The sequence below is a fragment of the Miniopterus schreibersii genome, assembly GCF_964146895.1.
Source record: "Miniopterus schreibersii genome assembly, chromosome: 22".
NCBI classification, from domain to species: domain Eukaryota; kingdom Metazoa; phylum Chordata; class Mammalia; order Chiroptera; family Miniopteridae; genus Miniopterus; species Miniopterus schreibersii.
In genome coordinates, this window is record NC_138124.1 from 11,654,471 (window position 1) to 11,797,819 (window position 143,349).

The 143,349-nt window shown below is 46.7% G+C and overlaps 1 protein-coding gene and 1 long non-coding RNA gene across 8 annotated transcripts; one reads left to right on the forward strand and one right to left on the reverse strand.

Annotated features, from left to right (window-relative positions):
* The first annotated feature begins 4,468 nt into the window (after positions 1 to 4,468).
* Positions 4,469 to 77,644, forward strand: SV2B (synaptic vesicle glycoprotein 2B). Of its 7 annotated transcripts, none has more exons than XR_013997902.1 (14): positions 4,469 to 4,640; positions 43,850 to 44,704; positions 49,559 to 49,739; positions 50,049 to 50,200; positions 55,657 to 55,790; positions 57,117 to 57,206; positions 58,718 to 58,828; positions 59,664 to 59,752; positions 62,101 to 62,265; positions 69,201 to 69,334; positions 72,068 to 72,268; positions 73,384 to 73,543; positions 74,042 to 75,254; positions 75,362 to 77,564. XR_013997902.1 is itself a non-coding variant. In XM_081124342.1 (14 exons), exons 3-14 carry the CDS (start codon positions 44,254 to 44,256, stop codon positions 74,223 to 74,225), a joined length of 2,052 nt encoding a protein of 683 aa, XP_080980468.1. In that variant the 5' UTR covers positions 5,179 to 5,329; positions 11,863 to 11,959; positions 43,850 to 44,253; the 3' UTR covers positions 74,226 to 77,644. The 7 variants fall into 7 exon arrangements, 5 of the variants coding, with proteins under 5 accessions (XP_080980467.1, XP_080980466.1, XP_080980468.1 ...); XR_013997903.1 differs by lacking the exon at positions 4,469 to 4,640 and adding an exon at positions 5,117 to 5,329; XM_081124342.1 differs by lacking the exon at positions 4,469 to 4,640 and adding exons at positions 5,179 to 5,329; positions 11,863 to 11,959 and having other exon boundaries at positions 74,042 to 77,644.
* A 45,355-nt stretch (positions 77,645 to 122,999) lies between these two features.
* On the reverse strand, positions 123,000 to 133,794 carry LOC308550668. Its single transcript, XR_013997949.1, has 3 exons — positions 133,589 to 133,794; positions 131,125 to 131,242; positions 123,000 to 125,266 (listed from the first exon to the last, which is right to left on the reverse strand). It is a non-coding gene; the product is annotated as an uncharacterized lncRNA (long non-coding RNA).
* Between the last annotated feature and the right edge of the window lie 9,555 nt (positions 133,795 to 143,349).

A 143,349-nucleotide genomic window follows, 5' to 3' on the forward strand; every position in this document is an offset into this window, starting at 1 on the left:
CTGGAGTTGGAGCTGGAGCTGGATAATCGAGCTGGAGCTGGAGCTGGATAATCGAGCTGGAGGTGGCGCTGGCGCTGGCGCTGGAGCTGGAGCTGGATAATCGAGCTGGAGCTGGAGCTGGATAATCGAGCTGGAGCTGGAGCTGGATAATCGAGCTGGAGCTGGATAATCGAGCTGGAGCTGGAGCTGGAGCTGGAGCTGGATAATCGAGCTGGAGCTGAATAATCGAGCTGGACCCAGAAAACCCAAGGCCCCGCATTCCCTCCCCGTCCCTGTCCCTGTCCCTGTCCCTGTTGGAGTGCATGCTCTGCTCACCATCCCCACCGTGGGAGTCATTTTCAAGGGTGCAGCCTGGAGCGACCAATGCGTCGTCGAGCCCCTCTGGCCAGCACGTGACTGCACCCCAGCGAGCGACACGTGGATGGGTTGCCTCCCGCACAGCTCCGCGCCGGGGCGGGGATCGAGCCTGCAACCGAGGGGTTTCTTTTCTGCACTTTTGAGTACGACACGCCTGTAAACAAACCCGACAGGCACAGGAGGGAAAAGGAGAGACTCGTATTCAACAAACAGTTTTCACAGCGGAGCCGATGAGAAACTGGAAACGTGCAAGGAAAGGGCTCCGGTCTCGCGGTCCTTGGAAGTTCCCGCCCAGGTTTCCTAGCTAGGTCGGGTTTATGTAAATGAGGTTCCAGACTTCGTTCTGATTGGCTGGAGGCGCGCCCCGTCCTTGATGGGCTTCCGTTAAGGAGCAGTTCTGATTGGACCGGGGCAGGCCCGAGTCTCTAGGGCGGAAGCGGAAGATTTCCGAGGGCGGTGCGGAGCGCCGGCAAAGCGCGGGAAGCTGAGGGCGCAGTGAGGGGTCCTCCGGGGCGAGGCGCGCAGAGAATGCGGGGCCCCCTGTCTGCAGACGGCTAAACTTTGGGTTCTGGGCCAACCTTGGGGGGCCCATCTCAGCAGGCGAGTTCCTTCCCGGGGGTGGGGCCTTAGCCGGCTCGTGGTTAGAGCGCCTGCGGGCGCGCTGAAGGGTCGGGGTTCCATTCAGGCCGGGGGCGCGTGCCTGGGTCGCAGGTTCGGTCCCTGGCCCTGGTCGGGGCGCGTGCCGGACGCAACCGATCAATGTGCGTCTCTCACCCCCCCCCTTTCTCTCTCTCCTCCTTCCCATTCTCTCTGAAAACAAAAAAAAACCAAGGAGGGGGGAATAGTCTCTGGTCACAGGATTAACAACAAAACGTCCCCTTCTGGGGTTCACCTCACATGAATTTCCCTTCTCAGGGTCCCCCATGCCTAAGTGTAGCCGCGCCCCCGCCCCCCTTTATCTTGCCTGCTCTTGGGCTTCCTGGGCCTGTGGTGCTCTGCGGGCTCCCGGCCTTTCCCTCTTCTTCTTGGATATTCCCCCCCTCCCCCCAGCCTTTTCCTCTTTGCTTTTTCAGTTTTGCAAGTTTCTATGGATCCTCAAGCTCAGGCCCCCCCCCCCCCCAGCCATGTCCAGAGCACTGATCAGCCCGTGGAAGGGGTTCTTCATTTTTATCAGGGCGTTTATGATTTCCAGTGTCTTTCTGGGTGCTTCCTTACAGCCCCCATCTCCCTGCCTGCGGCCCGTCTGCTCTTGCCCGTTGCCTCCTTTTCCCGCTGGAGCCCTCTGCGTACTGACCACAGCTGTCTCAAGTTCACCGTCTGATCGTTTCAGCACCCTGCCGGGTACGTGTGTGGTTCTGTCTCTTCAAACTGTGTTTTTTTTATTTCATTTTTTTGCATTTTAATATGCCATCTAGTTTTGTTGTTGTTGTTGTTGAAAGCTGGACATGATCTACTGGGTAAAAGAAACTGGCTCAAGGAGGCTTTTAGAGACGGGTGGTGAGGTGTGGCGGGAAGGGGAGCTTCCTGTTTTCTTTTTTTTTTTTTAAGAATATGTTTTTATTGATTTTCAGAGAGAGGAAGGGAGAGGGAGAGAGAGAGAGAAACATCAGTGATGAGAGAGAATCCTGATCGGCTGCCTCCTGCTCGTCCCCTGTTGGGGATCCAGCCCCCAAACCCCGGGCAGGGCACGTGCCCTGACTTGGAAATCGGGCTGATGCTCAACTGCTGAGCCACACCGGCCGGGCAGGCAAGGAGCCTGTGATCCTTGGCTATGAACTTCGCAAGTGCCTCTCCGTCCCTGCGCCCCGGCGGTGGGGCAGGGTGACGAGAGGGGGCTGGAGCTGAGTTTTTCCCCACAGACTTGTCCGCACTGAGCCTCCAGCAGTTCGTTAGTCATGGTTCTCAGGTTTTCCTCTCCCGGGCGTTGGTTCCTGCAGAGGTTTCCGCTTGTGGGATCCTGCCCTGGTAAGTGAGCCTGATTCTCTGTATTTGCCTGTCTGTCTCTCCTATTTTGGGAAGTCGTGGTTTGCCCTGTGGCCTCACTTTTTGTATGGATCAAAGAAGAGTTGTTGATTTTTTTGGTTTGTTTATTTATTTCCTTATTTATTTTTTTTCAGCTGGAATTCTCAAATACTGCAGGTGGGACTGTAAATTTTGGTGGTATCTACTAAACACATCACGCACTCACCCTGTGACCTGGCAACTCTACTTCTTGTTACATACTCAAAAGAAAAGACTGCATTATGTTCATCAAATAGTCACAGCAGCTCTATTCGTAACAATTAAAAACTGGAGGCAACTAGGATGTGTACTGCTAGGAAAGAGATACATACATCGTGTTATATTCAGGCAATGGGATACTATACAGCAATAAAAAAGAATTAACTCCTGATATGTGAAACGATATGGACCAATCTCATAGATACTATTTTGAGTAAAAGAAGCCACACACAGAAGAATATATACTGTATGATTCCATTCGTACATAGTTCAAGAACAAGCAATACCACCCGATGCTGAAAGACATGGGTATAATTGTTGCATCTGGGTTATTGCTTGGGAAGGAGCTTAAAGAAACCCCTGAATGACAGCACTGTTCTCCGAATTAATCTGGATGGTGGCTGTATACTAAGGTTTATCGAGCAGACACTGTATGCTTTGCGCCCTGTGCATGCGAGGCAAATAAGAGAGACTGGCTTGCATTCTAGTGAGGATGACGTTAGTCAGCTAACCCCAGCGACACATGCTGGGTAACGTGTTGGTAGAGGAAATTATGGTCGCTCTAGGCACATGGGACAGAGAGAACTCAGTTATTGTGAGGAAGAGGGGAGACTTCCTGGAGGAAGAGGTGGCGCAGCTGAGAAAATTAGGCATTAGGCAGGGACGAGAAGATTGGGAGGAGAGAGCATTCTAGGTATTGGAAACAGTATATGCAAAGGCCCGGAGGTGAGAGAGTGAGGCATGTTCAAGTAATTACAAGTTTGGGGTACAGGGGAAAAGATAGTGATGGAGAGGCGAGGCTGTGCTTTTCAGCTGGGGCCTGCTCTTGGGTGTCTGAATAAGATGTTAAAAGAGTTTTGGCTTTTCTGAGGGCTTTTCTGGGAAGCTGATGCATGGTTTTTAGGTAGGAAAGAGTCGAGATCACGTTGACATTTTAAGAAATGAGTGGAGGAGGCTGAGCAGTTGAAGCCCTTCAGGTGGTCCAGGTGAGAGCTGAAGGGGCCCCGAAGAAAGGAAGGAGCTGGCCGGAGTGTGCTGATTGTAGAGATAGCAAGGGGGTGGAAATGAAGACCTTGCGATGGCAGGTTGTGCTGGGTGGGGAAGATGCAAGAGTCTTTCAGGACCTGGCTCCATTTCATCGCCTAGTTCCATACCCTAGGGGAGGCCTGGAACCTGAGGTATGTCGTTAGATTTTTACCTCTGAATTTCCAGCGTCATGTCATTGCTTCTCACTGCCGCCTAGAAGGAGCGTTGTTCTTAAATAGAGCCTTTCAGTTGAATTTGCTGGCCTCTTTTGTAGGTGGCGGTGGGGGGTGGGATTGCAAGGAGGGAGACAGGTGGGGGCTGTGTTTAATTCAAGCACATTCTTCCTCCCTCTCTCCACCCCCCCCCCCCAGTAGGTTATTTGCAGTTTCCCTGTGCAGTAGAAAGGACAGATCGATCTAATTACATCCATTATTTAAGATACTTTGGGAATGGGGCCATCAGAGGACCCTTCTTTCCAGGAATTTGAGTCCGGTCCGCTGACACATCTTAGTTTGGAGATGGTGGGTGGGGATCCCCTAACCCCAGGTGGGGTAGAGAGCCAGGAGAGATGACTACCGTAATGAATTGCTTATGAAAATTCTTGAAACTCCAGGAATAAGAAGTTGAGCATCCATTGGTCTGCAAATCCAGAACGCCTGGGACCCTGGTGGGTGCCTTTCCCACCCAGCGATCCCAAGTACTCCGCCTGGAATCAGAAGGGGATTTGGAAGTGCAGAGCTGCCCGCAGCGAATACCTTTAAGGCCCAAGCAGGGAAGAAAGCGGGTTAGGATCTGATCCCGCAGAACAGGAGATTCAGGAGCCTCCCGCCCGCGGTGCTCTGTCGCTGGGACGCGCTGCGGCGCTGCGCCGGGGAGGGGCGCGCGGGCGGGCGGCGGCGGCCTGGGCGCCGTGTTGCAGGTGTGACACCCGCGGACTCCTGCCGGGGCCGGATCGCCAGGGCTGACGCCGCTCGGCTGGCACTGCAGCTCCAGAGGATTTCCGCGCTTGGATTTCCGCCCTCGGACTTCCCACCCAGGTAGGGGATGGCATGGCCAGATCCGGTGCGTGCAGACCCGCTGGGGACGCGGGCTGCGGGCTTCCAGGCTCGCCTGCTGGGGGCTGAAACATACACTCGGGTACCTCTGACCATTGGTCGTAAATGGCACAAAAGACAGGAGAGAAGCTTGGAAAAGCAAGGACCTGCCCTCCACCCAGGGTTGCGCGCTTCTGTGAAGGTGGCAGCCCCCAAGGGCTGTTTCAAGCACCCTGTTTGAACTGTGAGCTTACATAGTTTTGCAACTCAATTCTAACTCCGTCTCCCTAAGCCGCCGCTTTTAGTTTCAGTTCTGTTCCTCCGAGATGAATTTTGTTGCTGCGGTTGGTTTGTTCTTAAAAGAACAGATGAAAAACACACTAACACCTGGTGGCTCCTGGTGGGGGTTTGTGAGTGTGCGTTTTTGTATGTGGAGGGCGCCCTCCCCGGGTGTGGGAGTGGTTTCTTAGGGACACAGAGGATTTGTTTGTTCTATGGATTTCAGCCCAAGGAAAAGAACATGATTTGTTCTGCAGGGATGGGTGAGCAAATGCATTTAGCCAGGGAGGAGCGAGGCACTGCTGTTTCTTCCGCAGACCGGTATTAGATATCAGCTGTCCAGGGTGCAGCCGGGCGTCTGAAACCCCATCCTTTAACCAGAAATCACAGATGCAAGCTAGCTCAGTTTACAGGTAACTTAACGGTGTCTTAGACTCTAATGGGGTGGGATCGGGCACTGGAGAATGCCTGCTTGTCTTTAAAAAAAAAAAAGCCTGTTGGGGAGGTAAATGTGGGTGGCTTTGCGGTTGAGGGAGTGGCAGGGGAGGCAGGAGAGGTGTGTGTGTGTATGAGGGAGATTTGGGCATTGTCAGCGGTCCTTCTGGTCAGCGATGGTCTTTTCTATGTTTCTGCCTCCTGCCCTTTCCAGAAGAGGAGACTTGTCCTCTTTGCTCCGGCCCATGCAGCAGATACGGTACAGGCACATTCTGCATCTTTCTTGAGTCAGCAAATACTCACCAGGCACCTGGTATATGTCAGAGGCCAGATTAATTCTTGGGGGTGCAGAGGGGACGAAAACACAGTCCAAACTCCCCAGCAGCTCACACCTGGTGGGGGAAAAACACCTGTATTAATGAAGTGTGATAAGTTCAGTAATGCAGGTGTGAAAAGAGGGTGGTAGAAGCAGAGAGGAAGCGGTAATTAATTGTGGCAGTGATTATTTTTTTAAAACGAAGCCCTCATCAATGGGACATGGCATAGATTTCAGTAGGGGCTGGATCCGGCTCTTGGTCCCTTGTCTGTGAGTGACCCAGATCATTCTCCCACCCCATCAACATCACTGCCACTGGACGGGAGAGCTTGACAGGTCACAACAGGACTGGCATTTGACCAGACCCCAGAAGACACAGACACAGGCTGACACCAAAGGAGGAATGCATCCACTGCAGGTCAGGCTATGCTTTTTTTTCTTTTTTCCTTTTTTTAGTGGATTGTTTTCCTAAGTTCTAGGACCAGGAAGGTTTTGAAGCAGTACTTCACAAAAGCAGGAATTCTGGAAAATGCTGGGGAAGTCTCAGAGCAGGTGAACTTCTTCTTTCCCCCTGGGGTCCCTGACCTATCTGTTTGTCCCAGCCCAGTTCTAAAGGAAAGCTAAATGGGTTGGAATAAAGGAAACCTAAAGCTGTTATGAGTGATCGTTTCTGAGAGATGCAAATCCAGTCTCATGGCTGTTTCGTTCTCAACAAAAGCTGTGGTGGGCAATGAAAAGTGATGAAACGATGCGCTGTGTTTGCCAGAGATGTGTATCATATGCATTTTGTCACCTAAACCACCATTAAGGTATTTGAAAAGCAGGCTGGCTCAGTGCAAGGAGTGTGGGCTTTGATGATCAGACAGACCTAGGTGAGTCTTGGGAAAGTTACTTAGCCTCTCTGAGCTTTGGTTTCCTGATCTGTAAAATGGAGACAGCAATAAAGCTGTTATAATAATGAGACAGTAGGTACTTAAAATATTTGTTCTTTGTGAAATGATTGTCATCTATAAATTGCTGGCACAAGTAGGTGCTCAAAAAATGGCAGTTCATTCACTGAGTACCTATTATGTGTTAGATACTGCCCTATGTGAGGGGAGTCAACAACCGAACAAAATAAAGCCCCTCAAAGAGCTTAACGTGTGTGTGTGTGTGTGTGTGTGTGTAAGATAATGGAGAAATAAATCAGTAACTAGATAGTGTATCAGCCGATAATGCATTGTAATGGAGAGAAATAATGTAAGGTAAAAGGAATTGAGAGGGCTGCCAGAGGGCAGGGTAAAGATTGTTATTTTTCTATGCGGCTTGGTCAGGGAAGGCTTTGCTGATAAGTGACATTTGACCAGATCCCTGGGGAAATGAGGGAGTGAGCCAGGCAGAGCATTCTGGACTTTTTGAACCTTTGTGGTATATTTGTGTTTCCTCCCCATAATGAAAGAAGGGGTCAACTTTATCGAATAGTCCTGCAGGTATTGTCCTTGCTAGTTATTATTGCTTTTCCTTTGAGAACAGTAATAGTTTCTATTGGTTATGGAAAAGTGTTGGAATAACTGGAAATGCATAGGCCTTTGGTGTACTATGGAATGCATATATGTAATATCATATGATGGATTTATTTGAGGCTTCCATCTTGCAGGCTTAATATGAAGGTCAGCTTGCTGCTCTGTCCCTTTGAGACTCTGTTCCTCCAAAGAGCATGGTCTTGGGATTTGAAAGCTCCATCCTACAGGATAGATCCTGCATCCTTGGTACAGTAGGGCTACTGCAGAGTGTTTCATGGACGGAAATTGGGCTGGATGCTTGAGAACTTTGTCAAAGTTTCTGTGACATTGGATGTGGTTAGGCTGGGTCGTGGTTGGGGTGGCTGGCTGGGCGTCCCCTAAGTCCCTTTGTGAATTTTCCCCATCCAAGGTCTGGCTTTTAGTCTTGCTGCCTTAGAAACCTGATCTGTCTCTCTGGGTCACATGACAGTGACCTCGCTCACCTGCAATGCCATTCTATTGATTTGCAATGGCTGAGACATTGTGTGGCATGGCTGGTGTGTCTTCCTGCAGACTTCCCTTCATGAGAACTAAATCACAAGGAGGTTTCCTTGATGAACATGTACTCAGAGCAAAGAGCTTAGGTGCCTACTCTAAGGACTGAGCACACACATTATGGGTGTTCTTGCTAATGGGGCTACAGAACAAGCCACCCCAAAACTTAGTTGCTTAAGACAGCAACCATTTATTAATTTATTAATTTATTTTTTCACATGTCTACGGATTGGCTGGGCAGTTCTGCAGATCTGGGTTGTGCTTGGTTGGTCTCAGATGGGTTTCATGTGATTTTGGTCTGCTGATGGTGTGGCCGAGGGCTGGCTCCTTTAGGATGGTCTCAGCTTTGGTGGCTTGACTCTGCTCCATGTGGTCTCTCTTCCTCCAGCAGGCGAGCCCAGCATGTTCACATGGAAGGTTAGGAGACCAGGAGAGAGTGGACACTTGCATGGTCTTTTGAGACCTAAGCATATAACTAGCATCCTTTCCTGTTGACAAAAGTAAGTCACAAGGCCAGCCCAGAGTGAAGGGGTGGGGAGTAGACTCCACTGCTTGACAGGAGGAGCTACATAGTCACACTGCAAAGAACATGGATCCAGGGAGGGGAAGAATTGGGGATATTTTTGCAATCTCTTTACCATAGGGACCTAATATTTAAAGTCCCCTTGGCTAAGGCTCCTTTTTTGCTGGGCTCTGCTTGAATGAACAATGCCTGCAACTTGTTCTTTTTGTTTCCTGTGTTTCCATGGCTGACCTACTTTAGACATATATGTGTTTAGATAGTCATTCATTCACCAGATACTGAGTTTTCTCAGTGTGGCAGGTATGTTATAGACAGGGAATACAGCAGTAAAAATAACATGACCCATCCTCATGAAGCACTCGTTTTAGTTGGGAGAGACAAATAACATGTAAGTAAGCAAGTAAGTGTAATGTCAGATGATGAAAGAACATCAAGGAGGGAAAGGACCATGGGGAATGCCTGGCTGAGTGGGGACGGGGAACTAGGGTAGAGTTGCAGGTGGGCATTTCGTACAATGCATACCTGGGGAAAAGGCCCTTGCAGGCCAGGAGAGTAAGTACAAAGGCCCTGGGGCACCAGAGTACTGGCATTTCTGAGAACAGCAAGGGGACTCACGTAGAAGCAACTGAGAGAGGGGGAGCATGATAACAGAAGATGAGATCAGACAGTTATCAGGGAGCCAGGTAATACAGATCTGGTAGGGCTCTGTATGGATTTTGGCTTTTACTCTGAGTGAGATAGGAAGCCATTGGAGAATTTTGAGCACAGGTTGTCATTACCTGATCTATGTTTTATACTGATCACTTGAATTTAGACCTTAGAATGGACTCTAGGGGGTCAAGAGTGAATGCAAGGAGATCAGTGATGGGGCTTCTGCAGTGATCCAGGTGAGAGATAATGGCAGTTTGGACCAGGTTGGATAGTGGTTGAGATTGTGAGAAGTGGCCAAAATCTGGATATATTTGATGATGGAGGAGATAGGACTTGCTGATAGGTTAGATTTAGGGTATGAAAGGAGTCAAGGGTGACTCTACATATATTAATCTGAGCAACTGAAAGGAATTTCCCTTTACTGAGATGGAGAAGGAACAGTTATGGGGTTCAATAGGCCAGCCAATGGGAGATGCTAAGTAGGTAGTTGTATGTGTGAGTCCAGAGTTGAAGCCAGAGGCCCGAAAAGGAGTCTGATACACATTTGAGTATCACTGGCGTGTTATTTATTGTTGTTTCAATAAGCCAAGTCACTACTGTATCACTGGTGCCCAGCATAGTGCCTGGCACGTAGTATGTGCTCAGTGAATTTTTACTGAATGAGTGACTGCAGATCTTTTCTTCGGTGGATCTTGAAGTGTAACTCTCTAAAGTTATTCCCTTTCTTTCCAAGGTCTCCTGGAAACTTTATTGTGGATCTCATGGTTTAAAAACAGACTTTAAGTGTGAAGGCTTATATCTTAGAGAAAACAATGGGTGGTGACAAGTAAGAAAGAGAAATGAGTGGAAACCAAAAAATAGCTCACACTTTCAAAAGAGGAGACAAAATCCTCTGGAGAGAGGTGGCTGAAATTTAGGGGTGTGATGTTCTTGGTTTATTATTGTACTGCTCTTAATTTAAAATTGAGCAAGAGCAGGGAAGAATCTTGAAAAAGGGAGACATTTATTTAAATCAATTTTATGCCAAGTGAAAGAGTGTCACCAGCTTGCCTGAAAAAAAAAAAAAATCCCATATCTACAGCGTCTTGAATAATATATTTCTGTTTATAAAAGGAGAGAAGTAGGCAATGTAGCCTAACAGGAAGAAAAGGGGGGGACTGGAATGAGTTTAATCTCAGACCTGAGGTGCTGTCCGTTTCCTCCACCTAGTGTGGCTGAACATGGTGAGTGCGAGTTTTGTTTGCAATGATATTGGGGGGGGGGGCGGGCAGTTGCAAGTGGTTTCTTCCGTGCGTGTGTGTGCAATAGTGGAAAAACATAATTGAAACCCAGAAGGAAGTGTAAGAGAGATAGCAGCCCTGCTGGGCGTGGCTCAGCAGTTGAGTATCGACCTAGGATCCAGGAGATTGAGGTTCGATTCCCGATCAGGGCACAGGCCCCGGTTGCGGACTCGATCTCCAGTGGGGGGTGTGCAGGAGGCAGCCGATCCATGACTCTCATCATTGATGTTTCTATCTCTCCATCTCCCTTTCTCTCTCTGAAATCAATAAAGATATTAAAAAAAAAAAAAAGAGAGATAGCAGATTGCCCTCGATTTTTATGTGGATGGAGTAATGGGTTTGATATCAGACAACTGGGTTTCAACTCAAGCTTCATTACTTTATTTTTATTTTTTTAAATATATCTCTATTGATTTCAGAGAGAGGAAAGGAGAGCAAGAGAGAGAGATAGAAACATCAATGATGAGAGAGTCATTGATCGAGCCCACAACCTTGGCATGTGCCCTGACCGGGAATCGAACCCCGATCGCCTGGATCCCAGGTCGATGCTCAACCGCTGAGCCCCGCCCCACTGGGCGTAGCTTCATTACTTTATAGCTGTATAAACACGAGCAAGTTATTTAATATCTTTGAGCCTTGGTTTCCTCAGTTGTAAGCTGATGATGGTGACAATGTGATGGTGATTCTGGTGGTGGTAGTCATAACACTCAAGTACTCTTCAACTCCCTTCATGCTCCTGGATGTGGAAATATGTTAGTCTAAATGCTAATTAAGGGATCTACATACCTGCTGAGGGCCTTAAAGGTTCTGTGTGAAGAGAGAATTGAGCACCTGTCCTTTAATGTGCCAGTGCTGTTGAGGAGATGATTTGCATGAGGTCCATGATTTTCAAAATGAGATGAGTGGATGATCAGCCACATATTCTCTGCAATAAGCCAACCCCGCTAGGTCAGCTCCGCAGTGTCCCATAGCGGGACACTGACATGTGACATGAATTCCATGTCAAAATTTCTGAGTCCGTCTGCCCCATGGTGTCTTCTATGGCAAAAGTCAGCTGTTCTCCCTGTTCCAGGAACATCGTAGGCACACAATAGATATTTATTAGATGCATGCAGAAGTAAATGCTGTTATGGTTGCTCTAGTGCCCAAACCTCTCGTTATTCCTCACCGGCCTGGGTAAGAAATAGAGTTTAAGTGACAGTGATGAGCCAAGTCTTCAGTACCTCAGCAGCTAATGGTTTCTGTCCCCCCACCTTCATGCTTGGCTGTCATTCTGGCCTCCTCTAGATCAAGGGACATACGCCCAACTTTCCCTTGCAGCTTTCAAATACTTCAGCAGCAAAGGTTAAAGCTCCCTTGCTCTCCTGACCATTCAGTACAGCTCACCCAAGAGTGATGAAGACCCACACCATGGACTCCCTCCTTCAACTCACCACGCAGCAGCCTGGGGTCCTAGTAAGTCTTCCTTTTTTCTGTAGAAACTCCTGCTCCACCCATTTCTTTTTCCCTTCAGAAGTTAGGGCTTGCTTCTGTCTTGAGTGACGGTGGAGAGAGTGACAGGCATTAACTTTCTTTTTCCCAAAAGGCAGTTGAAAATTCTCCCCTACATGGTGATTGTGTGCAATCCCTCAGAAATGGAGTTGAACTGAACTTCTCTGAGGAGCTAGATCAATATAGGCCACGTCTTTTCATTTCCGTTTTATAGATGGGAAACCTGAGGCCCAGAGAAAAAGAAATCACATATTAAAAATGGAGAAGTGGATGCACAACCTCATTTATTTTGCTTCCAGCTCTGCATAGAGGTAAGGGAAGTTAATTTTGCCAGACCTCTGGGGCCTTCTTGAATCACAGATACCTGGTTCTGGAAGTTGGCTGTTAAGCTGGGAGCTGCTTTTTGTGTCAACCCCAGATGATACATATGTTGGCAGGAGCTCTGGGTTCCTAAAACTCACCTAAGCAGAGATAGTGTGTGTTTCAGTCTTTCCATGACAGAAACCTGCACATGAATATTGCTCAGGAGAAGGAACAGAACCTGTCCCTGGATAAATGCGCCATCCATCGTCATCCCTGGGTGCAGGTTTTGTTTTCATAAATATTTCATGGGCAGGTTCCTTTTCAGATCCAGAACAGGTTCAAGGCAATGGAAGGATTTATTTGAAATGCAGGGGGTCTTAGTGTTTCAGAGCTGAAGGGACCTTACAAAGCAGAAATCTAAACTCCTTACTATGCAAAGGAGGAGCTGAGTCTAGAGAAAGAAATGACTTAGTTAAAGTCCTGTAGTAAGTTAATGAGAGAGAGAAAGAGAGAGGATCAGAGCAGAGCCCCAAATCAGGGCTGCAGCAACTTAGGATATCTTAGGATAGAGGTCAAGAGAGAACAGGAAAACAGAGTCTGGTGCTCTTTCTTACTATGCTTAGATACCCACGATTCATTTTCACAGGCATGCGAGAACACGGTCAGGCCCCTCAACAGCTTCCTCTGAAAAATCCGGTAGGATTTCCCCTGCTGGTTCCCCAGGCCCAGGCCCAGGCCCAGCGAAGGCTGCTCTTATTTAGCCTGCGGCCCCTGCTCTCCTGCCATGCACAGAATCTGACCATGGCCTCTCTCCTGATATGGGGTGTAGCAGATGGCGCTGAGGAATGGAGCCCAGCTGGCATGCAGGAGACTCTGGGGAGAGGAAATGGCCTTGTGGGGTGGCCTGCTCTGGGCAGAGCGCTGGGCCCAGGGATAGGGCTGGAGAGGTCAAGGCAATGTCAGGAACTCCTGACCTTGGCCCTGAAGGGTGAAAGGGACTCCGTTCCACCCCTAACCCGATGATAGTAAGTGATGAATGCATCCCCTCATGGTCACTGAAAGGTTCACAGATTAAGTGCAAACACTTAAAGCAATGTAAAAAGTTGCTTAAAAGTTGAAGTAATAGAAGTAAACTCAAGAGGAACAGTGAAGGGGTCAATTAGAAAGGCTCAGAGGCAGTGTGGAAACGGTGGGATGCTGAGCCACGCTCTCCTCTCACTCCCCGTGATGGGTGATTTTTTTTTCTTTTCTTCTTTGGTTGGTCCTGGCCGGTCTCTGACAGAGAAGCTATGCTGGGTTCCAGTCCTCACGCAGGATCGGTGGCCTCCTGTTTTCACAGTGGCCTCAGTTTCCTCATGTAAAATGGTCATAATAAGATCTTCTTTCTGGGGTTATTGAAGGGCATTTATTGAAGAGATAATGGTTGTCTAGTTCTTAGAAGGGTACGTGGCACTTTATAGGTGCTTTCCCGCTGGGCTGAAGCTTCCTGAGAGCTGGGACCGTGTCACCTTGTCTACCACTGTAGCTCTGGTGTCTAGCACAGTCCCTGACATACAGTAGGTGCTCCATGGTTAGTTATTTACCAAACTTGGAGGACCTTAAAGAAGCCTGTGTATTTCCAAGCAGAAGTGCTGTAACCCTGGATTGGAGAATGGAGAAAGGTGGAGGAATGTAGAGAGGGTCTAGCACCTTGACCTTGGGGTGCTGGCAGGTTCATTGATCAGCTCACCAAACAGGGTTCTGGAGAAGAATTTGCAGAGAGGTGAGGTGTTTCAAGTTTCTAATGTGCTTGGAATTGCTCTATATTTGGATGATGCCTCTCATCTGAGGGTTAATCCTCTTTGTCCGAGTCATCCAGCCAGGGGATTAACTGCTTTAAACTCCAAGCCTCACTGGCCCTGACAATGCGAGCTTTGTGTTGCCAAGGCCCAGGGCTTCCAGGGGTCAATTTCTATTTGATCCGACACACAAGGCTCCTTTGTCATTACTTAATCCCAGCCCCTTAATACTGTGGAGGGAAGGTAATTTATTTCCTGTGGCAGATTTGTGATCAGAACCCCTATTTCCACCTTGGAGTTCTCCCCTCCGCTCTGTGCTTAGTCTCCAGTTAAAGGTTCAAGGAAAGGAGTTTGACTGAAAGAGCCAAACAGTGACTCAGTGGGAGTGCTCCAGGACTGACGTTAGTTCCCACGTGTTGTGGGGAAGTCTCCAGTCTGTCTGTGAAAAGTCCAGCCAGCTTCCTTGCTAACAGATGGGCTATTTAGAAACACCCCCAAAGGGGCTAAACCCCCCAACTGTTTTCTGGATTTGTGCGCTCAGCTTAAGATTCACATTCCGGAATGGGAGAAATCCGCCTGGCCCACCTGGGGTGGCATCCCCATACCTGAGGCCACCCCAACTGTGAGTCCCGTATGGAGTGAGGGAAGGGCAGCCCTCAAAGAAAAATGGAAGGCTTCTTAGCAAAAGAAAGGGACATGGTTGCTGGGTGGGCAAAGCCCACAGACAGAGCCCATCACACACTGAGCTCGCTTCCCTTGCTGAAATAAATATTACAAAGTGGTAGCTTTGTTGGTGAGTGTCAAAGACTTTTAAAGTCTGGCTGTATCTCCATCTTCCCTTCCTTTTCTTTCTAAGGGGTTCTTAACCCTGTCCTTGCTTGCCCTAACCTTGCATTTTAAGAATTAATATATGCAAAATTCAAAGACCGAGTCCCCACTCTTCCTTAAATCCCTTTTACATCTGTTTATTCAGCAGATATTTATTGACTGCCCACTGTGCGAGGCATTGGAGTCAGTGCTAAGTAAAGAAGACATGGTCCTTGCCCTCAGAATTGCTAGCTTGTGTATAACTTGAAGACCTGTAAGCCCCATTGCTGCCCATCAGGGGTACCACCAACTTCAGTTAAAAGAGAAAAGTGTGTCACTGAAATCACACCAATGAGTTATTTTGCCAAAGAACATGACTTTGCATTCTCCGTGTGCATAGAACATCTTGGAAGTTGAAGAATAAAAATCCGTCTTGGGACTAAACCGCCTGCTACTCTGTGCTCTCGAAACTGGGAGTGTGGGGGTGGCCTTCCTTTGCAGGCTGTGACTGAGAACTGGCAACCTCGGCTGCTTTGTTTTGTGTGGTGCTGTTTGAACACCGGACAGCATATTGCTTTGCTATTATCAGGTTATTTGTATAATCCCAGCAGCTGGCAAATGTGAAATAGTATGATATTCAAAAGAAAAATCCAGAGATGTTTGCTTAGAGAGAATAAAAATAGGCAGAGAATGACAAGACCGTGCAGAAGGTTGGGTGACGGCACTTCACAAAGGCAGGCTTTTTCCTGGGGTAGAATTCCCCGGGGGACTTCCCTTCCTCAAAGTTCAGAGAAGGGTCATGCATTCTGGAAGGGAAGCCTGTCTCATTTTTCTTGCAGATACTGACAGAGCTAGAAAAATGGCCTCAGCCCTTGGGATCTGGTCAGGCTTGTGCTGATAGGGAGCTCATAAGTGCCATTTCGGCTTTGAGCCCAAGGTCAGCACCAGAGCACACACTTATCTTCCCTTACTAAAGGTGCTTAAATGCTCTGTGCCTCATTTTGTTTATCTGTAAAACAAAGGTAATAATAATACTCTATATTATACAGTTGTTAAGAGAAATAAGTGAGATAATACAGTGTTCAGCAAAATGTTGGGCGTATAGCAAGCAAGTGTATTAGTTAGCTATTACTGCATGGTAATGCTGCGTAACAGGCAGCCCCAGATATCTCAGTGGCTCCCACTCATAATTTATCTCACGAGTTTCACTGTCAACTGGAGAGATTCTTCTTCATGGTGCAGGTCAGGTTCTTCTCATGATAAATGAAAGGAGGCCATTAAGGGTGCCAAACTATACTAGCATATTTAAAGCCTCTGTGCACATCATGTTTGCTAACATTCATTGCCCACAGTCAATCACATGGCCAAACCCAACATCAATGAGGTGGGAAGTCTATTCCTCACAGTGGAAAACATTACAATGTGACATGGCTGAGAATATGGATTATAATCATATCACATGGGGGAGAAAATTGGAAACGATAATTTGATCTACCAAAGCAAATTAAATATGTAACAGGATGGGACTTTTCTATTGTCTGAGAATGGGCATTCAGGGCATAAATCTGAAAATCAGATGACGTAGGGACTCTGCTTTTTAAAGTGAGCCACAGATAACAGGGGTCCCTTGTGAGTTTCCAAGAAGTAATAGCACTGGCCTTGGAACCCTCAACTACTAAGCTCCTGGGTCCACATATATATACAGATGGAAAGGGAAATGAGAATCTTTGGAATCTTGGCCCATACGAAGTACTTGCTTGAGGTGAAAGACTTTTTGTCAAGTGAAGGGAGTCCAAAGACTCCCTCCTGTCGATTGGGGGTGCTAGAAAGGAGGGGAGTGGTGGCATCTCGTACCTGGCTGAGTGTTTGCTGACCTGCGAGCCAGCAGGCATTCCCTTCCACTTGTGATGCTGATGGAGTGAAGTGAACTAAGGAAGGGAGCTGTTTGGAGGGCTTGACATGTACCCTGGAGTTTGGGGCCTATGAAAACGTAGAGCTTGGTGCCAACAGTGGTCTGGACATTTTGGCAGGCAGGACGCTTAATGGAGTATACCCCATACCATTAGGGAAAGACGGTGGTGGTACAGTGCCTAGGGAATAAAATAACATTTTCTGTTTCATTCGAGGGTTTAGGAAAGTGCAGAAGGCTCTGTAGGGGGGAAGCATAAAGCACAGGGAAGAAACAGGAGCCCCAGGGCTGTTCAAACAGTAGCCAGATCATGACAGGGGCACATCTACCCGAAGAAGTGGCTGGACGCAGGGACAGATGGTAGGCCTGAAGTGGGACACAGGGGTCCCTCTCTGAGAGGTTCCTTAGCACTGAAGGGGACCGAAGTGAGGCTGAACTTGGCCCCAAGAAAACTGCATACACAGAAGCCACCAGCTTCAGAGGGGCCAGTCTAAACCAAAGCAGCTTCAGGGAGGGGCATCGTCGTCACCATAATGATAATTGTTGTTACGCTTCACTCATGTTCTGAGTTGAATGAACAAAATTCATCTACTTCTTTCCTCCACTTCTGGCTTCTCTCATAGCTCCTTCGCTCCTCTCTTCAGCTCTATTTGGTGGCCTCCCAAACTTTATGCACTGGGTAATGAGCTCTCTCTGCAGAGGCCGGGCCTAGGGGTGTGGGCACACTGGCTGATCCGCTTGGGGCTCCGGCTTTATTCCCAGCTTCTGCCTGGCCAGCAGCAGAAGGAATCCTCTGCAGGATGCTCGGCCAAGTTGCTCCACTTTTTAGACTAAGGCGGGGTCCAAAATACATAAATAAAATGTTGACACAGAGCATAGTGTTGCAAGGAGCAAAGAGTTGGCACTTCTGGGGGAACAAGCTTTTCCCAGTGGTAAGAGCTATCTTTTAAAAAGACATCTTTTGCTAATTTGACAATCCCTTAGCTTTCAGGGAGGGATTAAATGGCTAACGTGGTTGAGGAAAGAAGGTAAGCTGTGCCTGAGGTACTCTGTCACTTGAGATGCGGGTACAAAGCTGTGGTGAGCAATTCATTTATTCTCATGCTTAAATCTGGGCCTCTTGGTGACCTGCCTGGATTTAGCAAGTGACAAATTTCCCTCCTGGCTCTGGTTGTTATTGTAATTCTGAGCCTCGTGTTTGTAAGGGAACTTGAAATTACCCAAATTTATTGGTGCAATTAGGGAATATTTGAAACCAAAACTCTAGAGATGGGGCTGGGAAACTAAGTTTTTTTAAAGAAACTGCCAGTGCTAGTATTGTGCAGCCAAGGGCTGAGACCCAGTGACAGAGTAAACCTTCAGTTATGATTTCTGTTTCTGTTGTTTTCATTTGTCTTCTAGAGTCACTCACAATTCTTGGGTAGAATCTCTTTCTACCCATGCCTTTTTTTCTTTTTAATTCTCACCTGAGGAGGGAGGTTTTTCCCCCATGGATTGATTGATTGATTGATTTATATTTATTTATTTATTTATTTATTTTTAAATTTTATTTTTGTTTAAAATATTACAGGTGTCCCTTTTTCTCCCATGGATTTTAGAGAGAGTGGAAGGGAGGGGGAAGGGGGGGAGGAGAGAAACATAGATGTGACAGAGACATGTCGATTGGTTGACTCCCACATGCACCCCGACGGGGGGTGGGGATCAGACCTGCAACCCAGTTACGTGCCCTTGACCGGGAATCGAACCTGCCATCCTCGGGTGTGCAGGCCAATGCTCTACCCCTGAGCCACACCAGCCAGGGCTTTCGGGGCTATTATATTCTCTCATAATTTTACTGTTTTATATTTTTTCTTTGCTTGCTGAAGATGGACACAGCAGCTGGGCAAACCCAACAGGGCCCTCACTAACTTGAATGGAAAAGAGAGGAGTTGGCTTAAAAATAGAAGCAAAGGAAAGCAGAACATCAGCTCTCCTGAATCCCGTGGGCCCTCATTTCAACTGGGGATCAGTTCTTCCCTACCCTTCTGCACCCACCTCAAGAATGCATCTGTTTATATTAATTTTAGTTTTAAAAGTAACGCTTGTCCATTGGCTCCAGGAGTCTGACTACAAAGACTGTATTCCTTGTATCTGCTATACGGTTCCCACTGGGCAAACTCCCACTATGTCAGGTCCTAGAAACATATTTCACTGGTATATTTACAATCAGGCCAGGGGTGTTGTGGATGCAGGTAAAACAAGCACAGAGCCTGAATCAGAGAAGATGTTTATCAAATATGTCCTTTCTCCCTCTGTCAAGATTTAAGTCATGAAGCTCACAGATGGGGTCCCCAGACACCCCCCTGGGGATTCAGTTGGGAAAGCAGGGTGCCTGGGATTAATTTCCACGTCAGAATCATCTTGAACGATTCAGCTTTCTCCTGGTGGGCTGGCTCTGCTCCATCCTGATGCCATGTGAGCCAGCTGGGCACCAGTCCCCTTCTTGCTCTCTGCCAGCACGATTGCTGAAGAGCTGGCACCCCCAGTTCTGGCTCCTTCTCCATCCTTTCTGCTGCTTCTACTTGCGTGAAATGACATCTTTGAGTCATTTCACAAAGCTCGATGTCCCAGTTAAGAAACTTGGCATCTGGGGCTCATCTTCTCCAGCCTTTTGTCTGTTCTTCATCCTGTACTTTCCAACAGATCTATTGAAACAAGGGCCTGAGGAAGAGGCAGTGTGGGAGGCCCATAAAGCCAGAGAACCTGCATTTGTTTCCCCGGAATAACCTAGAAAGTCAAGATCCATGCAGGATACACTCTTGGGGCCCCGTGCACACTGTGCTATTTGGGGGACACAATCGGGATCAATTTGCATTTGTCGAATTCCGGTTATTTGCCTACCATTTTCTAAGGAGTAGACCTCGTTTGCTCTTCCCAACAAATTCCTGCAAAGTAGCAAATATTATTCCCACAGTGCAAAGGAGCTGAGTCACTCGTAGTTGGTGCGTGGTTGTGATCCAGGCCTTTGGACTTGTCATCTTTTCTCTCTGCAGGGCATGTCTTCTCCAGAGGTTTCCAGAGATGAGCAAGGAGAGTAACTGGGGACAGGCTGGATTTTCTGGATAAGCAATCTCCAGGGGAGACAGTCCTGACCTCTGAGCATATTTACTCTCTTTCCTCTGAAAGTCTATAAGTTACCCCTTTACCTGGAAATCACCTGGGCCCATGTCAAGGACTGTTGCCCAGAGAGGTGCCCAGAAGATGTGCATAGGGAAAAGGGGGTGCGTTGTGTTGCTGTGGATGCCACCCCATCGCAAGGTGTTCAGCTTTGCCAGTTCAGAGAGGTTGCTGCAAATCCTCAGGAAATCATTTGTTCGTAGAACCTTGTGCCCCTCCTCGTGGGAAAGTCATCCTGGGTTAACACCAGGGTGGGCAAGCTGTTTCGGCTTGCTGGTACTGGTTTGCTATTTTCTTACCACACTCATTGAGTTATCAAAATGTTATTTATTAAGATTTAAGTGAAACCTCCCAGTTTCAGGACCCATCTGTTCCTGCTATTTATTCCCTCAGGGAAGTCACGAGTCTGTCATTTATGATTTTACATGTTTTCGTATCTGCCAGTGGTGTTTCCTCTGTGAGACTACGACACATGACTGTCCACGTGGGACTCTTGGGGAGACTGTGGGGCTAATGCACCCCCTCCCCCTTCCTCAGGAAGTGAGAAGCCCTCAACTGAGCGTTGGGCACAGCAGCCAAGTTCTGGTGGGAAAATGAGCATTCTTGCCTCAAAACCAGAAATTTTTCAGGCCCACAGAGGGATCAGGGACTTTCTTTTAATTCGTGTGACAGCTTTCTGATGTCCAGAGATGCAAAAGACATCTGTTCTTAAAAGGAGAGTATATTAGTTTTCTAGGGCTGACAAAACATAAGACCACAGACTTGGGTGGCTTAAATAAAAGAAGCTTTTCTCCCATTTCGGGAGGCTGGAAGTCCAAGATCAAGGTGCCAGCAGGTTGGTTTCCACTGAGGCCCTTCTCCTTGACTTGTAGATGGCGCCCTGTGGATGCTTCACATGGCCATTCCCCTGTGTGTGCACATCCCTGGTGTCTCTTTGTGTGTCCTAATCTCTTCTTGTTAGGACATTAGTTAGATTGGGTTGCCCCCCCCCCAAGGTCCTCATTTAACATAATCACCTGTTTAAAGGCCCCATCTCCAAATAAAGTCACATTCTGAGGCACTGAGGGGTTAGGAATTCAACATATGAATTCTGAGGAGACACAATTCAGCCCATAACAGGGAGCGAATGAGTGAGAATTTAAGCACTTGATGAGTTTCTGTTCTATATGCCAGGCACTGTACTCATGGCTTCACGTATATTTGCTGAGTTATTGAAACAGATCCTACGGATCATCCAACAGGGATTCCAGCTGGCCTTTTGTAATCACAACTGTACAGTCAGTACAAGGGGTGAGGCTTCCTCGAGAACTTGGAAATTTAACACCAGGGCACAAAGAACAGGGTGGGAAAATATGTCATCTTGAAGCGAGAGAAGGGCCCCCAGTCTACTGTACTTGAACATCACTGGATTGACTATATTAATGATAATGGTAATAATGATAATAACTGACATTTGGTGAGTGCCTACTTTTGGCTGGGCCTGTGTTCTAAGTGCTTTAAATGTATTACTTTTCTGACAGTCACAATTGTAAAGAAAGAACACATCTGACATCCTTAAGAGGTGCTGGTGATTCCGAGATGAGCATCTGTCTTACACGTAAATTTCTCCTTGCAAATCAGCAAAGTGGCTTTCTGGCTGCTAATCAGTCTGGGATGCTTGGGTAGTAGGGAGAGACTTGTTTTGTGGGGCTGAAGACACCTGATTTAGGGTGAGAGCCAGACCTTGGGATTTCTTTGTTTCCTATGGCCACTGTAAGTTACCACAAACTCAGTGGCTTAAAATAACACACATTTATTATTTTACAGTTGCAGCGATCAGAGCCAAAATAAGCCTCACTGGGCTAAAGTCGGGTATTGGCAGGGTTGCACTCCTTCTGGAGTCACTAGGGGAGAATCTGTCCCCTTGCCTTTTCCAGCCTCTAGAGGCCACCTGCATCCTAGGCCTGTGGCTCCATTCTCCATTTTCAAAGCCAGCAGCTTTGAAATTTCACCACTGACTGCACAGTGGTGAAATTTTCAAATTTCTCTCTGACTCTGGCCCTCCCGCCTTCTTTTACTTAGGATTATAGTGGGTCCACTCAGACAACCCAAGCTAGTCTCCCCATCTCAAGATTCTTAACTTAATCCCATCTGCAAGTTCCTTTTGCCACGTAGAAGAACACATTCACAGGCTCCAGGGATTAGGACGTGGACATCTTTGGGAGGCCACCATTCAGCCTCCCACAGTCACCCTCCCCGAGGTAGGCACAGGCCTTTGGGAAAACTTCTGCGTCATGATCAGCTGGCCAGCTTTAGATACACTCACGCTGAACGCTGGCTGCACCCTAATTTCTGAAGTCGATCTTTCCACCTGGTGAGGCCAGGGCGAGGGTGTTAGTACCGTGTGTGAAAGTCAAGGAAGCTCAGGGCCACCAAGGGGATGGATGGGCCCTGTTTTGGCCGGCAGCCCTGACGTTTTCATCACACCGTGCTTCCTTCCAGTTGCGCTGTCTGCTGCAGAAGCTAACCTTTCTCGGTCACTGGTGTCACTCTGCATTTGGCTTTCTCATAAAACGTAATCAGCATGTCAGGGTACAGACCACCCGAAGAAGGAAACATCTCATTTCACTAAATTGTTCACTTAGGCGTGCATTCACTCAGTCTCTTACCGCCTGTGGAGGACCCTTTCTGTGGTGTGTGCTGTGTGGGGACATGGAGGTGTTTAAAGCTTGGTTCTTGTTCTGAAGGAGTTTCCAGTTGAGCGGTTCATTCTGGCCTTTTGTCCCATAGGCCCCTTAGCATGGGCTTTGGAATTGGAAGACTTGGACTCTAACGCTAGGCCCATCCATCATTAGCTGTGTGATGTCGGGTAAGTGGCTTAACCTCTCTGAGCTTGCCTCAGTTCCTCCTGTGCAATGGGATAATAACTGTATGCACCCTGTGGTGTCCTTGCGAGCTTCCAGCTCTGAGCTAGACATGTGGCAGATGCTCGTGAGATGTTCTCTGTACCCTTCCTTCCCCTGGGTGCTTGGTTTTCTCTTTACAGAAAAAAGTGTGGAAGAGACGGCCTGGGGAGCATGGGAGGTGAATTTAAGCATTTCTGGGATGTTCTAACTAAGGGGCAGAGGCCAGGCAGGAAACAGATGCTCTGCACCCTTGGTGTGGCGGCTACAGAGCAAGCTCATTAGGCCGTGCCCTCTGAGGCTGCTGGGAAGATGTTCTGTTCTCCAGACCCCCATGCCCACAGCTCTGTCCAGCAGTTCTTGCATCCTCTGGCAGAAAGCCTCAGTAGGTGTTCAGAAGCAGATTGTCCACCCTGTCCTCATTTTGGAAAACAGCAAAAGAAAAAAGAGAAAAGCTCTTTTTGTGGAACAAATAGGCTCTTGGATGCGAAAGAAAAGGAATACTCCAGAGGTATAACAAACACAGGATGGGCCGAGAGACAGCCCAGAAGGGTGTTTGGATGGGCAGGGAGCTGAGATGCCGGTGGGGAGGTGGGGTGGGTGGAGGGGAAGAGAGAGCGAGGCACTTGGTCCAAGCGTTCTGCTGGGCCCTGGCATGATGCTTTAATAAGCAAAATTCAGATTTTAACTCCCGAATGTTGGGGTGCAGAAATAGTTCCAGGGGTTTACCAGGATTTCTATGTTAACTCTGCCTAGCTTAGCAGATTCAGGAGTAGTTCTTTGAGATTTTATTTTCTTTTCCTCATAATAAGCCTTGAAATGACATGTACTTTATGGACTGTAAGGAGACTTGGGAGGAGAAAGTGAACAGTGACATTTGGCGCTCTGCAGAGAAGAGCATCCCCCAGCTATTCGAGCATATTCCATGGGGAAAAAAGGAGCGCACTCCTGTGAACACTTATCTTTCTCAGGTTGATCCCAAGGGCTCAAATCAAACCTGAGATTGGGCAGACGCTGCATTTCCACCCCCTGGGGAACAAATCCCGTCACCAGCCCTGCTCTGTCTCTGGCAGATTGTCGCCCCCTCCCAGGAGCTGTTTTCACCCTCTCCCACCAATGAGTCATCCTCGGAGGCTGTTCTCGAGAAGGTGGGACGGGAGAGCAGGAGGAGGTGTCAGAATGCAAAAGCTGTTCTGTTCTTTCCTTGAAAATCAACTTTGCAGCTTGTAAGTGGTGATTTTTTTTTCCGGCAAGGAGTCAGGACAAGCCAGTGGACCAGGTAGTGTCCCAAGGCCTGGAACCCCCTGCCCACCCACCACCTGACTGAAAATGAGATCCTATGTTGCCATGTGCAAGTCTTTCATCCCGGTGCTTTTCAAGCAGGGGTTAAGTAATCATCATGACAGTGTATGTCATTTCATATATATTTAACACGCCTGAGGGTAGATATATCACATGAAATGAGTATGTTGAGAGTATTAGCCTTCAAGATAGAGTCATTGGCAAAATAAATATAATAGTTCCCTCTTGTCTGCAGGGGTTATGTTCCAAGACCCCCAGTGGATGTCTGAAACCTGGTATAGTACCAACCCGATATATACTATATATATATATATATATATATATATATATATATATATATATATATACACACACACACATAGCTACGATAAAGTTTAATTTATAAATTAGGCATAGTAAGAGATTAACAAAAACTAATAATAAAATAGAACAATCATAACAATATAATTCTGTATGAAATGTTGCGTGAATGGCTTTGGGTTACTTGAACACAGCACTGTGGTACCTGGAGAGTCGATCTGATACCTGAGATGGCACCCGAGTGAGTAACCTGTGGGAACAAGGACCTCAGTGCCACCAGCAAAGAAACAAGTATGTGGAGTGGCTGCGGGGCCTTGACCCCACACCTTCCTTAAGGTGTGTGCTGGTGAAAGGACGAACATGAAGGCCGAGTAGGAAAGACGGGAGAGATGCTTGCAGATCGTGCAATATGTGCATGTGGCACAGACTTGGTTTTTATGCTCATTGGCCATGAAAGGGCACATTTCCTGTTGGGTCAAATGCACCAGTGAGCAGGGGGCTTCCGCCACCCTCCTGTTCCACTAGGCCCAGGCAGTATGTCTGGGAAATTCCCCCCCCACCCACCTTTTTTCTTTCTGTTTTTTTGAGGTTGTCTGCTCAGATGCACAGGAATTGACAAATTCTAATGATAGTCTGTTTTGGAGGGAGTGTTAAATTATTCAGATGCAGGCACAAATAGAATGTCTCCAGCAGCCTGGACTTCCTGCGTGAACCTGCAGGTAGCAATGTGTGGAGCCCCTCGGGGGGTCTGCAAAGGACACCTGGGCAGGGGGCAGGGAGCAGGGAGCTGGGAGCAGGGGGAAGGGAGGAGGGGGCAGGGAGCAGGGAGCAGGGGGCAGGGAGCAGGGAGGAGGGGGCAGGGAGCAAGGAGCAGGGGGCAGGGAGCAGGGGGCAAGGGGCAAGGAGTAGGGGGGAGGGTTTTTATCCACTGCAGAGGGCGAGTGCTTGCTTGCTTGCTGCCAGGGAGCCTGCAACTCCAAGCCTTCCTGTTTCCAGTCCCAGGCTGCAGGGTCCCTGGGCAAGGCTTGGCGCCATGGCAACCAGACCCTGGCTGGGCCTCTTCCAGTTCCTCTCGTCACCTCCACTGGAGTTGGTGGCCTCCCAGGTTTGCATTCCACCAGGAGCTGGGACTGCTGCAGAGAGCTCCCCTGGCGATCACACCTGCGGTTGTGCATTTGCCTGAGCTCCAAAAGGTCCACGTGTGCACTGGGGCCTTTTGCAGGGTATTCCTCAAAGTGAGGCATTTCTCAACCTGAAACCCCCCTCATGCCCCTCTGCCACTTTCTTTTCATGGCTTCTCCTCCTCCAGGAACATCTTTGCCTCCTCTGATGAAGATGTTGCTGCAAGAGGCCATTCAGGCTCGTTCTGATTCTAGGCCCTTCCTGTGGAAATACCTGGAGAACTGGGTAGAGCACCGATGTAGCTGCCACGTGCAGGGTGATTATTGGTGTTCGGAACTATGCTCTAACCACTGAGCGACCTGCCCAGGGCTAGGTAAACATTTTAAAACTGGTGGTTATTAGCGATTAGCAAACATTTCAGGAGTGTCACAATGCCAGTGATATTTTTTCCTTGAGAATAATAGCAGATAGGAAGAAAGTTACATTTTCCAAATAATAAACATTTGAATGGTACCGGGTAATTCTATAAAGTAGAATAAAAGTCTCTCAGCTATGATCCGTTAAGAAGGACTTTAACATAATAAAAATGCCTTTTAGCATTTTACGTAAGTCTTTTCTCTTCCAAAGGCCTGGTGATTGTCCCAGAGAAGTGGAATAAAAATGTCACCTTCATGCACAGGTGTATGCCTCTCCCGTGTGCCAATTTGTGGAACTGTTCTCAGAGTTAAGTTCTCAAACACTTCTGGCTGGAACTCATCCTGAGTTAGCACTAGCTCATTTATGCCGTTCCTGTCTGTCCTCTTGATCTCCTCTAACAAAAATTGGAGAACATGGCTGATGTCCAGTTTCTCTTTCCCCACCGAGCTTTCTGAACTAACCAGATTGGGTTTGGGGCACGTACTGGATATTTCTGTGGCTTAAAACACCATCTGCCCCCGAAGTGTGCATGCGCTTGTCTGGCATGCCCGGTGGCTGTTTGTCACTTCTGTATTAATCGTAATAGAATGGATTTGTCATTAATTACAGCCTTGCTGGGTGTTGATAAACATATGGAGAGATATTTGTCTCTGATTTCTTATGGCCACAAGGCACCAAACAGAAACCCATACAGCCTTAGATGAACATATGTTGTTCTAAGATTCCCCACACTCTCCCCAGCTTTTCTTAAAAATAGAGCTATTATTGTGATGGAAGCTAGAAGTGCTATAAACATTCAGGTGGCACTTTCTGAACCTAAGAGCAGCAAGCCTCTCAGTGTTTCTTAAACCCCACTTCTGGAACTGGCTACATTATTTGGGGACCTTTTAAAAAATCTTTTTTTTTTTTTTTTTTTGCACCCTATTGCCAAAAGAATTTGCTTTAGCAGGTCTGCATTGGGACTCGAGAAACTCCACTTTTGGAAGCTTTCTTCGGGGATTCGGGTGCACAGCTTAAGTTTAGAACTGCCGATGAATAGCTCGATGTTCTAGCAAAGGCTGGAAGTTTCGTGAGATGTTTTGCTGGTGCCATCTAGGCTCTTTTGCAGACTAGGGACATGCTGTTTCTCAGGAAGACTTTATATTTTCAGAAGCTCTTTGCAGTTTGCTATCCCAAACCTAGTCACTGTCCATGTGAGGGGTGAGTCCATCCTGGTACCTGGTCAGGAGCACAGACAGGTCCCAGCGCAGACAGGCTAAGGCCAGATGCCTCCAGCACAGGGACCGTAAGGTTCATTCTAAAGCGGCGTTTGGTCTGACTCCTGTTGTAATAGAATCCACCGCGAAACCATTTCTGATAAAAATAAAGTTTAGGATATATCCTTATTTTTTCATAGTCTGCAGTTTGGATCTTGGTGTGAATCTTTCTTTATATGGTCTCTTAGGTGGAAGCAATAAAAATATGCAGCCTCATAATTGCAGATGAGGCTTCCTTTCTTCCTTACATGTCCGATAGGGCCAGTGGTTGGGGGTTCCCCACAGTTGGCACCGCCCAGGGCAGGCTGGGATGGCTCACTCTCGTGGGAGTCATTGAGGCAATGACTGTGGGACCTTTGGGTGGGATGTTGTTATGGGCATTCTGATTTGGATGAGAGGCTCCCAGATAAGGCTGTCAGTCGGAATCACTTGGAGAAGGCATGTTGAAATTCAGATGCGTAGGTCTTATTAGAGATGATTCAGTACGTCTGAGATGGCTTAGAGGCCTTTCAGATATACCGCCAGTTGATTCTAATGCACACCCAGGTTTGGTGACTATTGGAATAGTTGCCATTAAAGTGCCCTCCGTCACAAGGTTCTGTGAATCCTATCTTCTGTTCTGGAACAGAGAGCCACGGCCTTCCCTGTCTTGCATTCTGCAAAGCCCAATGTGTTCTATCCACGTGGGCAGTGACAGCTGGTCAGACATCGCTTATATTTCGTTCTTGGACAGGATAGAGTGCTGAGCTGCTTGTAAAATATCTGGTTGCACATTCTGTCTGTAATGAAAAATGGTGTTGTCCAGCCAGGCGTGGCTCAGCGGTTGAGCAACCGCCTAGGATCCAGGAGATCGCGGTTCGATTCCCGGTCAGGGCACAGGCCCGGGGTGCAGGCTCCTCGATCCCCAGCAGGGGGCGCGCGGGAGGCAGCCGATCAATGACTCTCATCATTGATGTTTCTCTCTCTCTCCCTCCCTCCCTCTCCCTTTCTCTGAAATCAATAAAGATATATTTTTTTAAAAAAGAAGTTATTTATTCCAGTGGTACTTCTTGACAATGTCAGCAGACCACACACATTCCACTTGGACAAGGCCGGATAATGCTTATACACCTGCAGGAATTAGCCAGAGGAATCAAGAGGAGATTCTTAGCTGATACGTTTATTTTAGAAAATGGAACGGTGACCACAGGGCTGAGGTGGTTTGGGGAATGTAGTATGCTTAAATACACTTTTCCTTGGCATGCTTTAAGCAGAAAAAGAAAACTCAGAGATTTTGATGGTAAATGCATGTTTTCTGGCCATGGTGACTACACTGCCTGAGATCTCTCGAGTTCTTGAGCTGAAGCTTTCTTGGATTTTTTTTTTTTTTTTTAAAAAGCATCTGCTCCTTCTTTTCCAAACAGATGGATGCTGGTGATAAATAATGAAAGAAAAAAAAAAAAGTTGAACGCTAGGAAAATGACATGCAAGTTTTCTTCCTCCTTGATATAGGCCCTTCTTAATAATTAATGCACACATCTTTTCTAATGGTGAAAGGCCTTTCCTTCAGGGAGGTGGAGCATGGGCAAGGCTCAGAGAGGCTTTCCCAGCCCGTGGCCAGCTCCAAGGCATTGCCCACGACACCTTTTGCATCTCAACAGAGGAGTATCTCTCAGGCAAAGACACATTGGAGAGAGGTTGTGCCTTTCTCCACTTTTCTCACTTTATTCCGTGATGCTGAGCTTTCTTTTTCTTTGGCAGCTGGCCTGTTTCTCATTTTTTAAACGAGGAAGCCGCTATAATTAACAACTCAAGCCTATTTCTGCTGTGTTAATTAATGTGCGCATGCAGGAGGTTACTGTTTTCCCTGACGCTGTGATGAGTAGGACTGGTTTTCATGGATGTCACCTAGAGCTTTAACAGATGCAGCACTTGGCTTTGGGAAACACTCACATTAAATAGCCACACACGACTGAGTCCCCATGATAAAGCCTACCAGGCTCTAGGGTCTCAAGAGTGGTCCCCAGATTGCTCTAGGCTCTCTGTGGGTATTTGAGGGTGGTGAGCAGAGTAGAAGGGACCTTTCCACTGAAGTCACTCAGACCTGGGCCCGAGTCTTAATGTCACTTAAAGCACAATCAAGAGTAGTTCACAAGAGTAACTTTGTCCCATTATTTCTGAGCATGGACACTTGGGGTGTTTGGACGTGTGAGCTGGTGGGAGTCCCAGGAGGCTGGTGGCATATGTGGCCTTGAGTGTCTGGGCCAGGCTGCCTTTCTGCCACTGCGGCAGCTCTGGCAACAGCCTGGATCTGTGCAGCCGACTGCAGCTGACACTTTGCACTCCCCCGGTCTGCTGGTTTGGGTCGTGTGTCAAGTTGGCAGCTAATTTTCTCAGAGCGTGTGCTTGGCTGGATTGGGACTCAGAGGCTGTGCCTACAGCCATAAAGCACAGAGATTGAGCCTTAATGGCCATCATCTCTCCACGGATTGCTGTGGCTTTCGTGAGAGCCGCCTCTTGCTTTCACCAAAAAATTCTGTGTTTAACCCATACAGGCTGGCTCTGCGGCTTTGTGTGCTCTTTTCCTTTGGCATTTTGACAAAAGCCTGTGAATGAACAGTGTCCCAGGGAGTGTTTTAAAGTGCTTGGCTGTTGCCCTGGCCGGTGTGGCTCAGGGGGTTGAGAGTCCCCGTGTGCACCGAGGGGTGGCAGGTTCAATTCCCCATCAGGACACATGCCCCCGTTTCAGGCTCACAGTCCCCAGTAGGGGGCTTGCAGGAGGCAGCCCATCGATGTTTCTCTCTCTCATAGATATTTCCCTCCCTTTCTCTCTCCCTCCCCCTTCTTCTCTCTCTCAAATCAATAAAATCATATTTTTTAAAAAAAACCTAAAAAAATTAAGTGCTTGGCTGTTTATGAATCTATCTTGCTCCATGGATCAAAAACAAAGACTACTAAAGATACCATTGCCTCCCTGGTCCACCCCGTCTTTGAACCAGCTTTCCAAAATACCAGTCTGATTGTGTCATTCGTTTGCTTAAAAATCTTCAGCGATGAGGAGACCGTTGGAGGCATGACAGAAATATTGATGATCATGATCGCGGTGCTGGTGAAATGTCAAAACTCATCCAATTGTACGTTAGCATTGCATCGTTAAAATCCGTGCAAGGTATTGTGTGTACATTATATAGCAATAAAATAAAGCAGGAGCAGGGGAAAGCCCAAACTCCGTCCTTGGTCATTCAGAGCTGGACACAAGTGCCACAAAGATATAGAAGAGACAGCTCAGCCCCTCCAGGTCACACTGAGCAAGCCTGTTCCCTCCCCTCCCTGAGCTTTTCTGTCCCCAGTGAATTTTTTTCTCTTTGCTTCTTGTGGCACATGGGGTCTTCAGGACAGAGGGAAGGGAGGGGAGGCGTGAGCGCGTGGGAAGGCCTGGAAATAAGATCCCCAAAACTTCTATTTTGTGCCTCCTTCCAAGGATTCTTCTTTCTGTTCTCCCTCCAACACGTAGAAGCAGGAGGGCAGAGCACTTAAGAGTTTGGCCTCTGGAGACAGTCTGCCCCAGCTCTAGTCCATATTAGCTCTGTAACTTTGGACAACTTACTAAACCTCTCTGAACCTTGGTTTCTGATCTGTATGACAAGGAAGATAATAATAGTTTCCACCCCAAAGGATTAAGTGGATTAATATATATAAAGTACTAAAGCTGGCACCTGGCTCAAAATAAAGGTTTTGTAAGTTTTATTATTTTTATTATTACTCACCAAATATACTGAGGTGATGAGGAGCCCTCCTTGAAGGGGCATTTTTTCCTAGTGGAGTTCAGACAATCAGCAAGTGAACAGATCGATACCAAGGTGATACCATGTTGCAGTAACTGCTATGAAAGGAACAAAGAGGGCACTGTGCGCTGTGCCATCCCACCTTCCTTTACCTTTTAATTGAATAATATTCTTCATTAGGTGGGACCCAGCCTAATCAAGCCCACAACCCGGGCATGTGCCCTGACCGGGAATCGAACCCCGATCACCTGGATCCCAGGTCGATGCTCAACTGCTGAGCCACGCCCGGCCGGGCTCTATGTCATTTATTTCTGTTCTGATCTTTATTATTTCCTTCCTTCTACTTACTCTGAGCTTTTCTTGTTGTTCTCTTTCTAAGTCTTTAAGTTGTAGGGTTAGATAGTTTATTAGAAGTTTTGCTTGTTTTTTGCTGGCTATCTCAGGCACTTTACACTGTTGGGAGGAGTCCATGGGGGAGATTTTAATTCAGGGACATATGGAATCTTACTGTACTGATAACGGAACAAAAGCTTTTTCTTAATTAGCCCTCCAAATTTGTGACACTTCTGTGTAGCTCATTAAAAGATAGTTCAGGCCGCTCCTGAATGGGCCAGTCTCTCAGCACAGAACCATCTGTGCCAACTGGTGTCTCCAGGGCAGGGTTCAGCTTCAGGTGAAGACCCTGAGCGGAGTGAAGGCGAAGGTGAGCTCAGACCCAGCATCTCCTCCTGGAGGTGGCAGGGACCTTTCCCCACCTTGTTGTCCAGCTTTTTGGCTTATAGTTGTTCATAATATTTTCTTACAACCCTTTGTATTTCTGTTGGGTCTGTTGTTACTTCACCTCTTTCGTTTCTGATTTTGTTTACTTGGGTCCTCTCTCTTTGTTTCTTGATGCGTCTGGATAAAGGTTCATCAATCTTGTTTATCTTTTCGAAGAACCAGCTCTTGGCTTCATTGATCTTTTGTATTATTTTTTTTTAGTCTCTATGTCATTTCTTTCTTTTTTTTTTTAAGATTTTTTTCTTTAAAAAAAATATCTTTATTGATTTCAGGGAGAGGAGAGGAGAGGAGAGGGAGAGAGAGAGATAGAAACATCAATGATGAGAGTCATTGATCAAGCCCACAGCATGGGCCTGTGCCCTGACCGGGAATCGAACCCCGATCACCTGGATCCTAGGTTGACGCTTAACCACTGGGCCACACCCAGCTGGGCTCTATGTCATTTATTTCTGTTCTGATCTTTATTATTTCCTTCCTTCTACTTACTCTGAGCTTTTCTTGTTGTTCTCTTTCTAAGTCTTTAAGTTGTAGGGTTAGATAGTTATTAGAAGTTTTGCTTGTTTTTTGAGGGAGGCCTTGCAGGGCTATGAACTTCCTTCTCAGGACTGCTTTCATTGTGTCCCATAGATTTGGACTTTTGTGTTCATTTTCATTTGTTTCCAGGGAGTTTTTGATTTCTTTCTTGGTAACCCATTCATTGTTTAAAAACATGCCATTTAGCCTCCATGTGTTTGAATGTTTTTCAGTGTTTTTATTGTAGTTGATTTCTAATTTGATGCCACTGTGATCCGAGAAGATGCTTGATATGATTTCAGTGTTCTTGAACTTGTAGAGACTTTTTTTGTGTCCTAACGCGTGGTCTGTCTTTGAGAATGTCCTATGTACATTTGAGAAGAATGTATATTATGTAGCTTTGGGGTAGAATGGTCTGTAAATGTGAATTAATTCCACCTGACCTAGTGTGTCCCTTAGGGTCACTGTGTCCTTTTTGATTTTTTTGTCTAGAAGATCTATCCAGTGAAGTCCGTGGGGTGTTCAAGTCTCCTACCATGATTGTATTGCTGTCAATCTCTCCCTTAAAGTCCTCCAGAAGATTTTTTATATATTTGGGTGCTCCTGTATCGGGTGCATATATGCTTACCTTGGTTATATGCTCTTGTTGGATCGACCCATTTAGTATTAGGTAGTGACCTTAATTGTCTCTTGTTATGGCTTTCATTTTGAAGTCTATTTTGTCCGATATGGGTATTGCTACCTCAGCTTTTTTTTTTTTTATCTCCATTTGCATGGAAAATTTTTTTCCAGCTTTCATCCTGTGTGAGTCCTTTGTTCGGAGGTGGGTTTCTTATAGGCAGCATACATACAGGTCATGTTTTTTTTATCCACTCAGCTACCCTATGTCTTTTGATTGGAGCATTTAAGCCATTAACATTTAAGGTTATGATTGATAGGTACTTATTTATTGCTGTTTTTTCTTTATGTCTGTGTTCCTCTGTTTCTCTGTATTTCTTCTTCTACCAGCCCCTTTCGCATTTCTTGTAGTGCTGGTTTGGTGGTAATTTACTCCTTTAGCCTTTTTTTTTTTTTTTTGGTCTGCAAACTCTTTATTTCACCTTCAGTTTTGAATGAAAGCCCTGCTGGATAGAGTAGTCTTGTGTTCAGTCCCTTGCTTTTCACTACTTTGAATACTTCATGCTGCTCCCTTCTGGCCTGAGGTGTTTCTATTGAGAAATCAACTGACAGTCTAATGGGAGCTCCCTTGTAGGTAACTTTCAGTCTCTCTCTTGCTACTTTTGAGATTCTTTATATATATATGTATTTTAAATGTATCTTTTTTTTTTTTAAATATTCTTATTGATTTCAGAGAGAGGAAGGGACGGGGGGAGAGAGAGAAACATCAATGATGAGAGTTACTGATCAGCTGCCTCCTGCTCGCCCCCTGCTGGTGATCAAGGAGCCCGCAACCCGGGCCTATGCCCTGACCGGGAATCGAACCCCGATCTCCTGGATCCTAGGTCAATGCTCAACTGCTGAGCAATGCTGGCCGGGTGATACAGTATCTTCTTAACAAGACCAGCAATTAAATAAGTCCCCTGATGGTATTACGCTTTTTAATTTATTTTTATTTTTTTAATTTTTTTGGTCCCAGGCAGTTATCTAGGGTGTTAAGCAAGATATGAAAATAAGACATGTTGAAATGATGAGCAGATGAAAATGCCAACATTTTCAAAGGCCAGAAGGAAAATTCAGTTTGTGTTCCATCCTGTCCTTGGCAAATAGTCAGTTTCCTCCCCCTCTTTTTTTTCCTGTTAATCACAAGTGCATATAGATGAGGCTCCTTTCCTTCTTTGATCCGTTTGCTCATTGCATCCACACAGCTTTGGGACCCGGGCTCTCATTTCCTGTGTTGTCTTGATGAACGTCTGGGCGATTACACGACCAAGTGATTGTGAAGTGCACTAAAAGTGACTCAGCGGTAGAAATGAGTCTGTTGGGAGGGCTAGATGACATCTTACAAGCAAGGAAACAGCCTATGATGGGATCTACTGTATTGTATGGAGAGTTTTGAGAACTGTTCCTCAAAGTTTTGACCTGTAACAAGTCAGATCTTAACTTGGATATTAAAACTGGATGTAAGGGGCACCAGCTGAGGTGGGGAACCCGATCAGCTGTATATACAGTTCCTGTCCGACTACTTTTCATGAAGTGTCTATATAATTAAGGCAAAAACACTTTTCTGGTCCATTGCTTTGATTCTCTGCTGGATAATTCAATAGTTCACAGCAGAAAATCAAATTGCAGTATCTCGGTAGTTCAAGTGAAGGCCAGCTTTCCCCATGTTTCTCTGTTTCTCTCCCAATAAAGGTTGCAGAGACATATCATCCAGGTTGAATTAAATTCTTTTTTTTTTTTTTTTTAATATATCTTTATTGATTTCAGAGAGAGGACAGGACAGGGAGAGAGAGAGAGAAACATCAATGATGAGAGAGTCATTGATCGAGCCCGCAACTCGGGCATGTGCCCTGACCGGGACTCGAACCCCGATCGCCTGGATCCTAGGTCGACGCTCAACCGCTGAGCCACGCCCGGCCGGGCTGAATTAAATTCTTTCTGGTTCTAAGAGACCAGATGCTATGAATTTTCTCCCATTAATTTACAAATAACCCAATAACGGTTCAACCATGCTCCCACATGGAAAAAGTGACAGATGACAACCCCTCTACTTAGAGAAGTGACAACCCCATGATGGTCGTCAAACTGATTATTCTACTTGTCTAATTGATTAATTGGGTGAGTCATTATTTAAACATAAGGAGTTAAAAATAAAACTTAAAAAAAGCCTTTGGCTCCTAGGAAGCAGTGTTTGAAGGAAGAAAACACTACCTAGTTTAAGACAATCCCTGACACTATGAAATTCTTATCCCCAAGGTTTGGGACTCTCCGTGACATCAGTTCTAACCAGGATAAGGCTTGGTGAGAGTTTGAATGGATCAGAATATGAGATTTTACTATTGAAGGAAGTTGGGCTGCACATGCAATTCTTCTTCATTTCATTAGGTTGAGCTGTATGAAAATTTTTGTTAAAATGTCAAGCAATTTCTTCCATTGTGGAGACCGGAGTGCAGTTTTGTAGTTAAAGAGCAATGGGTTCGGAGTCACCTTTCTGGGTTCATACCTGGGCACCCCCCACCACCCCGTTGATTTGCTACAAGTCCTTAGGTGTGTCATTTAATTTTTCAGAGCCTTTGTTTTGTCATGGGAAAAATGGGGATGGTAGTGGTTCCCACCTCCAAGGGCTAGAGAATGTTTGTAAAATGCTTAGCACAATGCTTGGCACATAGTGACTTTTCAATAAATGTTACGTGGGTGTCATGAGCAACGGGTGTCAGATATTATGAGGTTTGATGAATAGGTGCCAGGCATTTCTTGGGGAAAATTTTTGGCTTTGGTAATGTTCTCTAAAATGTCCCTTTCTCTTAGAGCTTTCCCCAAGGTCCTGCTCTTGGAGCCTACCCCAACTTCTGATTCATCACCCCAGGACTTTCTGTTCCCCGATTTCTTTCCTGTTTAGCTTGTTTTTTTCCATTGCCTGTCAGCTGCTCCTCCCTCCGTGAGCTTGAAAAGTGCCGACTCATGACTTTTGTTACTCCAGAGCCATATGTTTCATTTTATCATTGACATCCAACTTATCTATCTGACCTTCACCACTTTATTCAAAATTCAAGCAGTCAGAAGCAATTACCTTTCATCTCCTCAGATGTTTGCTTAAAAACTCAAAGTCGAAATGTCACCACGGTGTCTTAAGATTTCTCAGACTGTTTTGCATAAATGTACCTAGGAGAACAGACATATATATATGCTAGGTCTATTAATGTTAGCATAATAAAATTATTATGAGTCCACTTCAATTACAATAAATATTTATAAAAGCTTATTTCATTTTATAAGAGATATGATATTGGAAATTATTCTAGCCTGTCCCTGGGGCTTTCTTCTGGAACAGATGCTCTGTCCATCCAGTTGAATGTTAACTCAAAGACATTTAAGAAAAAAAATAACCTCTTTGGAAGGTTACTTTTTATAACCATTGGTTCCACGCTTGCCCTGAGCTCAGTAACTTATGCACTCTCCCCAAACCCTGAAAGACAGAGCTTATTATTGCCTTTTTCCAGGTAGAAGGAACTTGCCCAAGGTCATGTTGCTGTGGCCTGACTGCAGATCCCACCTCATCCCCACTAGGCCACTCGATGAGGGTGACCAGTGTTTTATCATCAATTTGTCACCCTAATGGGGGTGATCAGACCTTTCCTAAGATGGGCTACTCCCTGTCTGAGGCTGTCCCTGGACCCCAGCTCCTTCTCTTTTCTATCTTCATCGTTATAAACAGGAGGAGCGTTTATTAGGGATTATTACACTACTTTTCTTGTCTGGATAAGAATGTAGGTTTGGCATGAAATCGCCTACTTCCCTCCTTCTTACAAAATGTGCCTTGGTCAATCTGGATATTTATTAGTGAGATGAGGAATGGAAGACATCTGAGACAAATTTCATTTACACCCAAAGCTAGTACGTACAAATTCTGAGGAGGCTTATTTGGCAACTCACTGTCATAAACATGTTTTTAAAAATTTTTTTTATGTAAATAGAACTAATGACACAGCTTAAATTTATTTCTTTGTGTTTCATGATGAGATAAATCACCGGGCACAAATTATTTGTAAAACATATTACAGGGGAGCAGAATCATGTAACAGTAAAAGCATTACACATGGAGATGGTCCAGGCTAGTTTCAAAGTCCAGCTCCACAATCTACTTGCTGTGGCCTTTAGCAAATCACTTGACCTTTCTGGGACTTGGTTTTACAATTTTAAGAGGAATTAACCACACCTGCCAGGAGAGTTATTGAACAAGTTGTAGAAACGTGAAAAGATCCTAGATGCTGGTTGAACTTCAAAAAAGGAGAAAAGACAAGCCTCAGGCAGTTAACGTGGAAGCAGGATATGCCAACCAAATACACAAAAGAGATTTATTTGGGGAGCTTGTTTATCCTTTAAAAGTACACTCATTTTTATTTTTTTTTATGCACTAGAAAAAGCTGATTGTTTAAACATGCTCCATTCTTAATAATTGATGAAGCAGAAGGCTTGAGTCATGCACAAGGCATATTTTAAAGAAAAACTGACAGGTATTAACATTTCCCAGCCATTTACCCCTGGATGCACGAACACTGCATTAAAAAAGCACCGCGCTGGCATTGCATTTGGTGGCATATGGTTGGAGGTGAATGATTTATCTGGTGTGACTGCTTTGAGGACATATTCCTCCATATTTGCAAGTGAATTCTTCTTTCTCATTTCTCAATAGATTTACGCATGGGTGAAATGAATTCTATAATGCTCTTAAGTGTTCCTCAGTAAAAGATGGATATCAGAGTCTCATGTTTAATCCATAATTTTGTATTTGACAGCAGACTGGGAGAGCATTCCAACCAGTTCGCTCGCCAGCCTGGTAAAAGGTCGCTGTCCACTGTGCTGAAAGTCACTGTCGCTAAAGAAACAAGTGACCCCGGGTTGATCTTCTGGAAGGCACCTCCTTCTAATATAGAACCCAACATTTAAAAAACACTTCACAGTGTTTAAAGTAAACTTCTTGTGGCTTGTAGGGTAAATCTGTCAATTATTGTTTCGATGCCTAGAAAAATTATGATAATCTTGAAATAACTTTTTTAAAAAAATAATTAAAAAAATTTTTTTAACTGATTTCAGAGAGAGGAAGGAAGAGAGAGAGGGAGAGAAACATCAATGATGAGAGTCATTGATCAGCTGCCTCCTGCGCGCCCCCTGCTGGGGATCGAGGAGCCTGCACCCCGGGCCTGTGCCCTGACCAGGAATCGAACCCCGATCTCCTGGATCCTAGGTCAATGCTCAACCGCTGAGCCACACTGGCCAGGCTAAGTTTTATTTTTTTTTAATTGTGGCAATATAGAAAAATTTCTCTTGGCTATGAAGATAAGTGGATTTGAATAATTTTCATTGAATGTAAATTATATATAATTTAATATATTTTCTATATTTGTTTACTAGGAAGCAGCACTTGGGACTTGTGGTTTTTCACTTTCACAGAACACTATTTCTTTTAAGCCTGGTATTTGCTTAGAGCTTCTGAAAAAAACTGAGTCATAGGATTGAAGGATCAGCTGGCTTTGATTCACTGTATTTGGCTATAATATAAACCTATAATGAGTAATAGTAATAACAAGAATAATAATAATAAAGCTATTTTGTTCTTTGCTGTAGGTTTTTGGTAATTCGTGTTTATAGTTATAAATACTTACTGGGATGCTTTCTTTTTTATTCAGTTTTAAGTATCTTCAACTTTCTATTTCATCTTTCAGAGACAGAATATTGCTTATTTTTCAGACACATCATGTTGATTTTTAATTTTATTGCTTTAGGATCAGAAACTAATATGTATAAGGTTTTGTTGTGATCTGGCACATTTCACAATAGATGTGATAAGAAATGAATGAAGTCGCGTATGAGAACCTGTGACATCCTTGATGTGTTTCTGGGTAAGAGAATAGTCACTGAGGTGCCCTCACTATGGCTCTAAAATTTTGGACAAAATTTTTCCTTTTGCAAAAGGAATGGAAGAAAAGGGAAGAGCAGGTGACTTTTTTTTTTTCTTTCTATTTCACAAGGTCAGGGAATTCACTGTTATTTTTCCCATTTTTAACAATCACGGAAAGTTTTCTTGCTGTGCACGGATTAGTGACCTTCAGCAGCTTCTTTTTATGAGATGGGCCGCAGGGACTAGCGTGTCATTTCCAGCTTGAAACCGTGCTGTGCTCCTGAGGACAGGGAGTGAGCTGGCCTGGGCGGCTCGGACCTGTCGCCTTCAGGCTTGTGGCTGCTCTCACACCAAACATTATTTCCACCCCCATTTTCCTTCTGGATACAGAAAATAAAGAAGAACCCAGCCACGATTGCAGCCTTCCAGCCTCCAGAACTGTGAGAAATACATTTCTGCTGTTGATAAGCCATGCACTCTACAGTTGGATGTCTGAATAGACTAAAACAGCACTGAAGCCACCTTGAGTCCACTCTTTTCCATAATTTGTTTCATTTTCACTCTTCCTTTTGGACTTGCCTGTGACCAGACACAAAATGACTGCAAGCAAAGTCCTGGTGCAGTAGGTCCTGCTCTCTTAGTTCTTACCTAAAAAGGCCCGAGTCAAGCTGCTCACCTCTGCATCTCCGTGTCCTTAATTCAGAAAGGAATGAATAGCCAGCTCCATGTTAGCCTTGGGTGTGAGCTGAATTCTCCAAATCTGCTTTACTGTTAACAAAGCTGTACTTTGATCGGAACCAGGCTTTTGGACTCTCTTTTTACAATTGATGGGATCTTACAAGGGAGTTCAGGTAATTGGTTAGCATCCCAGAAATTTCTTTTCTTTTTTAAATATATCTTTATTGATTTCAGAGAGAGGAAAGGAGAGGGAGAGAGAGAGAGAAACATCAATGATGAGAGAGTCATTGATCGAGCCCGCAACCCGGGCCTGTGCCCTGACCGGGAATCGAACCCCGATCGCCTGGATCCCAGGTCGATGCTCAACTGCTGAGCCACGCCCGGCGGGGCCCACAAATTTCTTAACAGTTTGGAATAGTGCATGTACTTCTATGTCAGTAATTATTCAATATTTATTCTAGTTTATCTAAAGATGTTCTGTAATTGATCACTGGTTCACTATGATTTGGAGTCTGTGTCTTGATCCCTGGCTTAAGCTCAAAAGATAGAAGAAATATTGACCTGGTTACTCTGCTCCCGTTCACACCGGTCTGAGCCTGCTTCTGGGGCCACCGGTGGTAAACACCACCAGGGTTCAGTCCCCTGGAAATTAGTGTGGGGGAAAAAAATAAAAAAAAATAAAATAAAGAAGAAACAAATCTCTTTGATTTGTTTTCTGGCTGTTAGTACATGGTGGCCACTTGTACTCACTGAGGCACCTGCTTCTTAGGCTTCTGTGTTTGCCCAAAATGTGCCCTGCCTGGCTCTTGGGAGTGAGTAAGTGGGGGAGTCAGGAGGGGAGACCCCGAGAAGGCAGCAGACAGAGAGGAGCCCCTGCAGGCCTGTGGCAAAGGCACCTCTATGGGGACTGCTTGTCCCCCCCCCCCCCCGGTGCCCCGCCTGGTGGGAATATCTCAACAACGGGTTGTTAAAAATATGTACCTTTTGAGATGCACAATTAGCTCCTCAAACCCAAGGAAGCAGGGCTAGCATTGCTCTGCCCTGACATTTTTCAAATTGGGCATTAAAAAAACAAATAAGGAAAAACACCCTCAGAGCCAGGGAACCCCCTTCGGAGGACCCAGACCGTCTGTGCTCCTTTCTGTCCCTTGGGACAGAGCAGATGGTGGCTTCCCTTGCCAGGGCTCAGCAAGGAGGGGTAGGTCTAGGAGTGGACCCACACCGTGGGCTTTTAAAATTTTCAAGGGCTCTGAAGACATCCAAATATGGGAGACAGGCCCAAGGCTGCCTTGCCAACAGGGAATAAAGCCGCTTTCATCTTCTCAAAGTTGTCTCACATCCTAGTTCTCGAAAGGGCTCAGCTTTCGTATCTGCCTGTTTATATGAACAAGAGAGCGACTTCCCAAGTGAGGTGCATGTAAAATGACCACAAAATGCCACTGGACTAGATGTAAATGAAATAAATGTGCTTATCGCCTCAGAGACAGCAGGACAGGGGGAGATGTTATTTGTTTTCCTCCACAGTTCAGCATGTTTAGGCACCTATCAAACCTAAATTATACCCATGAGGCCCCACACAGCTTTCCCTTCCTTTTTTGGTGTAAATGTGGGGATTGCCACTCATGTTTGTGTTAGCTAAACTAATTATCAGGGTCTAGATGAATCAGAGGGCTCCTTTCTTACAGGAACCCAGCCAGGGCACTGGGATGCTGGAGTGGATGGCCAGGGCAGGAGAGAATTGAATTTAGGCAAAGTCAGCTGGGATCAGTCACGAGCAGTTTTTTTAAAAAATATTTTTTTAATGGTTTTTAAAATTGATTTGAGAGAGAGAGGAAGGAAGAGGGAGAGATAGAAACATTGATAAGAGAGAAACATCACGGATAGGCCGCCTCTTGCACACCCCCTGCTCCGGATCAAGGCCAAAACCCGGGCATGTGCCCTGACTGGGAATTGAACCAGTGACCTCCTGGTTCATGGGTCAGAGCTCAACCACTGAGCCGCACCAGCTGGGCGAGTGGAGTCAGTTTTGAGGAAGATCAACTTCTTCCTGCAAAGCAAGTCCCAGGACCTTTGCCCTGAGTGGTATTTCCCGCATATGCCTTTGGAATTGCAGCTCTGTCATTTCAGGTTCATGACATTTTCGCAGAGCCCCCAGGATGGAAATAACATACCAGTTCTCTGGCAGTTGGCATTCTTTCCGCCGTTTTTTATAGCTCTCTGCAGAACTCTCATGCTGTTTACATGTGATTTATATTCCTCCTGTGTTCCCTAAATGGATGTAATAAAAACAGATTTAGAATATTAAAATGACATGGTTCAGGCCAGCATGGTCAAATACAAATTATTTCCTGGGGGGGGGGATAGAAAATCGTGAAGGATAAAGTGAGAATCAGTTCTTAGTAAATATTTCTTGCTCGCCCTTAGGGCACTGTTTCTCAGAGTGCAGCACACTGGATTCCTCACGGTGTTTTTTTTTGTTTTAATTTTGAAAATTCAGATTGATAGGTCCTACACCCACTTTGCAGATTCAGAGTCTTTGGGGGCAGGATTCGCATTTCTCATGAGTTCTCCCAATGCCCTGAGTTCTGGCCCACCCTGTGTCAGTCTAGGGCATCCTTCAAAAGAAATGTGTTGTGTTGCTTGAATTAAATGAATTCCAGAGCTGGAGTCTTCCCAGGGCTGAGGGCGAACAGAGCCAGACAGGCAGGTGTGGGGCCGGGGGCCCAGGGATGCGCTGTGGGCAGGGGAGGAGTCCAGAGGCCATGGTGAGGACAGGCCTGTCCAGTTTGTTGTGAGGTGACATCTGCCCAGCTTGATGAAAGGACGGTGCAGATTTGAGGTGTGACAGGGAAACCTGTGAGGGTTGATGGCATATATACGTTTCGACAGGTGGGTTCTGCTGGGTAGTGGGTTTCTGGCAGCCCCAGAGAAGAGATCTGAGCATCCATCTGTGTCTGAGGGTCCGGCAGCAGGGGAGAGTTGGGAGGGGGTAAGGGAGGTCGGAGGGACCTGGCTTCCACCTCTGAGTTGGGGAACTATGTGAAAACTCCGATTTCTGAGCTTGAACCAGCCCTTCTGCATGCTCTGGGACTCTCTTTCTAAAGCCGCCCAGGTAATCTAAAGTGACAGTCCCTTGGAGCAGCATTGGGGAAAAAACTGACTTGGGGATCACCAGACCTAGCTTTGTGACCTTGACCTAACTCCGTCTGAACCACAGTTTCTTTATCTGTAAGATGAGGGTGCAGGTGCCTTTTTCTTCCTCTTTTGAGTGTTGTGAGAATTCGGGACAAGAGATGTGACACACCCAGCACAGTTGGCATTATTAACTGGTGGCTGCAAACCTTGCGAGAGCTGTGCTTCTAGGGAAGGTAATTAGGGCCTGTCCATTGGGCATAGGAGTCCACAGGGGGACCCAGTGATCAGCTCTGGGATTTAGGGAAGGGGCTCGGCTTCGGCAATACTGGGCTCTGATGTCCAGAACTGGAACTAGAAAAATAAAGAGCAACAATAATGTTAAGGTTTAAACAGCATTGATTTATGCAGGCCTGGCACTGTTCTGAGCACTTTATGTGCAACTTTAGCAGTTAAGTACTATTGTTATCTCCATTTTAGAGGTGAGACAAGTGAGGATCAGAAGGACACAGCCATTATGTGGCAGAATCAAGTTTCAGACCCAAGCTCTTTGGCTCTGGGTCTTCAGTAAGGGTGTCTGCCTATTTAAGCCAAGCTTTAGGTCAGAGTGGCCCTCACACCTCAAGACTGAGTTTTAAAAGTAAGCTGGGCCCGGCCAGGGTGGCTCAGCGGTTGAGCATCGACCTAGGATCCAGGAGGTCGCTGGTTCGATTCCCGGTCAGGTCTGTGCCCCGGTTTCGGGCTTGATCCCCAGCAGGGGGCCAGCAGGAGGCAGCCGATAAATGACTCTCTGCCTCGCCCCTCTCCTCTCTGAAATCAGTAAAAATATATTAAAAATAAATAAATAAAAATAAGCGGGGCCCCGGGCAACATGGTCCTATATGTTTCCATGCCATACATCTCTAGATGTAAAATTGTCCAGCCCCTTCATAACAAAGTTAGAAGAGCTGGTGTTTTTATAACCGGAGCCGAGCTGTATTGTTGTCAAAGGCTTGATAAAGTTTAACAGAAAATCCGTAACTCAAAATTGTCTTATATTGAAAATCCCTTGCTCTCTTTTTGTTTCATTCTTGGGTTAAGATTTGACCCCTTTCGTGGGTGAATCCGCACTTATTTCTTTCTGTTCTTGCTCCGCTTATTTCTTTCTCTCACTGATTCAATCTTCATTCATTCACTACACATCCGAGTGTCTCATCAAGGTTTCCCACCCTTTGCACACGAAACCCTGGCGTTAGTAAATATATATCTTTATTTTTATTTATTTATTTATTTATTTATTTATTTATTTATTTTTATTGATTTCAGAGAGAGGAAAGGAGGAGAGAGAGAGATAGAAACATCAATGATGAGAGTCATTGATCGGCTGCAGCCCATAACCTGGGCATGTGTGTGACCGGGAATCGAACCCCGATCGCCTGGATCCTAGGCCGACGCCCAACCGCTGAGCCACACAGGCTGGGCCTATAGATCTTGAATTCTGAGAGCATTTGTCGGGATCTCAGCAGCATGTAATTCTCTTCTCTCTCCCTCTCTGTGCTCCCAGGGCATAACCTTCAGTAACGGGACACATCAGGCCAGCCGGCCACCTGCCACGCCCTGCCTGCGTCTTGTCGAGGACCCCAGCCGGCCCCCTTGCTAATCACCATCTCCCCTCACGACATCTCTGGGTCCCCGAAGGAGGCCAGACCAGAATCTGAAATTTTCCAAGGACCTCCAACAGACAGCGAGCGCACAAGGATGCTTGGGTGGCCTTGCTCAAATCCGCTCTGACTGAGAGACGCGGGGGCAGGAACCCGGGTGTCGCTTTCACCCCAGAAGTCGCAGACACACCCTGCATTTTAAACCCCTGCCCATAGCACGGGTGATGGTCACTGAAACAGCCCGTGCCTCCACCTCGGTGCGCACGATTTAGCCTGAGAGGCGACCTGGCAGTGGCGGAACCGAGGAATGGATGACTATAAATATCGGGACAGCTACGAGGCCTATGCCCACGCCGATGGCTATTGTCGCGGCGACGAGTCCAACCCCGAAGAAGATGCGCAGAGTGATGTCACGGAAGGTCACGACGAGGAAGATGAGATATACGAGGGCGAGTACCAGGGCATCCCCCCCCCGGAGGATGCCAGGGCCAAGAAGACCAGGACGGCGCCCCCCAGGGCGGGTGACCTTGGGGACCGCGCAGACCTGGTGGCCCAGAGGCTGGAAGACGAGGAGGAGCTGGCTCACCAGTACGAGACCATCATCGACGAGTGTGGCCACGGGCGCTTCCAGTGGACCCTCTTTTTCGTCTTGGGCTTGGCCCTGATGGCCGACGGGGTGGAGGTGTTTGTGGTGAGTTTTGCTCTGCCCAGTGCCGAGAAGGACATGTGCCTGTCCAGCTCCAAGAAAGGGATGCTTGGTAAGTGGAAATTTCCAAAGGTCACCCTCTTCGTGGCAGTAACGCATTTATATAGCGCCCCTCACTGTATCCTTTCAGCATTATCGTTTTTTTAATTTAATTTAATTTAATTTAATTTAAAATTTTATTATTTTATTTTATTTTATTATATTATTTTATTTTATTTATTTTATTTTTTATTTATTTTTATTTTTTCCTCCCCCTCTCAGCATTATCATTTTATTTATTTTATTTTATTTTATATTTTATTTTATTATTTTATTTTATTTTTTATTTATTTTTATTTTTTCCTCCCCCCCTCAGCATTATCGTTTTATACACAATTTGCCATCAAGGTGTTTTTAGCTTTTATTTATTTATTTAATTAAAAAAAAATATGATTTCAGCCCGGCCTGTGTGGCTCAGTGGTCGAGTGTCGACCTAGGATCCAGGCGATCGGGGTTCGATTCCCAGGTCAGGGCACAGGCCCGGGTTGCGGGCTCGATCCTCAGTGACTCTCTCATCATTGATGTTTCTATCTCTCTCTCTCCCTCTCCTGTCCTCTCTCTGAAATCAATAAAGATATATTTTAAAAAACATATATATGATTTCAGAGAGAGGAAGGGACAGGGAGAGAGAGAGAGAAACATCAATGATGAGAGTCATGGATCAGCTGCTTCCTGCGCGCCCCCTACGGGGGATGGAGCCCCAAATCCAGGCCTGTGCCCTGACCGGGAATCGAACCTTGGCCTCCTGGCTCAACCCCTGAGTCACGCCAGCTAGGCATGTTTTTTGTTTTTTTGCATGGCTGTTTGTTTCTCCTTTCAGGTCTTTGAATATTTGCTTTACATATTTAGGTGCTTTGATTTTAGGTGCATAAACTTTATAATTGTTAAACCTCTATAATTGTTATATAATTGATGACTTGACCCCTTTGTCATTCATTATATAATAACCTTTTGTTTTGTTTTGTTTTTGTCTCTCATGACCATTTTTGACTTAAAGTTTCTCTGTCTGATATAAGTATAGCCAATCCTGCTCTCTTTTGGTTTCCATTTGATTGGAATACCTTTTTTATGTTCCTTTCACTTTCAGCCTATATATGTCCTTTTTTAAAATCCTCACCCTGAGGATATTTTATTCCCCACTGATTTTTAGGGAGAGTGGAAGGGAGGGAGGGAGGAAGGAAGGAAGGGGGAGAAAGAGAGAGAGAGAGAGAGAGAGAGAGCGCTTTTTTTTTTAATTTTAGAGAAATTAATGAATTGGCTCACATTTACACAGCTAGTGGGTGTTGGAGCTTGGATTTCTACTCAGGTCTGTCTGACTCTCAAGTTCTTAGTTATTTTTCCAAATCTTGCGGCCTCCTTGAGAGTCTGAGTGCTCTCTTTTTCAGATTAAGCCGTCTTCCATATCCAAGTGACAGATATGTCTTGTGAGTGGCAGGCCAGAGATCTCTTCCACTCAGTGCTTTTCTCTGTGTTCTTCTGGAATCTGCTCTGCCCCCGGTTTCCCCGGTATATAAGTGTTAGTGGGCAGAATGCCCGTGTGTCTTGGGGATGGATGCTGGGCTGAGCACACCCACGGAGCCCCTGCAGGATGTTGGGATCCACGTGGTGAGGCACAGATGGATTCTGCAGGGTGGAGGACCAGCTTTGCAAATCAGCGATGAGACCAGCACCCTCAGAGCCAAGCGCCAGCTCTCAGGGCTTGAAGCAGAGAGGATTTTGTGAAGTTAGAGAAAGGGTGGACACTAACAGTGTGGCAAAGAAGAGATTCATCATAAATACAGACAAGGATTTGTCCTGGTCATTAAATATCCTGCAAAACACATTCATTCTCTAAATTTAGAGTCAATGCAATTAATTGTTTAACAAGCATACAGTTACTGAGAACTTATTATGAGTCAGGTTCAGACTCAAGGCTGAAACATATTTAATGGCCCTCAAGAACTCAAAAATCTATGTAGCAACTTAGTTTATTCATTCAACAAATATTTATTATTTGTATCCCATGTGCTAGCCCCTGGGGAGAAAATAACTAGTACTTGCCTCTCAGGGAACTTACATGTAGCAGGACCAACAGGTATTAACAAACACAGAGACTTATTTACTTACTTTAGGGATTTGAGCTATAAATACTTGTGCTCTTCTGATCTTCAGTACTTGCTTTCCAGCAGGGGTTGGCAAACATTTTTTGTAAAGGCCCAGTTAGTAAATATTTTAGGCTTTGTGGGCCCAGATGGTCTCTGTCACCACTAATCAGCTCTGCCCCTGTAGCACAAAAGCAGCTATAGACAATACGTAAACAAATGGGCATGGCTGTGTTCTAATAAAACTTTATTTACAGGAAAAGGCAATAGACAGGATTTAACCTATAGGCTTGTAGTTTGCTGGCGCCTGAAATAGAGTCACTATAAATAAAATTGAGATAGAAAATTTAAAAAATCTGCATGAAGAACTGTCCTTGGGGGCTTTTAAGAAATAGTTTTATCCATTCCTGCTTAACTATAAGGATTGTTTAAAATGATTAGAACTGCTTGGGTGGTGTGGCTCAGTGGTTGAGTGTCAACCCACGCACCAAGAGGTCCCCAGTTCAATTCCTGGTCAGGGCACATGCCTGGGTTGCAGGCTCGATCCCCACTGGGGTGTGTGTGCAGGAGGCAGCCAATCGATGTTGATGTTTTTCTCATCAATGTTTCTCTCTCTCTTTCCCTCTCCCTTCCTCTCTGTCTAAAATCAATAAAAATAAATAGTTAGAACTGTGTCAAATGTGACCATTAGGAAACCAAAAGAGACTGAGCATGCAGAAACAGAAGAAATGACTTGAGAAGCAAGGCTGCCACTCGGAGTTTTTAAACACCAACAGGATTTTAGTAGTTTTTTCGGTTATTATTATTTTACAAATTCTGCTAGGTGCCTTTAAGTTTGAATACATATTTTTAAAAAGGGCACAAAACAAACCCCCAAACCCAATCCAAAGCAAACCATCCCCAATTGGTCTAAACATTTCCAAGATGTTAATTTGTTTTGTGGTCTTCTGACTGAAAGCGTGGGCCCCTGTTCGTCCAAATTGGCCATGTCAGTAATGATTTCACGCCCTCTTGGTCTCTCTGCCCCCCTGGTGCCTGGCAGCCTCATTAACAGAGCAGGGGCATGGTCGACGCTTCTGCTGGCTCCCAGGGCAAATGCTGGGAGCCAAGGGAGCGTGCTCTCAATCTGGAGAGCCCACATCTGTGCAATTTTGCTTTTAGCGCTTGCCAAGAAGATGCCACGTCTCAGCCCATTTCATTTTGTGCTGGACATTTTACATGACATTTCTAATCCTTATAACAATCTGGAAGGGAAGCGCTATTTCACCATTTTATGGATGAGAAAACTTAGGCTCTAAGGGGTCCAAGCACCTTGTCAAAACTAGTTAGGACAAGACCCAGGATTTGAAACCAGTGACGTCTCACTTTGAAGTCTATTGGTTCTCGTTTTCCTTGCTGTCCGGCCCATGGGAGATGTTTCTGGGTGACCGTTACATGTATCACCTTAGACAACCTTTTTATGCAAAGTGCATCACCCCAATAAGATGTAAGTGGCAGAGCAGTGCTGGAGTCGGTTGCAGGCCCTCTCTGTAGGAGAGAGGGGGACATAGTCCATGTCTTAGCCCCCCCTGAAAGGCCAGGAGCCAGTTCCTGAGGGCTCTGTAGCCATCCCTGCGGCATAGACTGTCAGCCCAGGAGAGGCTGTCCAGAATGCTGAGGAGCCACCCTGCCATCTCTCCGTGTCAGGCCGTGAAAGGGGTCTATACAGGAATGACCCATTTCCCTGTATAGACCAGAGCTGCAGAGGCGCAAAGGACTCCCCGCACCCTCCCCGCCAGGAACCACGTCAGACAGAGAACACTCAGGTCCCATGGGGGGTTCACCACTGCACAGCTAAAATGGCCCTGTGGCCTGGCCCATGTTGCTCAGTGGTTGAGCATTGACCCATGAACCTGGAGGTCACAGTTGGATTCCCAGTCAGGGCACAGGCCCGGGTTGTGGGCTCGATCCCCAGTAGGGGGCGATGTTTCTTTCTCTCTCTCCCTCTCCCTTCCTCTTTCTGAAATCAATAAAAAGCACACCTTTAGAATGGCCCTTTGTAGGCCAGTGGATATAAAAATCCTCCTTTATTTATACACCTCCTGCAGCACAAGCCCAGATGAGCTGGTTCTCACTTTGCAAGGGATTGTTTTAGTTTCCTGAGGAGGAAGCTTCAGTCTCAGATGTGAGCAGGGCAGGGAGGAGGGGAGAGGGAGACAGAGAAATGCTCCTGGGGATGTCATGGGGTCATGCCCCATGGGGTCCCCTGAACAGAAAAAATGTGAGCCCCTCCTCTCCCCGGAGGCTGCCGGAGCTGCTCAGATGTGCGGAGAGTGTCTTCTGTTTCACGTCTGATGTTGTATCTGATCACCTGCTTGCCTCTGGTGCTCGGAGTGTATATCCCGTGTGAAAAACCTCCAGAGATGCTGAGAGGTTTGTCATCAGAACCAGCTTTCTGGAAGGAAGTCAGGCCTTGTGTCTCAAAAGCCACACACTCATTAAGCCCCCTTGACCTCAAGCATCTAAAACATCAGCATTTAAAGAAAGGCACGCCAGACCCGGTTATGGTTGATCTATGTTAGTACGTGTACAGATGTGAGAATGTTTATTTTTGGATAGCGTTCCCAAGAAGTTGAATGTGTACAGAACTTCGAATTTTCCACGAAGGTCTGTTTCATTCCACCCTTTTATGTCAGTGACACGGAACTTCTAGGATGCATAAAACAGGCACTGGGGTTTCTAAAACATTGCATGGTCTCTAATGTTTTGTCTTCTCTCTCCCCCCTCTCCCCTCTCTTTCCCAACAGGGATGATAGTCTACCTAGGAATGATGGCGGGGGCCTTCGTCTTGGGGGGCCTGGCTGATAAGCTGGGGAGGAAGAGAGTTCTCAGCATGTCTCTGGCCCTCAACGCCTCCGTTGCCTCTCTCTCTTCCTTCGTGCAGGGTTACGGAGCCTTTCTGTTCTGCAGACTCATCTCAGGCATAGGGTATGTGGCCTCAGAGCCCCAGCTGGACCCTTCTAGAACAATGGCCCCTCCATTCTGGAACTCCAGCTCTCAGCGGTACTTCCAGAAATCCTATGTTTTTTTGTCTGACTTCCAAGATTCCGTATTGAAGTTAACCTTAGAAAGGGGTTAGGTTGTCAGGTCAGTGTCACTTGACCTTGGCCAGTCTTTCAAATTCACTTGGGTGTTTCCCCGCAGAGCCTAAGGGTGGGGTCGAGGCAACTGGATTTCTGCCGTGACCGTTTTTTTAGTGTGTGACTTCATTCTTCCTGGCATTGCTTTCCTCTGCAGCATTGGTGGGGCTCTGCCCATTGTTTTTGCCTATTTCTCGGAATTCTTGTCTCGGGAGAAGCGAGGGGAGCACCTCAGTTGGTTGGGCATCTTCTGGATGACCGGGGGCATCTATGCATCTGCCATGGCCTGGAGCATCATTCCGCACTACGGTGAGCACATGGCTTAAAGTGGCCCAGGGTCCCTTGTTACCAAGGCAGCTACATCCAGACCACATTTCCTGTCCTCCACCTTATTCCCCGCACTCATGCATAGTTCCTGTGTCACCTTGATCTTTCTAAAGAACTTCCAACACTGGAGACACATTGCTAATTTCAATACATGTATTTCAGGAAATAATGTGGTCTGTCCTCCCTCCCTCCCTCCCTCCCTCCCTCCCTCCCTCCCTCCCTCCCTCCCTCCCTCCCTCCCTCCCCCCCTCCCTCCTCCCTCCCCCCCTCCCTCCTCCCTCCCCCTCTACCTCCCTCCTCCCTCCCCCTCTACCTCCCTCCCTCCCCCTCTACCTCCCTCCTCCCTCCCTCCCCCTCTACCTCCCTCCTCCCTCCCTCCTCCCTCCCTCCCTCCCTCCCTCCCTCCCTCCCTCCCTCCCTCCCTCTCTACCTCCCTCCTCCCTCCCTCCCTCCCTCCCTCCCTCCCTCCCTCCCTCCCTCCCTCCCTCCCTCCCTCCCTCCCTCCCTCCCTCCTTCTCTCCTTTCCTTTCTTCTTTCTTTTTATTTGAAAGAATTTTACCTGTTATCTCATCCAGCAGTTCTCCCCCCAAAAAGTTAGGCTTCGGTAACCCCATTTTATAGATGATATAACAGAAGCCAAGAGAAGTTGGTGATTTTGGCCAAGGTCATGCCCCGGACATGACCTTGAACCCTGATGCTTCCCCCGCCACCCCCGGCCCCCATGCCACACTCCTGTAGCCTGCAGAAGTGGAGCAGCCCTTGCAGACAAGGTCTCGGTTTCAGTCGGGGCAATTTTATTAATCCGGCCAATTGTAAAAAGTAGATTCTCTAGACAGAGGCCTGGCAACGTTAGCATCCGCTGTTGGTTCTGGTAAGAGTAAAGTAGGGAGAAGGGAGCAGTTTGAATTTGCTTATGCCTCTTGAGTATCCTGGGTGACAGATACCATCAGTGTTCTTCAAAATCATTCTGAGAAAGCCACCGATTAAGGGTGTAGGCTTTGCCATGATTTGGAGCCTGCAGAGGTGTGGGGTTAGCAGACAACCGCTCCTGGAGCTAACCAACACTTCTCGAATCACCCGCCTCCTTGGTGTCCTTGTTTTAAATGTGTCCTGTGTGTGTTCTGAGCTAATGGAGGCCTCGTGTATATATTTTTAAGAAGTCTTAGTGTAGCCAGTGACTCCTCTATTAGTGAATGTGAAGTTCGGGGCATTACACTAATAATCCTATAAATCCTGAAATCTCAGTGGTTTAACACAGGAGAAATGCTCCCTCCTGTTAGGTCTGGCTGATGTCTGATCTGCAGGTGGCTCTGCTCCAGCAATAATTTGGGGGCTCAGACTCCTAACATATGACCCCACCGTCTTCAACATGTGACTTGAAGGTCTCTGGTTGTATGTGAATGGTTTTGAGGGACAGGCTAGGAAGTAGGGCACATCCTTCTGCTCTCACCCCATTTGCCCCAAATCTTTAATTTGATCACACCCTCCTGCAAAGGACACTCGGCAAAGCCATCTAGCTGCGCGCCCAGAAAGGAGAGGAAATGGGCTTGGGAGCGCCATGTAATCTTTGCCGTATGTGGTACTTGAGAACCCTCTGGATTTTGTATCAGAAACCAAAAATAAACAGGAACAGGAATAATGAAATAAAAAGTGAAAGAGTTTTCCAGATAATTCTGTCGCCAAAAGCAGTTCTGCACAATTTTCGGTACAAGGTTGTATTTCTCCTAAAATCAGGGTCTGCGTTCTACACTCAAACCCACACTTTAATTGCCCACTTACTGTGCTGTTGGTCGTGTGTGTCCAAGGAATTGCCTTTTCCCCACATAATTACTGCTTTAGTATCATTTCCCCTGTTAACTGGTCCAAATGTGTGAACCCTAAGAAATGATTTCCACATTTAAAGTGAGTAAAAAAACTTTTTTGAGGGGCGAGGGGAGGAGAGAAGACAAATAAGATCTGCATAAAAGCTGAGTCAAAGTAGTGGCGCTGTGCATGACTTGGGACGCATTGCTCCATCTGGTCCAGCCTTGGTTTCTTCGCCTATAAAATGGGCAGGGCAAGGAAGCAGAGAGAACCAACAGTAGAGGCCTGGCCCAGGCCTAACATTCAGCAAGTCTTGGGCTACAAAGGGCAGTGTCCTGCTAGCTTCCCCCTAAAAAGCAGGCGCGATCCTAGGCTCCCCGTTTGCAGACTGTTTATTCCACCCCCGAGGCGCGCCCTGCACCTGACCAGCGAGCAAAGGCCTTTGTGTTCCTTCGATTGGATCAGCTCAGGCCATGTGCCCACCTCAGCCCATCAGTGTGCCCCAGAGGCTACCAGGTCCCCAATAATTCCCATTCACCTCCTTTCTCGGTCCTGGCACTGGGGGTGGGGGCAGTGCCCCAAACCAGGTAAAGGTAACAGGGTGGAGAAGGCCTTGGAGGGACATTGTAGGGGAGCAACCCACAGTGGTCACTGCACGCTGCGTCATTTTTTCACTTCACTTTGGGCACCAAGGTCTGGGTGTCTGGTTTCTAAGAGAGAAGTAAAAGCACTTAGTCGGGGAGCACGTTGACCAAGACTGAGGGGGCTCCTCATGGCTGAATGGGCTGCACGGCTGCTCATTGACCTCTGCTGGTGGTTAAATATTTCACCCCAAATGGACAAGGTGTTTTTTATTTGTATGCTTGTATGAAGTCCGCGACTTTAACATCCCGTTTTAAAAATTCAGGCCTCTCACAAAGAGTTGAGGGGAGAGAGATGAGAGAAAGAGGGGAATAAATGGTCAATAGGAGGTAGGGGAATGGGGTGTGATGGGGGAAGAGAGAAATGCGAAAATAGACTCTGTTGAGTGGGGTCAATCCTTGGTAATATCAAAGAACTAAAGTAAAAATTTATATTATTAACTGAATTATTAGCCACATGAGAATAGAGATAGCATCCACTGTGTTCTGAGCATATAAAAGACACTCAATACACTTTACAGAATAAGTTTTTAAAAAATTACAAGCCTCTTAGATGGTCTGGCTCCATTGAAATAGGTATTAACTTGGAGGAAACCCATCCTAGAAATACGATAGATTTGAATCACAGCAAAATAGGAGTGATTATTATTATTATTATTTTTTATTTTTATTTTTGGTGATTATTTATCTTAAGCCTCATTATACCAGGACCAGATGTTTTGTCTACAGCGAACCAGACATCTGATGATATTTCACAATCAGCCCGAGACATTAATCCTCTAAACTCCTCTCCTCACTACAGGAAGGAGACTGGTGTTTACGCACGATTTGGGCTTGTGCAACCCATTTCATGGCTTTGGCTGGAAGGAGGTGACGGGAGGTCTTGGCACCAGGAATTTGGGTGACGGAGTCATCGAGAAAGACCGTTAATAAAACTCAGAATGTTTTCCTGGGGACTCAGAAAAAATGTGCCTTATGGAAGAGTAACTCCCACTGTAGCCAGCGCCACCAGCTGTTTGTGAAATCCCGACGCCGAAAAGTAGGGCAAGCTGAAGCTCAGTGGACTGAGCAATCCCTGTCTCCAAATTAATAGCTGTTCCACCTATTGAGGAGTGGTTCACTCTTTAATGTTATTTAATGCCCTGAAGACGTGCCTCATAAATGCAGTGAGTGCAGATTACTGAAGTCACCATAAAAACCACAGAGGGATGAGGGGGATAATGGATTTTGGATCATTTAAACATATTATCATAAAAAAAAAAAATCTTTCTGAGGCAGAATACTTTATAAACATACCTGGTTCTGCCCTTCCTTTGTCACCTAGCTGAGATCGGCTTCCCTGGCTTTGGTCCGCTTTACTTCTAATTATGCCAGAATGGTTTTTGGCCATGAGTTGAGGTGTAACTATTACTATGGCTTTATCTTCCTCTTTCTAGTATTACTCTCAGGAGAAAGGAGAGGCTTCTTAATGAAAATGAAAGCAAATAAACCAACCCCAGTGAGGTGGGGAAGGGACAAAGCCGGGCTGTACAAGAGATTTGATTGGGACTGAGGACGTTGGGTGACATGTGTGCTGTGTGGCCAGATGTGCTGAAGTGGCTTCAGTTCTCCACTTTGCCACATGGGGTTCCCTCTGGCTGGCTCTTTAATTGTGCCAACAGAGTAAGAAATACCTGCAGACACAGTAGATCTTGGTTACGAGCCCACAGCAAGGACAACTCCAAGCACAATGCGATTAATAGAGAATCCAAGACATCAGCTGCCCGCCACTGGAGTTGGCAGCTGGAGTTCTTTAAGTCAGTGGAATAGAGATTTTACAGACACATGATGATTGCCCTCTGAACTTTAGAAGCCAATGTGTTCACTTATACAGCTTTGTCTTTTAAAAAAATGCTGTTGGGATTGTCTTCAGAGATACTTCGGGTGGCGTAAGAAAATCAATCTCTTTATTTTATAACCTTGGCTTATAAAACAACTATTCTTTTGCTGGTCTTTGCTGGTGTTCTCCCATTTTGCTCGACATCTTTGGCACTGAATGCCATGGAGCTATTTCTAAATAAGCCAGAGCTACCCTCAGAGCAGGTGACTTGGTTGCTGGAAGTGTTCCCACGTGGCAAATCTGTGCAGGTCTCATCACCTGCATTTTATAGCCGTGCAAACTCACCAACACAAGCACAACGTGAGAAAACCAGAATCTGAGCTCTGATCTGTGTGACTGCAACGGTCCAGGCTCTTGCCACCGTGTGACAATTCTCTTTCACCGAGGGAAATCCGCCACCCATGAGGATATTTGAGATAATGTTTTATAGATCCTGAAACCAATTTCTGAAAGTAAATTTTGGAAATACTTGGAATAACAGAAGCCGAGTAGGAGCTGGCCGCCTCTCCATTTCAACGGTGGTAGAATTCATTTGAAAATAGAAGCTCAGTTTCTTTAAAATTATAAAACGTTAATATTATGACTGACAGTGTTTTTCAAAATATGGTCCTGAACCTTGTGTCCTGGAATCGCTTGGAGCTGACACTGCCCTTTGACCTGGGTTAGAGGGATCCTCTGTCGAAACCTTGGGTCCTATAGGCTTTCCTGCACCCACACCCCTCCCCATGAAGAAAGGGGTCTCTGAGGCCAGGGTCTCTGCATCCTCAGACCCTGCTGTGGGGACTCAGGACCCAGGAATTTCCACTGAACTCAAGGGGCCATGGCAAGGATGCCGATCGTCAGCATGGTGGCGTGCGTGGTGTGTCCACATGTATGAACACGAGGCCCTCACTCTGCAGGAGGGGTGGGGAAGAGGGAAAAAAGGGGGGCCCACAAAGGAGGGTCCTGTGCTTTTTCTGGGCAGACTTGGGAATGAGAAACTTCGGTGGTGCAGCAGGGAGTCTGCATTTGCACCGGCTTCCCGGGCGATGCTCTTGTGCCCTGCAGCCCGAGAGCCAGGGCTTGAAGGTCGCTCGGAGATGGTGTCAGAAAACCCTCTGCTTTCTCCTCGGCAGGCTGGGGCTTCAGCATGGGCTCCCATTACCACTATCACAGCTGGAGGGTGTTTGTCGTCGTCTGCGCCCTGCCCTGCACCGTGTCCTTGGTGGCCCTGAGGTTCATGCCAGAGAGCCCGCGGTTTCTGCTGGAGGTGAGTCAGCGCCCCTGCCCCAGGTCAGAGCAGCGGGACAGCGACAGGAGCTTCCTCAGCCCCGTAGGCCCTCTTCTTCCTCTCTTGCAAACTCCCCATGTTGGCTGACCTGGCCCCTCAATGAATCTGGCTCCATTGCTGCCCACCCGTGATGGTTGCTTGCCCTGGATTCAAGAGGGGCTCAGGAGCTCACTGAGCACTGGGCCAAGGTGCAGGGGGCCCCCTGGCACCCACTCTCTTCGGAGGCCTGGATTGTGTGGCTCTGCAAAGCTGCGTGAAGTTTCTGCTTGTGACATCTGTGGTAAAGCTTATTGCTTCAGGGCCCTTGGCCGTGCAGGACCCCTTCCCCCCAGAAAGCCACTCCCGATGTCCTGAGAGGTGACTCCTTGGCGCCTGCCACCTTGCATTCTTGTGTGTGCAGTGGTCAGATGTGGCTGGGCTGGTAGAGGGACAGTGGGACTCACAGGCTCCTATAGCCCCAGTCCTGAGCCCACTTATGGGCCTCCTTCTCGACCTTTCTTCAGAGTGAGCCTCCTTGTTGAATTCCCCACTGACCAGGAGACAGATGCAGCAGGGAGCGTTGTGTTTTTTTTTTAATCAGGGACATCTCACACGTTACCTTTGTTGTGTGTCAGTGTCCTGGGGCTGCTGGAACAAAGGACCGCAGACTGAGTGGCTCAGAGTAAGGGACATTTGTTGTCTCACCGTTCTGGAGGCTGAAAATCCAAAATCAAGGTGTCGGAAGGGCCACCTTCCCTGTGGAGCCCTCAGGGGAATCCTTCTTTGCCTCTTTTCCTTGGTCCGCAGCTGTATCACGCCTGTCCCTGCCTTTGTCATCACACGGGTCCTCCCTGTGTGTCTCTGCATCTTCTCATAAGGACACAGTCACATGGGCTAGGGACCCACCCTGCTCCAGAGTGACCTCATCCTGATTACATCCGCAGCAGCCCTTTTTCCAAATGAGGTCACACTGGGAGGTCCTGGGGGTTAGGACTTCAGCATATCTTTTGGGGGAGACACAGTTCACCCCCTAACATGTTGTGTCTTTGCTCTGTCCTGCCCAGTGAGGAAATGACTTCCCCCCAGCAGTCCCTTCAACCTTACAACCCTGAGCAGTTACTCGTAGCTCATAAGGATGTTAATTCTGAGCATTCACACCTCGAAGGCACAGCCTTATTGTCCCTCCACTGTGCGCTGGTGACAGAAACCTGTCCTTGTGTTTCACAAGCCCTGCAGAGCAACGAGTCCACATCCCCTTGTCTCAGATTCAGGTGTCAGCGCTAACTAGCCAAGGACTTGTCACATGTCTTTCCTTGGTTTTACCAGATGGGCAAACATGACGAAGCTTGGATGATTCTGAAGCAAGTCCATGATACCAACATGAGAGCCAAGGGGACCCCGGAGAAGGTGTTCACGGTGAGCGCGGTCGCTTCTGCCAGCAAAAGGCGGCCTCTCCTCTTTCCTGGTTTGCCGAAGAGAATTTTATTATATAAGCACATTCCCAGAAAATTTGTCAAAAGATGAAGAAAACCCCTGCCATTCGTATCACTGTGTCATAATTCATTCTTTTGCATTTTGACGGACATCCTGTCAGTGCCTAAGGTCAGAGATTTTTAACTGGGTTAAAAAACCCTAAGGTTGGAGAACCCCTTTCTTCACATCCTGGGTTTGTTTTCTAAGAGCCGATGCCTAGAAGTAAAACGAGCTTGAGTATTTTTATAGCTCTTGAGATACGTTGCCAAATTATATTTCAATAAGATTGTACCAGCCTACAAGGCCACAAGCAATAGGTTACCCATTTCTCTGCGCCCTTACCACCATCGGCTGTTAGCCTGAATTTTGTTTCTTGCTGGTTTACAGAGTTCAAAAACTAGTAAATGGTAATTTCCACAAAGATGTCCTGTTACTTTCCAGGATCTCTGCTCCTCCCTACCAAGCTCTGTGGCCAACCCTGAGGAGTGCCCGCTGCAGGCCTCTCTGTGCACCTGTTGGCATAACTTCCTCTCAGACCCAACCTCAAGCCCGTTTCCTCCAGGAAGCCTTCCTGGATTAACTCCCACCTACATGGGGGTGCATATATCTTTCTGAGTCAGTGTTTTTGTTTTATTTGGATAAATACCCAAAATGGAATTGCTGGATCATATGGTTGTTCTAATTTTAATTGTTCGAGGAACCTCCATACTGTTTTCCATGGTGGATGCACCAATTTACATTCCCACCAGCACTGCACAAGGGCCCCCACTTCTCCACACCCTCGCCAACACTTGTTATTTCTTGGCTTTTTTATAGCAGCCACAGATATGAGGTGACATCTCATTATGATTTCGATTTACATTTCCCTGATGATTAGAGATGTCGAGCATCTTTTTATGTGCTTATTTGCCATCTGTATGTCTTCTTTGGAAAAATGTTTATTTAGATCTTCTGTTTTTTTGTCTGTGGGTTTTTTTTTTTTTTTTACTATTGAGTTATATGAGTTCTTCATGTATTTTGGATATTAACTGCTTATCAGATATATGATTTACAAATGTTTTTCCCATTCAGTAGGTTGCCTTTTCATTTTGTGGAAGATTGCCTTTGATGTACAGAAGGAAGATATGCTTTCTCTTATTCTGTTGTGTTTTTAAAATGTCCTACATAGCAAACCCCATTCCCCCCCCCCCCACAATTTCCTAAGTGGGTTCTAGACTTCTGTGATGTTAATACCCATTGAGGATAGACTTGTGAATTTTAAGGTAGAGTCAACCCTACTGTGGGAAAATCAGATATAAATGAGAATTCAGTGAATTATGACCCACTAACCTCCCAAAGGCATGACTGAGGGAAAAGACTGATTCATTTTTGTCTGCAGTTGGATAAATAAACTAAAAATGGACAAGCCTGATACAGAGTAGGGTTAAGATTCTCTAGCCCATTGCTCTTTACAGGTTTCCCACATCAAAACTCCCAAGCAAATGGATGAATTCTTTGAGATCCAAAGTTCAACAGGAACTTGGTACCAGCGCTGTCTGGTCAGATTCAAGACCACTTTCAAGCAGGTATGACTGGGGACACATGGGGATGGGGGGGGGCCTGTGGCAATCTGTAACCTCAGTGGGTGGAGAACAGAGGTCTTGAACACCCCCATCAACCCGGGCCAGTGTGATGGGGCGGAAGCCACCCTGCTTGGGGACATTTGGGTCAGAGCCCATGACCACCTCTCACTTGCTATGAGCCGTTGAGCCACAAACTCTCTAAACCTTAGTTTTTTTTTTCATTGCTCTTCCTTCCCAAGGCAGAGATTTTGAATGTAGCTATAAAATGTGTCGTCTGAGTAGATGTCCTTCCCTCTAGCATCCTATCTTTCAGTAATCCATAGGAAGAAAGGAGGGAGTGAAATAAATGACCCCTTGAGGTTTGCTGGTGATTTCTGAGACTGTCTTCATGAAGGGCAAGGCCATTTCTGCAGAGAAGTGGCCCTTACAGGGGCAAGTCAGTTGTTGGGCACCGAGGCACCTGATGGCCGGAGCCTGCTGAGGCTGGATGACCTTGGTACAAGGTCATTAAATATGTGGAATAGCAACCTGTCCCCGCAGGCAGGGAGCGGAACTCGGCACTCAGGCTTACTCCGGGCCTTGAGATCCCCACTCACTGCTTTTGTCACACGCATGGGACAGTGTAGTGCTCCCGGGGAAGACAGAACAGGACTGTTAGAGGTTGAAGCCGGCCAGTAGGGAGAGAAGAGGCTTCCCTTGGAAGAGGATTGCGGCTTCTGGGAGGCACCGTCGCTCACCCTCTCCCCGGCTTCCCGGGCAGTTCACTGGACAACCTTAGAAACGAGCTATGTCCTGTCACCGGGTCCCTCCTTTGACAGCCGCTGTCGCGTGGTTACAGGTCTGGGATAACGCGCAGTACTGTGTGCTCGGGCCCTGCAGGATGAACACGCTGATCCTGGCCGTGGTCTGGTTCACGATGGCCTTGAGGTACGTCCGTCCTTAGTGTCACTAAATTCTCTGCGCTTCACGTGTCCCGTCTGCAGACGGAGGCTGGCGGTTGGTTGTAACCCGCGGAGCCCGCGTCGGCCTGGGTGCTCCCGGCAGCAAGGAACGGGCAGGTCACTCCAGGGGCGCCCCAGCGGGGACATTCCTTACTCTTGTGACAAGGGTTCCAGGAGGGGTTTCAACCTCAGGCAGGTGTCACACGCTTTCAAGACGCCCGTGCCGCCCTTGGCATCCTGTCCCAAGGACCCTCCCCGCGAGCCTCTGTTTTTTAGCAGGCAGGACACCTTTGTCAGGGGATGAGTGTCACACACCCAGGGCGACACGGCTCACCAGCGAAGGGGATGCGGTTTCCCACTGATTCCAGACGAATCTGGATTTGCCTCTGAGCTGATGATGCCGTTGGCCTTCCTGAGGGTTTGATACGAAGTGAAACGTCTGTTCCCAGGGAGTGAGGGCTGAGGAGGTGGCCGCCAGGGTCACTGTGAATATTAAGTAGGGAACATAGGGAGGCTGTGCAGTGCTGTGCTCTACAATAAGGAAAACTAAAGAGAGTAGGGTGGCTGGTAGCTGGCTCGGCCCTCAGATGGCAGGATCCCACCCCAGTCATTTCATTCACCTCCAAATAGCACGACCCTTCTTTCTGGGCAAGGTTTGGGGCCCGCATACAGCATATGAGGCTGTCTAATTGTATATCATAGTGCTTGCGGTAGTTCCTGGCACAGAATAAGTGCTCAATAAATTACAGTCATCAACTAGGAACTTGCAGGGAGATTTATTATTATTATTATTATTATTATTATTATTATTATTATTTTTTTTATTGCAGGGAGATTTTAAACTTCCACCTGTGATATTGTTTTGCTCGCCACCACCCGTGACCAAAGACACGCTCCCTTGATTCAGTTAAATTGTCTCTAACGACTTCTGCCTCTTTCCTTCCACCTCCTGTGCCCAATCGATCTTTCCCTTTCCTGTTTCTCATTCCTGTGTTTCTTTTAGCAAAGTTAAGCTAATATATATACCTATTTTTTCCTGATTTTCCTATTCAAAGGAATATCTGCTTTTGGTACTCAGCAATATATTCCTCCTGGAGACCTCTCAGACCAGTAAATTGAGATTTTCCTCAGTCCTTACAGAGGCATAGCTCATGTGCACAGCCCTCCATGGAAAAGTACCCCTCTTTATTCAACCGGGAATTTATTGCTAGACTCTTGGGGAGGCTTCAGGCTTCTACTATTGCAAACCAAGGTACAATGAATAACTGTCTGGAGGCTACTTTGTATTGTGCAAGTTTATCACTGGGATAGATTCCTAGGATGGGATTATAGAGTCCAAGGGGATCAATCCATCAGTCATTTTTTATTGACTTCAGAGTGAGAGGATGGGAGAGAGAGAAAAATGGATGAGAGGGAGAGAAACATCGATCAGCTGCCTCCTGGACGCCCCCTGCTGGGGATGGGGCCTGAAACCCCCGCATGTGCCCTGACCGGGAATCGAACTGGTGACCTTTTGGTGCACGAGACGTTGTTCAACCAAATAAGCCACCCCGGTCAGGGCCATCAGTAATTTTTTTAGTCATTGACCAACTGTCCTCCGTATGATAGTGTACAATTTTTCCCATTTCCCAGCAATGCATGAGAACACCTGTTAACCCACAGCCTCCCCAACGGGGTGTTTGGGCAAACTTTGAGGTTTTGATAGTCTGGTTGGTGAGAATGGTAAACACCATGTAGTTTAATCTGCATTTTTCTTATTATGAGTGGGATTGAGCATCTTTTTTTTTATATGTCTAATGACCACTTCTGGGTGTGTGTGTTAGTTATCTTGAATTTTCCAGGTATAAAATCATATCATCTACAAGTAGAGGTAGTTCTACCTCCTGCTTTTTAAATTTTTAATGTTTTTTTTCTGTCTAACTGGGTTGGCTAAGGCCTACAAAATAGTGTCAGTAGTAGTGGTGATAAGGGTATCCTGGTCTTGTTTCTGATGTTAGCAGGAATATCTTTAGTGTTTCCCCCATTAAGTAAGACTCTGCCTTTTGAGCTGAGATATGTATTTTCTTCCACGTTAAGGAAGTGTCCATCGATTTCCAACCTATTGGCATTTTAATCAGGAATGAATGTTTTCTCATCAAATGACTTTTCCGCATGTAGGGAGATGGTCACGATTGTTTCCCTCATGTCTGTTACTGTGATGCGTTTCATGATTAGATTTTCTACTAATGAACCATATTAATACGTTTAAAATGAGTGTTATCTACCTCAGACCAGGAATGCGGGATGATCGTGAAAGAACAGAGCGGTTCAAATAGTCTGTCTTCTCCCTTCCAGTTACTACGGCCTGACAGTTTGGTTCCCCGACATGATCCGGTATTTTCAAGATGAAGAATACAGGTCCAAAATGAAGGTCTTTTTCGGCGAGCACGTGTACGGGGCCACAATCAACTTCACCATGGAAAACCAGATTCACCGGCATGGGAAGCTTGTGAATGACAAGTAAGTGAGGGACCGTGGAGTCCCCTGGATCAGGGTGACAGTCCATGGGGACTGATCTTGGGAGAGAGCCGTTGGAAAGGTGGGAATTCAGTGTGGCGGAGGGATGACCTCCGAGTCTATTGTGGTAGCACAACTTGTCGTGGCTGCCACAGGCCCAGTCATTCCCCTGGTGGCTGTGTCTGTGTGGTGCTGGCTCCAGGTCAGCCCTGATCTGCTGCTGTAGCTGATTCATCCAGGGATGGAGGCATCTGACTGAGGAGCTTCAACCAGCCCGTCTTTCCTGAGACCCACACCTTCTGGTAGAGCCCTGCAGGGAGCTGTCACCCTTTAGGGCCACCCGCCAGAGCTCTCGCCGCTGGGGTCCCTGCCCCAGCCCACTGCCTGGTTCTTGACCTTTCTCTTTGATTCTGGACACTCTTTCAGATCAAGACTAACATGACACTATCTCAAGTTACCCTCCTAGCCAATATTACCTGCAAGGACCGGTCAGCATGGCCAGTCTTCCTCCAGAGGCTTGTCTCTGTTTTTCTGGGGCTGCTTTCCTCAGTCCTTTGGACTTCTTTCTACTCCTGGGACAAATGAAATGCGCAGTCCAGCCCACTGGGCTTTAAGAATGCCTCTTTGAGGGTGCTCTCTGAAGCCCCCCACATGGGCCAGGACAGGGCTAAGTTTACCCCGGGCCTCCTGTTTCCTCTGTCGTTTCCCTTCTTGAACTGTACCCAGCAGGTCAGCAGGTCAGGCCTCGTGGTGGCTACAGAAATACCATGGACCAGATAGTTCACTGTCAGTGACAGAAACGGCCCATGTCTCTCACCCACCGCGACTTCTCTCCTGCAGTTCATGGCCCACCTCCCCCGCCCATGTGTCTGAGTGAAGGGGCCCTGCCGCCACCGTCAGCCACCGTGGGAAGGGAGCGCGTGTCTGGGTCAAGTGCAAGGAGGTGCCTTCTCTAGTCTAGTCCATGTGGCTCTTACAGGCCAGACCTTAGCAAACATTTTGCTGTTATTTAGGATGAGAAAGGAAATATGAAAGGAAAGGGGAATATTATTCCTACATCTACGAGCCCTTTGGCAGGAAAGTTAGGGCCCAGTAGCAGTGGACCTGGAGTTCAGATATTTAGGTGACTCTTTAATTTTAATTTTTATTTATTTATTTATTTATTTATTTATTTATTTATTTATTTATTTATTTATTTATTTTTATATATCGTTATCGTTATTGATTTCAGAGAGAGGAAAGGAGGGGGAGAGAGAGAGCTAGAAACATCAATGATGAGAGAGTCATTGATCGGCTGCAGCCCACAATCTGGGCCTGTGCCCTGACCGGGAATCGAACCCTGATCGCCTGGATCCTAGGTCGACGCTTAACCTCTGAGCCACGCCCGGCCGGGCCAGGTCACCTTTTTAAACACAGAAGCTCAGTCACAAACATCTACACATTCACGTGGGCCATGCACACATTCCACACTGCTATAATCTGAGGGTGGCCACTCCAGGGATGGCAACCCCAAAAGCTACTGGGGGTAGACCCAGGATTTCTCCAGGATTCTCCCAGGATTTCTCCCTCTGAGGACTCTTCAGCAGAAGTCGAGAGGTCTTGTGTTGGCATCACCAAGGAAAAAATGTTGCCATGACTTTACTGGAACATTTTAGAAGTGTGGAAACCTAAGAGACGTTTTGGATGGCTAGATGTCACCCATGATATGACATCATTTCCCACAGAGATGAATCGACTAAAAGAGACCATTTATGAAGTTTCCAATATGCAGGGATTTTCTGTTGTGACTTTGGTGATAATAAAGATAGCAATGACAAAGATGATAAGGCCAGTGATAAATAATGACGGCAGCCAATATTATTGGGCACTTCTGTGTGCCAGGTGCTGCCTGAGTGCCTTACATAGGTGACCTCATTTAATCTTCACAAAAATTCTAGGAGGCAAGAAATGTGCTTTCTACTTTACAGGCTTAGAGAGGTTGAGTAACTTGCCCAAGTCACACAGCTAATATGAATAGAAGTGTCCCTCTTGCAACCCAGGCATTTGGACTCCAATCCCATACCCTTGACAACTATAAATGTCTTTTCGGGGAAGTCTCCATCCCCACAGAGGCCCTGTTCCACACGGCGTTTTCTGCATTTAAAGGTTCCTCTAGAACGGGCTGGTTTTGAATTTTTCTTTTTTTAACCTTCACCTGATGATATTTTTTCCATTGCTTTTCAGAGTGGAGGGGGGAGGGCATTGGTGGATCGCCTCCAGAGCCCAGGGATTGAGCCTGCAGCCCAGGCACATGCCCTTGACTGGAATCGAGACCCTTCTGTCCGAGGGCCGACGCTCTAACCACTGAGCAACCCAGCTAGGGCTGAAGTTCTCAGGCCTAGTCCTCGTAACCTTTCTCAGCCTGCCGAAGCTCTCAGCAAGCTCGGGCATGAGCGGGGAGGAAGCAGGGCCGCTGGGAGCAGTGGCCTCATCTTGTGTGCCCAGGAGCCCAGGGGACCATAGCATTTTTGCCAAGGGCCTGGAGATGCACAGAGAGGCCAAGAACCGCCTGCTGGTGCCGATGTAAATATTTTGTCGCAAAGAAGTTTTACAGTATTTCTTTGTTTCCACGACATGTGGATGTTTCTGTGATTATTAAAATGTAAATCCCTTTAAAAGTGGCCAAGAGTTCATTTTAAATTGCCATATATGCCCGGCCGGGCGTGGCTCAGAGGTTGAGTGTTGACCTGGGATCCAGGCGATCGGGGTTCGATTCCCGGTCAGGGCACAGGCCCGGGTTCTGGGCTCGATCAGTGACTCTCTCATCATTGATGTTTCTGTCTCTCTCTCCCGCTCCTTTCCTCTCTCTGAAATCAATAAAGATATATTAAAAAAAATAAATAAATAAATTGCCATATATATGCTTTTAAACCAGTGGATACTAAAATTACAGCTACTTGGAGCCCATAATTTTCCTCCCAGCAAATTATTGAGTAAAAAAAGGGTGTTTTCCCCCTGGGAAGATCAGGAATCTTTCAACCTGGTCTAAAGGGTAAACAAACCCGAGGTTTGCTGCCATCTGCTGGCGTGAAGCTGGAAGACACCCCATCTTTGCAAACCCCAACCTCTCTGGAGCTTTAGGTTGATATTCTTTAGCTTGGGTGGTAGTTTTCTCTCTGTTACCAGGATTCCTTCTTTAATTTATCCCCACTTTGCTGATTTAAAATTTAGATATAAATGATTTACTTTAGTGACTGTCGCACTTGGGGGAAAATGCCTTTGTGTAAAAAGGGCTTCAGACTTGACCCAGAGATTTTTGTCAATAAAGGAGATCCTGTCGCAACCTAAATGTCAGCCTCCTGTCGGACCCCGAGACAGAACAAAAGTACACAGATGAGTGTTGGCCTGTCCCCCAAGCACCACCCGCAGCCACCTGGTGCGTCTTATATGATCAGGTGGCTCTGAGTCAGTCCTCATATAGAAAAACAAAAGAAAATGTTCATTAAAAAAAAATTGTTAATTAAAAACAGGATAGCTTTTTATCCCAGAGCGGGGAGATGTCCTAATGACATGTAATAGCACTTTTATCACGTGTCAAGTTTCTTTCCATGTATTACTGTGTTTCTTTGCTCTCTGGTTCCATGGGTCTGTTTGTCTTTTCTTTTACCAAAACCACACTGACTTAACTGTCATAACTTTGCTGTTTTGTTGCATTTCCAGGATTATTAGGTCCCTCTACCTATTTATTATCATTTTTCTTGGCTAGTTTTGCCCCCACATGAATATCGGGATCAAGTTTTAAAATCCATTAAAAACAGCCGGTTGGGATTTTGATTGGAATGACATGGAATATCTGGATTCACTTGGGGACATCTTCACACCATAGAATCTTCCAACCGTTGAACATTGTATTTCTCTCCACTTGGTCAATTTTCTCTCTTCCTTTCTTATGCTTATAATTTCATTCTTTCTGCTTCTTGTTGGATTGCCTTGTTTATGACAAGTTGAGCCATGGGGAGAAGCAGTGCTAACAGGTATTCTGACTTGAGTGGGGCACTTTTGGTGTCTTACCTTGAAGTATATAATATTTACTCTACGTTTTTGGTTGACAGCCTTTATAAAGTTAAAGGAATTCTCTTTTATTTTTGTCCTTTAGGATAAGTCATCTCGTGTTTTTCCCCAGCTGGGCCCAAGTGCCCTTTTTGAAGTGGTTTTATAGCATACCTCTGGCTTGTTAATTATCAACTAAATTTTAATCGTCAGTTTTCTTGTTTATGTCTTAAATTAGACTGAGTTTCTTGAGGGGGATGCCATCACATCGAAAACATGGTGACTAAGCAGATGTCACTTTTGGCATAGTTTAGGCCACTCGGTGGACTAAGCATTGGGCCTGAGGGTGACAGAAATATAGCGTTTATAATAATAATTCTGTCATCGACTCCGGACTGCCAATGGCTTGTTTCCTTACAGGAAAATTCCACATGATACTTTGCTAACCTGCCTCTAACCCTTTGAACTCTCCTGAATGAAAACCCTTGGACCAGTTCAGTATATAATTTAGAGACTGGGAGAGATGATTTATGTAGAGACTCATATAAAATATGCCTCGGCCCTCTCTCCTTTCACCTCCTTCTTTGTAACTCTGGCTTTTTAGAACTCACTCAGAGATGCATTTTAAGGTCTGTCTGCATCCGGCGCATTATGATTTATGACTCTGCTTCCTGCCCACTTTTACCAGAACATTAAAATATCCCTGAAGGCCACAGAGGCAGCCTAGCGCTATATAAAAACAGAAGGATATATTAAGAAAGGCAAACATCTGAGACAATCTCTCGAAACAGCTTCCTGAGTAAACACACCCAGCACACAAATTACAATTGTGTTGAAATCAGAGGCGTCTTCCTGCAACAACTAGTTTTTCCATGGAAATCCGAGGAGTTCAGCGAGGGCTTTTGGAAGGCCCTTTTTGAATGTCTGCAGTAAATTGGACCCTGGGAAAATGATCCAAAATAATTTGGCTTTGTAGATCAATGACTCACTAAAAAAATGTAATAAACTGATATTAGACTCTGGGGGTTATTGTTCAAGAGGTTGAGGTAGGAAAGGGCATCTTTCATACTAGCCTGGGGCGAATGGTCTGAGGACCTCTCTTTGAGAAGCACTTGCCCAGGTCTTCTCATTGGGTGGGAGGTCTTTTTGCAGAAGCTACTGGCAGGTGGCTCTGGGTCAGGGTTCTGAGCAGACGACAATGTGACATGAAGGGTAAGGGGAACTGGCCATCAGATGTGGTCATGGACTGAATGACCTGGTGGCCCTGAAATGGAGCAATGACCTTCAGCACCCTGAGCTGCTTCTGTCACTATGATTCCGCTGTATTTTAGTTGTGGGTTTGCTCTCCCCCCAGTTAGACTTGAGGGCAGGGACCATGTCTTTCCTCTCTACTCATGGCACCTAGTACTATGTTCAGTAAGACTGACTATGTAAATAAATGAACAAATCATCACTCACATCAATCCATACACGAATGGATTGTCATTCTTCACATACGAAAACAAATCCAAGGGTTTCTAGATTATAAGTTTGACTAAGCTTAGGAAAGATAACCAACAGGGGGTATTGTTAATGCATGTCCCTGTATGTTTTGAAATGTAATATTGTTCTTTCCTGTTAAGTTTACGTGGGAGTTTGAATAGTGCAGTGGCTCCCAAATGTGACTGTACCTCATAATCACCTAGGTGCTTCCCCCCTCCCTTATTAAATGTTTTATGTTTAAGTGGAAAAGTAATATATGCACTTGGTACAGAAGAAAAATTAAAGTTTATTTCATTCCCAACCCGCATCGCACCTCCCCAGGGCCATAGCACCTACCAGTTTCTGGTGTAACTTTCCAGATAAATTCTGTGTATTTAGAGGCATATGTATCATATCCTTTCTTACGTGAAAGGTCATGTGCTGTGAAAACTACGTTGCATTTGATATTTTTTGGTTAATACTATATCTTGAAGATTCTTCCATATTAAGACATATAGGTCTACCTAATGACTGTGATGGCCACGTGGTATTCCAGTGTATCTTCCTACCTACCTACCTAATACTCACTTCTTTTTTTAAAAAAAAAATATATGTTTTTGTTGATTTCAGAGAGAGCAAGGGAGAGGGAGAGAGAGAAACATCAATGATGAGGGTCATTGATCGGCTGCCTCCTGCTCGCCCCCTGCTGGGGATCGAGGAGCCCACAACCGGGGCCTGTGCCCTGACTGGGAATCGAACCCGTGACCTCCTGGTTCATAGGTGGACACTCAGCCACTGAGCCACGCCTGGGTAAAAGTCACTTCTTCTTATAAAAAATGTTGCACTGAACATTAGCAAATGTGCCCCTTTGAACACATGAGCGAGTGCATGCTGGACACGTTGTTCGAGATGATTCTTCCTAGGTCAAGGGGCTCGTGCATTAAAAATTTTGCGAACTTGCTTTCCAAACAGGCTGCACCAATTAGATCCTGTTAACCATGTGAGTTAAAGTGCCTGTTTCCCCACATCTTCGTTGGGGCAAGTTTAAAAATAAAGATTCTCACAAATCTGTTGCTTTTAAACCTACCAAGACCAGCTGAGGGGCCTGCATGTTTTGAAAGCTCCTGCTAAAGTGACATGTTATCAGTGTTTTCATCTCACACTATTCAAATTTCTATGATTCCAGTGCAGAAGGCCCGTGGACCTGCACTTGGGAAGCACCAGGCCGATGCATAGTCCCCCATGTGCACCCACACTCATAAAGCCCCCCTCACTCACAAACCGGCAGCTAAGAAATGGGGAAGTAGTCTGGGGCGAAAAGAATATTCCAGCACCTCTTGGGTTGTGGTTCCCCTTTTTCTGCCTTTCTGTGTTTTCCATGTTGCTCCCAAGTCTCCTTTTTCCCCCCTCCTGGATGGATCACTCAGGACCGAATGTCTTTCCCACAGGTTCACAAAGATGTACTTCAAACATGTTCTCTTTGAAGACACTTTCTTTGACGAGTGCTATTTTGAAGATGTGACATCCACGGATACCTATTTCAAGAACTGCACCATTGAATCCACCATCTTTTATAACACAGGTAAGAACAGGGACAGAGCAGGGGGACTGTCGGGGGTGGACTAGTCCTGTCTAAGAACCAGAAGAGGAGCAGTGAGCCTTGGGGTGGGAAATGGGGTCTAGCCCCAGGTGTGGCACAGATGACCTGCACAGTCTATACCGAGGCATTTAATTTATCTGCACCCCAGTTTTATCACATCTAAAGGAAACAAAAGTTCCAGATGAGTGTTCTGATCTCAATGAGACTGATGCTATATGCTAAGGGTCCTGGGTAGGAGCAAAGCATGACACAGATCAAAAATATCATCGCAGGAGGGCTGTATTTTATCCACAAGGTGCATTCTTCAAGATCTTGCCTCATTTGAAACTCACAGAATTCAAAATTCAAGACTCATGGTATCGCAACAGTAAGTGAGAAGAGAAAATTGCATTTTTTTTCAAGCTTTCTGTATGAAGTGTACATGATAAGAACATTTAAAAATAATACCATTTCAGATTTTAAAAAAATCAGAGCCCGGCCTGGCGTGGCTCAGCGGTTGGGCGTCGACCTGGGATCCAGGCGATCAGGGTTCGGTTCCCGGTCAGGGCACAGGCCCGGTTGTGGGCTCGATCCATGACTCTCTCATCATTGATGTTTCTATCTCTTTCTCCCTCGCCTTTCCTCTCTCTGAAATCAATAAAGATATATTTAAAAAAAGAAAAAATCAAAAAAATTTTAAAAAATCAGAAATTCCACCAGTTTCTCATTCCTTGTTATTTTGACTGCTCTCACCACATGTTAATAACATACCAAGTGGAGTTGGGATATAAGGAAACTCCCTGAGCATTACCAGGGATTTCACTTACATTGTCTCAAGTGAGAAATGCCCTATTAGCCCCGTCTTATAGCTATGGAAACTGAGGCTGAAGTCACTTGGCCAAGGCTGCAGCTAGCAAGGTGATAGAGCTTGGATTCATTTCTCAATTGTTGGGCTCTAAAGTCTGTGATCTTTCCACCGAACCACTTGTATTGTGTCCAGATCAGTGCTTTCACCCTGGCATTTGCACCAAGGAGTGGTTATGCAAGAACATCTCTTTCCTCCATGATGCCAGCCTCCAAAGGTTCAACGTCTGGCCTCCAAAAATCCCCGTCTCAAAATAATCTATGATGGGACTTACCTTCCTAAATGATTTTTTTTTTTTTTTTTTTTTAGCTTGAATTAAAAAACAAAATTAGTTCTGTGCATTCCTACTTGTGATTAAAACCTGACGTTATCTTTTCTTCTTTCAAGTTGAGATGATGCCTGATTGTTTGCATGCTCTTAACATGGGGATTTCTGCAAACACGTGTAGTCATGAGATGCCATGTGGGAAGCAACAGAGATAATCAGGGCTACTCCTCTAATTTTGTACGTGGAGGTTCAGAGAGGTTAAAGGGGGTCGGCAGCACCAGAGTCGGTCCCCCAAACCCAGGTTTCCTGAGAGCCAGAGTAGCTGGTGCTAGAAGGTGTCGGAAGACATGGGAACTGATCCCAAAGCAAATGGTTGCTACTTCTTTAAGACTTAAGTGTTTTTTTTAGAGAAGTTTTAGGTTTATAGCAAAATTAGAAGGAAGGCCCAGAGATGTCCATAAACCTTTCCCCCCAGATCGCCTCCCCCATGTCAACACCTCCCACTAGACTGGTACATTTTCTGCAATTTATGAACCTACATGGACGCATCACAATCACCCAGAGCCCATAGTCTACATTAGGGTTCACTCTTGGTGTTGCGCATCTGTTCTTGGGGTTATACACGGGCTTGGACAAATGTATAATGATACATATCCATCATTGTAGTATCATAAAGAGGATTTTCACTGTTCTAAAAACTCTCTGTGCTTCCCCATTCATCTCTCCTGCTCTGACCCCCTGCACCACCCCCACCCTGAAAGCCACTGACCCAATTAAATTGTTTTTATTTTGAAGAATGCTCAGGTTTCGGTATGGGCTGTGGAGCGGTCTGCTCAATCCAGACCTAATTCTTTTGTCTTCGGCTTCTAATAGCTGGGTAGCCTCGGGGGACTGTTAAGTGGCTTGAGAGATGATGTATTTATTTTTTATTTTATTTTATTTTATTTTATTTTATTTTATTTTATTTTATTTTATTTTATTTTATTTTATTTTATTATTTTTAATAATTTTTATTTTTGTTTAAAGTATTACAGATGTCCCTTTTTCTCCCCAATGACCCTTTCCCTCCCGTTCCTTCCCCCTCCCCAGTCACTCTCCCCACCATTGTCCGTGGTGCAGCCACTATGGAAAACAGTATGGAGGTTCCTCAAAAAACTAAAAATGGAGCTGCCGTTTGACCCAGTGATTCCACTCCTAGGAATGTACCCTAAGAATCCTGAAACATTCATCAGAAAGGATATATGCACCCCGATGTTCATAGCAGCACAGTTTACAATAGCTAAGATCTGGAAGCAGCCCAAGTGCCCATCAGTAGATGAGTGGATCAAAAAGCTCTGAGAGATGATATATTTAAACAAGGCTCTCAGTGCATGTTCGTTTTATTTCCCCTTGCTGATCAGAAGCTGTGCGGGTCATTGCATTTGTAGAGATTTCTCGCTCCATTCATACCTCGGCAGATATCACCTCGGCTTTGAGACTGTGACTGCCAGAGGCTGGTGCGGCCTGCCCATGGAAGTGGTGTAACTTCATCCTGGCCTCTGCCCTGAGTCCCCCCCGAGCCTCCCTCCGCTTTACACGAACCCAAGCTTTCCTTCTCTCCCCAGACCTCTATGAGCATAAGTTCATCAACTGCCGGTTTATTAACTCCACCTTTCTGGAGCAGAAGGAGGGCTGTCACATGGACTTGGAGCAGGACAACGACTTCTTGATTTACCTGGTCAGCTTCCTTGGCAGCCTGTCTGTCTTGCCCGGGAACATCATTTCCGCCCTGCTCATGGACAGAATTGGAAGGCTCAAGATGATCGGTGAGTCGTTGGGGCCGAGGCGGAGACTTCAAGTGTGCGGTGGAAGTTTTCATTTTCTTAAAGAAATCTAGCACAGGAAACCACACAGGCAAGAGTCAAGGAGGCGCATCGACAAAATCCAGGGCCCCAGGGGGGTGGTCAGATCTGAGACCTCTAGTTCCAGCCGGGTCTGTCTCTACCTCCCAACTGAGTGATTCTGTGACAGTCACTTGTTTCATTTTATTAGCATTTCAATAGGGACATTAAATATACCCATTCTCTTCATATGGTTATTGTAAAAAAATATATATATAAAATGCTCTTTCTTAAGTGAGCATTGGTTTTGCTCACAGCCCCCCTCTCCCAGAATCAGCAGAATCTAGGCAGTTACTGTTTCCGAGCTGGCCAGCGGGGCTTGCCACTAGTTTCGGGTGCTCTGGGTGTGGGAGCGAGATCCCCCCAGCACAGGGCCCCCAGGGAGGCACTTGTTGGTGAGGCCGGGCAGGCCTTCTGGCTTGTGAACTGAGGTCCTCCCTCCCCCCACCCTGCTCCCCACCTCCCCAGGCACCTGATGCCTGGTGGGGACTCTTGCCCGAAATCCCAGCTGATTATTTGGGACCTACTTTTATACCTCCTTGGGGCACAGAGTGGGGCTGAGGATGGCAGATATTTGGCATGGGGTGGGTATAAATGGAAAATAAACAGGTTTTCCTTGTGTGGCCCATTTACAGTTATGTTCTTGCTAGAATGTAAGTTCCACGAGAAGGTGTTTTTTTTGGATAATAACCTATCTCAAGCATCTAGAAGAATGTCTGGCATATAATAGACTGTTAACCAGCCCGCCCCCTGCCTGGTCCCCAGTTATTCTGGGCTGGCTAGCAGCACAGAGTGACAGTTTTGAAATTCTTCCCATAGGCCAGCTGGTGGCATGACCCAGGCAGAGGCTCTAAGTCCCTGGCCAGGGTCGTGTGAGGGTCCAAGCTGCGCTGTCTGTGTAGAGACGGACCTTTTGCTTGAGGTGACCTGTTACTTCAGGGGTACCTGTGAGGCTGGAAGGCGGGGCACGGCCTGTGGGTGACAGTCTCGTCCGAGCCTCGGGCTTCATGTTTCTCTGGGCCCTGGCCCTCCCTCCGCAGGCGGCTCCATGCTCCTCTCTGCCGTCTGCTGCTTCTTTCTGTTTTTTGGCAACAGCGAGTCGGCGATGATCGGCTGGCAGTGCCTGTTCTGCGGGACCAGCATCGCGGCCTGGAATGCTCTGGATGTCATCACGGTGGAGCTGTACCCCACCAACCAGAGGTCGGTGCCTCCCCGGGCTCCTCTCTGGGCCCTGTTTGGACTTTGCCTAGGAACCTACCTGCTCTGAGATCCTGCCCCATGGCCACCTTGATGTCCCCGGAATTCCATGGGCCAAATATTTCTTGGCCTTTTGAGGTTCTCCTGTATGTGGGGGCCGGCCTAGGCCTGGAAGTGGGTGGACTGAGGCTTACTGGGGGAGGTGGTGGATGGCAAGGTGAAGGGATGAATGTAAACCGTGCCCAGGAGAGGAAATCAGAGGGCAATACTCCAAAATGTTAACAGTGGTGATTGCTTTTCCGTGGCAAGGTTGTATATCCCTGCGTCTTCACGTTAGCCTGTATTTCCAAATTTGACTAAAAGAGAATGGATTGCTTTTACATTTCAGGGGGAAAAAAATTCCCTCCCATACCTTCCCCCCAAGGAAAAGAAAGAACCGGGCCCTACTCATCGAATGAAGTCTAGTTGGTGTCTTTCAGAATTTACTTTCTTCTTTTACAGGGCAACGGCCTTTGGCATCCTCAATGGATTTTGCAAATTTGGAGCCATTCTGGGAAACACCATCTTTGCTTCTTTTGTTGGGATAACCAAAGTGGTCCCCATCCTCCTGGCTGCCACTTCTCTCGTGGGGGGCGGCCTGATTGCTCTTCGGCTGCCAGAGACCCGGGAGCAGGTCCTCATGTGAACCAGCCATGGGGAAAGGAAGCGTTGGAAGAAGCTTTCCCAGGGGACCTTCGGTGCACCCACACTTCCTGTCTGTCACCTCCCAGAGGACTTTGGATGGCCCCGGAGGAGGAGATGTTGATTTTGCGACCCCTAGTTTAGGACCCATTTCAGCTTCAAGATGCTTTGTAACTCAGGTGACTGATTTGGGGTGTCCTGAGACACCCTGATAATCGTAGAGCTGCGTCCTTGGTTTCAGGTCGCCCCAGCCCAAGGCAGGGGAGGAGGAATGACACCCTCGAGGGGTGCAAGGATCCTTTGCATTTCAAAGCGAACTTGAGCGTGAGAGCACTCAGCCTCCTTCATAAAGTTCCTCGGAGCCCAGTGACCTAACAAATGGGCCTGGACAGGAAGTTAGAGTCATCATATAACTAATGGGTTTGAAGTACAGGATACATATATTTTTGCATTTAAAAGAGCCACCTATCATATTTTCCATTTAAAAATTGGCACAATCGAGGTGAAGATAATATAGAAAACCAAATATTTGAGCCTAATCTCTAGAAACCTCCCCCCCCCAAGTGTCCTGAGCTTTCTAGAATGATTAGGTGACACATTTAAGAATGATATTTATCCCTATTTTGATCCAGCCACAGCAACTTCATAGGATAGGTATTCTGTAAACTAACTTTGTACATAACTACTTGGGCTTAACTTGCAGAAATGGTATCTGCAAATACTTGCCAGCATTATAGCCATATTTGGGGAGGCCTTGGTGTTTGAGGCCCCAGGAAAATGGGTCGGATCGAGCGAAATGCAAGCACAATTTCTTACAGCCATTTAGCCGGCTCTGGGGGGGATGCGCTTCGCAACCCCACGTTGTCCAGCTCACCGAATCCAGAAGCTTCTCTCCGTGTGGGTGGCGCGCTCTCCTCTCCCACGCAGATCGCTTGTGAAACTCAGGCTCAGTGTCCGCACCCTGGCATGTGACTTGGCCACTCACCCAGAAATGGCAGGGGAGGTGCTCAGTGCCGCCTCGGTGTCTTCGTAGGTGAGACTCAAACACCAGGGATGACACGACACGTGGGATGGAGGGAGGGGTGGGGAAGTGTAGCCACAGCTCTTCAAAGTGTAAATCCTTCCTGCTCCTTTTCGCAGCGGGACACGAGCCGGATTTGTGAGAATGGTCACGTCCCGTGGGAAATCCATGCTTTGTGGCCCGGTTCTGGACTTACTTCTGCAGCACGTGTCATTGACACGGGAGCAGGGAGTGGCGTGGATGTCCCAGGCGTTTCCCTGGAGCGCGCCAAGAGGACTCTTGGACATCCAGTTTGGAACTCGAGTTGGGGGTGGGGGGAGGAATCTGGGAGAAACTACTTTTTTGGCAAAGGCCAGCAACAGGCTGACGTCTGGACCCCAGAGGAAAGGAAGGATGTTCTGTCCATGAGAACTGTCCTGCGTGGAAGGGACTGAGCCATGAGCTGGTGACACTGGAGGCGGACTGGCCGAGGCCGGGTGAACATCAGCCTCGAGAGCTTGTGTTTTGAGCTGATTGGCAACACTGTCAGTGCTCGAGGTGCCACACGCCTCCTGCCAGCAGTGTCCACACATGTAAACCCGAATAGTGATGTCGTGCCGGGTCCCTTCTCAGCTTTAGAGAGGCGCTTAGGCCCCGCGATGGCCTGAGGCCATCTCTCCGCTGTCTCTCGATTAACAGCGGATGGGGGAAGAGTAAATTCCGCGGCACCTTTCTACCCTCAATCTGAGATCGGTTTTAATGGTTCAAATGTTTCCTCTGCCTCTCGGTGCCCATCCCTTTACTTCCTTTTTCTGTACAGCGAAGACACATCAGCTCTGATTTCACACCCCGATACTCCCCAAAATATAAATGTAGCGCCGTGTGTTCTGTTCCTCTCAGTGCTTTATAGAATTTCCCTAACAGAAGCGCTACGTCAGTAACGAGAGGCCCAATGTAAAATAGCTGTAATATACTTAGTGCATTGTTATGGTGTGAAATACAGTCAAGAGCTGCGTAAACCTGCGATTATTACAGCCCGTGGCACCTTGGTTTTCAATAGGATAACAGGATTCCGTGAGCAGCTCTCACACAAGAAATTCAGGAGGCCCTTCGAGTCTGCGTTTCTGGTTAAGGTGGAGCTTGTAAATCTAAAACGGGATTCATTTTGTAGGGTCGCGGTGGCTGCAATAATTTCGGGGTACACTCCTTTTGATTCCCAAGCACTGACCTTCTGCATTATCTGTCCGGCTCCCTGTACCAACCACCTAAGCAACCGAGGGCCATCCTCATCTCATCCCTGCTCTTCAGCCTTTCTCCACGAGGGATTGTCAGGCCCTGGAACATGCCCTCCTCTCAGATGCGGTCACTCCCGCCCAGATGGAGAAATGCTTCTTGAAATACAGTCTCTGTGGCAGGACATTGGGGGTGAGGCACAGCATTCGTGTTCTGCCCAGAGAAACTCCCGATGGCGGCCGTGGAGAAAGGAAGAAATGAAGGAATGAGCGTCCCTCCTTCGTTCAGCAAATCCGTTCACAGGTCATGATGTGTTTTATGCCGCCCGGTTTGGGAGGGGTTCCTTCTAATAGTCTCAACTGTAGTGTGTCATTTCCTGATGCCGATTTTCGATCTTTCGTTTGATTGAAAAGGATTAGTGAGAGGGGTGTGTCAGTTTGTGAGATTTTTAGGCCACGAGCCCGAGGTCGTGTTACAGATCCCCCCGTTCCGAGGGTCTCCCGGTACCTTGTGTTAGTTCATTAAAGAGACAATAATAAACGTAATTGCAAACAAACCTTTCAGAACTGAGGCTAGAGATTATTTTCAGATTCTGAGATCTCTTCTGGATTCCGACAGTGATATGATCAGCTGGGCGGAGGATCAGGAATCATTTCCTTTAACTGTATTTTGCATTGGGGGGCATGGGAAGGTTAGATGATATGTCCAAGGTGACATGTAGTCCTAGAAGTGGGGTTCAAGGCTCACAATGATCCCTCTTTGTGATTCTGGACTAACTCCTCCGTCACTGATATCCTGCTACAGGGCTTCCCACAGAGTCTTTGGGGAACGGGTCACCGTGACCCACCTTTCCCCTCCGTTTCCTGAGGCCAGTCATTGAACACTCACTTGATTGGTTGACCTACAATGAGTGGCAGGATCAGAAAAATTAGTATTCATTCATTCATCAAGTCCTTATTGTGGCTCTACTGTGTGCCGGTCTCTGTGCTAAACCCTGGGGATTCAGTGGTGAAAAAATGGGTTACAGTTACTGCCTCCCACCTCACTTCACTTAGAGCAAGTGGGCAAGATGGATATTCAATTGGTAATAAAAACAAACCTTGTAATCGGTAAAATGCACATTTCTTCTTTGTCATGAACTGTGGCTTTCTGTATGTGGTCACCTTCTGCAACAAATGTCTTTTTTCCCCAAGGAGTGTGCTAATTTCTTATCTTTATAAACCAGGTAAGGGAACAGACACATTTTTCTGCAGAAGTTAATCAGTTTTTACTTACCCGACTTTCCAGGAAGTTTTACATGGAAGAGGGGATGGGGGCTACGAATGCAAACAGGACATTGGCTGGTAGGGCAAGTGGGAGATGTGTTTCCACCTCCAGGTCTGACTTTTCTGAGGGGTGCCTGAGCTAACACTGACCCAGTAGTTGGGATTTAGTTCAGATTAGGTTGGATGGCATACAACTGAAAATGCAAACAAGCAGGTATAAGATACAGTTATAATCAGTTAAAGGTTTATTTATCTCTCATATAAAGGGAATCTAGAGGAAAGAAAGCCATGACTGGGACGGAGGCTTTGTGATCTGATCATTAGGAACAGACTCCTGCCTTTGGGCCCCTCAATTTTGAGTGCACAGTTTCCATTGTCAAGGTTACCTCGTGGACCTAGAATGGCTGTCGGAGCACCGGCCCTCACATCCACAGTTCAGACAAGAAGCAGAAGGAAGGGCAAGGGGCCAAGGGCCTGCACCTCCCAGTTGAGCTAGTCCCCCTTGAAACTGCTTCCCTAGGTGCCCCTTCCAGTTGCTTCTACATGTCCATCATTGACCTCCTTTCGTTGCTGGGTAGGCTGGGAAATGTGGTATTTTTCTGGAAACATTGCTGCCCCTCATCCAAAATGAGGACCTTGAGATGACGCGGTCAGTTATTATGTCCCAGTCCTGTGTCGTGCTGACTAGGCCCCGATTCCATAGCCGTCACAGGGCCACCTGCTGTGAGCCGTGAAAAGGGGGCCTGCAGGCGACTGGCAAAGGGGCCCCCGACCTGGTTTTAGCTGGCTGGCTAAACCTTTACCGTGTGTCCATCTAGAGCGGTTCGGATAAGTCTGTAAATAATACTGTGGACAGTAATGTATCTGCTGAAGGATTAAGCCGATGCTGAGAGTGTGGAATGACACAAGTGACTGTGTCGTGCTCCGCTTTCCTGTCCCTTTACGTGCTTTCCCATCTGACTGTCCCTGCAGCGCGGCCTTGCCCTGACCACCTCTGCCTGTTGCTTCCCTAGTATATTAAAGCTGCAGCGACATTTCATTTGGGGACTGGTAAGTCCACTTTTAACCTCTGAAACTCTGTGATCCAAATACGAGCTGGAAACTTACTGGATGACAAGGGCCGTGAAGAAGACCTTTAAAGACTGTCGTCTATAATTCTCATAATACGTTAATTGCTATAATGATGTTAAGTGTTACTCTCTTCCCTTCGGTGACAGGGGATCTGAGTTACTTTCTGCTGAAGTAACTCGCCAGAGACCAAAAAGCTATTAAGAGGTGCAGCTGGCCCCTCACCACGTGGCACACGGTGTAGTGTGATCACCCCCTGAACTCCCTCCCCGAGAAGCCTGGGTGTCGATTAGTCGTTGGCTGCCAGCGTTTCCAGGCCACTGGGTCAGTATTAACTAAATGAGATGGCATCTTAAGTGTGGAGGGTTCCACAGGACTGTGACCGTAGTGACCTTTCTTTTTTGTGACTAACACAGCGCCTGGGACATGGTAGGTGTCCATAAACGGTGAAGGGACAGACAAATGAGCACAGTAGGTCAGCGATTTCCAACCGCTGTGCCACAGGGATTTTTAAAATGTGCAATACCTGACTATTTAGACAGGGACGCTGACCTCTCTTCCCTGAGATTGTCAAATTAAATTAAAAAAAATGACCACAGCCAACACAACAGTAGCCGTCTGGTGTGAGTGAATCAAAGTCACACCTATTTTTCTTCTGTCAGGCAAAGAATATCCTTTTTTTGTGTGCTGCAGATTTTCAGTACTTTGTGCGTGCCGTGAGATGAAAAAGGTTGAACATCGCTGCCGTAGTTCAAGTGTAAAGAGCCATTAAAATGTCACGTTCAAAATATATAATCACCGGGTTGATCCAAAGGCCGACCTGACGCTGCAGGCGCAGCTCTGGGCCAGGGTCTTGGAGGCCCCGCTTTGCTGAGCGTTAGGGGTTTGGGTACTGGATGGTGGGGGGCACTGCGGGGTTCAGGGGAAGGGCCTGGTTCCTGAGTGGTGGTGAGGTCCTCGGGGGACATGGGGTGGTGGCTCTTTGCCACTTGGCATGGAGCATTTCAGTGTCTGAACAGGTGTGGAAGTGCCTGTGTGAACTGGCTGAATAGGAGCCTCGGGGGAGCAGCTTGTCAGCCGCAGTGCAGTGTCGTGGTGCCGTGGTGGCTTCAAGGACCTGCTAAGGCCGCTGAGACAGTGAATTTGAAACACTTGAGGCTGGATTTAGATTCTACCAGGTGTACTGTTTGCTTTATATTTCTGACACTGGAGGGCAGCAGCGACCTTGGAAATGTAAACCAGGCCTCTACTCCAGTTGGTTCGCCTTCTGTCCCGGTTTCCGTCCAGCGAAATGAGGCGGCTTTTGCAAAACGCCGGGTATTTTCCCTCTGTTCTTTAGGATGCCTCTGAAAGTGCGGATGATTCCAGAAGACACCTGCTGGACGGCCCAGGGGGTCCTCCAACCATTGTCATATGCTTGGGCCTGAAGTAGACTTTCCTAATCTTTGGGGGCAATTGTCTAGATTCAGATTCAGCAAATATTTATTTTTTTAAAAATTTAATACGATTCTTTTTTTAAAAAAAATATATCTTTATTGATTTTACAGAGAGAGGAAGGGAGAGGGGGAGAGAGAGAGGAACATCAATGATGAGAGAGTCATGGATCGGCTGCCTCCTGCACAATCCCGACCTGGGGATCGAGCCCGCAACCCGGGCCTGGGCCCTGACCGGGAATCGAACCGCGATCTCCCTGATCCCAGGTCGATGCTCCACCGCTGAGCCAGACCGGCCGGGCAGCACACATTTATTGAGTGCTCAGGTGACATCCTAGCAGGCAGCTGGCATGTCACCCATGCTTATTTAACCGGGCAACACCCCCTGGGTGCGCCCGGGGGTCTGTGAAGGTCAGCGTTATGGACAGGATGCAGAAGGGAATGGCCTTGGCGTGTTCACAGTGTGTCTGTGCAAAAATCAAACTCTTCCACATACGGGAGGTGGCTGCTGACACTGACCACGTTGCCGGCAAGATTTGCTCCCGTGGACTCAGCTAGGATCGATCCCTAGTCGGGGGCGTGCAGGAAGCAGCCGATCAGTGACTCTCTCATCATTGATGTTTCTCTCTCTCTCCCCCTCTCCCTTCCTCTCCCTCTGAAATCCTAGCTGAGTCCCTGGGAGCAAATCTTGCCAGCAGCCTGACCCATGCACAGCAGGCAGATTCACTGGGAGAAGCTCCCTTTGGGATCCCAGAGGCCCCTGGCTGCACTCCTAGCTTGTGTGATCTAGGAAAAGGCCGTGCGGCCTTCGGCTGGTGGATAAACTTCAATTTCCTCACCTTTAAAATAGAAGAGGCGGGCACACGGCTGTAGGGCCCCTCCAGGTTTTGACTTTCCACGATGAGAGCAGTGTCCACCAGGGAAGGCATGCAGAGCAAAGGCCCAGAGAAAGAACTTTCTGGGTGTGAGTCTTGGTAGAAAGCAAGAAGGAAACGCGTGCAAGTGGCGTATGTTTCCGTTGGGGAGGCTCCAGGGGGCGTCCTTTGCTTATTTTTGGCCAGTGGCTTCTGCTGAAGGAAGAAGTGGCAGGCGCTCTGTAAGGGGGGAGGGCGGGAAATCTGGGCTCAGGGCTAACTTCAAAGAAAAAAGTGGAAGGCCCCATAGGGAAAAGGAATTTAAGTTTTATATTCAGATCTTAACTGAGATCCCCACAAAACAGTGACAAGAAATTTCATTTAGCAGCACCCGTGGAAACTATGAAAGGAAGTAATCAGAGAGGGGGGGGGGAAGGAGAAAAGAGAGAAGAGAGTTGTTTTGTAGCCAAATACTCCGCAGATTAAGTCATTTATTAGAAAGTTAAGCTTGGCCCGGCCGGGTGTGGCTCAGCGGCTGAGCATCGGCCTAGGATCCAGGAAATCAGGGTTCGATTCCCGGTCAGGGTACAGGCCCGGGTTGTGGGCTTGATCAATGACTCTCTCATCATTGATGTTTCTCTCTCTCTCTCCCTCTCCCTTCGTCTCTCTAAAATCAATAAATACATATTAAAAAAAGAAAAAAGAAAAAAAAGAAAGTTAAGCTCGAGCAAATGAGGGACCTCCCTGTGCCTTCTTTCCCCCTTTGCAGCTCCTTGAATCCGTGGTTTTAAGGGAAAAAAGTGTTGCGTGTTTCATCTGCTCAGTACAAACACTTCTCCTTGATGCCAAACGGGCAGAAACGGCACCGGCAAGTGTAGCAGAGAAATCATGTACCTCAGCCTGGCCAGAAGGAGCCAGGCCACTTCCAGAAAGTTCCGCAGCTGCAGAGGAGCACGCAGAGGAAAGGAGACCGGGAAAGGCCGGTGAGCGAAGGGTCTGGAAATGCATCTGAGCGGGACTCCCGTGCGTGGCACGAAATGGGCCTCCCTGGCATTAGTTTGCTGGCAGAATCCTGGAGAAGACCAGAGGCCAGATGTGTGCAGCTGCCCGGGGAAGGAAGGGCAGGGAAGACAGAGCCGCCCGGAGATGGCTCGCTGGCCACCTCCCTGGACTCGTGTGGATTCCCTGTGGGAACAGAGGCTGTGGGACTGTGAGCAGCGGCCACACCAATGGCCATAGTGGGGAAAGGCTCTGTGTGTGGGGGCGACCCTAAACATCAAAGTGGGGTACTGAAGCAGGCAGACAAACATGAAAACACTGCTATGCAAACATGTGGCATCCCTTGTGCGCCTCCAGAAGGAACCAGGTGAAACCCCTAATACGGTTGGAAACCCTCCATTAACAGCCTGGAGCAAAACCCCTAAGAAATGTGGCTGATTACTACAAATGTGGCCCAGTTTATAGGAAACTTAGGAATATGTACAAAACATACAAACGTGGCCCATGCCCCGCAGAAAGAATGACTGAAGGAAATTGGGGTTTCTTATATGGGTAAGAGATACAGGATGACAGGGTGAAGTGTCGTAGAAATGATGTCTCTTCCAAAATTCTGGCATTAAGGTTTTACTGAGTCTGAACTCAGTCGCCGTGGCACCGGTGGAACACTTTATTTTTTTTATTTTTATTTTTTATATCTTTATTGATTTCAGAGAGAGGAAAGGAGAGGGAGAGAGAGATAGAAACATCAATGATGAGAGAGTCATTGATCGAGCCCACAACCCGGGCCTGTGCCCTGACCGGGAATCGAACCCCGATCGCCTGGATCCCAGGTCGACACTCAACCGCTGAGCCACACAGGCCGGGCCGGTGGAACACTTTAGAATGGCTTGTTCGCATGATCTGGTCAGTGTGCATTTACTTTTTTCCTCACGTTCAAGAACTGCAGCTTCATAGTCTCTTATGTTGCTTGCCAAATAATAGACTATCCGAAATTTTTATATCTTGCTTAAAAAAATCAATATTGCATTGGCATCAAGCCCTCAGATGTAATTTATACTGGATATAAGATTTCCCCCGGGGAACCTAGGCTAAAGGAAACAAGGTCAGGAGGAGGCAGGCATGGAACAAGGTGAGAGGGGACAGCGGTGGTGCCCGCAGGACCGGGCAAGACGTCATCATGAGAAGTCCTAGGAACAGGGGAGGCTGCTTTGAGGATCCTGGTTCCTCCCACGGGGGGAAACAGAAAAGGCGCAGAATTGCAGATCGAAGGGAGACAGAACTTGCGTCTGGGGATGCAGGCAGCTTCAGAGAGATGGAAATTAAGCACGGCGCTGTAGTTGGAGAAAATTCTAGAGAGGGAAATGGGGAACGGTACCCCTGAGTCGGGAACGGACTGTCTGCCGCATGCCTAAGGAATCGCTGCCCACCCTCTGCCCTGGTGGTTGCTTTGCGGTGGCCTCTGTGGACTGTTTCTCTCTCCCAGGCCCCCCCCCCAGATCCTCTCGGCCTCACCTCTTATTTCAGTCCAGTTGCTGCTGCTGTGGCCCTCACGTCACGGGCTTTGACAAGTTTCCTGCACAGGGGACCTGACAGCACCTTCCCTCGGGCCTACGCGCAGAGGGCCTCTCACTTGCCGCCTGGGGCCTTTTGACGCCACAGCCTGCGACATCCAAAGGACTGCTGAGCTGCTCAACTCTGAAGGGGGGGTGGGCTCCATGGCCTGCGGGAGAGGCCTTGGACCCACATGGGACAGGAGCCCGTGTGCCAGTGCGTTTCCCTTGCTCACTGCAGACGGGGGACTCGGGGACACGTTTCAGATGTGAGTAAGGGCCCAAGAGTGAGGGCCAGTTAGTCAATGCAGATGCACCTTTGTCCTGGCTTTTCTTCTTCCCTCTCTGTGTCCCTCGGTCCCTGGAATTACTCCCCCCACCCCCCAATAAACTCCTCTCACATAGGCCTTTATCTGTGGGCTCACCCAGGCTAGGAAGAGAGTCACTGAGAGGGAGGAGATGGGACTCGCTCGCTGGGAGGGCTTATTGCCCATAACATTTTACCACAGGGAGCAGGGTGGCAGGGGCCCTGGGGACATATAGTGAGGACACTTCCCCCATCCATTGCTTTGGAGGGGCGGCAATGCCTGGGTCAGGTATCTCTCCCTGGTTATGGATACTCCTTTCTCAGGAGCATTTTCTCTGCTCTTCAGAGATGGTTTCACATCAAATACCCACTTTCCGATTTAAAATCCCACACCCTTCCCCACACCAAAGACTCTCAGTTTCTCCAGGGCTTAGTGTTAAGGTATGATTTACGGGTCTGCTCATTGATTCAGTCTCCTGGCCCCGAAGGCAGATCTATTCATCAACTGGTGTCCTGGGCGCTGGACATGCCACCAGGTGTGGCCCGACTCGAGCAAAAGGAGAGGAATTCTTCTTGGTCCAATCGCTGCGACCTGACCCGTAGAAACGCAGGTTTTCAATTTCAGGAAATTGAATTACAGTGTTGGAAACACTAATTACCTGTATTAAAAACCAACATTATTAGCCAGGAATAATTATTACTGCAAGGAAAGCAAAAGCAAGTGGGAATGAGCAGATTTTTTTTTTTTTTTTAAATATATCTTTATTGATGTCAGAGAGAGGAGGGGAGAGGGAGAGAGGCCCGCACGCCCCCTGCTGGGGATCGAGGAGCCCGCACCCCGGGCCTGTGCCCCGACCGGGAATCGAACCGCGATCTCCTGGCTCCCAGGTCGATGCTCATGTGCTGAACCACACCGGCCGGGCGGAATGAGCAGATTTTGAAAGCCACCTTCAGTTTCAACCTTTCTCCCAGCCAAGAGGGGAATGTACGAATTTATTTCCCCTCTATTAAAATGCAAGCGCTCCACCACAAGCAGTCTGCTACGGAATCCTATTTAGGTTTTTTAATTTTAAGTGTGAATAGTAATTAGGCCGAGTGACAAACACACCACACGTAGAGGTTCGTACAACTCTGGTATTTGTTATTTTAAGCTCGTTTTTCAGGATGTAAATGGTTTTTGGAGTTGGAGTGAGTTATGGATGGTGGGTAAAGTGTGTGAAGTGTGCGTGTGCGTGCGTGTGTGTGTGTGTGTGTGTGTGTATGCGCAGCAGGGTGGCAGTGGGAGCATAGTGAGGCTTCATGGTTGCCATGACTACGCCACGAAACTCCCCTGACAACTTGAACTGCGTATGGGCAAGAAGGGGGTTTGAAAAATCCTACCAATGAAATCTACAAATTCCCAAACTGGAAAACAGCATTTCCTTAAATATCGCTACCATCTGGGCACATTCTCTTTTAAGATTCTGTACTCCAGATGCATTTTTTGTGAAACAAAGCAGAGTTATCTTTAGTTACACAAGATTTAAGGAGCAGGGACTGAATGTCACCATTCTAAGGGAACCTGGGAGAGGGCTATCCAGGGGTGTTTGATTTAGCTGGCACGGTGTTTGATTTGGGGTCTCTGCGCCCCATAAATAAAATACCCCCTCCGTGGGAGCTGCCTGGTTGAACCGGGGGACACAAGCTGAGCAGCATGAAGATTGTCATTGTCCCTCCGTAACCTGCACCTGCCACATCTTTCTAGGGTCTGCCTGGGCTCCCAAGGATGCCGCAGCTTGGGGGAGAGAGAACACAAGGAAGGATCATGAGGAGCAATCGCTTGACTTCGGGCCTCAGTTTCTATATCTGCAAATGATCAGGTTTGGAGTAAAATATCCTCCAGGTCTTTTGCTTTTTAATTTACATTTTCATTAATTACTGAGGCTACATGAGGTCAGGTGATTGGGCACTTGCAGCAAGAAAGCATGAGGTGAGGCACTTTGCTGGTCCACTCACCAGTAAAACCAGTGAATATATTTAAAAAAAACACACCACACCCAACTGTCCTAATATATGGTGATGGCAGGAGATTTGACTTTGGGTGGTGGGCACACAGTGTGGATTTCTATGTTACAAGATCTGTATATGGCTATACAGATCTTGTAACATAGAAATCCACACGTGTTCCTCCAAAAAAGTCACAATTTGACTGGATTAATTTATAGAGCAATTTATGCCTCAGGGAATTGTTGCAAACAATAGAGTAATGAAAAGGCAATTAGTAGAGTTTACCAGCTAGGTGAGAGTCCTACGAATATCTCTGTCATTCCAGTGTGGATGCGACATCCCCACATCCGCCTCTCTCCGAGGAACAACACTAGAGGCTTAACACTGTGTGTGGTGATGGTGGTGGTGACATATAAAAAAAAGAAAATGGGGCCCATACACCAGGAAAAAAAACAATGGAAACTGATTGTGAGAGTGACCAGATGTCAGATTTAACAGCAAACGACTTCCAAAGAGCCATTACAAATACGGTCACAGAACTAAAGGAAACCACCATTCAAGAAGTAAAGGGAGGTGTGGTGACAATGTCCCATCAAACAGAGAATAGTAAAAAAATGGACATTATAACACAGTGCCCAGTGGAAATTCTTGGACTGAAAAGTAAATAATTGAAATAAAAACTTTACTAGAGGAGCTCAAGAGTTGAAGTCGAAGAAAAAAGAATTATGAAACTATGCAAGATGAGAAATAGAAAAAAAATGAATAGAAATGAACAGCATCTCAGAGAAATGTAGGTACCTATCAAGTGCACCAACATACGCATAATGGGAGAACCAGAGAGAGGAGAGAAAGAAAAGATATTCGAAGACATAATGGCTTCTAAGTTATATAAGATGTTGTAACAAGCAAAGCAACATAAAAATGTATAAACTAAATGCTGGTAATCTTTCCCTCGCACCTGTGCTCCCATCCACCCCAAGGTACCCAACGTAACAGTTTGGTGCATCCTTCCATACTTTTCTCTCTCCTCATGAAAAGATAAGAAAATATGCATGCACATATTTAGCTTTTTTTCTATATAAATAGAGGGATAATATTCCATTATTTGAGCACACCACCGTTTATTTAGCTATTTCTCTTTTCAACCATTTCTCTGCTAGGTTTTTAACAAGTGTGATTTTGTTTCTCTGATAGCAAATACGTGAAATTGATTTCCAACCATGTCTAGTTCAATTTTAGAGGTTCAGGCAATTCTTGTATTGAAATTGTTTTAATAGAAGTCATTGTCATTTGTGAGGCATGCACCATTCCAACTTGGATATTTTAAGCATGGAAGTTCATAACGGGAAAAGAGGGAGGGCGACCAGGGTGACCTTGTTTAACATCTCGTTTGGTTCAAGCCAATTTCCCATATAGCAAGTGTGATTTTTAGTAAAAGTTTTACACTGTGTGTTAGTATGGCACAGACAAAAGACTATTGATTTGGAGCGAGAGGTCTGAGTTTGAATTCTGACTCGGTCACTGTTTTAGTTAAACCACAGCAACAATACTAAGTAACAACCAATCTCAAAAGTATACAACACTAAGGGCTAATTTAGCTCATGTGTGGGGGCTGGGCATGTAAGGGGCAGACTGACCTTGGCTTGGCTCAGCTGAGGTCACCTCATGTGTCTTCTTGGCACCAGAAGACTAGGCCGATGACAGCGAAAGTGGAAGAACAAGGCCACCTGCAGAAGCCTCTGCTTTCATCCTCCCTGCTAACATCCCACCGGCCAAAACAAGTCACAGAGCTGAACCTAGAGTTCAAGGGGCACTGCAAGTTTACGGGACAGAGGGTGTGGTATATGACCCTACTACTGGGAACAGAGGAAGGATCTGGAACCGTAATTCAGTCTGTTATAACCATTTATAGCAAATTTCATCGTGTTGCGAGGGTGAATTGCAATATTGTATGCCCATCCTTCAGCACGTAGCGCATATCCAATGGCTGTTAACGTCCTCGCTTTACAAAAGCTATCACAGAATGTATATAATTCTTCTTGGTTCAAAACCTTACACAGTCTTGGTCAAAAATGAGAAAATTTTAAAAAGTGAATGCGGTAATTAAAAAATTTCTTTTTCCAACACACTAGTACAAGAACGGCTTTCGCGGCGCTCATATTCCACTTGCGTAAGTGCTTTTGAGCAGCTGCATCTGGGGTGGCTGGGCCGTTCTGAATTTGGCTGTTTTAAATTTTCTTACATCAAAACATTGTCTAATAGTTTTACGCTATTTTTCTAATAATCCGTATTGTGGCTGGGGGATAGTTAATCATCTGGCTGGACCTTTTGGGGTAAACTCTTTGCTGGGAAGGGTTAAGGCCTCCAGGCTGAGCACCTGTTCCCTGGGCTGGTGTCCGGTTGGTGTCAGAGCGTTGGCACCTGCTGAGAGTGATGGCAGGGAAATATCTCAGGGCATCGAGCTCTTGAGTATAAATCCTCTCCTCCCCGAGAAAACAAACAAGTGTGCTGGGAAAGTAATAAAGCCCTCTCTGTTATATTAGTGGGGCTGTGCCTGTGGGAGGAAAAGTGAAGCCATCTGCAGGTTCTGTCAGTGACAAGGACACACAGGACCCAGGTCCAGCCCCACCAGCCCCAGTTTATTTTGTGGTCGAAAATATCTTAGCCAGATGTAGGACTGAATGTGTGGCTTTGCAAATGTGATGAAGAAGCCATATCAGCTCATTTGTTAAACAAATTTGTTTATTTATTTATTTTTATTGTTTTAAAAAAATATTTATTGAACGAGTGGGCTACACATGGTACTCGTACTTTATTCTAGTTATTTTTTTTTTACTTCCATCCTTCCACCCTTCCCTTTGGCAATATCTATATAAGCCTGTTTCTGGTTTGTTTGGTTTATTATTTATTTTGTTCTTTTAGATTCTACACATACAGTGTTTGTCTTCCTCTGCCTGACTTATTTCACGTCTAGGTCCCTCCATGTTGTTGCAAATGGCAAGATTTCATTCTTTTTATTGATGAATAATATTCCTTTACCCATTCATCTATTGATGGACATCTAGGTTGCTTCCCTGTCCTGGCTATTAACTAGTAATGCTGCAATGACCATAGGGGTACATATATCTTTTTAAATTAGTGTTTTTGTTTTCTTTGAATAAATGCCCAGAAGTGGGATTGGTGGATCCTACAGCAATTCTGTTTTTAAGTTTTTGAGGAATCTCTATACTGTTTTTCATAGTGCGTGCACTAATTTACAATCCCACCAGCAGTGCACAGGGGTTCCTTTGTGGGGTCCTCCATGTCCTCGCCAGCACTTGCTATTTGTTGCAGAGAGCCACCCTCGAGAGTGTGAGGTGATAATATCTCATTGTGGTTCTGATTTGCATTTCCCTGATGATCGGTTGAGTTTCTTCTCATGTCTCTATTGGCCATGTATGTTCTCTTCTTGGGTTGACCCCCTCATAATTATGTAATGTCTTTCTTTGTCTTTTTTTTACATTTTTTTTTTGCTTTAAAGTTTATTTTGTCTGATGTAAGTATTGCTGCTCTGGCTTTCTGTTCATTTCTATTTGCACGTAATACCTTCATCCATCCCTTCCCTTTCAGTCTGTATGTGTCTTTCGATTTGAAGCAAGTCTCTTGTAAGCAGCACATAGATGGGTCATGTTTTTTAATCCATTCAGCCATCCTACGTCTTTTTATTGGAACATTTAATCCATTTGCATTTAAAGTAATTATTGGTGAGTATATACTTATTGCCATTTTCATTGTTTTTGCATGTCTTCCTCTGTGCCTCTGATTTCTTGATCTCTCTTCCCTTGTAGTTTGCCATTTTTCTTCAGTGTTTTGTTTAGGTTCCTTTCTCTTTGTTCTTTGTGTATCTTTTATCGGTTTTTGGCTTGTGGTTATCATGAGGATTACGTGTATCATTCTTTATAGCGCTCTATTCTCTATTTGAAGCTGATTGACATTTAAGCTCGAATACATTCTCTAAAGACTACATTTTTATTCTCCCATAGATGCTTTATGTTATTGATGTCACATTTTAGATCTTTTTGTGTTGTGTATCTCCTAAGTACTTATTGTACTTTGAGTTGAGTTTGATACTTTTTTTCTTTTAACCTTCACAGTAGCTTTTTAAATGTCTGATTTGCTGTGTTTATAGAATATTGGGCTTTAACTGGGAGATTTCCCCCTTTCTCATATTTTTAAGTTTCTGGTTTTGGCCTTTCCTTTTGTACTTAAAGAAAACCCTTTAACATTTCTTGTAAAGCTGGTTTAATGGTGATGATGAAGTTTTTTAGCTTTTGCTGGGAAACTCTTTATCTGACCATCAATTCTAATGATAGCTGTGCTGGGTAGAGCAATCTTGGTTGTAGGTTCTTGCTTTTCATCACTTTGACTATTTCTTGCCACTCCCTTTTGCCCTGCAAAGTTTCTGTTGAGAAATCAGTGACAGTCTTATGGGAGCTCCCTTGTTGGTAACTAACTGCCTTTCTTTTGCTGTTTTTAAGATTCTCTCTTTGTCTTTAGCCTTTGACATTTTAACTGTGATGTGTCTTGCTGTGGGCCTCTTTGGGTTCCTCTTGTTTGGGACTCTCTGTGCTTCCTGGGCTTATAAGTCTATTTCTTTCCCCAGGTAGGGGAAGTTTTCTGTAATTATCTTTTCAAATAGGTTTTCAGTTTCTTGCTCTCTTTCTTCTTATTCTGACATTGCAATAATACAAATGTTGGACCTCTTGAAGTTGTCTCAGAGAACCCTTATACTATCTTCATATTTCTGGATTCTTTTTTCTTTTTGCTCTTCTGGTTGGGTGATTTTTGTTTCCTCATGTTCCAAATTGCTGATTGGATTCTCAGCATCCTCTACTCTACTGTTGATTCCCTGTAAATTATTCTTCATTTCAGTTCCTGTAGCCTTCATTTCTGACTGGTACTTCGTTATGTCATTGACCATCTCACCTGTTTTCTTAATAGTCTTACTAAGATCCTTGAGCATCTTTATAACCATTATTCTGAAATTTGTATCTAGTAGCTTGCTTGGCTCCATTTCATTTAGTTCCTTTTCTGGAGATTTCTTATGTTCTTTCCTTTGTGACATGTTTCTTTGCCTTCACATTTTGACTGCTTCCTGGTGTTTGTTTCTATGTAGTAGGTAGAGCTGCTATGTTTTCTGGAATTGGTAGAGTGGCTTTGTGTAGTAGGTGTCCTGTAGGGTCCAGTGGCTCAGCCTCCCCAGTCACCTGAGCTGGGCCTTCTAGGTGCTCCCCTGTGTGGGCTGTGTGCACTGCCCTGTTGTAGTTGAGCCTTTGTTGCTGTTGGTGTCCCTGGGAGGAATTGACTCCCAAGCCAGTTGGCTGTGAAGACCAGCTGCAACTACAGCCAGAGAGCTGCTGTGCTGGAGACACCCCTATGGAGCAGGATTTACTTCAGGGGAGCTTTGGTGTTCACCAAGTGAGCCCCTTGAGTGTCCCTCGTGGATGTGGTAGGGTTGTAATCCAGGATGGTCGAGTCTGACCACCGGGTGCACTGTCTCTGGGCCTCCAGGGAAGTGCAAAGTCAGCCTGTGCCAGTGCCTTGCCCAGGGCCACCCAGCATGAGCTACTCAGCAAACCATAGCTGGCTGCTACTTGTGCTGGGCTTGGAGGAGCCCAGGAGAGGCCCAGCTATGAGCCAGTGCAGCTGCTGCTAGTGCCAGGCCTGGGGCCGTTTATCAAGCCGTATGGGGCAGCTGCTGCTTGTCTGAGAGATTTTAGGAAAGTCCTAAGCATGAGGCTCGAGAGGCCACTTGCACAGAAAAGCCCCTGGAAATGGCCTGGATGAGCCGCAGGGGGGAGGGGCGGGGCCTCCGGGAATCACGGGGCGGGGCCAAAGGTGTGCGTCAGGCGGGGGCGACTCAAACATGGCGCCTGCCCGCCGGCTGTGCAGGGAGGACTCGCCACAGGAGCCATGGCCTCCGCCAGCCCTTCTGCCTGGGAGGAAGCCGCCCTCCGCCTCTCGCCCGGACCTCAGGCAGGTCAGTCCCTCCCCGAGTGTCCCGGGTCCTTTCAGGCCGCTGCCCGGCGCTGGGCTCAGAGGGAGCGTCCGAGGGAGTCCGTGCCGGGCCCTTTAAGAGGAGCTGCTGGGGCTCCCCCAGCCTCCGCGACCCTCAGGGACAGTCCCCGCTGGTTTCGCAGCCCGGAGTTGTGGGGACGTCTCTTCCCGGCCTGGAGCCCTGGGCTGGAGCCTGCTGTGGGGCTGGGACGCCCTCCCTCCTCCTGGAAAACTCCGCCGCCGAGATTCCCTCCCGGGTTTACCCCGAGGTGCCGGGGGTAGGCCCGCGGCCGTGTCCCTGCTATTCAGCCCCGACCCACCCGCGTCTCCCCCTCCTCCTGCTCTCGGTGCTTCTTCAGCTCCCTGGTTGCGGGGCTTCTGTGCAGCCGGATCTCAGGAGGCCCCGAGTGACGGCGGTTCTGTATTTTCGTTGTGATTCTGATGCGGTCGCTGGGCCGCCATCTTGTCCTCCCCCCCCCGCATTTTAATGCTTTCCAGGGACAGAGCACCTCTCTCTCTTGTTACTCTCTGTGGGCTTTTGCTCTCTCACACCCTGCAGAGGCGAACTAAAAGAATCAGAGGCCAGTTTGTGAAGGCTGTGGCCCAACAAGGGGGGACATGTGAACAACGGAAGGGAAAGGCCGGTAGTGCCCGTAGGACTCACTTACTTACAGGCCGAGGCTGACGGCAGGAGCAAGGCCCCGACCCAGGAGGCCTCGATCAGGCAGAAACGTCACCGTCCCTGCACTTTCTTACAATGTCCCCTCGGCAGGCTCGTTTAAGTTTCCCTCAGGGCAGGGAGACGGAGCACATCCCCCGGAGCAGATGGGCTGCCCCTTTTTCGCTTTGAAAATTGGCGTCTAAAGCCACATTAGTGCCAGCCAGGGTATTAGTTATAGCCATGACTCGCATGGCAAGCCCTCCTGATTACTTTTGGTAGATTTTCTTTGCAGGTAAGGAGGAGACCTGTGGACCCAGGTTATGGTTTGTTAGCTCTAGGAAGTGCCTGTTAGGGCATCTGATGTTTTTCTAGACAGTGAAGGAAACAGCACAATCTTGGGCACCTAAGGGCTTGACACCCTGCAGCTCTGGGGAGCCTGGGCGAGCCTGGCCAGGAACCCTCCCCACCCATTCCCGCCTAACCCTGCAGGCTTGTCTTCTGATTGCTCTGTTGAGATAGTGGAAATGCAGCTTAAGACTTCTCGAGAAGATCCAAAAAGAAGCTTTGTCTTTTATATTTATCTTTTATTTCTTGTCTTAGGGTCCCCCTCCCCCCTTGTCGAGGTTGTCTATTACAGCCTGGCTCCTTCATCTGATGGCGCAGGCCTTGCATTTGCAGAACTCATTGAAGCCTGAGATATTATTTTATCCTGAAACCGGAATCTCAGAGTAGAGCTAGAGAGTGATCTGGTTATGCCTGGGCTAAACCTGTCTCTTTCATCAGCACTTCTTCCCACTGACTTCAGACCTTATATAAAAATCACACTTTGACCTCCTGCAATTCCACGAAATCATTTTTTTGAGAGCTGGAAATCTTGTGCATTGCATCTCAGATGAATACCTTTATGCCGTTAGATTTTAGTTGTCACCCTAAGTTCACTCTGAGTGTCGCCTCAGTGACACCTCAGTGAATGATAACCTTCAGAGTTGTTGCCTTGGGTGGACATACGACTCTTTAGAATTGTTTAGGTGCCAGCAGCAAAATCGCACTGGCTAAATTAAGCAAAAGAGGGGTTCATTTTACGTACACTGGGGTGTCTCAGAACCCGAGAACACAAGTGTGACCAGTTCTCAGAGAAACCTTGGGCCGGGAACACGGATGCTCTCAGACTTGACTTTCTATTTCTTTTATCTCTGAGTCTCTCTATGAGCCAGTTTCTCTCATTTTTGAGGCATATGAAGTCTGCCTCCCCTTCCCTGGGCCAGCAGCAGTAGTGTGACCTGGGAACTTGTTAAAAATGCAAATTCTCTCACCGCAGACGAGCGAGTCAGAAACTCTGGTGTTTGGGTTCATCCCTTTGCTTTCCCCAAGTCCTCCAGGTGGCTCTGGTGGCCCACGAAGTTGGAGACACACTATCAGGCCAGGGCGCAGAATTTGTTGAAAGATACTGAAGGCAGGGACACAAAGCCCAGTTACTGTAAATGTGGGGAACATTCTGGAGATTGGGGCTGAGTTGCTGTACTGTCCCAAGGATGACACCGGCCTCACTGTATTGCCTTATAAAACATGGGGGGGGTATAGCAGTTCTGTCGAGCAAGGCCTCTACTGTCCAAGTAGTGATCTAAAGCTCTTAGTAGTTTTATACATTTATAAAAATGAGGGTCAGAGATCAGGAGTTGGAATTAGAACCCGGACCTCACAGACTCAGTTGAGTGACATTTATAGAAGAGACGAATGTGCAGTAATTGTTTGGTGGGAACCTTGGGGAATGTCCAAATAAGTGAGTGACCTCTGGGCCAATTCCATCTGCTATGTGAGGTGCCTGAGCTACAGGAGGTGACCATGAATTAGGGAAAGGCTTTTTTTTTTCTTTCCATAATCAGGAGGCCTTGCTTCTGGCCCAAGCGCCTTTATTTACTAGAAGGCAAATTTGTCGTAGTAATAAAATAAGAGAATTGTAGAGATCACCTAGCCTAGTTCAACTCAGTTTTCTCATTTCTAAGAGGTAGAATGCTGTTTTTATTCCCACTTAAAATAGGAGCTGTTGAGGGTAAAGTGGACATAAATAAATGGCATTGTGATATGAAAATGTGGAAAATTCAGTGCTAGTATCGTCACCATTGGCCTTATCATAAGGTCTGCCCTCCTGTGTGCCGGAGAGGCTGCAGTCGTGAGATTTTAACCTGGGAAGCTCCTTAGAGGCCATTTCTTTCAAGCCCTTGTTTTACAGGTGAGGACACTGAAACCCAGGGACGCTGATGTAACTTGCAGAGGGTCAGGTGTAATCATAAAGGTTCTCCAGTGTTGGACTCCTCTAAGGATACCCTCCTCTAAGGATACCCTCCTCTAAGATACCCTCCTCTAAGATACACTCCTCTAAAGATACATCCCTCTAAGGATACATTTCTCTAAGGGTACACATCTTGTGTAAGGATACACATCTTGCGGTTCCCTTGAATGCCTGCACAAAATCAAACTGAGGCTGTTGCCTATTTCACATATAATTTATTTGACATCACAAACAAAAGCACAAGGCCAGATGCTTAATTGCTTTCAAATGGAGGCTGTGAAATGATAGGCAACTTCTGGCCATCTTTTCTGTGGTCATTGTGTCTTCTCCAAAGTTGTCGTATTTTTGTTGTTTGCTAGCGTATTTCCAAACTGGGGATTATAAAAGCAATCTTTTATAGCATTCAAAGGACGTACAGCAAAGAATAACACAGCATTTTTAGATTTTTCAGGCATTATATGATACCTTAAATTTCCACTTGGTTTGGAATTAAATGGCCATAACTGGTATATTTCTAGTCAACTTTTATCAAAACATAAAGCTCTAAATGGAAAGAAAAAGACTATTTCTGGCCAGATATTCTTTGACAGTCCGCTTTTCTTTCCTTTTTTTGATAAGTAGAGTTTATTTTTCTCAGATAAGAAATAGCATTTACGTGCATTACAGAAAAATTAGAAAATATTTTTAAATGAAGGAAAAAGCAAAAATATCCATAATCTTGTTGACTGAGAGAAAACTCTCCTTTGTTATTTCAGTGTATATTTAATTTCAATTAAAAAGTATTTTTATGGTGATGAAAGTACAGAGATATGTATAGCTTACCCCGTAATAATAAAGCTTAATGAATATTACTAAACCAACATCTGCTTTAGTACCTAATTATCTCTCATTCAGGTCAGGAAATACACATCATAAGCACCCCAGGGAATACTTATCTGGCTCTCAGGATCAAAACCTCCTCCCTCCCTTTTGGATAATCACTATGTATTTTTTTTGCTTCTCTGTATAATTTTACTACCTTTACATGAATCCCTAAACTATACATTAATTGTGACATTTGCTACAATGAATGAATCAATATTGATACATGATAAAGGTCGTAGTGTATTCGGATTTCCTTAGTTTTTTATCTCATGTCCTTTCTCTGTTCTAAACCCCATACATGACATCACACTACATTTGGTTGTAATCCCTCTCCAGGCTCCCCTTGACCCTGACAGTTTTTTAGACTATGCCTTGTTTCTGATGACCTTAATAGTTTTGTGGATTGCTGGTCAGGTGTTTTATACTATGTCTCTCTACTGAAATTTTTTAAAAAAATATATTTTTTCTTGTGATTAGGCTGGAGTTACGGGGTTTGCGGATTCAGATCACACAGGCAAAGTAACACTTTCATCATATAAAAGTTCCGTACCATTCGGGTCGCTTGTGGTTGATGTTGACCTTGATCACCCGGCTGACGTAGCGTTGCCAAGCTTTTCCACTGTAAAGTTGCTCCCATTTTCCTTCTTTTTGGAAGGAAGGCACTATGTGTAGCTCACACTTGAACATTAGGGAGTTAAGCTTCCTTTCTTTCAGGACGTAGTATCCACATACATTATTTGTAATTCTTCTGCACAGGCATGTCTCTGCTTCCCTATTTATTTTGTATTTATTTCAGTATTGACTCACAGATGTTTATTTTATATTTTGGGTTATAATCCAATTCTATATTTATGTTGTTGCTCGGTTTTTGGCATCTTTGGCCCTTGGGAGCTCTTTCAGTTGGCTTCTGTGTCCCATCTATGAACCAGCAAGTGGGTGCTCACCAGACACCAAATCTGCTGGTATCTGAATCTTAGTCTTTCCTGCCTCCAGAGGTGTGAGAAATAGATTTCTGTTGTGATTAAACCACCCAGTCTATGGTATTCTGTTACAGCAACCCCAATGGACTAAGGCACTGGAAAATCTTTTCCCCTAATCTTTCTTAAACTATGTTTAATCTGCTGCCTAGCACAACCACTGAGCTCTTAATTCCTTTTATTACATATTTTATATATTAAAGTTATGTGTGTGTTTTTTTTCAGATCTACTATATCACTTCTTATAGGTTCCTGTTATCAGTGAATATTTTCCAGCTTACTTTTAATCGCTGTAGAAATAAGTCACGGGGGTTGTATAATCGGTGTGTGATTTTTGCTGCCTATTTCTTCTGCTTGTTTTCTTTCATGTGGCCTCGCTTCCTCGTGGGCTTGGTGATCTTTGACAGCTTGGTGGGCATTGCACTTGGAAATTATTTGTTTAGGTTCCTCAAGGTCAAGGATGACTGTGCCTTTCTCCCGAGCGCCTTAGAAACTTGGCCTTCTAGGCTGTGTGTGGCTGTGGTAAAATAAGACAGCAGATGGGTTTTGGTCTAGTTTGCTCCTGTCCCTAGGGGTCGTGCCTAATGAGGGAAAGAGCTGTAATAATCCCAACCTTGGGCAGGCTTTGGGCTGAGCTTCTGCCCTCTTGCTCTGCAAAACTTGAGGCCCAGAGTCTAAGCAGCTGGCACTGGCAGGTAGCCTCAGAGAAAATGCTCCAGTCATTATGGTTGTGATCACGTGCTGCATAATATTCTGTTCTCTTAACCTTATAATTGTTTCCCATATACTTTGCATCCTGATTTTACCTCTTAACAATATAACATAATCGCTTTCTAGTATTATCAAAAGTGTTCTTTTTCTATCACTACGTGATTTCAACTACAAATTGTTTTCAACACAGTTGTCTGTCGCCAACAGATTCTGACGCCCTTTTAGATCCTTTATGATGGAGAAATGAAAATATTAAAAATCATAACATGTAAATTTAGGACTAGAGAATGGAAAACTGAATATGATGATATGCCAGGCGAGTAACAAAAAAACCCCAGCAGTATATCAGTGTCAGGTAAGGCTTGTGAAGAAGAGAAACAGAGGGAAAGAGGGCTCGGTCCGCCTACTTCAGCAGCTGGGCCTTCATTTCTGGGCTCCTTTCTGATCCAGGGGCTTGTACTCACTTTCCCTTGCAGGCGGCAAGGTGGCCGCCACCAGGGAATAATTTCTGCTCCAATAAGAGACATAAAAGTCCCTTGTCCGACCCTCCTTCAATTCTGGGAGGAGCTGCAGCTATTCTAAGGCCAGTCCAACAGTATTTAGTGCAAGCAGGGAGTCCTATGCCTGCAACCCAGCACTTCGATTTCTCAGTACAGTGTCCAGAGGAACTCTCAGATGATGAGATGTCTGTGAGAATGTGTGTGGAGCAGAAAAACCCCCAAAAACCCAAAAACCCAAACTGGCGGCAGTGCAGCTGTTCGTCCCTAGAAGAACAGATATGTCAGACGGGACACGTGCATGCGACAGAATGCCATATAGCAGCCAGAAGGAGGGAACCAGATCTGCAAATAGCAACGTCTCAAATGCATAATGTCAGACGAGGAAAAGTGGGAAACAGAATGAGATCCGTAATGTTATCATTACCTGTTGCTGCTCACAAACCATCCCGAACTTTCTGGCTGATCACTGCGTTAGCTCACGAGGCCCGGAGTCCACACTGTGGTCGGAGGAGCAGGGCAGTTCTTCTGGCCTCTGCTGGGCTCGCTCACTCCCCTGCAGTCACCGTGGTGCTTTGTCACAGTTGCCCTAGCAGACGAACGTGCTCCTATTTATGCAAAGCCACTGAGCTCCCATGCAAGCCATGCTTGGTCCTTCCATAGATGTAAAGGGAGCTGGATCACCACGTGCGTCGATGGGAAGCGTGTGTGCCCCGAACTGGGCCGAAGGAGCTTGCAAGGCGAAGAGAGCGGGCCTGCAGCAAGAAACAGGGTGGAAAACAATTTAGAAAGAGAGACGTGGATGGGTGGCTGATAACAGTGTGCCAGCCACTGAGCAAGGTGGTCAGTTCAAACCTGCGGACCTGAGCTTGAAAAATAGGCTGAAATACAGTCTCTCCTGGCTGAGGCAGAGTTGGCTTTCTCAGCTGTAAAAAAGCCAATTTTTAAAACCTAATATTTTGAATACTACTTTATGATAGTTTCTCTTATAATCCTTTATTTGGAGATACCGTTCCTTCCATCTGTAGGACAGGAAACTGAGGCAGAGAGAGTTTCAATGCACTGCTCACAGGCACACAATACGTTGTCCATGATTGGAGTTAGAAGACTTTAACTCAAATCAAACACTTCCCAACTTTATAGCCAAGTGGTGAAGGGCAAGTTATTTTGTTCTACCTTACCTTGATTTATTTTAGCTTTTGCATGGGAATAATAATGCCTTCTTCACTGTGGCTCTGTGAGGAATTAAAAGCACATGTGAAGGCATTATGTACAAAAGTGCTTGAAAAATATTAGTTCAGTTTGCCCAAGGAGCAAAGTCTACCTAATGAACCTATCCGTAATGCTTTCAGAAAATGCCAGTAATAATGATATTTACAGATGTTTACTGTATGCCAGATATTATATTTCTCATGCTTTATAACCACCTTTTGAGGTAGGTCCTGTTCTTTGTCATCCTTTTAAAAATTACAAGCGCACAGAGCTATTTTTTCGTAGGGTTTGTGTCTATGAGAATTCAGAGCCGGCCCCCTCAACCGTCACACACTGTTGGTTAAGGCCGGTAAATGCTAAGTGACAATAACGCGTGCAGGAAACATGATCACGTGTGGCAAGTGTGTCTGCCTCATTCAATTAGGTGTGAGGTCATCTGGAAAACAGCACCCTTTGTATCAATTAATGTGGAATCACAGGTTTGTCGACCCCTCAGGGGCCGCCTGAGATCTTTGCCAGAAAGCGTGCCATGAATTGTGGTCATGTTTTATGCAGCGCTGTCACTTGCTTCTGTCCTGTAGGGGTTAGAGTCTTACTGAACAAGGTCTTACAGTCGTCAGCTAAGCCAACTCGAAGCCCAAAGCTCAGTTCATGATCCTATGAACAGGCCTTTGATATGGTACCGATACCTGCCTGTCACTCTGCAATCAACTTTCTGCCTGGGCCAGTTCCTTTAAAGAATATAAAATTACTCATTACATGTTTATTGGGTATGTATTTGATTCTTAAAAAAATTCAGAATAAATTTTAGCACTTTCAGACACGAAAACTTGTGTCATATTTTCTCAAAAGCTCACAAATGGAAAATAGGTATCCTAACGAGAGAGAAATTTGCCTCTGCTAATTTAAATGTATTTTATTTAGAAAAGTAAAAAAATATATATATATATTTTCCATGGGGTTTTCCTTCCATGAACTCCAAGATCCAGGCAAGAAGTGGGCAGCCTGTGTTCCTATACTTTGGCCTTTCCAGAATGCATGGGGGAAGCCTAGAATCTCTGTCCCTGTTTCAGTCATGAGCAAGGTGCAGTGACAGGAAAACAGGACACGCTTGTCTCGAGACTGATGCTCCAACGAGCAGCTGGCACATGGTGAACTTCTCCTGTCTGCTCTGAGCACCCATTTGCCACAAGCCCCTTCATTTCTTTGCTGCCCCAGGACTCCCTGTGGTGTCTTGGGCTCCACAATCCCTAGTGAAGACTAAGAAATGCACAGGTTCTGTCGCCTTTCGCCCCTGAATGGTGCCCCGCTGTGAAATGCGACAGCCAGTCCGCAGCACTGCGAGGAATGGGCCTTCTCACCGCGTGCTTTGTTTTAAGCTACTGGGATCCAAACCCTGATCCCTATGGATGGAAAAAGAGGGAGGAAAATGCATTTGCTTCCATGGGGTGGTTCACAGCTGGTCCTTCCTAAAATGTCCCCGTTGCAGAAGCATGTTTTCAACGGACAGAAACTTATTTCCATGCCGTGTCATAGCCTCAACACTCCTGGAGTTAATCTTGACACGGGACGTTTTTCTTTGCTCTTCAGGGCTTTCCCCCCACCAGGGGAAAAACCAGAACGCCTGATAGGATGCCAGGTAGGGCCTGCTTTGGCCTCCTTGGCAGCGTAAATTACGATGGTGGTTTTGGATGTACCCCACCGTGTTGACACCCTGCCCCTGGATGGACACACTTGAGGCCCAAAGAGCAGGAGCGACATAAGCGGGTGCAGGAGAGGCCCCGCAGGGCCCACCAGCTCCCGAGCAGGGCCTGCCTCGGGATCAGATTGCCTTTCACCTTGAACTTAGGCCATTCTTCTAGGCGTGGGGTCCTGTGTGAGCCCCTTGAGGGTGAGGAAACGTGGCGGGGCTGGGACAGGCCTCTGTGCCTTCACAGAGAGGGAGCGCAGGGGGCCAGTGGGGAGGTTTGTCCCCGACGGGTTTGGTCACAGCCCTCCAGCTGCCATGGCAGGTGAAGAGGGACTGAGTAGGACTCCAAGTTCTTAACTATTTTTCTTCTGGCTCGTACAGTTTTATTTGCATGTTCGAGCTGAAAGGAAAGCTAGCAGGGGGAAGAGAAACATCCCTGCTGAGCGTGATTTGTCAGATTGCCGATGGAGCGATCCTGCTGCGGAATCAGCTTAACCCGGTGAGGCCTGGCTGTCCACACGCGGGACTCGGGCTGGATCATTCGATCAGCTGCTCCAACATCTAGACTCGAAAGGAGACTGGCACAGGAGAAAAACCAACTCCACCGATAACCGCGTAACAAGCCTAATACATTGAATCTACCCTTCCATTCACCCTTCAAATAAGCACCAGCGTCCTGAGCTACCAGAGGCCTTGCTGTGCCCAGGGCAGGAGAATCAGCTGGTGGAACTGAGGGCGAGACGGTTGGACTTTCAGCTTGAATTTCTTAATGAAACAATGATCTGAAAACGGACTTTCAAAGGGGAAGCATAGCTGTGACTACAGAGAGGTCCCATCCTAACTGCCATGTGGTTTGCCATTCACAGCTGACGCCCACCCGGCGTGTGTCGTCGTGGGCATGCCGGCTGGCTTCTGTTCTTACCAACCGAGCGTCCATTCTGGTTTGCCAGTGACAGTGTCGCGCCGCTTGTTACAGATAGCTAATGCCACCCTAATCCGTTGCTCCATTATTTATTTGAGTGCTTTCACATTGATCGACGCTGAGTTCTTTCCTCCCAGTGGGTTTGCCATTACAAATAGCGCTTTGAGAAAAATCGCCGCACATACAACACTGCACACGCGTGCAAGAATGTCCACAGGGCACATCCCTAGAGGCTGAACTCCTCGATCGAGCCCTATGCGCATTTTTAATCTTGAAAGCTGCTGCTAAATTGCTCAGGGGTTGCAGCGAGGTTGCAGGGAGGCTGCACAGAGCCGTGAGGTGGAAGAGCGCAGTGCTGCTTGTCACATCCTGGTGGCCCACCTCTGATTTCAGCTGTGGCTGAGCTGCACTGATGGATGTCTGCTTGCATGGGTGGCGACTGTCCCCGGCCTCTGATGGCTGAGCCCCTTTCCACTTTCTGCTGCAGGGCTTCCTTCCAGGCCGAAGCCAATAACACGACTCCAATTCTCTGTAAGATAAAGGCCACAGATCCATCCTTCTCCATAGGACTGCAGGAAAGATTTACTACATTTAATGTGCTCCACATCGCGCCTGGAACAGAGCAGGAGCTGCTCTTTTCCGTGGTTAGTCACAGCTCACATCAGCCCAGCTTTAAACTGGCGGTGACTGCAAGCATGTCACTAGGCCTCAAACCTCCAGCTCCAGCTCCAGCTCCAGCTCCAGCCCCAGCTCCAGCTCCAGCTCCAGCTCCAGCCCCAGCCCCAGCTCCAGCTCCAGCTCCAGCTCCAGCCCCAGCCCCAGCCCCAGCTCCAGCTCCAGCTCCAGCTCCAGCTCCAGCTCCAGCGTGCACACCATTTCTTCTGTATGGCCACTTATGTGTTTGTTTGTTTTCGCATACTCTTTTTAATTTTATTTTTCAATTACAGTTTACATTTAATATTATTTGGTATTAGTTTCATAGTGGTTCGACAGTTATATACTTTACGAAGTGTTCCCCCTGCTGTTTCCAGTGCCCACCTGGCACTAGGCAGAGTTATTATAACATTATTGACTCTACTCCCCATGCTGTCGTTTACAGCCCCCGGACTGTTCTGGAACCGCCAATTTGTACCAAAGGGTCTGGCACCAGGTTTTAGAAAGTGAGGTCTGCCCACTTCTTTCCCTTTCTCAGGATTTATCTCCTGATTGTTGGCGTATTTAAGATAAACTAATAAAAATGCAAAGCACCCTTGCCCCAGAAGTGCTGTTAAGTAATAAGACCAGGTTGGTCTCACCAGCCTCGTCACACCCTCTATAAAGCCAAAAATCTGCTTATTCAGGCCCAGCCCTTTCCTGAAAAGCCATGAGGTTAAAGCTCATGCGTGTCCCTGGGCCTGTTCAGTCTCAGGAGAGGCCCTTCTGCCTGTGATCCAGGGGCGGCCACGCTTAATTGATTCTAATGAACACAGAGCCGTCAGCTCCTGCTCGCCCCTGAGATGTGGCCCCGGGAGGTTAATCTCCCATCTCTCGGTTAATTGTTTTTTCCGTCCCCGGGCCGAGCTAAACCTCAATTTTCATTTTGGATCGAATCTGTCTTTGCTGACAGACTTCTTCTGGGCAACCTGAAAAGCCCTCAGCATGTGATAATGTGAGGGAAGCTATAATGAATCCGTAACTGCTCTGCTGCAATTATTTTCTGGAGACTTGAAGATGTTAGGGCTGAAGTCACTGAGGGAAGTCACTGAGCTAGTAGGCCAATGGCATAATGTCTATAAACTGTGGTCTAACTGTGCTTTTTTTTTTTTTTTTTAAATTAAATTTATTGGGGCAACATTTCCAGGGCAGCATGGGGGTTGGGCTGAGAGGTAGGCAGCCTTGGAGTTGAATCCTAGCTCTGTCACTGAGCATTGCCACTCTTGCTGTGGCGATTATATTAACAACGCCCGTTACAACAACGAAGAGCTGCAATTCTTTTATATCTTCATTACTCAAAATGTGGCCCACGGTCAAGCAGCAGCAGCAGCATCTCCGGGCAGCTTGCTGAAATGCAGAATCTCAGGCCACCCTTTAGACTTAGAAATCAGAATCTGCGTTTTACCAACCCGCTGGGTAATTCGTAAGTCTTGACAGTCTGAGAAGCACTGGGAATGAGCTCATTTATTTCTCATTAGAATTCTTCTGGAAGGCATTGCCGGCTGGGCCTCCTCCTAACCTCCCCATTAGCCAGGACGAGGGACGATCCCCTGTTTGCTAGAATCCTGACCCATTCCTCTTGACAAGACTTTCGGTTTTCCCAGGGCAAAGGTGGGATGAGTTCAGGATTTTCATCGCTTCGTTTTCTCAAGAGAGTTGCACAAATGTTCCAGTCTTTGGGAAACTAGAGGTTGCACAATTTAATTGCTTTGGAAAAAGAAAGGGCTGTGATTCATACATACATTTTTAAAAGGAGGGTCAGTGCGCTTAGTGTTAAGAACGAGTGTCCGTGCTTTTGGTTTCTAGAAGTAAGGCGATAACATCACGAGGGACAGGAGGGTGGTAGGAGTATTTGAAGAAGAGGGAAACGTGGGACCTGGGCTGAATAAACAAGAATATATTTAAGTGCCATAACCCCATCATTTCAGGAACGAGCATTTCAAGGAGGTGCATCTCCAGTCGGATTGTGTGTTCCCCAGAGGGCAGGTCAGATACAGAGTCTGGGGCGTTCACGCTGCTGAGCCAACCTTATCTCAGGCTTTAGACATGAGTATCCGGTGAGGAAATTGCTTGGGGACAAGATGAAAAACTTCTGGGGCCGCTGGGCGAAGGCCACGGAGCAATCAGATTATTGCAGTAACTTCTGTTATTTGATTAATGTCTCTGCGAGTGAGTTCAGGGAACTACTGAAAAGTGGATTTATGAGCACATCTTGGGAAGAGAAGCCCAGAATTCAGAAGGAGAAAGCGGAAGGTTGCACGTATCTTGGAGAAACTACTGCCCATAATGGAAACTGTATTGGTTAGTTATTGCTATATAATAAATGTCCTCAAAACTAAGTGAGTTAAACAGCAGTAAACCTTTATTATTTATATGGTTTGTGTATGTAAGGAATTCAGGAGAAAGTTGGCCGGGCGGTTTGACCTCAGAGTGTCTCCTGAGGTTATAGTCACGATATTGTCAGGGGCTCTGTCATCTAAAGGCTCGAGTGGGGCCGGAGGCCCCCTAGCTGGGAGGTTGGTGCAGACCCTTGGCTCAGGATGTTTCTGTTTCTTGCCCGGTGTCCTTGCAGCGTGGTGGCTCACTTCCCTCAGAGCAAATGACTTATGAGAGCGAGACAGAAACCACAATATCTTTTTATGACCTAGCCTCAGAGGTCCCATATTGTCATTTCCACAACATCCTATTGGTTATCTCAGTCCGCCTTTTTCAGTATGGAAGTGGTAATGCAGGAGTTTGAGTACTAGTAGATACAGGGGTTATTGGGGGCTATCTTTCAGGCTGGCTGCCATAGCAGAGAAATTATAACTATTTAGGGACCACGGGGGAAGTGTCTTGACTGAATTCCTAACTTACTCCTTGATCATATGATCTTAGATCGTTTGCAACCTCTTAGCCTCAGCTTCTTAATCCCTGAAGAGGTTAGAATAGATGCACTCAAGTGCTCTAATGCTACAGGCTCTTGGTGCAATGGAAAGAGCAGAGGCTCACAGTCGGAGGACCTCGGTTCGAGTTCCAACCCCCTCCCCCTTGTTGAAAGGTCTAAGGCAGGTCACTTCCAGCCTTTGAAGAATGGATTTCTGGTCTGCAAAGCGGGGACAGTCCTGAGGATTAAAAGAAATAATGGGCATGGAAATGTCCTTCTAAATCTACGTTCCATTCGCTTGCAAGGTGGTGTTTTATTTCCTTATGAGGAAGGTAACATAGAAGAAGCCAGAGATAGTATCACTGCCACGCAAAATGAAATTACCTGCCACTCGGCAATGAATTATGAGGCCCCCAGACAAGCTCTTCTACCTGTCAGGCTAGGTCGTAAGCTTTTGAGCTATGCCAGGTGGTTATTATAACAGCAACGAAAGCTCGTTATTTCACATGCGTGTTTTACAATTTATAAAGAGCTTTTACTGACATGGTATTTGGGCTTTTTTTTTTTTTTTTCTTCCTTCCCCCAGTATAAAATACTTGTTTCTGAAAGTACTTTTTAAATGAGTATGTTTTAGAAATGTGAGTGAGCGTATGCTATTCTTGCTGGTTATTTTTCTGGTTGATTTTTACCTTCTGCGTGAAGTAGGTAGAGTCAGCCCGTCAGGTCTCATTCTTATCTCCTATACCTGAGGAATTTGCATCTCAGAAAAGTTAAGTGGCTGATCTAAGGTCTCAGAGCTGATTAGGATGAACCCTGGTGTGCGTTTATGTAGAGATTTTAAATTAATTGACTTTATTTTTTAAAATATGTCTTTATTGATTTCAGAGAGAGGGAGGGAGAGGGAGAGAGAGAGAAACATCCATGATGAGAGTCATGGATCGGCTGCCTCCTGCTCGCCCCCTGCTGGGGATCGAGGAGCCTGCACCCCAGGCATGTGCCTGACTAGGAATCGAACCTCGACCTCCTGGATCTTAGGCCAATGCTCAGCCACTGAGCCACGCCCAGCCGGGAGAAATTAATTGACTTTTAAGTTTAAACTTTTAACATGCATACTGTTTGAAGGGCCAAGTAATTTTATAAGGCTTATTATGAGTCCTAGCATTCTCCCGCCTCCAGTTTCCCTATGCTGTGCTCCTCGTAGGCAGTCACTATAAATTCTGATAAGGATTTCTTTTGGTACTGGCTTTCATATCTCTAAATAATATGCTTATTCTATTACCTCTCCATTTTGGGGGATTTAAGCATTCTCTAATTTCTTCTTTCACTGCTTTTCTGTATGTAGACATCCTCTCCTCTACTCCATCATCCCCAAATAGTTGTATCATTTTGGTTACTTAGATCAATATTCACCATTTACATTTTTATGACTATCTATAAATGCTATTCATAGAGTAGCCATATACGTGTACTATGATAAATTTTCTGTTCTGGCATAATATTTGTTTTTTCTGGAGTTAATTTTCTGAGTTTTTTTTATGGTTCTGTGTCATCCTTGACCACTCCCTGTAGTTGCATTAAAATATACCAAGTATTCTATAAGTTTTATCTGCTTGGAGTTATCTCTTCTAGAAAAAATGACTTTATTCTTTATTACACTTAAGTGATTGGTTGGGTGTAGCATTCGCAGTTGGAAATAATTTCCCCTTCAAATTTGGAACATGTTGTTCCATTATTTTCTAGCCTCTGGGGCTGCTATTAAGAAGACTGAAATCATTCTGATTCTTGATTCTTTGTAAATAATGTGTTTTTTCCTATCCAGAAGCTGTTGGGGTCTTGTTTTTGCTCTATTTTTCAAATTTTTAAGATGGCGTGTGTTGGTATGGGTTTATTTTCATCTGTTTCAATCTGAGAAATTACGTCTTTCAACTTTGTCTCTGTCTCTCTGCCTCTGAAATTCTGATCATTTGATGGCATTGAACCTTTTCTAATTTTCTTGCTTTTTTTTTCTATTTTGAAGCTTTCTCTTAGCTTTATTTCTGGGGGAGAAATAAAAGTCTCCTACTCAACCTTGTATTGAGGTTGAAATGAAAAATTAAAAGAAAATTCTCTCATATTTTTGATTTTTATAGAACTTTATTATTCTATGGGTTAAGTTCTTATTTCATGAAAATAATACCTGCGTTTATCTCTTTGAGGATACTCATAATGGATTTTTGAATGTTTTATCTCCTGACACAATCCTTTTACCATCCAGGTTGCTTTTGCCTGTTTCTTTGCTCTGGTCTCTGCCTTTCATGTTAGAAGCTTTCCCGAGCTGTCTGGTTACCCTTCGCTGTCTGTTTCTGCTAACGAAGGAGTCGCCTAAAAGCTGTTAGAAGCCCTGTGCCCATGGGCTCCCTTGGCAGGTAATCCGGCTGGGCCAGGCTTCTGGGAACCACTCACCTCCCCACATCGATACCAGTATCTTTAGACATTTCACTCGGGCAGGTGAGATTCTCTCCAGAGAAGAACCGTTTTATCTCCTGAGTGTCTGCTATGCTCTTTGCAACCAAGTGGGAAGGAAGGCTGGAGAGTGTCAGTGTTGACTATGCGGACGATCCCTTCTTTCTAGTGTCTTCAGCACCTGGCTATGGACAGCTCCTGCCCAGAACACTGTCCCTTTCCTGCCAAGAAGACACCTCCAGGCTGCGGCTGCCACCTTGGCGGAGGTGCAGTCATCCAGGGCAGGGAGAAGACATGGGCTCTGCTCGCTACTTAAATAGAAATCCAGTCCTGTTTTTCATCTTTACTCTTCCCTCTGCCTCCAGAAATGAATTACGGCGCCAACTCTTGAGTTTTTGGGGGATCCTGGCTGCTTTCCCGTTGCTGGCTTTAGGGTTCAGCATTCCTGGGCCTGCCATGTCAAACGCCACTTACACCCTCTGTTTCCAGCTTGGTAGATATTGTAGGTATTATCTTTTCTCTCTTTTTTATCCTTACGGTGCATTTATTCAGTTGCCCCTCTTAGCTGAGGGGCAGAAGATAAATATATGCAGAAGACTGTATATTTATCTTAGAGTAAAATCTTAATCACTCAACGTTTCAATTAGTCAGAGTCGCATGTATGCATTGTGCTTGGATGGGGAGGGGGGGCGTAAACCAGCCCTGGGGCGCTGGAGGAAGGTTCATTTGTGTTCAGTGTATAGTCCTTAGGCCAAAAGGAGAAATGTTACAAAACACATTTTAAGAAGAGTTTCTACAAAGTGGTGTGTTTTGATCAACCCTAAAGTAATTAGGCGTGGAAAGTAGCCCATGCGCCTTGGCTGCGCCAGGCCTCATTGTGCTTTTCTCGGTCAGTTTGCTTTTCCAGTGACATCCTTGGTCTACAGCTTGACATTGAAAAGCGAGTGTGAAGATGTAGAATAGTAGAACTGAAAGGAAAAGATTACCCATAACCTGCCTCTTCTCTCTCCCACCCAAGGACAGCCAGTGTTAGTTTATCCTGTATTCTTTTCAGACACTTTTCCCCCTGGTCACTTGTTTTTCAAAGGTGTTTTTGGTCATGAAATTGTCTTAGTTGACGAGTAAGGTGTCGGAGAGGGCCACCCACTCTCCTCTCTTCTCTTCAAGCTCCATTTGCCCAGCTCGAAGGGGACTGACTGGGGGACCCCATAGTTTAGCTTCACAGTGTCCACATTATGTCTTCTCTCTGCTACCCTGTGCTGCTCTCTCCCTGACACTCTCTCCTTCATTTTCACCTTACCTGTGAGCTTGTGTGCGCACACACAGACAGACAGACAGACAGACACACACACACACAGACACACACAGACACACAGGCAGACACACACAGAGACACACACAGACACACACACAGACACACAGACACACACAGACACACACACAGACACACAGACACACACAGACACACACAGACACACACAGACACACACACAGACACACACAGACACAGACACACAGACAGACACACAGACACACACACACAGACACACACAGACACACACACAGGCAGACACACACACAGACACACAGACACACACACACAGACACACACAGACACACAGACACACACACACACACAGACACACACACAGACACACAGACACACACACACAGACACACACAGACACACACAGACACACACACAGACACACACAGACACAGACACACAGACACACAGACACACACACACACACAGACACACACACAGACACACAGACACACACACACAGACACACACAGACACACACACAGGCAGACACACACACAGACACACAGACACACACACACAGACACACACAGACACACACAGGCAGACACACACACAGACACACACACAGACACACACACAGACACACACACACAGACAGACAGACACACACACACAGACACACACACACACAGACACACACACACGATGGGCCAGGAAGGCCACGCAGAAAAAATACTCCTACAGCTCCCCGGGGGGGGCAGCTACCCGGTTGCAAATGACAGAGGCAGCTCTGCTTGTGAAAGGGATTTCGTGTGAGCCGTGGCGAGGAGCGAAAGGGCTTCTCCGTCTGTGCGACTGGAGTGTGCGCGGAGAGCGAGACGGAGGCCGGCCCCGCGGAGGGCAGGGGGAAGGCCCCGGGGGCACCTCCGTGGGAGCCGCCGCGGGCAGCCGAGCTGAGACGGCGGCCGGCACTGTGGGCACCGCTCCCGGGGTCCGCAGGTGCCAGCAGGCCTCGGGCTCCTCCGACAGCCGCTCGGAAAGCAGCGTGAAGATGCAGGCGGAGGGGAAGGCGTGGCCACCCCGAATGCTCCCTCCCTCCTAGGGTGCCTGTGAAACGCTGGCCACCGAAGGGGCGCAGGCGAGGGGCCATTTGGGCGGGTGGCATTAGTGGTGCCGCCAGGCCACGTAACCTGGTCTTCGAATAGTGAATTTCTTAGCTTAAGTGCTTGGGAAGGTTCCCCCTAATTTACACAGCTCCCACTTAACCCGGACTCACATTTCCCTTTTCTCAAGTGACGATGTGGCTGACCGTCCGTGTCAGAGGCCAGCACACATTTCTCCGTGAAGGCCAGGTGGTGAGGACTGTAGGCTTGGTGGCCCAGACGGCCTCTGCCGTAGCTCGTCAGCGTGAAAGCAGCCGCAGGCACATGTGCGCCAGGGAGGGCGGCCGAGTCCAATATAATTTTATTTATGAACATGGAAAATGGAACTTCATCTTTACATGTCACAAAATGCTATTATTCTTTTGAACATTCCCGACAATTTAAAAGCGTAGAAAGTCAACTTATCGTAGAAAGTGTCCTTATTGCGTAGATGACTTCTTTCTGCAAAGCACTATGGGCCCTTTGGGGTTGGACTTTTGCATTTGGAAAAAATGACCCCCCCCATTTTTTTTTGAAGCCCCATGTTGCAAATTAGCTGAAGCGTCCTGCCGGGTTGTAATGTTTAATTTAAAAACTTCATGAGGAGCACATTGTGAATTGACGAGAAGCCACAAGAGCTGGGTTGAGGCAAAGGGGTAGGAAGAACACAGAATCGAGAGGCAGGCAGAGAGCAGCTGCGACCCCACCTCCACCGCAGATTAGCTGTGTGATGTTCGAGGAGATTCTTAACCTCTTTGTAGACTCAGTTTTTTAAAAAAGAATCTGTAAAGTGGGCTTAAGAATCCTTTGCTTGCGCTGTGGCGGTAAGGATTAAAGAGGATGGGAGAGGTGTTCTAACCTGCTGGGTGTTCAACACTCATTAGAGTCTCTGTTTGTCGAGCTCACTGGAAAGGACAGTTTCCACGAGTCAGGTGTTTTTCAAAATAGACTTTCTGGGATAAGCTCTGGAGCAGTGTTTAATAAAGGACTCAAGATATGTTTCCCTTCTGTGTTTGAAGCTTGTGCCTTCTTGGGTTTTGGCAATGTCGAGATTTCCCGCAGAAAAATCTGACACTTGCCTTCTGAATCACGCTAGAAACACCATGTTTCATCACTAGTTACTATTTTCTTTTTTTTTTTTTTAAAGTGTTATACGTCCAGCTTTCCTTGAAAGATCAGCTAAATGTCACATTATCTCTGCTTCTATTAATCTTTCAAAGTGCTCACTGCACTAGTCATAACAATTTCTTCATGCTGAAGTTGACATAAGAGGTGTTATTCAGGAAGATCAAAGTAGCTTACAAACATTGGGAGTTCAAAATTATAGGCCCCTGCCCCCAGATTTATCTTAGAGACTTTCTCAGAGCCTAGGACAGTCCCTTGTATGAAGTATATACTCAATTAAGTTTTGTTTGCTTGCCGAATTGAATTAGGGCAGTGGAATTACTGGTCCAGAAAATGCTAATGAGAGTTATGTGGAAGAAAATGGTTCTGTTGCCAAGAAGATTGGGAATCATCAAGCTGTATCTGAATACATTTTTAAAACAGGGATTAAAAAAAAAAAAGATTTTCTAATTTGCATTAGTTGGCTATATATCTCCATAGAAAATCTCACAGGGCTAGTGTTTATTGCAGCAGAGGCTGGGAAATAAAATTAAAAAAAAAAGCTGCTGATAAGATTTCTAAGGATGGACCTAGGGGGTATTATGCTAAGTGACATAAGTCAGTCAGAGAAAGACAAATATCATATGATTTCATTTATATGTGGAATGGTAAGAGCAAAATAAATAAAACTGAAGCAGACTCATAGATGCAGAGAACAGGCTGATGGTTGCCAGAGGGGAGGGAGGGGTTGGGAGACTCGGTGAAAAAGGCAACGGCATTCAGAAATACAAATGAGTCACGGGGATGTGAAGGACAGTGTAGGGAATATATCTGTAAAATTGTAATAACTGTGTGTGGTGCCAGGTAGGTGGGTGCTGGAAATACCAGGGGGGACACTTTGTAAACTATATGACTGTCTAATCACCACACCTGAAACTAATATGTAATAATGCTGAACGCAAGCTGTAAAATAGAATAAAATTTTATTTATTTTAAAATAAAATAAAAAAAATTAAAAATAAAAATTTAAAAATTAACAACAATAAAAATGTAGGCTACTGGCTGTAGAGGGTGGGAGGGAAGCCCGCACCCTCAGGGTGTCTCTCCTGCCCCAGGCCGGCTGGAAGGCTCTGCGGAGGCCCCCCGGTTGGCACATCCTAGGCGGGCTCCCCGTGGCCCACCCACAGCCTGATCTTGCAGACTCTTAAAGGTGGCTTGTGTGCCAAGGAACGTGAGCTGTGTCATGGACTGACTCACATTAGCCAAGTTCAGAGACTGACAAGTAAACATTGATCTGAATTTGTTAATTTGTCATTAGCATTCTTACTTCAGGTGGAATATACCATATGCATTGGCCCAATTGCATACATTTCCCCCTCACTGGCCCATCTACAGAGAACGCCAAATTTTAATTAGAAGGTTTGGTGGTAAACCTGACTCAGAAGAAGCAGGGAATTGCTGACCTGATTTTAAGAGGGGTCGTCCCTTCAGCTGAGCCTTCTACCCTGTCCTCTCTCCCTCTCTCTGTCTCATCTGACCATTCAGCAAATACTTCTGGAAAACCATGTGAGGCAGTGTAGCAGAGAGCTCTGGGGTGAGACTTCCTATTTTTCCAATCACAGATCCGTGCTAGCATTGTGACCTTGGGGAAGTTATTTAACTTCTTAGTGCTACAGGGCCCTCCTGTGAACTGGCACTCATTCCAACCAGGTTAAAAAAATTACTATATGCAGATGACTTTCGACCAGCACCTGGCACCAGTAGCTTGCATACCTCTTTAATGTACACATAGGTAGAGAGGTGTTTTTTTTGTTTGTTTTTTTGTTTTTTTGCATATTGGGAAATGGAGTTTCAAAGTAATTAACTGCTCTGCCCTAGATCACACCCAGTCAATAAGAAGCAGAGTTTGTTCAGAACCAAGTTGTATAATCTACTGTTTATTTTAGAAAATCATGGATTTTGCACCCTGGGCAAAGAAATAAATCATAATAGTTATGTGAACTCTTATTTTCCTTTTAAAAAATTCCAAGCCTTTAGAAATAAAGGGTAGACTCTAGTTACTTTGTTTATCATCAAATTCTGATTGATTTTGTCATTTTCCATATTTATCTCCTATAATTTGGACCTGCATCAAATGGTGCTCTAACAAATGAGATTAATTTTCCTCTGAAATATTTCTTTAAAAGAAATTACTGTCATCCCAGACTCATGTTCTTAGGAAGGAAACAGTATGTTTGGCAATTTCTATTGCTTCTGGTTGTGATCAAATTGAATTTCGGGCAGTCATCTTGAAGCTATGCCCTAATTAAGATGAACAGATATTGTCAGCTGGCCTGTTTAGTCAGTTGCCCATCTGGTATAATTGTGTTTATGAGCAGGATCTGCCTTTGCTTGGCTTGGACAATAGCTAATACTAACAGAACGAGGCAATCACATCTCCTAAGGAAAGAACCAGGGCCCACTCTTCACCTATAACCCAGGCTGGGAAGTTACATTTTTAAACGTGCTGAATAAGTATATGGATACTTGCCCTGCTGGAGCCCCATTAGGCTCAGGGCATCCGTGCATCCATCCACCCACTCATTCATGCACATGTCCATCCATCCATCCATCCATCCATCCATCCATCCATCCATCCATCCATCCACCCATCCACCCATCCATCCACCCACCCACCCACCCATCCACCCACCCACCCACCCACTCATCCATCCATCCACCCATCCATCCATCCATCCATCCATCCATCCATCCATCCATCCATCCATCCACCCACCCATCCATCCATCCATCCATCCATCCATCCATCCATCCATCCATCCACCCATCCACCAACCCACCCGCCCATCCACCCGCCCATCCACCCACCCATCCATCCACCCATCCACCCATCCACCCGCCCATCCATCCGTCCATCCGTCCATCCGTCCACCCGTCCACCCGTCCACCCGCCCACCCGCCCACCCACCCGCCCATCCACCCGCCCATCCATCCGCCCATCCACCCGCCCATCCATCCATCCATCCATCCATCCATCCATCCATCCATCCATCCATCCATCCATCCATCCATCCATCCATCATTCCACCCACCCACCCATCCACCCACCCACCCATCCATCCATCCACCCACCCACCCAATCATCCACCCACCCATCCATCCACCCATCCACCCACCCATCCACCCACCCATCCACCCATGTATTTCATGCTTCCTTCTATCCATCCCATCCCAGTAAACATTGCTTGGGCCCCTCATATGTGCTGGGTGTACTATTGACCCAGGGTGTACCGTTATGAAAAACAGAGTATTCTTATTCTCAAGAAGCATTTGGTGTAATGGAAAAAGTCTCAAAAACATATGGATCCAAAATATAAAGCCTAGTACAATTTAAGGAAGAGTATGAAAAATTCTTGTATCAAAAGTAAGTATCTGTACACTTTTGTATTCTGTCTCTGAGAATAATGATTGTGCCAAAGGAGGGTATGGAAGCTGCCTTTTGTTATGCTGTTTTCTCAAAGGGACGTGCCTTTGATAAGTGATTCGTATCTCTATGACGGATGCTGCTATATTGATCTGATGAAACAAAGGGCAGTCGGCACTGGGAGAAAGATTTCAAGTTAACACAGGTGCCAGTGAACTGATACCGCTGCTTTCTATCAAGAGGACAATTTAGGGATCAGAAACAACATCTTTGGGAATGGTGCTCCTTCCCCCTGTAGTCCACTCAGATCTCAGCCGGTGTGGTTGCTCCTGTAATGCAAACAGTGCGGGAAAGTTGCTAAAATGCTCCTTGGTTCAATAATGCCCATAATGTTCTGTTTCCCCAGGGGTTTAGTCAAAGTTGTGTTAATAGAAGACCTAGAGACTAAACTGTCTTTTGAGGCATCTGTGGAAAGGGGCAGGTAGAGGAAGGTCTGCCGATGACGCCAGGACATAGGCCAGAAAGTGCCCCTTGACTTTGGGTGGTAAACAAACAATGCAGTGTACAGAATTGTACACTGGAGACCTGTATGATTTTATTAACCAATGCCACTCCAATATATTTAATTTAAAAACCTCAAAAAAAAATGAAATTAAGAGAAAAAACATGCAATGAATGCTGGACTTACAGTAATCAGCATACAAGAATATGAAAGGTTTTGACATTGAATTTTTACCCAATATTCCAACAATGATTCAAAACATTCTTAAAGCCAATTATGACTAGATAAATCATTTCCCAACTTGTAGATGCTTAAAAGATGTTAAAGGAGCCTTTGGGGAATAAAAGGGCTCATCTATAATGTAATTTGCAGAATGAGGTCTTTCTTTGACCTCAGGAAGAAATCCTTCTCACTGCCTTCTAACGACAAGTACATTTCCATGCTCTTTACCCCTCACTGATACAGAAGAAATAGGACTATTAGTCTTTGTTTCCAACGTGTTTTTTTTTTTTTTTCCTTTTGAAGATTTTCTGGAGATGGCAGGAAGCATCTCTGGCTGCTGCCAGGCCCCAGGAGGGTTTCACCCCAGGACTCATTGATGCAACATGTAAAATGACTGGAGGGCGGATTATACTCTGTTTGACACCAAAATGCTGCGAGCACTCATTAAATGTTCAACACAAACAACATCAAAGGGGAGTAGTCCCTGTCGTAACATTGCTATAAATCTCGTCCATCAGTTTGGGGCAAAGGGCAGGGAAAAGGGGGACCCCTGCAATTATTTCAACATTAAAATTTTTTATAAGAAAAGGACACTTACCTAAGCTACACATTCTCTTTGTTCCAGAGCAACAAATACGCATGTAGCTCAATGGCCAGGCATTTGAGCCAAAGGAGCATATTTCTTTGGTTCCATTGAAATTATTACCTAGATTCTTGTACCTTTTTCTTGAGGGGAAAGGTGATCACCAAGCAGTGCAGTAAAATAATAGAATATTAGATTTTCATAAGAAAACAACCAACTTTAATGTTCATCTTACCTGAACATCATTTTCCAAATGGGAGCAATGATTTGTTCAAAGTCAAATAAATGGGCACTAGAATCAAGGCCTGTTGACTCTCTTACAATCTTTCTTTGGTGCAATATTATTATTATTAATATCAATAGCCAATTAACACTAGATAAGTCACTTCCCAACTTGTAGATGCTTAAAAGATGTTAAAGGAGTCACAATATTATAATATTACAATATTCAAATTAGTCACAATATTATGGGTAGGCAAGAGCAGAAGCATTTAGACCAATTTCTCTTGACTTTAAAAAACGCGATGCACTGAATTTCCACCCCGCCTTCCCCTCAGTGTGACTAAGCCCTAAATTGAAGCCCTAAACCCCCAGTGTGACTGGATTTGAAGGTAGGCCATTAAGGAGGAGACTAAGGTTCAATGAGGTCATGAGAGCGGGGCCCTAATCTGATAGAATTAGTGTCCTTAGAAGAAGAGGGAGAGAAACCTTAGCACTCTCTCCTCACACAGAAAGACCAAGTGAGGACAGAGTGGGTGCAAGCCAGGGAGGGAGTCTCCCCAAGAATGAACCGACGGACCCCTTGGTCGTAGACTTCCAGCCTCCAGAATGTGAGAATATAAATTTCTTTTAGTTAAACCACCTCATCTGTGGCGTTTTGCTATGGCAGCCTGAGCGGACTAAGACGAAGACCTTATGTGAAAAGCAACTTGAGAAGATTTTTAAAATTTGACTAGTTTAGTGTTACTGGGGCCTGTTCAGTGAGTGAATCCGTGCCCGATGCAGCTGCTAAAACAGCTAAAGGAAGCGTGTCCTGTATGGCTGGTGTTTGTACCCCATCGTACCCCATCTGGGGACAGGATTCAGCCCTCAGACTCCGCACGGGTCAAACCACAGCCGAAGACCGTGTGTAAATCTGGTGCCACATTTCAAGACAGTGGCACACAGGGCAAGGTAACTACTCTAGGAGGGAGAGAGTTCTAGAAGTTGCATTGTGTGTGGAAAAGCACAAGGAGCTAGGGATGTCCAGGATGGAAAAAAGAAAATTGGGATTAGGCTGTAGAAATACTCACCTCTAGGATGCAAAGGGTAGGGCCAAGATCAAGGAGAGGAATTTTTAGGCAATCAGATCTTACCTGAACGTGAAAGACCTCTCCTACAGAATTATTTAAAACTAGAAAACATTATGTCAGAAAAATAATCTTCTTCTCCCTGGAAGTGACCATCTCAGGCTAGAAAAGTACATATTTGTAAGGTGCCTGGCGCAGTGGATCCCCTCTTGGTTGAGGGGACAGCCATCCTTCCATGCATGTGCGTTGGTGAATTTCCCTAAACAAAATAACATTCTTTTCCTGATTTTAAAGGTGATGCATGTTCGTGAAAGCAAATGCAAAAAAAGGGTATGGAATGAAAATAGTCGCCCAGATTTCTATCTGTAAGAGACAATAATCTTGGTTAGCATTTTGGCGTGTGGAACGGCGCTCACCATGCATAACCATGTGCATGTGTCGGCCTATATTTATAACATTTCTACATACACATGTGTCCCTTTTTAACTTGAAATTGGGTCATATGCTTTTCACAGTATGTAATATATTATGAGCAATGCGCCATGTCGCTCAAGAATTGGAAAATGTAATTTTTAAAATAGCTGCGTTATAATCCATCCATGAATTTGCCACAATCACAATAAATTTCAACATTTGCCTGTTGAATTTGTATGGTGTTGCCAACATTTGAATGTTATAATTGATCCCGTGACCTGCAGCCTTGTGCAAATATCTTTGTGTACATCTTTGCTTATTTTAAAGAATTACTAACATGGAATTAATGGGTCAGTGCATCTCATTTGTAAACCTTTAGATAGAAATTGCCTGTCACATTGCCCTCCAGAAAGACTGTAGCAGCTTATATTCCCATTATTGGTATATGAAGCCGCCCGTTTCTAGTACTTCCATCAACTCTAAACGTGCTCTTTAAAAATTAATGTTGCCATTTCGATAAGACGAAGTGAGCTTTCAGTTTCATTATAATTTATTTTTTTAGCAGGATTTATTTTTTCCTTCTATATGGCTATGTGATTTAATATTTTCTGTTGAGGATTTATCTCTTCATGTTTTTTGCTAATTTTTCTATTGGCATTTCTCTTTTTCTTGTTAATTTGTAGGGGCGCTTCATAATGTAAAGTAAGAAACTCACGATATATGGGTTTCTTTTTTGAGTTTGACTTCCCCCCCAATTTATTTCACACCATCCTGACGGCCAGAAGGCTTTCCAGGAACGATTTGGTTAAAAATATGCACCTTTATTTTTTTGTAATTATTTTTCTATTAAATTTATGCTTAGAAAGTTCTTCCTGATCTTAAAATTAGATATTCAAGTATATTTTGTTCTATTTTTTTTTTGGTATTTAAAAATGTTTTTTACCCATATGTCTATTAAATATACTAAGAGGTGTAAATCTAACTTAGTGTCCCAAATTGTTAAGTAGTTGCCCCAAACTATTTATCGAATATTTTTTCCCCCTTAGTTATCTGAGATGCCACCAGAAGTATATCAATTCTTACATTATTACTATACTTTAATAATTATTTGAGCTTTACAGTGTTGCATCAACCTCCCGCGTGGTATTTAGAAATATTGGCAAAATGCTGCTTATTCCTGGAGCTGGGGGATGGAGACAGGCAGCTTTACCATGAGGCTTCCTCCTCCCCTGCACTTAAATTCATCTCCAATAAAATCGGTTTATTATAGTCACAGGAACAGGAGGCCAAGCCTTCGTATTCACGCTCCTTTCTGCCCCCCAGATTCATTGTGTAGTCACCTGTCACCAAACCCTAGGAAGGCCCGTAAAGCCCCGCCGCCCGGCAGCCCAGCCAGCTGTCTCCTTCCCTGGGCTCCTGCGGGTCGTTGAGGCAGGAGTCGCATTGCTTGTGCGCTGGGCTCTCCGGCCAAGCTCCCCTGTGCACCTCACCTTGGTTCCCCTGTGCCTGGCTCTTGCTACCCCAAAAGCATCCCCTCTCCTGTCTGCCTGGCAAGCCCCTGTGGCCCCTTCAGCACTCAAAGGGGGCACCCTCCTTCGGGAGCCTTCCTTGGGCCTGCAGGGCCCCCCAGGCCTCAGCACAGCCGGCTGCCCTCTCCTCGGGGCTCCCACCACTGAGCGCAATGCAGCGTATTTATTTCAGCCCCCGGTCTTGGGGGGTCTGAGAGTCATGCATGTCTGTGTCACCTCAGTGCCCAGCGAGGGGTCAGTGAATGGTTGCTGTGTAAGTCAAGAGAAAATCTGCCTTCTGAACCCACACGAAAGAAACAATGATCCTCAATTGGGATTTAACTGGGGCAGTTTTTCTGCCTCTCCTTTCCTGAGTGTGGCTGTCCCTCCAAGTTCTGCAGATTTAGCATGAAACCAAAGGAGCTTGGGCTTCAGGGCCCTCGTTGCACACAGTCCTCTCGAGGGGGACCCCTGGCAAAGTGTCCCCGTGGTCACAGGACATTGTAATATGTGCAGAACACAAGTCCCTTCCCTTCCCTCTCCTCTCTTACTGGATGGACACCTTGGGGATTCAGCTAAGGGACAGTTGAGTCAGGAATATAGTAATTTGAATGTCGTCAGGTCTCTTTATATGCTTTGCAGTCATTTCTGCATGTAATGAAGTTTTGCTTAAACTCAGCCACCCTGGTGAAGGGAAGGTGACTCCCCCCACGTACTCTGGCTCATCTGAACTCATGACACAAAATGACAGGGCCCGATGTCCTGCTGTGGGGGTGTCCCAAAGCTCAGGGCACTGTAATTATGCAAAATTGGGGGAACATGGGGTTTTCCCTCAATTTCTCAGGCCCCTTTCCACTCAGTGGACAAGAAAGGGAGGCCTTCTCTTAACGCTCTTTCTGTCCCCACCTGTTGTGTATTTCTGGGCGTCAGGCTGCCTTTGATTCCTGGCTGGATGTTTTTGGAGGCAAAAATAGGATTCATGGGGCTTCAAAGTCCGGCCTTCTTCTCGGATCCCTCTGCTACCATCCCCGGGCAGTGTCCTCAGGTCCTTTCTCCTTGCTTCTATCCAAGCTTTGCAGCTGCATTCGGTGAGACAGGGCAGAGTGTTTTACTCCGTCTTTTCTACACCCAGACTGTGCTTACATGTCAAAGATATTTTCTATAATTATAGAGTCGATACCTGTTTATTGTAGATGATACGGATTATGCAGCAAAGGAAAACAGAAGGAAGTGAAAATGACTCATGGTCGCACTTCATTGTGACTTCTGCGTATTTGCATTTTCAGCAAAATTAGATCACGCTGGGGCTTTTTCCCTCCACTTCTCATTTCCATGGTAATATACATTCTTCTGCAAAATCACTCTTCAAAACTGCGTGGCAAGCATCCCTTCTTTTGGGGGTACCGTAATTTTTTTTTTTTTTTTTTAAACCAACGTCTTATCATTAAACATTCAAGTTCTTCAGCTTTTATATTGGTTGCAGCCAATAGGTAAGTGGCTGGAGAGATCACAACCAAGGCTAAAGGGCTCTTAAATTCTCTTTAGCTGCCATTTGAATTTTTGAAACAAAAATATGCTCCTTTACACCCCACCCCCAGTTAGCAAAACTTATGCTCTAGAGAGCGGAGCACACTTGAAATGCAATGACCGGGATTCTTAGGCAACTGGGTCAGGAGATGCTGTAAAAATAACAGCTCACATCTAAGCACAGAGGGGGCTCCATCTGGGGTTAGATGTCGGGAAGAGGAGCCCACAGTGCCGTGTCCTTAAAATAAGTGCATCGACGTTATGTTTCTGCGCCTCTGCAGCTCGGCCCCTGTCACACACACGGAGATGTGACAGTGTCTGCGTGGTGGCGATAAGACGCCGTGAAGACCGGCTAGCAGATGGCAGTGGTTTACAGAAGAGCCACCAAGAACTCTTTAACTCTTTCGCCTTTATTAAAATTTGGGAGTGGGTGCTGTATCTCAGGAACAAATCAAAGCAATTCCCTAAGGCTGCCTGGAGCCTAGCGCTTCATTGCTCCGCGGCTTTGTCAAGGGGAAAGCGCGTTGGAAAACCTTCCGCACCCGCTTCGCAAGGCCCCGGCCGGGCCTCCTGTCCTGCTGACACTTAGGGAAGTGGCAGCTAGTTGGCCACTTACAGTAGCAATGAAGGCAGGGTTAAAAACACCCCCCCACTCATGCACACACACGTGTTATCTATGTGCGTGTGTTCATGTCACAGTAGCTTCATCTATGATATTTTCTCCTACTTGCAGCTCGAAACCCTCTAAGATGTTTTAAGGAGACATTGTAGAATAACCTATGATATCTACATTTAAAATAGGGTGAAACATAAATAACTTTATAATAAAAAAGGAAGGTTTCTCAGAAAACAGGAAACCCTCTAGGAGGTTAATCCATACCAAAAATAAAAAATAAAAATCTGGTGTCTTGGAAATAAAGAGGCCTGGAGTTGAGATTTAATAGTAACAAGGCGATCATTGTAATAACTGGCACTTGAGCACTTATTTGCACCCTGAGCTGCTTTCCTTCTCATGCCTTTAATGGTTTAAGATCAGTCTTATTTATTTTTTTCCCCAGCAAGGAAACAGAACTTTAGAAGAATTAAAGGACCTGCCCGAAGCCCCGCAGGGTTTAAGTGCTGAGTGTAGGATTTGAACCTGGGCCTCCCTGCCCCAGGGCCTTGTTTTTAACCGCCGGCTCTTATCTTCCCTGTTTCAGACCCAGCCTCTAAGTTCATCCGATCTCCCCGTAATTTTGGAATCTGCATGCCGTCCCAGCCATGCCTTACTCAGCAGCATCTTTTAGGGAGTCACAATAGATATTTTTTAAAAGGTGCTTCTGAATTTTCCCCCTCCCTTCGCTGTAGATATTAGAACGGTTTCAAAAATTAAAGCAAGTGTGCCTATGTGGAAGGGAAAATAAATGGGAGCATCTCCCATGACCACTTGTTTACCCGTTTACCTCTCCTCTGCACAAAGGAGCCCCTGTCCCTTGCATTTGCATCGGCCCGGGCAGGTCCTGAGCCCTGAGGCCTGGTCCCTGGGCTTCGGCTGGGCCTGATCACTTCAGGGGGGGCAATAAACACAAAACTGGGAACGTGAGGGTGGGAGTCGGCTTGGGAAAGAATGGGAAGTGGTTTGTGGGAAGACGAAACAGGATAGAGGGTGAGAGGGAAGCTTTACAGGGAGGAAACCAAGGGCCCGCGTGGACTGGAAGAGGTGGTCTGGGGGGGGGAGCGTGGGAAAGGGGGGGAGAAACGTTGGGGTAGTTGAAGGAAGGGACCGAGATGAGGGGTAGGGACAGGGGCGGCAGAGGGGAGACTGCATTGCTCTGCTCATTCGCCGGGTTTCCTCTCAGATGCATCCGCAGATGGAAAAATATCTGGTAGCGGTTTCATTATTTTTCAGGCCTGGTTGGTATTTCTGTAAAAACGACCCCAGGCCTGGGCTGAGCCTCACTGGCCCATTGCAGATGTGCAAGTACACTCTTGTTTTAAAATGTGTGCTTTCGCTAGAACACTTGTTGAGGTTGTATCCTTTGAGATCCAGTTTTAGCTGTTTTTTATTAGATTCTAAAGCCATGGCGGTCAGCTCAAAATCCCCCATTGGGAGCTTGGTGGCTTTAGCGGACTGATCTCCATGTAGGCCGAGGAGAGAAGGCACGTGTGAAACGGACACTTCCAGAAAGAACTTTTTGTTTTTACGTAGTTCTCTTGAAAATAGAATAGTAAATCATCTTCAATGATTTATACGTATACAGTCTATTTAAAATTTATTAAATTAAGCAGATAGGTTGAAACGAATCGCTTGCAGCAGAAATGTCAAACTTGCTCGTGTGACACGCTAATTATTGAGCAGCTACTATGTGCCAGGCATCAAGCTTCATGTCTGGAATATAATGATATACTTAGGGACCAACCCCTACTCGCAGGCTTACAGTCCAAGGTGGAAATAAAAACAGAATGACATGCAGGCAGCTCCACTCGCTCCTAGAATAGATTAAAAGTGTGCAGGCGGGGTGTTGTGTTGACCCTGTGGTGGTGGTTCCTCTCCTAATAAACCCCACAGCTATTAACATTTCTAACATGGATTCTGGTGAAGAAAGAGGAAGTTGGTAGAGAGTTTCAGGCTTGCAGATACAAGCGACTTATCCCCAAGGAATTTCAGCACGAAAAGAGTTCTCGTAGCTAGAACTAGCAAAGGAGCCAGCAGGCCAACCTTTGCCTATTTGTAGTCAAGAAAATAAACCGCATGGGCCTGCTATTTAGAGCTTGATCTGATTAAGATAAAAAAACATTGAATTTTATTTTATAAGTAAAATGCTCAAAAAGTACACTTTCATGGGCCTAACTTTTGCTACTCTCCTAAGACCCTGGACATCTGAAGAAGGCTGTGTGAGTTCAGTCTTACTAAGTTCCCAGGACATCCACTGGTGACTTTATCTCGGATCACAGCTTTGAGGGCTGAAGCACAGAGAGGCTAAATCAGTGGCAGGAGAGGCACAGGGGGATTTATGGGCAGGTGGAGATTACAGGCTATACTTCTAAGTGCTTAAGCCTCTCTTTTGTTCCCTGGCTTTCCACAGGCTCCAGGTAATTAAGACAGTTTGGAGAAGGTGACAGGGTTAGAAAATCAGGGAGAGGCAGTTTTAAGCTGCTCTGCCCTGTCATCTTCAGGTTGACAACCCCCCTCAGAGAGGCCTGGCTGGCAGGGAGGGGACCAGCAGCTCTGCCTCCGCTCTGGTTAAACACTGACTGGCACAGGGCTGGGGGCTGTGCCCTGGCACACAGAGGACGGAGCCATCTAAGGTGGGGAGGGAGAGAGTTGCTTAGGAGTCCTGAGCTGGGGGCAAATGAAATAAATATGCTTTTAGCCCAGAGACAGAAGTGAGGGGAATGCACCAATTCTGAACTAAGCATCGGCGAGCCAATTTGAGCACAGATCTTTCTAATAAGAGCAGCAGCCTCCCAGGAGGCGACATTGTAAGAAGGTCCCCATGGATGTGAACCATATGAGTTTGGGGCTCTGAACACCCCAATCAGGAGGAATCTGGGCAAGATGGGACTTAGCCAGCATGCTCCTGGCGCTCTGAAGAATTTTAATGGATTATTACACCTATGAAGCCTCACTGCTCCCCGAAGGCATCCTCATGCATTATTTATTTATCCTTGCCGTGGCCCAGCCATGCGGGTATCACTACTCTCATTTAACGAGGAATCCGAGTGAGAGAGGCTGCGGGAGTCGAGTAAGGGAATCCAAGTGGAAGAGCTCGGTGTTGAACTCAGAGCTTCTGGCTCACTGTGCCATGGACGGGACTTAGCACAGGGATGTGCTGGCTCTGTGAGCTGCTCTTACATTTGGTTCCCTTGAAACAGGAGAGGGCTGGGGCCTGAGACTCGCTCAATCATCCATTCAGATGATTATCTAGTACCGGTCATAGTGCTGGATGCTGGGGATGCAGCAATGAACCAGACAGAGGTGATCCTGCCCTGGTGGATCAGTGTGAAATTCGCAATTCAAAACAACATGGGGAGCCGCAGGGCCACTGGCACAGGACTGCCCTGATCTTGGAAATTCCAGAAAAGGAGAGGAATTCAGTCTGCAGCTGCTGAGGTTGGAAAGGCTGCATTTCTAAGCCTGCAGGAAGGCTGGGTCTCAGGAGCCGGCAGGAAGGCCTCCTGAAACTGCAGTTCCCTTCCAGCTCCATCCACTCCCCACCACGCCTTCAGTGTGCCCCATCTTCCCGCAACATGGGGTGTCGGGGGGCCTTCCCATAGCTTTCTGCCACGAAAAGCTGAGGGTGCCTGCTGGGGCTAATCGCTTTGCCTTTGCTGCGAGCTATGATGAGCGATGAGCGGTGATCCCACAGTTCACAGGCGGCCCATCTGGCTTCTTGAGATGCACTCATTGCAGAATTTCAGGAGGAAATCACAGAGCTGTGCCCATGTCGCACCTTCTCAGATGTCAGCAGATAGCAGCATTTTAGTGGCAAAGAGCAGTGCCAGTATTCTTATTGGCATCTTTCTAAGTCGTAAGAAAAATATATATGTTAAAAAATGTACATGCAAATGAGAATTTTCAGCCTAGATGTCCCTTATCTGGGAGTGAAAATTAGAGTGGACCTTGGGACTCTGATTGGGTCATCAATCCTGTTCCTGGGGACCTGAATGATGATGTTGAGACACGGGGAGATCTAGGCAGAGGCTGTTTTAAAATAAAACCCCCCTGGATCGCTTGACCCTGGCTCCATGGGCATCCTTTGGGGGAAATTACTGTGTGTGTAAAAAAAGAGCCATCCAATGATAACTACTAGTCCACCATGACATGGAGCTACCATGGTTGCACTTGACTTTGAAAGAGAACATGGTTTTCTCGTTTACCCCTGTAGCCAGAGAAGACAGCGGCAGACCAGCGATGCAGGGGGAGGCCCTGGTCCCTGAGGGCCTTCCCTTCAGGGGGCAGGGCTCACACCGCCCCTGGCTTCTAGGTCCTAAGCATTTTGTGTGTGCCCATGGCCAGGTCACCAGCGATGAGTGGTTCTTAGACTTTAGTGTACAGTGTGTCAGCATCACCCGGAGGCCTGGATGAAATACAGGTTGCTGAGCTGCTCTGGGGAATTTCTGATTCAGGAGGTCTAGGGGAGGGGTCCAGGAACTTGCATTGCAAACAAGATTCTGGAAGGTGGTGATGCTGCTGATCAGGGTGATGGGGGGGGGGGGGGAAGGCTGCTCATTGAGAACTGCTGGCTTAGGCTGTTAATCGGGGGACAAGGTGGACATGGCAATGGTGGTCCCCCTGTTTCAGGAAGGGCACCAGCTGACGGTGATGGGAACCAGGGCTGAAAATCAAGCACCTCCTGGTCTGGTGGGGTGAGACATTTGGGACAGACTAAGACTACAGGACCAGGGGTTATCATGTTAGGAAGGACTCCAGGGAGGCAAGAAAGGTAACAACATGAATGGGGCCCTGTGAGTTGCGTGGGGTGAATCCTTTAAATTTGAATGTTAAAAGCATTGTTTTCTGTATGATATGAGATAGGATTCCAATTTCATTCTGCAGGTGGATATCCTATTAACATTTAATGATTAATGATATCCTGATAACATTATCCTGAGATAATGTTTTCTCAGATCACTCAATGATTTTATTAACCTATTAAAAAATCGGGTTGTTTTAAGTCGCCTAGAGTTGTAGACCTTTTGAAGTAAACCGACATAAGAATTGGTGAAGCTTTTTACTCTTATTACAAAGCAGTAGTTTTCTGGGTATAGGGTAAATATCATGCTTCCATATGCACTCATTCCATCTTTCAACAGATGGATCCTTTATTTTTTACTTCCTATTTAAGTAGATTGTCAATCATCACAAGTTCTTAAAAACTGGCAGTTAAGATTCTATTTACGTATCCTGCAATTATTAAAGTACAAGTTAGTTAAGCTACCGATACTCTGGATTTCCCATCCTACGATTCAGCCTGTCCAGTGAAAAATTTCTCCTGTTTCATTTGTCACCAGTCACACAGTTCAGACTTTCCCTTGTGGACCCCTGGTGTTCATGAGAAGGTTTGGGGCTGCCTTTGGCTGGGGTGTCAGAAGCTTGGTGGCGTCTGGCTCTCGCCTCCTGTAGGTGAAGGAAGTGGCCTTCAAGAGTAGGGCGGAGACAGCTGTTTTCCCCCATCAGCAGATAGAAGAGTAAAGACAGAAACAGCTTCATTTGTATGTTGTCCTTAGGGGGAAAAGATTTCAGCTCACTTTGCACTTTGCTGTCCTCCTTACTCTTTATGGCATGCTTTGAATTATTGCAACCAGTCTGTTTCATTTTTATAGTCAGAGAAAAAAAGAAAACAAGAAAGCAGTTTCACTTTGAAAAAGTCGCACCTCTCATGCTATTGTTTCTTCTTCTTGAGTGGCCCCACACATGGGAAATGCAGCCCAGCACCCTGCCCATGGGGACCGGGACCTCCCTTTGGACTTTTGTGTTCCTGACCCTGTTTGCTGCTCTTGCGCTGGAAATTCCGGAGCTGCTTGGGAAGAACTGAGGGAGCGCCCTACCCGACTTAGATTTCTGCTGATTCAACGTGGAGCCAAATTAGCAGGGGATGGCCCGGTATAGCTGTCTTTCAGCAATTCCCGATCCTGACACAGAACCTAGAATTTTTTTTTTCTTTTCGTGTTGAGATAGATCATCTGCTATTGCTGCGTATAAACACATAAGCTTAAATCTCTGGAGAGCTGTGCGACTCGTTCAGATTCTCAAGTGTGTCTTATAATAGATTTGCAAACTAGAGCTCTAAGTTTACTCTATAACATGGATTCTGAAATTCTTATTTCATTACTAGCTAAAATGCCTTTAAAAATAAGAACAGCATATTCCCATAATACCTTCCATTGTCAATATTCATTTTATGTTCAAATATGACTTATTCCTGCAGCTAAACATTTACCTTAAGTGTAGAAGCTCATGTTTTCTCCAGATCTCTCTGAAAAGTGATTCCCTAATCGCTCTGGCCTGTGGACGTTTACTCTCACCTCCACTTGACCTCCTTCCTCTCCCTTGCTTTTCTCAGGTCAGTTGAGCAAAGTGAATGTGCTCCTTGTGGGAGCTTTTGTCATTGTTTTGACTGTTGCTTAGGGACCTCTGTCTTATATTTTGGAAATTCCCTACTTGGAATGGTGTTGGGGGACAGTTTTTCTCCACTGTGAATGTCCAAAGGCCAGACACACTTTAGCAGCCCCCGGCAGGCAGGCAGGCAGGGCATTGCATAAGGCCCAGGCCTGACTTACCAACTGCGTCCCCCCAAGATTTTAAATGGGAACCCACAGAGGGGGGCACAGAGAAAAGGCACCTCCCTGGGAGCTCCACTGGGAAGACGCTGCCCTGTGACGAGCAATCCGTGCGTATCTCCAGGCTAAGTCTGGGACCCAGGCCGGGGGGGAGGTACCCTCGCTTTCCTCTCCCTCTCCCTCTCCCCCCCATTTCCTTTTAGCAGACCTGCAGCCTGGAGACGGGGGTCCCCCCAGCTCCCCCCTCTATCGGCTCACATCCCCCTTTTCTTGATTCAGCCACAAGATCCTTTTTGGATAATGCTTGGAACTTGCACTTGTCATGCTGCCGATTAAGGAACATGGAGAAGTTGGGTGAAAAGGAAGCAATTTAAGAACTTTTTCTTTGTCATCCCAATGCAATGACTGCGCTTTCCTGTGTTTTAAAGGAAAAGTTGCCCCACAGGCCTCCTCCGGCTGAAAGCTTTTGCCTGGCTTTGAACCAATATCACTCGAAGTCAGTGGGCAACGCACGTAACTTTTCACCAACCCTCCTGCTTCCCTGTCCAAATAAATAAACAGAATATGTGGCACTTCCAGCAAAGGCATCAGGACAGGACATCCCATTTCACGCTTCAGCGATCTGACTAAGGGAACGAATAGGGCTTTTTCTTCCCGGTGCCTCGGGTTATAAGGCAGGTTGATTGAAGCCTTCCTCTGAGCCCGCCAGAGCCCCCTGACTCCTGATCGGGTTGACATAGAGCAGGCCTCTCGGACGCGACTGTGCACCGCGTCGCATGTGCGGGGGGACGAAAGCCACATGGATTTCAGCTTCCTGTTCGCCAGGAATAAATTAAATCATGTTCTCTCTCCCCTTTGCCGCTCCTCTGTGGATTCAATTTCCATGCAGACATGGCCACTATTTTTTGTTTTGTTTTGTTTTGTTTTGTTTTGGAGAGGAGCTAATAAATTGCTTTTTTCCTGGTGTCATCCTGATGCGATTCCTGCCTTTCCTTCCTTCCTGCCTGCCACTGCCAATGAAATGACACAGAGGGCAAAAATAAAATAAAAAAGCAAACGAGGAGACAGACGGCCATGGTTTCTGCTACTACCGTGACCTTGGAGAGGGTCACAGAAGAGCCGTCATCCGTCCTGGGGGCCCAGAAATTCAGAACTGCGCCCAGAAATTCCCGAAATGAGCGATGTTCTTGGCAAAGGGACTTATTTTTCCCAGATTTGAGTAGGATATTATATTAGGCAGCTGTTGTAGTAGATGAAACGTAACGTGTCGGGGGCTCAGCACAATAAATTTATGCGATGGGTGGGGCTGGGTGGGGTGGGTGCGGCTTCATGAAGCCTGTTGGGGACCCAGAGTGACGAGGGCCCTGCCATTGTCAGACTGTGACTTTCAAAGCTGTCTCGGTGTCTTCTTCTAGTTTGGGGCTGGGCGGTGGGAGGGGAAGGGAGAAATAAGAGAATTTCAGGGTAGGCTTTGTGGACCAGGCCTGGAAGTGGGGTACATAGCTCTGTACCCATGTTACTGGTTAGTCACAGCTGCATGACATGGGGAGCTGGGAAATAAATACCTTCCAGGCATCTTGTAGCCGTGGAATCAGGAGGGAAACAAGGGCTAGCTAGCCTTTGGTGTCTTTGGATTATAATTTTTATCTGAGGCCATTCTGGAATTTGGGGAACCCTGGTAATCGTTATTTAATTATAATGTTCATATTATATGTTTTATCTTTCGTGACTCTTTTCGTTGGCTTCATCTCATAGTCATGTTTATAATTTTTTTTATTTTTTATTTTAACTTAATTTAATTTTTATATTTTTATTCATAGTCATGTTTTAATGGCATGATTTAAAGATATTTTAACTTGTTACTTAAAAACCACCAATTCTGTTCCACTAGACTGTCCTATTTTTGTGCTCATAATTTAGATTAATCTTCTACTCAGAGGGACTTTGACCTGAAGTAAGTTTGTTCTGGTTTTTATTTTTTTCCAAACCGGGTATATGAGTGTGTTTCCTAAGCCTGACATGCCTGAGATGTTTTTTTCTGTTGTCTGGACAACTCGACTGTGTGCCGAGTGTCATAAAACAGGGTGACCGCGGATTCTGCTACCCGGGCAGCCTGCAGCGTGCATTAATCTCACCTTTCTTGAACCAACAAGAGGAAAGAGATTTTTGTGCTTCCGAGTCAGAGGGCCCATTAGCATAGTTTCTCCTTTTAGAAGAATAACAGAAAAAAACAACAACCCCACCAGGGAAGGAATATTCACAGAAGGCATGCCTCATCTCCTGCTGGTGTGCAAGAGACACAGCAATCGGTCCCCTCCTGCCCCCCACCCCCAGGGCTGGGGTGGGACCTGCGACCCAGGTACGTGCCCTTGATGGGGAACTGAGCCCGAGGCCCTTCAGTTCTCTGGAGGGCGCTCTAACCACTGCACACACCGGCCAGGGCCCTTGATCATAGTTTTTTTATCTGTTACCTCTGACGTCTGCAAATCCGCATCTCTGGCGGAGCTTTAATAGACTATTTCACTTTTCATCCTACAACAGGTGAGGCCAGGGTTTTAAACTGTGGGGTTTCACATCTCTTATCTAGAAACTAATACAAAATAATTACCGAATGCGAACCGAAATATTATTTTGTATTAGTTTCAGGTGTTCTCTGATCTAGGGCCACTAATAGGAATTGTCTAAAGCCCAGGTTGCCTTGGGCCACGTAACTTGTAGTCACAGGCCTTTGGCTCCTCTCGCTCGGCCTTGCACTGCACACAGTCTTTCTGAAACACGGTGGCGACCAAGGTCTAGTCGTTGTCCCGAGGGTCAAGTTCACACTGTCGCCAGGTCTCTACAGTGGCTGCCACCCTGCCTTAGGAGCCCCCGCTGCTCAGCCCGCTTCTGGGTTAAAGCAGCCTCTGGTCCCCAGGGTGGAGGGGCTGCCCTGCCCTGAGCATCCTGCCTCCTCTGCTCAGTTTTCAAGACCCAGCTCTAATACGTCTGCTTCTAGAAGTTGCCTTCGTTAAGGGTTGCACTTTACCATCTATGTTCCTATAATATTTGTATACACTTTAGTATTTGTACCATAATTACCTGATTACCCGGCCCACTCACCTTCTCAGAATATTATTTCCTTGAAGTCAGGGGCCAATCTTATTTTTTTACTTGCGTCTTGGAATCTTCTAGGCCTGTGTTCCTCGGGCTTTAATGTGCGTCCAGGTTACCTGGAGATCTTGGAAAACGCAGACCCTGAATCAGCAGGTGTTGAGCAGGCCCGGGTCGGCATTTTTAACAAGCTTCTGGAGGAAATAGAAAGCTTCTGGCCCGTGTGGGTCACACTTAGAATTTTGGGAGGGCATATTTTGGGGAATTAATAATTTTTTGAATGAAACAAATAGTGTTTCACTTTATTTTTACACTCCCCCTACCCTTTTTTAAACAAGTGATTAACATTTACATTCAGTCTCTGCGTTTCCTAGTGGTCACATTTCCCCACATTTTCATATTGTTAAAATTTGTCATCTTTACTTTTGTTCCTTTAAAAATATTAAATTTAGGATTGTTTCAACCAGGACCAAAACTGCACAAGTCTGTTACTACAGTGGGGCAAAATTTAGATCTAGAAATACAATTCTTTTTTAATATTATTTTTCAGTTACAGTTTACATTCAGTATTATTTTGTATTCGTTTCAGGTTAGATAATCATGTACTTTACAAAGTGTCCCCCCCGATATTTCCAGTACCCACTTGTCACCGCACATAGTGATTACAATATTTTTGACTATATTCCCCATGCTGTAGTTTATATAATTCTTTTTAAAATACATTTTTGTACGTGCTGGAGGCTGTATTTTAATCACAGCCAATACTACATACAATTGCAGTTTAATGGGACAAAATGTATCTTTAGAAGTTAACCAATGTATATTCATTCACCCAAGGTTCTTGGTCATGATTTCCAACAAATGTTTTTTAAAAAGAGTCCAGGTGAACTGTAAAGACAGATGTTGGCTTTTTCCCAGTCACTTCCTATTCTGACGGATAGTCGTTGCCAGGTGTCCACACAAAGCAATTTGCACTCCCTACAATTTGCCTTATTTGTGCCCAAACTTAGCCTTTCCATGTTCTTTGCCTCTATGATTCAGAAGCGATGGAATTCAGTGCTCTGTAGCTGGAAAGTGTCCATGAACATGTTCTACAAAGGCTGGACATTTTCCTCACTGTTCCCACCTCTGCCTTGGCTCCCAAATCGAAAAACACAGACAAATCGACTACATCCTAAAACATTTCAGATCAGCTGCCAAGCAATGAATGGGAACATCTGGTTATTTTGGTGGCCGTCATGGCCAAATCCACCCAAGTGAATCATAAATCTGATTCAGTAACAACAGCAACGAAAGACTGATTTAAGGTAACTCACAGGCATCATCTGATGGTCTCAGATTTACTTTCACTATTTTGCTTAAGAGCGTGGCCAAGCAGGCTTCCTAAGTTTCATTGGCAAACCTGTAGTAATGAGCCTGTCTCTGAGCCTGTATGACTCAGTGAACAATGTTATTATCTCCCCTGCAGGGTCTCAGTTTCCCAGTTAGATGCCACACCCTGCTTTTGCCTCAATTTACGGGTGCTTTTCATTTCCAACGTGAAATCCTTCATCTGAAGGAGACATGTGTCATCTATTTGCTTTAGTGTCCCTCAGGGAGCAAAGCCCGTGTGCACTCAGGATTCAATTAGCAGTACTGAGAATGGTGATTAAAGAGCTGGGCTCATGTGGCTGATTCATTCGGCCTCCTTTCATCTCATTTCTTACGGAATAAATGTCGCTTGAAATAAAGTTTTATTTTAAATGAGTGTTCAATGCTCCCCAGTCAAGGAAGGCTTTTGAAAAAATACATTCCCTTTCGTATACAGAGAAATTCATGATCAGCTTTCCACTGTATGCGAGGCACTTGTCATTTGAACAGATTGTTAAGCTGGGATACGGAAAAGGAAGGTCAGTTGTATCAGTAGAAAATTACCTTTCACTTCCTCGCTTCAGAGCAGAAATCACAAATCAGTGATGTGTGGATTGAGTCAGTGTTTAGGAACCTTCCGAACCGGTTGACATGAGCAATTTGGGAGGCATCACATAATCTAGACTCCAGGCTGCAAGTGGCAGAGGCTGAGCTGCAAGTGCCACCTTTTCGCCTGGGCCCGAGTCCTCCAGTTTGCATAATTCCCTTCAGATCAGTGTCACTCACGTATGTGGCCTGCCTGGCCCCTAGGGGCGTCTCCTGCTCTGGTTTCAGGTCGTGCAAATCTCCGTGACTCCCACAGCCACGGAGCGAGGGCTGGAGAGTGGGGTGGGCACCGATTGTGGGACTTACCAGATTTAGACAGAGGCCAGCGGGCCTTATTTTAAGAAGAGGCAGCTCTATAGGTAAGACCGAGGTATAAGGCCCGTCCAGCAGTGAGCCATCAGGAGGTGGGGCGACAAAAATGAGGCGGCAGAGCCCCCGCAGGCAAGAAGGGTGTGCAGGGGGGAGCTGTGGTGGAGACTCATCACTGGAGATTTTTAAGAAGTAGCAGGGGACCTACCTGCAAGAAAGGGACTCAAGGCTTCATCCATGGGGGTCGAAAGAACGAAGCAGGAGCCCAGTGCTGAGGCCTGGGGCTCAGGACAGCTGAAATGGGGGGCCCTGGCGTGTTGGCAAAGCGACACAGAAGCTCAGGGGTGCGCACTGGGACAGCCAGACAGGCCAGTTCCCCAGTGCAGAGCGTCAGTGCTTGTTGGCCGCTTCTCTAATTCCAGAATAGGGCCTGACCGGAGCTGCCCACACCCACAGGGCTCTAGACTCTGACTTTGGGGACAGATCTGGCGCAGCAGGTGCTGAGCAGGTGCAGGGACTCGTGTGGCTGACAGGGGAGGGACAAGGCGTCCTGATCTCACGTTTCAGTCAGATCAAAGCAAACCATCCTTTGCTACGACGGCTCTTCCGTTTAGTTAGCATAACATTTGAAGGTATAGTATTTTAAAAAGACTCAAGGCCTGTGTGCATGTCTGTGTGTATTTTTTGCTGAGTCCCTTCACCTTTTATTTTTTCCCACCCAGCCTCCCAACCCCCTTCCCTCTGACAGCTGTCAGTCTGTCCTGTTATCTGTGCTTCTATTTCTATGGTGATAACCAGAGGGAGAGGCAAAAAGGGGACAAATGGAGACGGAAAGGGACTTGACTTGGGGCCATGGGCGCACGACGCGGTGTGCAGATGATGTTTTGGGCTGTGCACTTGAGATCTGTATGGTTTTTCTAATCATTGGTACCCCCTTAGACTCAATTAAAAAAAAGGCTCAAGGTGAGAAATCTCTGTGAACGTGTTAGTAGCAAGACTAGGAGACTATTTTTGCGGCCAATGTCTTTTTAGCCCGTGCTAGTGACTGTGTCAGTCGTTGGATCTGAAAGTTTGCTTCTAATTCGGTTGTTGGGGACTTGGGAACAGTTTACCTGTGGAAACAGTGTCATAGGGCGGTCAGGCCCCTGGGACAATCCACAGGAGGCGCTTCTGGCCCTAATAAGGGGGGAGTCCCCTGTGCTCACAACGAGACGAAGCAGAAAACCCGGCCAATCAACACATGCGATGAGGTCACAACATGCTCCTGAGAAAGAGCCACAGGCTTGGCCTTTGTCTTTGACGCTCGAGGCAGAGCAGCTGTCGCCGGAGCTTTGCTCTCAGCCTGTTGTCGGCCAAAGGGCCGCTTGGCAGCTTAACCTGACCGGGGGGAGGGGGGGGTTTGCAGGAGGCATGTGTTCAGGAGGGGGGTTGCTTTTTAATGATCTTGTGTTGCTGCTGCTGTCCCAGGGGGTGTCACTCTCAGCACTCAAAGCACAGGCTTCTTGACAGAGGTTGCCCCCCAGCCCCCACTCTCGGGGAGAGTTTCGGGTAGGAGGCAAAGGAAAAGGGGGTGCTCCTGCGGTCATATTGTCTGTTCCAATATACGGCAGCATCCCAGCGGGTTCCACACAGCCAGTCCCTTAAATCTGCCTTTGCTCCGCCGTGCAAACCCCTCCCCAGGCCAGGGTCAGCTGGCTTTCCCGTGTGTCTCTGTCCCCAGCTCCATCGACCTCTCCCTCTCGCGCAGGTTTTCTCACTAGGTCATTGTCACGAGGGAAGGTGCCATCACCCAGGCGCACACCCAGCTCTCTCTACTAAAAGCCGGGCCCCCCTCGGTTCGCTCCAAGGGTGCTTTTAGATAATGCGATTTTCCCGATTCGGGTTTTCCAAACCAGTTTGCAAGTTTGTGGCCTCCTCCCGCCCTGCAAGTTCCCATGAACCTGGAGGCGGCCCCGTGGCTGCACTGGGGACTCGGATGGTGGCTGTCGGCCAGCTGGATGCCTGTCTCTGCTCTAATAAATACCGCTCCTCCGAGCATGTGACATGACCACGCACATGCCTTAATTCAGGGCTCATAGTAACTCTTGGTCCCTTTACGTAGATGGGGTTCAGAATGACGGGGTGACTGCACAGTCACAATGCTGGTAAGAAGTAGACCCAGAACATGCACCAAGTCTGTCCCACTCAACCATCCATACTTTCTGTCCTGTCACAAAAGGAGCTGGGATGGTCCCTTCTCCCTCATTCCAGTCATTTTCCAGATTTTCCTTGGAAACGCTGTCCCCGTTTTCCCAAGAACCAGAATAATTTTCTTTCCATCAGAAGAAGCAAAACACGTAACGAGTCACAAGAACAATACTTGTGTCCTGCGAGTTAGGTGCCCACATAGACTTCTTCGTGACAGTCCTAGGAGACATGTGCTGTGACCGCTCCGATTTTAAGGGCTGAAGTCAGGGAGTTAAGTTATTTGCTCAAAGTGACATGGGTACGTAAGTGACAGGGTTGGCTTGCGAGCATGGGCAGTGTGGCTCCAGGGGCCTTAACCGCTATGAGACCAGCCTCGCAGGGGCGGAGGGCCCAGCTCAGGGTTGAGGCAGCCACCTTGCTGGGCTGCCCAGGAGTACGTCCAGCCCCCGACGTCCAGGCACTGCTTCTGTGACAGACTGTATTTGCCTGGGACAGTGGCAGCAATATGTCCCCTCCAAGGTGCCCTTCTGGAAAGACGACCTGGGCGCTCCTCCTGAGCGCTGGGCTCTGTCTCTTCCCCCTCGGACCTGGGTCATTGCTCGAGGGTATCTCAGGGGCCCGTGGGGGGCTGCAGTGAGCTTATGGGCAGAGCTGTGGCTTGAGGGTCCCCCCAGCCAGGCCCCGTTTGCCTGACACTTGGGGGCCAGGGCAGCCCCAGAGAGCACTTCTTAGCCCTGTGACGCTTGGAAATGCCAGTGCTTCAGGCCTTCAAGCTGCTGGGAAAAGTGAAGGTGTTAAAGGTCTGTGGCTAATTCTACTTCGACAAACATCCCTCGCTCCTGTCTGTTTTTATTAAAATCTATCAGACGGCTCTCTGTCAACCATGGGCGCTCTGATCTGTTCCAGAGACTCTATAAAAGGGGTCAGTGAGCCTTGAAGGGCGACGCCACCCCATCCCCAAAAGAGCAGGGCCAGGAACTAGAGAGCCTTAAGCCAGGCCCTTCTGACAAAGCATTAGCCCAACTTGTCACTTCCCCAGTGACAAACACTTAGAAGGACATTGGAGGCAAGGGGAGGGGAGTGGTGAATATCTATTCTCACCGGTAAGAGACCATTTCTGCAGAAAAGCATGTTTTAAAAGGAGAGTCACCTCTTTCCACATCTATTCCAATTCTCCTTGGATTCTTAAAAGGGAGGGTACAGGGAACAAAACTCTTGTTGCCATAGGAATAGGATTCCCTTCCCATCAGAGAACTGTGAATTCAAGTGAAAAATTGCAATCAGGAGGTGAACCATTTTGAAAGAACAATTCATGGATTGTCCTGCAAAATGTACAGCCAGAAAAAGAAAAGCTAAAGGAAACAGAGCAGGCAGAAGAGTGAATTTTTCCATACATCTCCACTTGCCTTTTAGGTGACAAGTGGGGATCTTTGGCTGATGTGGTTTCAAGATTAACCTTCAATATTAATTTAAAATGGATTTAAAAATAAATTTTCGCCCATCGCACCTATGTTGCAGAAAGGATTGGGAACCCGGCAGATACTTAAACACTTTGTTGGTAGCTTGAAATTGGCCGTGATTGGTGTATTTACACCGTGGAAATTGCCAAGGACTATAAATTGTGGCTTTATTTTCCCCCCAGAAAGCCAGTTTACTACCATAGTGCTCATTGCTCGTTTCTTCCATGCCTTTGTGGATTGTGTTTTGCATTAAGCCATTGCTACAATTGCATACGTTAGCTTAGAACCAAGAAAGAAACGCATATGGCAGTTAATAAAGAATGAGATGGAATGAAACCAAGCCCAGTAGCTTCCAGAAAACCTGCGGGTGGATCAGGACCTGGTTTTCCCTCGTCCCTGCTGAGGCCTCTGAGCTCCGAGCTGGCTGTAGGTCCAAAGGAAGGGCCCAGCCCCACGTGTGTGTCCTGGGTACAGTGCCCTTCTCAGCCCTGCTTTGCTCCCTGGAAAGGGTGTGCGAGCCCCCAAAATAAAAGGGGGCCAGCTCTGTGGGCTGGGTCACATAGCACGTTTTCCCCAAATAGTTCTTCTTGGGCATTGATGCGTCCTCTGGTCACAGGTGGCTTTCTGGTACCTTGTGTGGTTTAGAATTTTTTTTTTTTTGCTTGGCTTCTTTCTGTTAACCTAACTCCAAAGAGGAAACAAAAATGCTTAATTTAAGAGGATCTGTGAGGGCCCATCGGCCTCGTCAGCCTGCACGGGGACTATGCTCGGGGAAGAAATTGAATCCGTCCGGCCTAGTGAAGAGGCCCAGGGGCCACCCCTCTCCCAGGCCTGGTGGCCGTGGCCGTGGCCGGCAGGTGCACGCGGCACAGGCTGCTGGGCCTCGCTCAGCAGGGTCTTGTCACTGATACTCTCACGGGCACATGGCAGATGTGGCTATAGCTCCAGGGGGGTGAGCCAAGGCTGTAAGGGGACACCCATCGCAATGGTGGGGTAACATGATAGGAGGGGACCAGCCAGAGCAGGCAGCTCTCAACCCAGAGCCCGGAGGGGCACACAGGGACCTCTTTCAGCCTGTGGCCTGCCTGGCTGCTGAGTCACAGCCCCTTGGAAAAAGCTTGTTTGTCTCGAATGATCCTTTGCCCAGGGAGGCAGAGCAGCCTCGCTGGACCTGGCAACCTCGCTCCTGCAGAGCTATGGAAGCTGAGGATTGAAAAGGCCTCTTATTTCCCCTGCCCATCCTCTGGGGACTGATGTCAACTCGCTTCTCCTATGTGCTGTCTCTGTTTCTTCTTCCATCTGGTTCTCATTAAAATAGTTGAGGAAATATCCGCGGCTTAATTTGGGATCTGCAGAGCATAAGAATGATGGTTGTGTCAAACCCAATTAACCGATATTTATCGCATAGCTGCGCTCTGCAAACCTCTGTTTATGAAAACTCTTCGGAGCAATCGTTTGCTAGCCAGTCCCACTGTCTCAGCTGACCCCCTTTATCCATAAAAGTGTAGCTCCTTGACTTGGGTAAATAAAGACGTAAATAATAATAGTCAGATGCTGTTTGTTGATTGTATATGTCTGACGTTAGGCCCCGTGCTTTATATTTATTGTCCCCGAGTTCCTGCTGCCTGAAGGGCCAGAGCAATGCTCCTATTTCCCAGGTGAGGAAGGAGAGGCCGAGGAGCCCGCAGCTTAGTCATAGTCAGAAGTCACCGAAGACACGTTTCTAAGGCCCTTCCACGATGCCTCCCTGCAGCAACATCTTTATCAAGACTTTTCTTTTGACCTCCCTCCCCCAATATTATTTTCAGAAATAAATTTGCAAATGGGAAAATATAGAAATTTCTGCAGGAAACACCCAGCCCAGCTCACACTTGGCATCAGAGAGGAGGCCCCCCCCCCCCGGGCAGCACAGTCACTCCTTACACATGGTGGGGAAACAAGGCACCCCGCCTACACCCCAAAAAACAAACTGTATTCCAGAGCCTGGCTGTGTCCTTCCCATTAAACGGGCATGTGACAGCGAACCCAGCACACACGTGGTCGCCAGCATGCAGGGTGACAAATGCTATCGCCATGGAGCTCATGACAGCATGCTCTGTCCACACGCTAATCCAGTTCAGCAGAGGCTCCCAGACAATCCCCTGACATTGATAGACTCTCCTTATTTTTTTTAAAAAAATTCAGCCTCGAAGGAATGTAGCAAATGCTGCGCATTTATTAGGCTCTTTCTCTCGAAGGTTAATCACGCAGGAAGTCTGAAGGCTCCATTTCCCTTATTCCTTTCGACTCCCTGAGTTATTGAATTGGCCTCCAAGGTTTAAATCAACATATATCAGTGGGAATTACAGCCCAAATTCCACTTGAGCTTTCTGATTGCAGGGCTTTCTGCTGAGATCAGCCACAGACACAGCCTCCAGGGAAGAGGGAAAGGCTCCCAGGAAGGATTGCTCAGGACGCTTCTAAAAGTAAAACATCTTCAAATTTAAATCCTGCAACTATAGAATTTAGAGTTACACCTATTAGGGAAACACATCTACCGAGTATTTTCTAATGTTCCAAATGTTTCTGGATGTGTCTCATATATTATTCTTATTTATATGCATGATATGTTATTATATCTCATTTTTCAGAAAAGAAAACCGGGATCGAAAGGTCATGTGAGAGGCAGAACTAGAATCTGAAATAAGGATGGTCTTGCCTTAAAATGCATGGTTTTGCCACCACTCTGTTGCTTTAGAGCAGGGTCGGCTGACTATAGTCCTGTGGCCCCCCGCTTGTTTTTGTAAATAAAGTTTTATTGGAATCCAGCCATACTCATTTGTTTTATTTATTGCCTATGGCTGTGGCTGCTCTTACAGTACAATGAGAGTTGAGTAGTTGTGACAGGGACCACCATGTACCCTACAAAGACTGAAATACTTACTGTCTGGCCCCTTCCAGGGAAAGTTTGTTGACTTCTGCTATAAAGAGCTGCAATACAGGGGGGCGCAAAAGTAGGTTTACAGTTGTTTGTAGGGAAATAATTAATAAATTAATTAAAATTAATAATTAACTAGAATAATTAGAATAATTAATTTTAATAAATAATAAATAATAATAAATAGCACAAGAATAAATGGTTTCGCATCTCACAACTATAAACCTGCTTTTGGCCCACCCTGCATATTGCAGGATACACCGTGACGAGTGGACATGTCCCTGCTTCCCAGTAGTTGACCAGGCCAGCAAGCACCTAAGTAGCTCTGCAGCTGACACATCCCTCAACCATCTGGGCTTCAAAATAAGGGGACATCTTTTCCTTCTTCTCATTAAATGACTCAAGCCCCACATCACTTTGGCAAGAATGTCAATTTTCAACCTCTGTGACCCCCTCTCCTCCTGTGAAAATCCTCAGACCCCCGGGGCCCCCCCAGTCCAGCCTATCAATCCTTGGTACCATTACTTTGTAGAAAGAAAATTGGAGGAGCTGCTCGATGCCTCCGGGCCCCGCTCTCCATTGCCATCGGGATGACAGTTGCAATCTGACGATGTCACCGATGAAATGCAGTTGTCTGGTCCGACGGCCAGCGTGACCGAGGCACTGTCATCCATGAAGCCTGGTCCCTCATTGGCCTGAAGTCATTCTGAGTTCAGGGCCTCCCTTTGTATTGATTATAATTCCCCTAGAAGAGCCATTTCCAGCCCGTGTGCCACACTGGGGTGCCACAGGAATTTTTAAAACCTGCAATGCCTGACTTTAGTCAGGGGCACTACCTCTTTGCCCTGAGATTGTCAAATAAAAAAATGACAACAATAGCCATCCAGTGTGGACGAATCAAAATTATAACATTTTTGTTTTGTTTTGTTAGATTGGCAACAAATATCTATTTTTTTGGTGTGCTGCAGAATTTTAGTAATTAGTGTATGTGCCATGAGATGAAAAAGGTTGACAATCGCTGCCCTAGAACAAGGTGTCTTGCTTCTTTGGTTCTTGACACGTCCCAAGGACATCCACTGCTGGATCGGCTGGGCCCCAAGGCCACCTGTCACGGTTTAAGTCCCCTGCCACGGGCTCCTTGGCTTTCTGGCCTGGGTGCCATAGCTGCAGGCCTTTAACTCGGGGAGACCCCTCCGCCCTCCCCTGCTTGCATGAGGCTTCACCTCCCATCTTCCAGCTTCCCCCTGAAGGGTTTTAAACGCCCTGATTTTCTGGGCTTAGAGGCAGAAAGCTGGCATTTCCCTCCAGCCTCCTAACAGAAATACATCATTCCTTTGAATTTGCGGTTTGGCCAAACTCGAGGGGTCCGCAGCCAGCCTGTTGCATGATTCCTGCTGTCACACTGGTAGGTGGGGCACTTTTCATCTGGCCCGAGACCTGATGTTAACTAGGGATGTCCAAATCAAACACGTTACTCGATACCTTTTTTTAAACAAATAAAACAAAAACACAGACTTTATTTTTTAAAGCAAGTTTAGGGTCATAGCAAAACTGAGCCAGAGGCACAGAGATTTCCACATACCCCTGGCCCCCCAAACGCATAGAATCACCCACTGTCAACACCCCTCACCAGAGCGAAGCTTTAATTGCAACTGGTGAACCCACATTCAAGTGTCATTGTCACCCAAAGCCACACCTCACATGAGGGTTTCTTTCTTTATGTTTTACACTTTATAGGTTTGGACAAAGCTGTACTGACACGTATTCCTCTTGATAGCACCATTCAGAGTATTTTCACTTCCCTAAACGTTTTCTGGGCTCCGCCTGTCCCTTCCCCTTTCTCAACCCCAGGACTAACCCCCGAGCTTCTTACTGTCTCCATAGTTTTGCCATTTAAGTATTGCAGCTTTTTGAATTCCTAGAGGGGAAAATACTTCACTTATTCTTTTCTGTGCATAACCAACTCCGCAATATATTTTAGTTGAGTAAACAACTGCTCTACTCCTTGGTCCCCAGGCATTCCCGCTGCTGCACCACCCCCTCGCCCCCTCGCCATCTGCTCTTGTACCAGCCCCAGTGCCCATGGCATCTGGGCAAGTGTGTGGAGGGAAAGCAGGCCTGGGGCAGAGGGAAGGAGCCTGGGCCGGGAGTAAGGTAAGGCTGACAATATAGGTGAACCTGAGGGGACATGGGACTGTCCCCTGGCGCCGAGGATATCATCTTTTTTATTCGTATATGATGTTTCTCTAATTGGCTTAATAAGAGAGTCCCGATTCATGTTGCTAAATATTCAGATCTGAATGCTCTCCTGGAAGCGCAGTCCCCGGAGCTTGTCACCCTCCCCACATGGCCGGTCATGCAGCTCTGGCTCGGTTCGAGCCTGTGACAGCCCTGGCAGCCGCCGGGGGCCCAGCTCGCCACCCCGTTAGCTAATGGGGAGGTAATGACCCAGCAGCTGCAGGTCGCCCTCACCCTTCTGACCCGCTTTCAAAAAACCACACAAACAGCCACAGAAACCCAGGCCTGGCCTTCTATTGTCCCCTTTTGAATGAGGACCTGGAAACGTCAGCCTCGGTGATTATGCCAGCAGGTGGCCGGACTTCCAAGGGGGCACCTGTCACCAGAAAGATAATTGACTTTATTCAACCAATTGTCTCCCGGTTGTAATCAAGCCATTTCATCCAAATGGATCTTTCCAATTGTTCTTTGGAGTGGGAGGGGGGCAGGGCCGGTGGGTCGAAGTCACTGTGCAGAGGGAGCTCAGGGAACAGGAGCGGTGGCAAAGGGCTGTCAGGCCTTCTGGAAGCTGTGGCTGGCCCAGGGGAGGGCGTGTGGGTGCGACAACCGAAGGGCGATGGTGGAGAGGTGGGGGGCCTCCTGCCCTCTCCCAGGGTTCAAGCAATTTGAACATTTATTTAGTGCACCTTCTGGCTGCAGACAGACACTCCCAGGCTGTGCATTGCTTTCAGCAGCAGGTTCCCTGAAGGGACAGAGGGGAGGGGAGGCCTCTGTGCCCAAAGTGTCCCTTTTCTACCTCTGGGGACTTAGGTTCGATGTAAACCTCAAAGAGGAGAGAGGGGTGGTGGACAGAGACAGCCGAAGGGCCTCTGCTCTTCTTCAAGGAGGTGAATCCGGCTTAGTCGTAGCTTAGAAATGACCAAGGAAGACTCACCTCCTTGATGTCTTGTTGGGTTTGACAGATGTGGTCATCGGTGGTGCAGAAGGCTAGGATTTGAGCCAGGGATAGAATTTACTGGCTCTCAATTTCCCCCCCAGTGTAGACCAAAAAAAGTGCTGGATTCTGTTGGGCTCGGGGAGGGCAGGACGCTGCCTTCCAGCGGTGTGTCCAGCTGCTGTGCTCTGGGGAGCCAGGAGCTGCCACATGGCTGATTGTAAATTTTAAAG

Bases quoted from the DNA above. Each gene is read 5' to 3' on its own strand.
- SV2B (XM_081124341.1), top strand. From the start codon at position 44,254: ATGGATGACTATAAATATCGGGACAGCTACGAGGCCTATGCCCACGCC. The intron at 50,201-55,656 runs GTGAGCACATGG...TCTCCTCGGCAG, and splicing joins GAGCATCATTCCGCACTACG to GCTGGGGCTTCAGCATGGGC. The intron at 59,753-62,100 runs GTACGTCCGTCC...TCTCCCTTCCAG, and splicing joins TGGTTCACGATGGCCTTGAG to TTACTACGGCCTGACAGTTT.